This window comes from Acinonyx jubatus, chromosome F2 (genome assembly GCF_027475565.1).
Source record: "Acinonyx jubatus isolate Ajub_Pintada_27869175 chromosome F2, VMU_Ajub_asm_v1.0, whole genome shotgun sequence".
NCBI lineage: Eukaryota > Metazoa > Chordata > Mammalia > Carnivora > Felidae > Acinonyx > Acinonyx jubatus.
The window spans coordinates 76,205,716-76,349,894 of NC_069394.1; the positions used below are offsets into that span (position 1 = coordinate 76,205,716).

The 144,179-nt window shown below is 44.2% G+C and overlaps 1 protein-coding gene and 1 pseudogene across 1 annotated transcript; both read left to right on the forward strand.

Annotated features, from left to right (window-relative positions):
- The first annotated feature begins 7,320 nt into the window (after nucleotides 1-7,320).
- LOC113594696 (fatty acid-binding protein 5-like) lies at nucleotides 7,321-8,531 on the forward strand (annotated as a pseudogene).
- Nucleotides 8,532-10,099: 1,568 nt separating this feature from the next.
- LOC113594727 (uncharacterized) lies at nucleotides 10,100-79,970 on the forward strand. Its single transcript, XM_053208223.1, has 8 exons — nucleotides 10,100-10,235; nucleotides 28,991-29,229; nucleotides 29,761-29,837; nucleotides 48,828-48,978; nucleotides 54,435-54,522; nucleotides 67,382-67,476; nucleotides 75,154-75,413; nucleotides 79,347-79,970. The coding sequence occupies exons 1-7, from the start codon at nucleotides 10,100-10,102 to the stop codon at nucleotides 75,163-75,165; spliced, it is 798 nt and encodes a 265-aa protein (XP_053064198.1). The 3' UTR covers nucleotides 75,166-75,413; nucleotides 79,347-79,970.
- The last annotated feature ends 64,209 nt before the right edge of the window (nucleotides 79,971-144,179 follow it).

Here is a 144,179-nt window from a genome sequence, read left to right on the forward strand (position 1 = left end):
GGTGGTGTGATCAGCGGAAGCTGGAGACCAGTCCAGTTGGCTGCTTAAGAGTGATGCGTTAGGAGTTTCTTGTCACCCCTCCTTCTCTATGGATCGGCCCAAGCCCTCAGTCTGAGGAGATGCCTTGTAGGATCCTGTATTGACAAAGGGGCACCTCCGTAAGTCTTCACATCACGGTACAGGCAGCAGAAGAGCATTCAGGGAAATGAAACCAATGTCTGGAGTCGAGTTTGGAAGGATGCGTTGCTACTCCCTCCGGGGTGGAAACATTCAGTGTGTTGACCTTGTAGCAGGTTAATTACCGGCAACTGCCTGGTCTGCCCAAAGGGGCTATGCTTGCAGGGTATCTGGAAGAGTTCTAGTGTGTGCAGGGCACACGATTGGGCCACGGAGCAGTCCCTCTCCTGTGTGTGTGTGTGTGTGTGTGTGTGAGAGAGAGAGAGAGATTGAGAGAGAGAGAGAGAATCAGACAAAGACAGAGATTGAGAGGGAGAGAGTAAGTTAACATGATGAACAAGGGAACCGGTTCAACTGACATGGCTTCCAGAAGGGTCTCTGATGCTGAGCTGCAGAGCCTGGGCAGGATCTATGGTGCAGGTGGGAACAGTGTGGCTCGGAACTTGGCCTCCCGTACCTCTGAGGCACCGTGGTTACGGAACCAACCTTAGAGCTCGAAGGTTTTAAAAATCAGGGTGGTAGTTTCAAAACCGCAGCATTAGTCAGTTTTAAGACCGTTGTAATGGACACAGGCATAAGGCTCCCTCTCCGGCCCTTGTTCCTTTTTTATGTTCCTACGTTTCTTCACATTTCGTTTTCCCAGTGGCATGAGAAATAGCTTCCCATTACCACCCATAAAGCACCTTCGAGACTCTTTCTGGGTCTTCTCAGCCCCATTGCTCAGCCCTATCCTCTTTGGTTGTTCTCAGCTGGCCCACTTTCCTTCTAGTCCCATTTGTCCCTGTCCCGGAGCTGCTTCAAAGCCTCGGGTGTCGCTCAGTTTGGGATCCCGGAGTTAGGACACTGCCCAACGCACGAGGGCTTCCCAGGGTCACAGAAGCATTGCCTCTTCCTCCACACTTTGTGCCAAGTGTCCAAGGGGAGCTACAGGCATCCACGCTACAGGCTCCACAAAGTCACTGTGGAGCAGTAAAAAGGATACAGGTGAAATGCAGTCTGTTTCAGGAACACATTAGGTCAAACGGCGGGTGTCGGAAAAGAATGAAAAACAAAACAAAACAAAACCAAAAAACGAAAAACCAGGTGCCATCTTGCCTGGCTTCTGAGAATCTGGCTGACCTTGGCAGGTGGGGGGTGTGATCACAGCGTCTGTCGGCTTCGCTCTGTTTCTCCCAGCGGCTACCACATGGCTGCCAGGAGTTCTAACTGAGCTGAAGTTCAGTGGAAATTAATTTCACTTGGCGAAGTTCAGATGGGCAGGGAGGTTCCTCCTGCTCCTCGGGTAAAGGTGAAAGGCACGTCGGTAGTCTGTACTAATGAATCCTGTGACCTTGGACGAGTCCCTCTGATTCGGCTTTGGAGTGGTGGGGGGTCCGGAGCCAATGGCCCAGAAAGAATTCTTGAGACGTCTTTGGTACAAAAAGGTGGTTTTATTAAAGCCTGGGGATAAGACGCATGGGCAGAAGGAGCTTCTCGGGGATTGTGAGGACTGACTGATGATGTACTTGGGAGCTGGGGGAGGTAAAGGCCAGGGGAAGTTTGCAAAAGGATCTTCAGATGTTAAAGAAGACCTGGCTGTTGTCAAGCGAAGGTTGTCTTCTCCCTCTAGCAAAGCATTAACATTTAAGAGGAGTGTCATATTCTGCCCGCCTCAAGTATCTGTCAGCGGGCTGCAGGTTCTAAGGAAATTTAATTTTCCCTACATTTCCTTTTTGCCTTTGTTCCCCACGTCACCTCTCAGCCTCGGTTTCCCTAGCACTACAGTGAAGGATTTCATTGGGCGATCTTGAAATCCCGTCCTCACTTCAGAATGCTTGATTTTACGAAGCTGTTGCTATGTGTTTTCTGTAGTGGCACCCCAAACCGGCGGGAACCCGTGGGCATTGAAGGACCGCGTCCACGTGACGGCTTGAGTCGGGTGTCAGTTTCGTAAACAAAGGGCTTGGAAGGGTCAGACAGTGGAAATCCTTTCCTGCAGTTCTTTCCCTGGGCCCTTCCTTCCCTACCATCTCTGGGTGCGAAACTGTCTATAATCCTACACTTTAAGAAATTGCTCTAAGTCACCGTTTGCTGACATTTCCCGGCAGTAGAGTTTTTCTGCCAAATCCTCAAAAGCAGAGCTTAGCTGTTTAAGACTGCTTTATGGATAGGAGGGGTGGTGACCAAGGACAGGGCTGGCCCTGGGACCAGGAAGGTGAAAGATGACGAAGAGGGATATCTGGATGCCACCTGTGAAGTCACCGCCCTTTTCAAGAGCTGAAAAAGGGTTTTCTGAGACAATAGATTGCCCGGAGGCTGAGGTCATGAACCCAGGCGAATTTGCATTACGAGACCTATTCTTGAGTGCCAGCTATTATGCAAAAATGCTAAATTACAGATGCAATCTACTGCTGCAAGTTGAACTCGAGGGGGAGGGAGAGCACATTCCAGGTCCTTAGTGGAGACTTGTCCATCAGCCACCTTCCACTTTTATTTTGCCAACGGAGATAATCAATAGTCCTTCAGTATCCCTCCCGTTCCTCCTGCTTCAGAAGGCTCAGGATTTTGTGTAATAGTAGGGAGTGAAGTGCTCCTGTTAGCTCAGAAGTAGAGTGGCATTTGAGAATGGATTAAAATCTAGCCGAATCCAATCTCAATAAAATCTCGTCGAGTGTCTTTTCTAGTTTTTTTTTTTTTTTTTTTTTTGGACAAACCTCTGCTAGCAGTCTCCAGGATGCACCCACAGTGGCTGAAGTTCACCCCGTTTTCTGGAAGGACTCGACTGTATTTCATTCGTGTCTATGCAGGGTTGGCTGAGGTGGCAGAGAAGAGAGATGTACTTGGTGGCCCATAGTGAGTGACAAGCACACATTTCACCCATTACATGGGGGTGGAGCGGGAGAAGGGGGCTCTGGTCGTGTAGTGTGCATGGGCATCCTGGGGATTTGGATCATCTGCCTCAGCTTTTGTTCTGTCTTTTGCCATCCAAGGGTGAAAGAAGTCAGAAACTGATGGTTCCAGCAGAGTGAAATGGGTGTGAGAACAAATTCACCCCACAGATGAAACCTAAATTTTAGGGGGAGAGAATTATGCTGGCAGTTTGTTTTGCTTTGGGGAACTGAGGTAAGGACTTTGTAATCCTCCCTTCCGCTTCCTAAAAGCTTTCAGAAACGTACCCAACTTAAAGCAACGTAACGGTTTGCAGAAATGCCTTTTCTCACTGCAATTTCAGGGAAAGGTATGCACTTGATTTATTTTATACCAGGAGCAAAGAGCTTCGATGTGTGAAACTGAATAAAGGAAACCATTTAAAGTGGAGTCAGGAGGCCAGAAGGGGGGACGCTCAATCCCACTGTTTGTTTGTCCATTATAGACTCCAGCAGAAAGGGATGTGCCTTGCATTCCCCGCAGGAAGAAGCCCACTTTACTATGTCAGAGGGAGGAGGGGAGAATTTCTTCCTGCCCAGCAACAAGCTCAGCCAATAAAAAAAAAAAAATACCACAGCTCAGCCAATGAGAGTTCACTACCCTGAACTCTTATTTTCCTCCAAGGATTTCCCTTCAGGGTACCGACTCCCAACTTCCTCCTTTTCTCTTTTACAAAGTAACGTTCCTTTCCTTTGATTTCCAGACTTGCCTCTGATTTGCCGCAGCTTGCCTGTCCCAAATTGCAATCCTCTACTATTCTCAAGTGAGCCCATTTTGCTAGTAAAATTACCGGCTGTTTTACTTTTGAGGTCCACAGGTGAAGAAAATATAACCAGGACAAAGATATGGGACAGTAAGCAGCAGAGTACCTTCACCGTTCCACAGTCTTTCGATATTCTTATAGGAATGTCTTGGTTGAGAAGGAGAATGTTCTTGACGGTATGAGAGTTGCAACCACACCGGCACCAGCCTCGAGAGTCTTAGGCTTTGGTGTTGAGTCTTGGCCTGGGCACTTCAGCTCTGTGCTCCCCACCAAGCAGCGACCACTCTGTCTCCGAGGATGTGAGCATGGGGTCTACCTCTCACGCAGGATTGCTGTGTGGGCTCTCAAGGTTTATGCTCTCCAAGTAAGCATATTAGTATTGTTTTCCTAAGTCGCAAGAAAATTTTACTCTTGCTATGCCTCATAAAAATTTTCCTTCTTCTTCTCCTTCCTCCCTCCCTCCTTTTCTTCTTCTTCTTCTTCTTCTTCTTCTTCTTCTTCTTCTTCTTCCTTCTTCTTCTTCCTTCTTCTTCCTTCTTCTCCTCCTCCTCCTCCTCCTCCTCCTCCTCCTCCTCCTCCTTCTCCTGGCTAAAACCACTTGCCAGTGGCTATTAGGATGCTGTTTAATAGCACTCTCTCCACAGCCTGTGCTCATTTTTGGCTAATACAACGAAAACCATATCAGTGTTGTTTTCTCCAAGGTTGAGACACTTTTTTCCCCTTCTCTGTTTATTCCTGCAGTCCTACTAACTCATAGGTAGTAAGGGATTTACAATGTAATTTGAATAGTTTTATCACTTTTCATGTGTGATACACACTGATTTACGATAACCAGCAAATCTTAATGAAATACAAAGGTAAATAGATGAAAAAAACCACTTACCTGCTATTTTGTTTGGATCTTCCAAATCTTTACCTATCACCCACTACTTGGACTATTGAGAGTTGATTTGAAGTCGCTTCTTTATACCTGAAAATTAAGGGTTTCTTTATTTTATTTTTGTCTTCTAGAAAATCAGGATAAAGTAGGACATTATGTAAAGAAATGAGGGTCTCCAGCTCTTTCAGAGAGTCTTAAAATGGTTACAATGATGACTGCCAGTTATGTCTTTCTCATCAGAAACGAATTCGAGTTTTATTCTAAAAAGCATTTATTTGGGGTTTTGGGATTCATGAAATTGAAATTAGGAGAATGAAACTGACTTGGTGACTCTGGGCAGGTTCTTCATCGTAAAACCTAGCGGGACAATAGCATTAGTGAGTTGTAAAATATAGCGGGAAGGATGACGAGTTCATGTCCTTTCTGCACATGAGAAGACTGTATGGCAACAGGAAGACAGACATACCCACCTCCCACCTGGAGGTTGGCATGATCAGTAGCTACCGGTTGGTGCTTGTCTCTATGAATGGTTAGAAAATTAGCGGTGGCTCCTGGGTGGCTCAGTTGGTGAAGCGTCCGACTCTTGATTTTTGGCTCAGGTCATGATCTCACGGTCATGAGATCGACCCCCCAGTTGCGCTTTGTGTTGGGCATTGGAGCCTGCTCAATTTTCTATCTCTCCCTCTGCCCCTCCCCTGCTCATGCATATGCTTTCTCTCTTTCTCTCTTTTAAAAAAGAAAAAAAAAAAAGAAAAAGAAAGAAAAAGAGAAAATTATTAGATCTGTTTTTCAGTACCTTACCTCCTAAACCTCCCTTCAATTTTTGCAAATTCCCTTCTGTGGTTCTTCCAGAATGATCTCCCCATTCAGTCAGTAGGGGAAATTCGTTGACAGATACCTTTCACTAACTCCAAATGACCTTTTTCAGGCTACAAAATATTAATTGGGGTTTAGTAGAAGAAACCAGGTGAGACTACATCTCAATCCAGTGTTATTTATTTACTTGTTTATTTAATTTATTTATTTTTGGGTGAGAGAGAGTGCGTGCGTGCGAGTGGGGGAGGGGCAGAGAGGGAGACACAGAATCTGAAACATCTAGGTTCTGAACTGTCAGCACAGAGCCCAACGTGGGGCTCGAACCCACAAACCCTGAGATTATGATCTGTGCCAAAGTTGGATGTTTAACTGACTGAGCCACCCAGGTGCCCCCTCAATCCAAATTCTAGAAGTTTTCATCTAGCTAAAGGGAAAGAATGCTTGGGCGCCTGGGGGTGGCTCAGTCAGTTAAGTGTCTGACTCTTGATTTCAGTTCAGGTTATGATTTCACGGTTTGTGAGTTCAAGCCCCATGTTTGGCTCTGCACAGACAGTACAGAGCCTGCTTGGGATTCTCTCTCTGCCCCTCCCCCGTGCTCGCTCTCTCTCTCTCTCTCTCTCTCTCTCTCTCAAAATATGTAAATAAACTTAGAAAAAGGAAAGAATGCCAAAGGGCAGCATGTAATTTCCAAGCTGGCTTTAACCCAAGAGTGTTCTTTCCTGCCATATAAATACTTTGACCTTTCCACACCCATCTAGAAAAGCTCAATAGCTACACATCTTCTCTGGGGCACATCTACAGGCAAAGGGCAAAGGCTCATAAATTTAGATGAGCCCTTTAAAGTGGCTGCTGTCAGCTTCTCAGACAGGTTGCTCACCATTCTCTGGACATTTCGGTGCCTCCTCGGGCTTGCAACATTTACTTTCTGTCCTGATGGCCAAGAAAGGAACGTGGGCTCTGATCTGTGACCATCTCCTTTGAAAACCCTAAGTGTGGTTATCTGTAAAACACACACAATCTGTGGAAGGTGCTAGAGTTTTAGCAATCTCTGTTATCAAGTATTTATAGTTAATTTGTAACCAGTTATTTCTCTTATTTAGCATTTTCTGTTCACTGTTTATTCTTAATTACCCGCATTTGTTAATCTGGGACAGAGAGGGAAAGCTAGACTTTAAAAGTCTGGAAACTGGTGAAGTTCTCATAGTCAAGCTCACAGATTAAAATTCCAGGGACGGGGGCGCCAGGGTGGCTCAGTCGGTTAAGTGTCTGACTTCGGCTTGGGTTATGATCTCATGGTTTGTGAGTTCGAGCCCCACATTGGGCTCTATGCTGACAGCTCAGAGCCTGGAGCCTGCTTCAGATTCTGTGTCTCTGGCCCTCTCTCTCTCCCTCCCCCACTCACGCTCTGTCTGTCTCTATCTCAGAAATAAATAAACATTAAAAAAAAAGAATTTAAAAAATTCCAGGGATGGAACGTTCCTGTACACTTAGAAAAATAACGTGACTGGGGAGGAGAATCCTCGATTTCCTGTGCACAAGGTGATGGAAGACAATGAGAGCTACCAAGACTACTGGAAATCTTTGGTTGGTCACTTGTGGTTCATTAATCCCTCCTAGAGTTTAGCAGAATCTTTCTCAAACTGGTGCACAAATTAAGAGCAGTAGAGTTGAGAATAGGTAACAATTTGTGTTTATTTCATTAACTCCCCGTACATAGATAGGGCCAAGGAAATAAGAGAATTTTGTGGATGGTTGGTATTACGTTCTCATTTTCAAGATGGCGCAAGGTATGAAAATTAGCATGTCAAGGTGGTAGCTAGATTTATCATGCTGAATACCTCATCATGTATATACATGTTGAATCACTGTGTCATGCACCTGAAACTATATATTGTATGTCAACTACCTGTCGATAAAAATATCAGCATGTTAGCACTACATCAGACGAGAAGCTGTTTACTTCCAATAATTCTAAGGAGAAAATGTAACACTCCCTTGTCAAAGCTCACTTTTTCTCCTACAGCTTTTACATTTCTGGTTGTAAAGATTTTTTTTAAGATTTTTAAAAACGTATTTTACTTATTTTGAGAGAGTTCGAGCAGTGGGGGAGGCAGCGAGAGGAGGAGAGAGAGAATCCCAAGCGGGCTCCCTGCTGTCAGTGCAGAGCCCCATGCGGGGCTTGACCCCACGAACCGTGGGGTCATGACCTGAGCCGAAACCAAGAGTCAGGCATTTAACTGACGGAGCCACCCACAAACCTCTTTTCTGTATGAGCGTGTGATTTCTATAGGCGCGATACATCTGAAATGCAGTGTATTTCCCTGCGGGTTGTAGTTCGTTACATGTTCATGGGCACTTTCATCTATCTGAACACACCTGTGGCTCCTGGAGCCTACTTTCCTCCTTCTGTCTTCCATGGGCATGAAGCTCTCCACCTGGCAACTCCGGTCTCAAGGCAAGAGGCTTTTCTGGGGGTAGGATTGGTCCTCTATTTTAAAAACAAAACAGAACAAAACAAAACCCAGCAAGCCACACTCCCTGGGCCCCTCTCTGCTTTGCTGGCTTTGCCCACCCACCCACCTGCCTGCACCCACTGTAGCCACCATTCAGCAGCTGGTTAGAGGATGGAGCTCAGTGGGGAGCAAAGGCTTTGGAGGAAGTAGGAGCAGGAATGGCTCTGTGAGAGGTGAGCGTAATGGCCAAACCAGATTGTATCGTCTCTTCCGATGGCGACAACCTCGCCACGGAAACCGAGAGCACTGAGAACAGCAGTTTTCTTGTAACCTGGGAGAGAGGTTCAAAGAAACTACATCTGACGGCAGACAAACTCAGAGGGTCTGCAGCTTCCTACGTGGCGCATTGGTTTAATATCAGGAATGGGTTGGGGAGGAAAGCGTAGTACCAAGAAAATGGGAAGATGGGAAATTAGGGCCGGAATGTGCAACGAACAATGTCACCTCTACCCTGCTCTATGAAAAAGGAGAGTAAAAATTCCATCATCAGTTTGGACAGGAATTAGCTGTGAGGACGAATGAGCTCGGTTCAACGAGCAAATCTCCACACTGCTTTTATGTATTTCTTTCCCGTGTTCAATTGTTTTTACCCAACTATTTTATATGCAACTATTTCAAAGTGTTGGTTCAATTAGAATCATCCCTTTGGTTAGGAAATAAATGTGTGTGTGCCAAAAGAAAAAAAGGCAAAAAAAGAAACAAGAAAAAAAACCTCTTACCTCTTATGGATCCTTCAAGGTCCTTCAAGGTTCAGTCCATTCATTAATGTAATTAAAAGCAGTTCACGTAAAGGTGAAACTGTCTGCCGTTAGCTTACTGTTTCCCTTGATACTAAGGTTTGTGGAAGACTTTGTCCCAGGGTTTGTCTTGAGCTCCGGACTCACAATGTTAATGGTCTTCTCCAGCTGATGTGACCACTCAGTTCAACGGTGGTCATGTGTTGAGCTGTGTGTGTATGTGCACAGGTGCGTGCACCCGTGTGCATATGCGTTTGTATACCTATGTGTGTGTATTGGGTGTGCAGGTATGTGTGTGTGCATGCATATCATTGGAGAGGGTTAAAACTGTCCAAGGCTGCCTTTCCATAAGCCAGGAACACTTCAAATTGTGGCATCTCCTGGGGGATGTTGCTGATTGCCTGTAGGGGTGCCCATGGGCTCAAATCTGTGGGAGGCTGTGTTTGCCTGTAGTTGTGGGCTTGGGCTCTCGAGCTGGACTGCCTGGAATCAAATACCTGCTGCACAACTGTCTTGGGGTATGACCTTGGGGAAATGGTTTAAGTGGGCATATTATAGTTCTTACCCAACAGGGTTACTGTGCGGACTAGTTGAATGCATCAATTAATAATTATAAAGTACTTGGAACAGCGTGCAGCACATAGGATGTGCTTGAAAATAGAAGCCGAAAGTATGATTTTATTACTGAGAAATATCAGGGAGTTGATATGGGCAGCCAGCCACTAAGAGCTAGAGCTGAAACCGAACAATGGTAACAAGGAAATGTCGTATATTCTGCTAGACAGGCGCCATCACGAGATGAGACCAGGTAATAGAAAATGCCAATGTTGATGGAACTTCCCTAAGGGCAAAGGAAAAAAGGAGGAAGAAGGGACGATGGCTTTTTTTTTTTTTTTAAACGAGATGAAGCTGTGGTACGCTGAAGAACTTGCCTTCCCTCTTGAGGATGGAGTTGGTTATTTAAGGCTGTTTTACTTCAAGTGTCAGCTAGTGTAAATGAAACAGGGAACTGACTATAAGGGTATGGGTGTGACTTATGAAATCCAAGGGCAGGAGCCCAGCGGGCCTCAGGAAAGACTAGAATGGGGAATATGAAAAGCTCTCCGTCTCTTGCCTGCTTCTCGGCTTTTATTCCGGATGCTCACTCTGCAGAAGGATTTTCTCTACTTCTCAGTTGAGTTGATGGATGGGACGGTCCACCAGCTTCCAAGTCCATGTGTCACTCTTACGCCGTATGGTGCTCTCGCTGTCTTACCCTCAGGCTCAGGCACTCAGGCCAAGGGAGTTGGAGTCACGTGATATCAACATGGCGGTGAGGAAGCAAGGTCAGTTCTTGGACATGTGCTGGGCAGAGGCGTCAGGCTATTCACCTCCAGGGGGCATCCTTCACATGGTTCACGGTGGCTGCCTGAATGGTAATACCTCGTCCGTGTTTGGAGTCAGTACGTATTGAATGGATATACCACAACTATTAACCATATGAAATATATCACGTCCACATTTTGAGGTGATACCATTTGATTAAGCAAGACAATTCTGTGGAAGATCAACTTTATTGTTGTCCTGTTTTGTCTTTGCCTTTTCATCACTTTCCTAGAACATATATATATATATGTATATATATATACACATATATATAATATATACATATATATAAATATATATATTTATATATATATACATATATATAATATATACATATACAAATATATATATGTTTAAAGTAGCAGATAGGCTTTTCAGCTAATGCCTAACACCGGACTCCTGTGAGTGTGTCCACCTTACCTGTGACATGAGGTGAAGGGAATTTAGGCACTCAGTCCTTGCCCAGGTGCCTTGCTGTGTCTTAGCATTTACAGTTTCCTCTTCGTCCAACCTGACATTACAGTTTTCTCAGCTTATTGCCTCTCGGGGACTTCAGTATCAATTGAATGAGATTTCTAGCGTCATGGCTCCATAAATCATGATCACTATGGTAACAGGAGCACTATTGTTTTCTGGGCGATTGCTGCTTCTCTAAGTGGACAAGATCGTATATGATCCTCCACAATTTTGGAACATGTATTAAAAGGAAAAAGTAAGATACTTTAAAAAACGTATTTTTATCACCTCCTGTTCAGGCGGGGATCACATGATGCAGACAGGTGGTCTGCTTGAGTACATTATGAGAACATCTGGAGTCCTTCCCCACATCTAGCATGTCTCTAAGTGTGCTAAGGATATATGGGTTGCAATTATAAAAATTTAATGCTCAGATTGAACATTTTATTTTCTTTCTAGGATGATAGAAGAAAAATTTAGCAGCATTTAAAGATTGCCAGTGGATCTACAAGGATTTCGCCATTTTGTCCGTTCATTGAGACAGGAACCAGCAGCAAAGAGGTGGTCTGACTACATTTCTTTTTTTATTTTATTTTATTAAAAAAATTTTTTTTTACATTTATTTATTTTTGAGAGACAGAGACAGAGCACAAGTGGGGGGAGGGGCAGAGATAGAAGGAGACACAGAATCCGAAGCAGGCTCCAGGCTCTGAGCTGGCAGCACAGAGCCCCATGTGGGCCTTGAACTCACGGACCGCGAGATCATGACCTGAGCCGAAGTCCGACGCTTAACCGACTGAGCCCCCCAGGCGCCCCAGACTACATTTCTTTTTGATATTCCCTCGTGTTACTGTCCCTGTCACACCCATGGCCAGCACAGTGAGTGATGAACAATAAGCATTTAATGCATTTGGTGACTAATTATTAGCTAGCTTCTGTCAGTACCTATTGTTATATTGCCTCTTAATCTCCACCCTCTTCCTTCTCGTTGGTGGTCCACTGAGGATTCATCCAGATGAAGAAGCGATAAGATCAGAAATTGAAGCAGCAAACGTAGAAACACGATGTGAAGTTGGAAGGAAAGAGGGACAACTTCTACGCAGCTGGGAGACCATGTGTTTCTATGTCCGTGCACTGAGGATTTAGTCACTAAGCCTCTAAGGGCCTTTCCAAATCTCACTTCCAGGAGTCTTAAAAAAATATTTTTTTTTAATGTTTTTATTTATTTTTGAGACAGAGAGAGACAGAGCATGAGCAGGGGAGGAGCAGAGAGAGAGGGAGACACCGAATCAGAAGCAGGCCCCAGGCTCTGAGCTGTCAGCACAGAGCCCGATGCGGGGCTCGAACTCACGGACTGTCAGATCATGACCTGAGCTGAAGTCGGATGCCCAGCCAACTGAGCCACCCACGAGCCCCTCCAGGATTCCTTTTAAAACCTTTCTGCCAATAGCAAATCCAGAGAATATTAGATATGCTTGTGCTCACAATTAGTTATTTCTGTGGGCCTATCAGCTGCTTTCCTGCCTCTATTCTGTGTCTGGAATGTTGTTTTTTTCTCTCTTTCTCCTCCCCTTTTGATATGTATTGTCTTACGCCCCCTTGGAGGTTGTCTTAAGTCCTTTCTGGGACAAGGCAAGGAATCATTTAAAAAGTCTATTCAAGCAATCACAGATGAATGATCACCTAATCTGTCTGTACTTGAACATCCTCTTACTCCTGTTTCTGAAGCTAATTATTTGGATAATCACATGGTATTGCTGCTATGGATATTTATAGCCCTGAAGGAGACAGGTGTGGTTTTGTTAATGCTCTTTGCAAGTCTTTTGGAGGAAAAAAAAAAAAAGATATTTTATTTAAGAAAAAACTCACTTTGGGGCCCCTGGGCGGCTCAGTCAGTTAGGCATCCAACTCTTGGTTTGGGCTCAGGTCACGATCTCATAGTTTTGTGAGTTCGAGCCCTGCATTGGGCTCTGTGCTGGTAGCACGGAGCCTGCCTGGGATTTTCTATCTCTCCCTCCCTCTCTGTCCCCCCCACCCCCACTCCTGCTCTCTCTCTCTCAAAATAAATAAACTTAAAAAAAAAAAAAGCAAAAGCAAAAGCTCACCTCATTAAGACTACTTCTTTGAAGTACATTATTTTAAAATACCTTACTCTAAACGTACAATTTCTTCAGCTTCATCAATGTATAGAAACTGCTGGACATTCCCCGTCCCTGTTTATTTTTTATTTGTAAGTATTAAAATTTTTGTTTGCAAAGCAGTTGCTAGAGTAAATAGAATGCCGTGAGCTCTCGAGCTTGAACACATGTGATGGTCTAAGTGTTTTTTTGAATGATTTTCTTTCCCCCGATGAGCCTTTTAAATTGCAAACCTCAAGTAACACGGATCCGGAGCGTCAGCCAATGTAACCGAGGGGCTCTCACATTTTGACTGCAGTTAGCTTCATTGGGGGAAAAGCATGTTCTGGAAGAAGACGTTAACTGGGCAGTTAGCAGTCTTTCAGGAGTGAAAACAAATTGTCATCCACAGCCAAATGGTTTTGGCTGTGAGCTACCTCCTTGACTTCATTCCATAAGCCAAAAATATGTGAACAACGCCCTTGACGTGGGAGAAGGAGGAGCCAGCTAAGGGAGTGGGGAGAAGGACGGGGCACGGATGAACTTGAGAGCCTGGCTCCAGACACTTGATCAAGTAAACCGGACGTTAGAAAACACTTCCTTAGAAGGAGTGGTTCTGTAAGTTACTGTCACACGTTGGAAAAATGAAATAATACCCACTCCTTTGGAAGGAGAGAACACCTCTTGGAGATTTTTACCCAAGGCGAGGGTCTCTGACGAGAGCCGCGGCGAACCCCAGGAGATGTCAACCACAAAGCCGGGGGGCCGTGGGGTGTTGGCTTGCAGGGACAGGACCGGGGTGCGGTGAGGAAGGCGCAGCCTTCCAGGTTCAGTCCAGGTTCAGTTCCGGAAGCTCAGGAAGGTGGGCAGGAAGGAGGATAGACTTCACACCTGCTGGAGTCCTCAGAGACTTCCTTCTGGTATGACTAGCACCGCGTGAGGACTGGGATAGAAATGCCCCCCTCGTGGACTCCTGGGAGTTGGTTTTCCCATGCTATCATTCAGAGTGTACCCAGGAGGTCTGCCTTTCCCAGGGATTTCCTGAGGTCTCTTATCCCCATAGACAGCCACTTCCCACCCACCATAGAGCCAGGGTGCCTTCCTTCTCATAAAATATTCCCTGTAGGATTCACCCACCTCCTCTGTAAACATTTATTAAAATGATCTCTTCCACCTGCCTGCCACTGAGTTAGATACAGTATGGAAAGAGAGAGATTCAAGGTATGATCACATTTCTCACCTGGGCCAACTCACTTCCATCTCAAAGTAACCTTGTAAAGTTACTATTAACATCATCCTCCTGGACAGAAGATGACATTGAGATTCAGAGGGTTCAAGCCCCACGTCAGGCTCTGTGCTCACAGCTCTGAGCCTGGAGTCTGCTTCGGATTCTGTGTGCCTCACCCTTGCTCTCACTCTCTGTCTCCCTCTCAAAAATAAATAAACATTAGAAAAATTTTAGATGCAGTTCTTAGATATTTCATAGTTTTTATAATATTGCAAGTGATATCTCAGGGTCGGTATTGTTTTCTGTGTGCTTTGCTCATGTAGACAAGTGCTATTGATTTTGTAAGTTAATACTATAATTGTAAAATTCTATGAACTCTCATATTATGTCTAATAGTTTGGTGACTGTTTCAGATTTCTATTAACCTATAAGAACAATCAACAGCAAAATAACAGTTGTCTTTTCCCCTCCCATTATTTAATATATTTACTTTTCCTTTAGTATTGCTTTAGCCAGAGCCCCTAGTATTGTATTAAAATGTAGTTTATAGTTGGGATTCTTGTCTTTTCCTCATAATAAATAATGCATTTAAATGTTTTTCATTAAATGTAGACTTTGACATAAAGTCTAAGACACGTTGAGGAAGCTTACAAAGAGTTTTTAAATTACAAAGAGATATTAGATTTTAGAACAAAAACTTTGTTTGCATGCACTCTGATAATCATATTTCTCCTTTAATGTGGCTAAACAAATTGATAGGCACTCTAATTTTAAACCATCTTTGCATTTCTGGGATAAATACTAATTGATCTCAGTTTAGTTTTGTAATGCATTGTTGGATTCAGTCAACAATTCTATTGAAAATGTTTATGCCTGAGAAATTTAACAGAAGACCATAGGGGAGAGGAAGGAAAAAAAAAAAGTTAGAGAGGGAGGGAGCCAAACCATAAGAGACTCTAAAAAACTGGGAATAAATTGAGGGTTGATGGCGGGGGTGGGGGGGGAGGATGGGTGATGGGTATTGAAGAGGGCACCTGTTGGGATGAGCACTGGGTGTTGTATGGAAACCAATTTGACAATAAATTTCATATTAAAAATTTTGAAATAAAATAAAATGTTTGTGCCTACGTTACAAAATAAAACGGACCATCTGAGCCTAGAGAATTTGGGGAGGAACATTTTTAATTATCATTTCAAATTCTTTAACGGTTGTTAATTTGTATTTTCTTCAGCCTATTTTGGCATTTTATATTTTTCAGAAATACATGAATTTCATTTATGTTTTAAGTTATCATATTTTTCTTTCAAAATCTCTCTTGTGGGGCGCCTGGGTGGCGCAGTCGGTTAAGCGTCCGACTTCAGCCAGGTCACGATCTCGCGGTCCGTGAGTTCGAGCCCCGCGTCGGGCTCTGGGCTGATGGCTCAGAGCCTGGAGCCTGTTTCCGATTCTGTGTCTCCCTCTCTCTCTCTGCCCCTCGCCCGTTCATGCTCTGTCTCTCTCTGTCCCAAAAATAAATAAACGTTGAAAAAAAATAATATCTCTCTTGTGACTGTATATTTTTCTTTTTTATTATGAAGTTTGTTATTTCATTTTCTTCTTGATTGATATTACTACAGATATATCTGTTTTACCGATCTATTCAAAGCTTCTAGTTTTGTGTATTTCCTCTGTCTCTAGCTGCCCCCCCCCCACCCTCTCCTCCCAAAACTTTTAGGTAGTTAGGGGTAGGTTCATGTGCAAGTTACAGGAGAACTCAAAATATCAGTGGCTTAAGATAAAGTGTTTCTTATTTCTTAAATTGAGGAGGTCTGCAGGTAGTTCAGGTCTGTTATTTACTCTGAGTGTCAAGGATCAAACTATACATCTCCTGCTGCCCCACCTGGCATGATTTCCAGCTTGATCCAAGATGACTACTGAAATTCTAGTTATTAAGATTATATTTCTGGGGGCACCTGGGTGGGTCAGTCAGTTAAGTAAGTGTCCAACTCTCAATTTTGGCCCAGGTCATGATCTCACAGTTGTGAGTTTAACCCCTGCATCGGGCTCCATGCTGGGTGTCAGCTTACTTGATTCTCTCTCTCTCCATCTCCCTCTCCCTCTGCCCATCTTTCTCTCTCAAAAAATAAAAATAAAAATAAAACAAGAAGAATACCATATTTCTTCCAGCAAGAAGGAGGAATATCTTTTAAGGACACATTCCGGGAGCTGCACATACAATTTTACTTATATCCCATTGAGCAGAATTTGCACAGAAACACTCTTAGCTGAAGACAGAATGAGAAATGAGTCTCTATTGCGGACAGTTTTGTGCACAGATCAAGATTAGATAGACAATTGACAGGGCCCGATGCAAAAGGAAATGTGGGGCCCCTTGTTATAGAAGTATTAAGAATTTCAAGGTGGCAACAGCAAAGCATTAAACTAATCTTGGGACACTCTGAGCACTGCATCGTGGGTTACTGCACAGGTCACATGCCCATGAAACTGATTCTGACCCGGGATTCTCTAAAAATTGGGGTTCTCTAATGAAGAGGAGGAGGAAAACATACACTGAGGGACAACTCAAAGTCTATGCCTCATTATTTACTTTTTGAGACTCATACACATGAAGAAGAACTATCCAACTAGTCAGATAATACTGACTTTTTTCCCCAAGGTCGTTTATTTAAATTGCAGTTGGTTAAGATACTGTGTAATATAAGTTTCAGGTGTCGAATTCAGTGATTCCTCACTTACATACAATATCCAAAGCTCATCACAACAAGTGTACTCCTTAACCCGCTCCCCAACCCACATCCCCTCCAGTAACCCTCAGTTTGTTCTTTACAGTTAAGAGTCTGTTTTCTGGGTTGTCACTTCCTTTTTTCCCCTATGTTCATCTGTTTTATTTCTTAAATTCCATATATGAGTGAAATCATATGGTACTTGTCTTTCTCTGGCTGACTTATTTACTCTCTAGCTCCATCCATGTCACTGCAAATGGCAAGATTTCATTCTTTTTTGTGGCTGGTTAATATACCATCATATATATATGTATATACATATATATATACACATACATACATATATGTATATACATACACACATTTGTATGTATATATATGCTACATCTTTATTTTTCTTCAGTGGAGGCTCTTTCTTTTAATGTTTATTTATTAATTTTTGAGAAAGAGAAAAAGAGCACAAGCAGGGGAGGGGCGAGAGAGAGGAGGACACAGAATCTACCAAGCTGTCAGTACAGAGCCCGACACAGGGCTCCAACCCACCAACCATGAGCTCATGACTGGAGCGGAAGTCAGACGCTCAACCAACAGACCCACGCAAGCGCCCCCACATCTTCTTTATCCATGCATTAGTCGATGGCTATTTGGACTCTTTCCATAATTTGGCTATTGTTGATAATGCTGCTATACACATCAGGGTGCGTGTATCCCTTCAAATCAGTGCTTTTGTATCCTTTGGGTAAATACCTCATAGTTTAATGGCTGCATCGTTCTGTTACTAACTTTTTGAGTAACCTCCGTACCGTTTTCCTGAGTGGCTGCACAAGTTCGCATTCTCACCAACAGCATAAGAGGGTCCCACTTTCTCTGCACATGATATAGGTTTTATCCCCACTTTACTAACCGGGAAACAGAGAGAGTCAATAAGTTGCTTGATGTAACACAGCTACTAGGTGGTAGAGGGAAAATTTGAAGCCGGGCATGATTCCAAAGATCATGCTTTTCATTAATGCATTCCATTAGTTCCCAGCCTTCTCCATATCAAACTTTCAAGTCATATTGATAATAGAAAGGCAGCTCGTTTTGATGGATAGGGTATTGTAACAATGAAAATTCTGTCCTCTAAATTTATGGTTACGTCATGTCATTAAAGGGTATGCATTGGTAGTGACACAACTCTGAGTAGCAAAGAGGGGGAGCCATTGACAGCTGGTTTTGAATTTAGGAATATGAAGATCTCTCTCTCTCTCTCTCTCTCTCTCTCTCTCTAGTCTCTGTCTCTGTCTCTCTCTCTCACACACACACACACACACACACACACACACACACACACCACCCCTTGGTGAGATAGGATTACTTCTTGGGTGAACTAAAGAGAAACTGAGCAGTAATTATCTTCCTTTGAGGAACAGGAAACGACTGAGAAGAATAGGGGCTGAGGGAAAAATGGTCCTAACCAGAAATATACAACACGTCAGAGGGGCAGATTGTTTTCCTTCAGAAATGAAAAGTCGAATTCCCAAAGGAGGGAATGAGAGCATGGACCTCAGGGATTTGTTAGAAGATGGGGTTAAAGAGGAAAACTTTCAGGGGATTTGTTAGAAGATGGGGTTAAAGAGGAAAAAGTTCAGGGAAACTGAGAAGGGAAAGAGGTCCCAAGGATAGAAATTCTCACAGAGGCCACCCTCTTTGTGGAGGCCCCAGTCCGAAAAGCTTCACTTTTCCATATAAGGAACTCCTGAAGATGAATGGGTTCCAGTCTCTATTTCTCCTACTCCTTGCTAAGAGCTGCCTCCATAAGCAATTTTGTATATTTTATGTGGTTCTTCATTTGAGTGAGATTAGTAACACAGGGTAGTTCAAGAAGGGTCAGATTTCACCAACCCCCTAGTACCCAGGGACTCCAGTGGAGATGGACAGCATGTATTATACCCACATATAAACTCAATTTCTTTAATTCAGATCTTAAACTATGTATCCTTTATACCTTAGTTTCATCACTTAATATTAATTTATTATTTCTCATGTCAGAAAGCATTCTTTGAAAACATTATTTCTGTGGTTGCAAAACATTCATTTTAGGGATGCATCATAACTAATTAAACCATTCACTCCTTGGATATTTGGGCCAATCAAGTCCTGCTTTTTCCGGTTATAAAGAATGCTGCCGTGAACATCCGTACACATATATCTTTGATCATCATCTCTGATGACTTCCTTGTTTGCATTTCTAGATATCAGGTCACTAGGTCAAAGGAGATGATTTTTTCAAGTCTCTTGAAACAATCTGAAAGCAGTCCTCCCCAAAGACCTCACCCCTTCATGCTTCCAGTGGCAAAGCATGTGAGTACCGGTCACATAACACTTGCCAACATGCTGGCTGCGATATTTTGGGGGAAGAAAACGTTTTCCCCAAATAGCCAGGACACATGAACTGATAGAACTTAACCGTCTGCCAAGAAGAACTTTGAGAAGTTTGGTTTAAACATGGATAAGCTGATTGCCCTTGTCACAGATGGGGTCCCTGCAAAAGAGGGGGAAAACGGTTGTCAATACCTTATTTTCATCAGGAAAGAAGAGTTGTGCAAGCCCAGACTCCATGCCTCTTTCAGAAAAAGGGTGCATGGTATGAACTAGTTGTGCTGAGTCCTCTGTGGTTTAATGGAGGTACAGATCAAGACCTCCAACTTTACTCACGCTCACGCCCTTAACTGGTACTTATTTATGGCGTATTTGGAAGAAGACGAAGTAGGGTGTGGACACCTCGTTTATTTTAATGACATGAGATTGCTTCTTTAAATTTATTAAAGAAATAACATAAAAGATTCAAAGCTAAATGACTCAGAACTAAAGGACTCCATTTTGGTAGGTCCCCCAGCGTCATTAAGATTAGTCTTTCTTACTGATATGACAAATACTTAAACACAGTGAGACTTAAACTTTAGGAAACGAACCAAGGGAGCGACTGACTTCTTCAAGGAAGTGAAGACATTTAGATAGAACATGAGTCCTAGAACCTCATTCTCCAGTACTCAGAGGACTAACAAATTTTAGAATCATAAAGTCACATGGTAGAAATAGAGTGAGTGTTTCAGAAGAGATTCACAGATTATGATACCAAAGAACCTAAATATCCAGAATTGTTGTTGGAGTGCAAATTTCAGGATGTGCTCAAATTAATATACATCTCTTCTCTTAGTTTTAAGAGGAAGTGATTGATGTGTAAGTTAACTATGTCCAGTAAACGGTCATAGTATCCCTAAAATTCTGTATGCAAATATATAAATCTCAGAACTATCTGAAGATTTATGCCTATGTAATGAAATGCTTGGCCATGATTCTTTTTAATACAATATGTGAAAAGAAAGCTGACTATCATAAGTGATATAAGTCTGGAATTAGAACTGAGATGTTCTCTGATTTATAAACACAGCAGTTTTCAAAATAGTTCAGCCAGATAAAAATCTATATCCTCACTGAACTGATCAAAATAGGTCAATGACTAATAGTAGGCCTAAAACTGTATATTTCTTTCCTAATTAATCCATATGATTAATTTTTCCAAAACACTTTTATTACATGTTAATACATCTTAGTTAGAAAATCTTGAACAGCTTAAATGCTTCACTTCCCATCACTGTATTATAGAATGTGACATGTATAGGTAATATACTATGATAGGCACACGCTTTGGAGCGTGACAAGTCTAGCTACAAATCGTGGCCCCATCAACCCATACAGCTCTCTCCTAGGCCTTTAATGTCCAACATGACTTTGCTGGGCCTGACTTTCCAATCTCTCCTCCTCCCACATTCCTCCTCATTCACCAATGCTCCAGTCACACAGGCTCCTTGCTGTTCCTCAAACACCTCAAGCTTGTTCCCCTTTGCGTCTTTCACTGTTATCTGTTGCCTGTTCCCTGGCTTGGAGTTCTCTTCCCTCATATCTTCACATCATTTGCTCTCTCATCATTCAGGTCTCTATTCAAATGTCACCTTCACAGAGAAACCTTCTCTGAGAGCTCAATCAAAACAGCTCCCACATTCAAGCATGCATTGTCACATTATGCTTTGTTTTCTTCACCATCTACAATCATAAATTCTATTTAATTTTTTGCCTACGTATTGATTGGCAATCTTCCCCACCGTAAGCTCCATGGAAGTAGGAACCCGACCTGTTTTGTGCCCTGGTGTATCTCCAGCAGCTAGAACAGCTTCTGACACAGAGTGGATGTTTAATAAGTAGTTTTGAATGAATGGGTGAATAAATGAATAAACAAACAAAAGGTAAGAAAGCTCTGTGTACAGGTTTTGGGGTCCACAAAGGAAGTGTGCCTAATGTACACTTGCAATTAAAATGGAGGCATGATCGAAGGAGATTTCCTAGAGTCAGGTAAAATGTGAATTGAGTTTTGAAGGATAAGTAGGGAAGAGGGAAGAATCCTAGGTAAAGGACCCAGTAAGAGATGTAAAGAGCAGAGGGTAAGAAAGAACACAGCTTGAATGCTCAGGAAATGCAGGCAATCTGGGATGACTCGAGAGGAGGGGAACAAGGGGAACAAGAGAAAAATGGCTTCTGTGTGGTACAGGAATGGAGTATAGTCTCTGATGTCGTATAAATGATTTGAACCCCATAGGTGCTAAAAATATCCTCTGTCCAAAGGCCCCCAAGTGTGATCAAAATAATCTAGACTTTCTTTCCGGTAGTTTTCAGTGATACAAGAAGTTAAAAACATTTGTTGGGGGAGTTCTCTTCCTCAAAATTCTCTATAGATGCCTTGTCCACCCCCTCCCATGCCCACTCTCCAACTAAGATTTAGCAGGCACCTGGGCCCACTACCCCTCAGAACATCCAACAAGATCTGTAATCATAAACCAGCTTCTGATAGGATTAGAGACAGATTCTGTAAGGTAAGTGCATCTCACGTAGCTGTGTTTAAGGTTATCCAATAATTACTGTTGTTGCTCTACACGATCCAACTGACATTTTAAGTAGTAGACTCCCCCCCCCCCGCCCCAACACCTTTCGACGATAAACTGATTGCAAGAGACACAGTTTCATACATGGATATTTTCACAGCTCCTACAGATGTCAGTTTAGGAGTCACATGTCCTCTGGATTCAGAGGGAGAAAGAGTGCACGTTGCTTTGCAACAGGTAAAATGGTCCAAACAAAAAACCACATCCATACCCCAAGGAGTTTGCAATCCCAAAGCAAGAGTGGGCATGCTATGGAACACCGCAGAACAATACCCACACCATACAGGCAGATGGAGCGGCATATGTCCACCACAGCTGGAATGCTTTGTAAACCATCCCCCAAACCATTGCTGGTCTTTGAACACTTCCCCAGTTTAAACTACGAACACCATCTACTATCAGCCAACTCTGAAAAGCCAAATGAAACGTTTAAAAGCAGCCTTGAGTGAAGGTCATATTCCCCAAGGGTGCAGACCTGAAAAATAAAGCTCTCTGATGAGAAGTTAACCACTGCTTGCTCTCAGTGGTAACACGTTCTATATCCTTGTTGTGAGAGACAAACACAATTCATGGACTTTTCCTGATAAGATGCTACTAACCAACAGTTAAATAAAGATCTTAGATAAATGTCTTTTAAGGTCAAATAGGCAGGAATTATTCACTTAATCATTAATCATTAAATAATCATTAATATTTAATATCAATTAATTAATGTTAATTAATATTAATTAATGATAATCATTAATCATTAAAACCCTAGTGCTGTCAGTGCTCGCCTTGCTGCTAACCTTTGGGAACAATAGATAGATATGTAAGTAGACATTTAAACTAGAGTCAGAGCAATGTTTGATTCCCAGCAAGTCACTTCATCTTTCTGAACTCTACTCTTTCGAACTGCAAAATGGGAGTAAATAATGGTAGCTACTTCACTAGATGGTTTAAAGATTAAATGAAATACTATATATCAAGTCATTTCCTAAACTAGAAAGTAGTGTATAAATGTTGGAGCTTATTATGTAACATTTATTGTGTTCTCCTCAATCCCCATGGAAGCTCTTTGAATGACCCTACAAGCATTTTTATTTGTTAGTGTTTTTTAATCAATTTGTTTTTTAGAACAGTTTTAGATTTATAGAAAAATTGACAAGCTAGTATAAAGTGTTCCCTCATACCCCACACCCAGTTTCCTCTATTATTGACATCTTATATTAGTATGGTATATTTTACAATAAATGAACCAATATTGGTACATTATTCTTAACTAAAGTCCAGAGTTACTCAGATTTCCTTCGTTTTTCCAAATGTCCATTTTCTTTTCTAAGATATCATGCAAAATACCACAGTACATTTAGTTGACAGGTTTCCTTAGAATCCTCATGTTTGTGACATGTTCCCAAACGTTCCTTGTTTTTAATGACCTTGTCAATTTGGGAGAATAGTGCTCAAGTGTCTTGTTGGATGCCCTTTATTGCAATTTATCTGACGTTTTTCTTATGATTAGGCTGCAGTTATGGATTTCGGGGAGGAAGACCGAAGAGGTAAAGTGCCGTCTACATCATATCACATCAAGGGTATGTACTATCAATATGACTTACGACATTGATGTGGTTGATTGCAGCCCATTTGTCTGGGCCAAGAGGCCAGATATTTGTTGAAACATCATTGTGAATGTTTCAATGAGAATGTTCTTAGGTGAATTTACTATTGAAATCAGCGGGCATGGAGTCAAGCACACTGTTCTTCCCAACGTGGGTGGGCCCCATCTAATCAGTTGAAGGCCTGCATAAAGGAAAAGGCCAACCTCTCATAGGCCATGAGGCTCTCTCCGGCACACTACTCTTGGATTCCATCTGCAACACTGGCTCTTCCTAGTTCCATGGTAGACAGCTTTTGGATCCAAACTACAACTTTCTCTTGAGTCCTCAGCCAGCAAGGCTTCCCCTTCAAACGTTGGACTCACCAAACTTCCGTAACCACAAGGCACCTTTCCTTTGAAGAAAGGAATGCTGCCTTGAGAGAAAACAGCAGCATCTCAGCTCACTCACTCCATACAACGAACACAGAAGTGCACAGCTGAGCGATGCCCCATAAACGACATGGGAAAATCCAGGCACACAGCAAGGGTGTGTGTGTCGACAGTTATTAACCCTCGACTGCAGACGATGACCTACAGAATGAAGACTACCCTCTGCTTTCACAGCTTCTTTTTTTCTGTAAAGAGCTCCAGGATGGTGACATGGGAACATTGAAGTAAGACCCCTCCCCAGGGGCAGGATCCTTGGGCATGAAGATGGGGTGTTTGGTTAGGTTGGCCCACAGGGCAGTGACGGAAGTGCCCCTCAGGTTGACCTGGATGATTTTACTGTTTTTCCTTTTAATATTTTTATTACTTACTTATTTTTGAGATTGAGAGACAGAGCACAAGGGGGGAAGGGGCGCGGGGAGAGAGTCAGATTCCGAAGCAGGCTCCAGGCTCTGAGCTGTCAGCACAGAGCCAACACAGGGCTTGAACCCACGAACTGTGAGATCATGACCTGAGCCGAAGTCGGATGCTTAGCTGACTGAGCCACCCAGGTGCCCCTGGGTATGTTTTCATACATAGAATTGACACGTCTTGTTTAACTGACACTGCTTAGTGTTGCCCCTTTTGCTTCTGACCCCGAGGAGGGAAGTAAACCCAGATGGGCCAGCTGGGAGGAAGCAGCTGAGAGTCCTTGGTCATCTGATACTCACCCCAGTGCAGGGTGGGAGCATCACCGGAAGCCTGGCTGCCTGGCAATAATGTACAAGCCACACAGCTTGGGATCAATTTTACCCTAGTGCATGCTTTGGATACGTCATCTGTACCAAGGGTTGTGAGGGGTAATCATGTAATCCATAGAGTTTTGGGGATTGGAGATAGCACCTGACCCTTGGAATTGCCAACGTGTGATTCTGCTCTTGGTGCATCAGGAGAGCACCCGGACCCTCAGACTTGGAACAAGGAAGACCTTTAGAATTTGTGGGATCAGCAGACAGTGAAGGGGCTGGTCTGTGAAGCGGTGAGCTCCCTGCCCTGCCGTGACATTTCTTGCTGACTCAGCAGGCAGCAGCAAAGCTCCCCATGGTGGCCCACACAAGATCTCAGACAGTCCTCATCCCACAACGGCTGGGGGGAGAGCTCAGGCAGATGCAATTTCCTGCCCACCCATGCAGCTTCTGTGTGGTCCGTGGTCCCACCTCACTGGTCCCTTGGCTAAATTATTTCTCTAGGACCTGACAGAGGTAGGGTCTTCTGGTTTGGAGGAAAAGGTGTCATCCTGTCTGGATATTGAGAGTCTGAGATCAGGATGCCATGCTTGGGTCTGGGGAAATCTCACACAACGGAGAAAGAGAACACAAAAAAGCAAGCTGTTTCCTGGCTTTATAAAGCTGCTGCTCCCATGGGCTCTGCCCTAATCACCTCTCCAAGGCCCTGCCTCCTAATACCTTCCCACTGGGGGCTAGGGCTCCAACACAGGCGCTTGTGGGCAACGCAACTCGGTTCGTGGCAGAGGGGATCTCAGCTGGGCCCCGCCTGCAACTAAGGGTCTCACCTTAAGATGGCACCTGATGTCTCACTTGTCTCAGCCAATCTGAGCTTAGACGGGAGCACGCAAAAGAAACACTTCCCAAATCCCTTGTCCCTCAGAGTGCCCACGCATCCGTGCTGGCCACTCATGACCTGACAGAAGTGTCTCCATAGGACCCATATGAATGAGGAGGACGTGATGCAAACAAACAAAAATGGGCCAGAAGGACAGCCGGTGGTCACGTATGCAGTTACCTACTGGGAGTTCTTCCTCTCCCTGCACCCCAGCCCCAGAAGACCCACACCCATCTCCCCCCAGCTTCCACTCTTTCCCATGGTGACCACCTACGCTGAGAGCAGATGCAGGAGAGATCAGCGGAGATGTGCCTCCACCCTATCGGGTCTGAAGTGACCAAACGAAGAAGCAGAAAACTCCTCCCCCACCAATTTACCCAGCACACGCCTACCTCGTTTTATTGTGCTTTGCTTTTTTGAGCTTTGCAGGCACTGCATTCTGTGCAAATGGAGGGTTTTTAGTGACAGTGTGTAGGGCGAGTCTACTGGGGCCACTTTTCCAAGAGCATTTGCTGCCTCCAAGTCTCTGCTTTGCTAATTCTTGCCCAGTATTATATTCTTTTCATTATTATATCTGCTATGGTGATCTACAATCGGTGATTACCTATTGCTGAAAGCTCAGGTGATGCTTAGCATTTTTTTAAACATGAAAGTGTTTTTAAGGGGCACCTGGGTGGCTCAGGTGGTTAAGCACGCACTTCGGCTCAGGTCATGATCTCACGGCTCAAGGGTGGGAGCCCAGTGTTGGGCTCTGTGCTGACACGTCAGAGCCAGGAGCCTGCTTCGATTCTGTGTCTGCCTCTCTCTCTGTCCCTCCCCCACCCATGCTCCATCTCTCTCGTTCAAAAGAAAAATGACTACATTAAAAATGTTAAGGGGCGCCTGGGTGGCACAGTCGGTTAAGCGTCCGACTTCAGCCAGGTCACGATCTCGCAGTCCGTGAGTTCGAGCCCCGCGTCAGGCTCTGGGCTGATGGCTCGGAGCCTGGAGCCTGTTTCCGATTCTGTGTCTCCCTCTCTCTCTGCCCCTCCCCCGTTCATGCTCTGTCTCTCTCTGTCCCAAAAATAAATAAAAACGTTGAAAAAAAAATTAAAAAAAAAAATGTTAAAAACCATAAAGTGTTTTAATTATGGTATTTTTGTTATTTTTGTCAACATAATGCTATTGCACATGGCAGACTCCAGTCAAGTGATAACTTTCATTCCCACCAGGAATCCAAAGGATTCATTTGAGCTGCTTGGTAGTGGCATTCATTTTATTGCAGTGTTCTGGACCCAAACTCGCTACATCCACGCATTCCGGAAAATGCCTCTGGGAGATGCCTGTGGTTGTGCGGGATCAGGCATTGCAGCCAGATTTGGATGGAGGAAATGGCGCTGGGCTGTCCCTCCCTTGAGAGCCAAGGAATGACCATGGTTGGAAGGACCACACTGGCTCTTGGTGAACCTGTAAAGGAGGCGACATGTGTCATGTGCTGAACTCATCCCCCAAATCTGCCCCCTGGCTGAGCTGGAGTAATCCACCAGTTAAGATGCTGGACCACAAGTAAAAAAAAAAAGACTATGATTGTGTTTTAATTAAAATGCAATGCTAAGCTGTGAAAACAAGCTCTCCTATTTCATTTTCATGTCTTACTGTCCCTCAAGTTGCCAGGCCATACGTACTCTCTAAATCTGGGAATATAAAGGACCGCCTTTTCCTGCTGAGGACTGAGCCGCTGACCTTGCCACACCAGCATTCTTCTCAAAGCCAGAACAAACCATCCTAAAATCTGTGGAACCACGAAAGACCCAGAATAGCCAAGGTAATATTGGAGAAGAAAACCAAAGCAGGAGATATCACAACCCCAGACTTGAGCCTCTACTACGAAGCTGTAATCATCAAGACAGTATGATATTGGCACAAAAACAGACACATAGACCAACGGAATAGGACACAGACCCCAGAATTGGGCCCACAAATGTATGGACAACTAATCTTTGACAAAGCAGGAAAGAGTATCCAATGGAAAAAGGTCAGTCTCTTTAACAAATGGTGCTGGGAGAACTGGACAGCAACATGCAGAAGGATGAAACTAGACCACTTTCTTACAGCAGACACAAAAATAAACTCCAAAAGGATGAAGGACCTGAATGTGAGACAGGAAACCATCAAAACCCTAGAGGAAAAAGCAGGAAAAAACCTCTTTGTCCTCAGCTGAAACAATTTCTTACTTGACATATCTCCAAAGGCAAATTAAAAGCAAAAATGAACTATTGGGATCTCATCAAGATAAAAAGTTTCTGTACTGCAAAGGAAACAATCAACAAAACTAAAAGGCAACTGACGGCAGGGGAAAAGATATTTACAAATGACATATTGGATAAAAGGGTAGTGTCTAACATCTATAAAGAAGTCACCAAACTCCACACCCGAAAAACAAATAATCCAGCGAAGAAATGGGCAGAAGAAATGAATAGACACTTTTCCAAGGAAGACATCCAGATGTCCAACAGGCACATGAAAAGATGCTCAATGCCACTCATCATCAGGGAAATACAAATCAAAACTACCATGAGATGTCACCTCATGCCAGTCAGAGTGGCTAAAATGAACAAATCAGGAGCCTATAGATGCTGGCGAGGATGTGGAGAAATGGGAACCCTCTTGCACTGCTGGTGGGAATGCAAACTGGTGCAGCCACTCTGGAAATCAGCGTGGAGGTTCCTCAAAAAATTAAAAGTAGATCTACCCTATGACCCAGCAATAGCACTGCTAGGAATTTACCCAAGTGATACAGGAGTGCTAATGCATAGGGGCACTTGTACCCCAGTGTTTATAGCAGCACTGTCAACAATAGCCAAATTATGGAAAGAGCCTAAATGTCCATCAACTGATGAATGGCTAAAGAAGATGTGGTTTATATATACAATGGAATACTACTCAGAAATGAGAAAGAATGAAATCCGTCCATTTGCAGCAAAGTGGATGGAACTGGAGGGAATTGTGCTAAGTGAAATACGCCAGGCAGAGAAAGACAGATAGCATATGTTTTCACTCTTATGTGGATCTTGAGAAACTTAACAGAAGACCATGGGAGAGGGGAAGTGGAAAACAAAAAAAGTTACAGAGAAGGAGGGAGGCAAACCCTAAGAGACCGCTAAGGACTGAGAACATACTAAGGGTAGGCAGGGGTGAGGGAGAGGGGAAATTGGGTGATGGGCAGGGAAGAGGGAAATTTGGGGGATGAGCCCTGGTGTTATATGGAAACCAATTTGACCATAAGTTATATTTAAAAAAACAATACTTTGGGCGCGCCTGGGTGGCTCAGTTGGTTGAGCGTCAGGCTTCGGTTCAGATCATGGTCTCTCGGTGAGTGAGTTCGAGAGCCACGTCCGGCTCTGGGCTGACAGCTAGGAGCCTGGAGCCCGCTTTGGGTTCTGGGTCTCCCTCTGTCTGCCCCTCCGCTGCTTGCACTCTGTCTCTCGCATTGTCTCAAAAATAAATAAGCATTAAAATAATAATAATAGTAATTTGTATTATTAATTTAATAATTTTAATTTAAATTATGTAATTGATTAAGAATAATTAAATATTGTAATTACTTGATATTATTTTAATATGTAATTTAATACAACTATATCACAAATATTAATAAAATTAAAAAGTAAATAAAATAAACATTTTATACCAAAAAAATTATAAATCTTGGAATGGATCCCAGATCTGCGGAGCCACACCGGGTTGCAGTTCCCACCTCGTCCAGAGGCGGCGGTAAGTCCACCGCAGGACCCTGGCCAGAAGGCGGACCTTGGGGTCCTTGGTTTTCGATCTGGTCCGCCAGAGGGGTATAAAGGAGGAGGAGCAAGCGCGGCTTCAGCCATTCGTGGGTACAGTTGCGCCGGGCGTCTCAGGGGCGCCGTCTGGGCGGGAGCCGGGGCTTCGGAGTCGTCACGTCTCCAGGTACAGCCATCGGGTGGGGGTCTTCTCGGGGGTTTCAGGAGCCATCAGGACTCGGGGCTCTGCCCTGGGAGCCCTCGCGCGGGGGGTCTGCGACCTCAGGTTTCGCAGTTCCGCCCTGGGGTCCGTCGCGGGGGTGTCCCACCGGTCACTTCCCGGCACCGCCCGGCGGGGTGGGTGCACTCGAGGGGCCGTCAGAGCCCTCATGTCCCCTGGCTCCGCCCTGGGGGCCATCGCGGGGGTGTCCCAACTGTCACTTTCCGGCACCGCCCGGGTGGGGGTGCCCTCGAGGGGCCGTGGGAGCCACCTTGAGGGTGTCTGAGCCATCGCGTCTGCGGCACAGTCTTGGGGGCCCTCGCGGGGGTTCGCAGAGCCGTCAAGTCCTGCCGCACAGCCCTGGGGCCCTTGCGGAGGGCGCTAGGAGGACGCAGTGTCCCGCTGTGGGCATGCTCTCCAGGGTGGGCTCCTCGGCTCCCTGGAGGCGGGCGCCGTCAACCCCCCACCCCCCCAAACACCCCCACGGGCGTCTTCCAGAACCGCCCGCGCCTGCTGCTGATAGAACGAGCTCCTTGTGTGAAGACTGTGATTATCCGGGATGTGTTTGCAGGATGGTGAGTGTCAGGGGCCAGCATGCTTGGCCTTGGAAGCCTGACTCTGGATCCAGGTTGGAGAGTTCTTGCGTTCGCCAGGTGGGGGGGCCCTTCCGTTTCTGGGCGAGATCTTGAGGCTTATTGTGCTTAGGAGAAGCCAGAGCTGCCTTCTCACCCCCCAACCCCTCCCCCGCCCTCGGGATTGTGCTCAGGACACTTGTGCCCCAGGCCCCCCTGGGGAGCCAATGCGCAGGTCAGGGCCAGGTCATCCTGGGGGAACCGGTCTGGGTCACTTCAGCGGGTGATTGCGGGGTTTTAGGACCCGAAAGATTTCCCATTGGAAAACAGTTTCGAACTGGGTTTATCCACCAAAGGTGGGAGCCTTACTGCATGGACCCTGAAGCAGGGGGGCCCAGACCAGGTGGATCTGGGCCTGGTGGGCTGTGAGGCCGGCAGGTGGAGAGATGACCCTCATCTGTGCGGCGTCGCGGCCGGAGCCACCATCAGAGACGCTGCGCGACGCCCGGAAAAGCAAAATTGAGTCTGAGAGACAAGTAAAACTCAAAGGCTGTTTTTTTCCTTCGCCATCTTCCGTTGCAAAGTCAGAATTTTGAGCACTCTAAGTTGCTAAGTTTGTGTTCTGTATGTAGGAGCAAAGAGATTTTTTCAAATTTATTTCTTTCGAGAGAAGGTGTCCAAAGGAGAGCGGCAGAGACACAGAATACCATGCAGGGTCTGTTATGTGGTTGCAGAGTCCAAGGTGGGGCTTGAACTCACCGACTCTGAGGTCAGGACCTGAGCCAGATCTGGAGTTAGGTGCTTAACAGACTGAGCCCCACAGGCGCCCCACAGAGACTTCTCTTGAAGGCAATGCATAAATCCAACCACCTGCAAGGCGCGAGTGAGGAATTTGTCACTGTGTCTGTGATCTCTAGTCTATGTGTGAGGGACGGGGTTGGGAGGGTGCGCAGGTGAACCCAAGTGCGGTTGGATGAGCACATGGCAACCATTTTATTTGCGAAAGAGAAAAATCGAGGATGAGCCAATTAATGCGCTTGGAGATCAGCGCCATGATAAGTCTTGCCTTCCGGCCTCCGAGTGTCCTGGTTCGAGTGAAGTAAGTCAAGGCATTGGGTTGGCGAGTCGTTAATGTGCTAGTGAACCAAAGTCATGACTGAGAACTTACCGCAGACCCTGGGAGAGGGACCGAAGAGGAGTTCCAGGTTCCAGACAGACAAGGCCTGGGCTATCCTGGACTGCACTGCAAACAAGTTGCTTTCTCTAGGTCCAAGGTGTAGGTTCTTCAAACAGGAAGTGAGATCCGGGGCTCCAGGCATGGGGTTTGTTGGTCCATCGAAGCAAAGATTCAGTTGTTCCCACTGCCAGCGAGCTGGAGGGGAGGTGAAGGCAGCTGCTGGCCAACCACGGAGCTGGGGGAAGTCTGGGCCTGTCTCTGGATGCATCCGTCCTTCACCAGGCGTGTGAGAGAAAAGGGAGTCAGGGTGACTTCTGTCTCTTCTGGGACATCTTGGCCATGTCTCTGGCCTGAAACCCTGGCCATGTCCCTGGTTACCAATGGCTCCTGTTGGGCCCCATCTAAGGAGTTGAAGGTCTGCATAAAAGAAAAGGTCAGCCTGTCAGAGTGTGGCTCTAGGGTGTGGGCAAGCATCTCAGAGAGGCCCAGGTCTGGGCTCATGATGCACATCTGCAACACTGGCTCTTCCTAGTTCCATGGTAGACCGCCTTTGGATTCGAACTGCACCTTTCTCTTGAGTCCTCGGCCAGCAAGCCTTCCCCTTCAAACTTTGGATTCACCAAATTTCCACAAACCCAAGGGCCTATTCCTTTAAAGGGATCTCTCCGATAGATGATAGATAGATAGATAGATAGATAGATAGATAGATAATAGATAGATTGTAGGCCCATCCAGCCTTGCACTGGTCATGAAGAACTCTGGCTTCCTCTCTGAAGAAATCTCAGTTGGCTATGAGCACCAGTTCTGTTCTTGGCCCGCAGGTGGGGCATGGCACCCCTAGAGGCCAGATCTATGGCTAGGGTGAGGTTTAGTTCCTGGGAGGGGACCAGGGATGAACCAACAGCATTGCAAGCTCTCCCTTGAGGTGGAGGGCTCCTGATAGGGCACGGGTGAGCATTCGGGGCTGGCTTCAAGGGCTGGCTAACTGTGTGCCAGGCAGATGTTTGGCCTCTGGATCTCATTCTCCAGACACAAGTTCTGTTAATAAAAAATATATAAAAAAATTAAAAAAATTAAACCTTCAAAAAAATAAAAAAAAAATAAGAAATGACCTCCATGCAGGGGAAGGGCTTCTCCCCATGTGACCTGTGGACCCCTTGGATCTCACTGTGTGCTCCTGGGGATTCGCCTTGCTTCCTCACCAGAGAACCACCTGGTATTGAGCTCCAGAATTTCTGACTTTGCACTCCCCTGTTGATAGAGCCCTAATGGTATTGAAACTGTCTCCCTTATCACTGTCAGTGGTTTTGGGGAACAGATTTCTTGTTCAGTCCTTTGTGACTGTTTCCACTCTTTCTCTCTCTGTCCAGCTACTTTGGCGGGGAGTGCTTTTCCTGTACTCTCCCATTGTACCACACTATCCCCCCCAACCCTTCTCTGTCCTCTCGCTGCAAAAACAGCTCCCTACCCTCCATGGCTTCTGTCTCCCAGTTCCCCTCTCCAGAGCACGTACCTGCTGAATTCTGTGACTCAAGTTATACAGATTGTTAATGTCAATCCTCAGATCAATTTCCTAGGTATGCAAAATGGTTCGGAGTTGATGTAGCTGCATTTCAGAAGCTGAGAACATCCATGCTGTTCAGCCATCTCGGCCCCCTTTGAAACTATCCCTCAGTGGGGATTTATCTGATGTGTTCCCTCATAATTAGAAAGGGGTATGGGTTTGAGGAAATACAGAGATAAAGTGTCATTCTTCTCACATATCAAGGGAGCGTGCTATCAAGGTGGTATCACTGTTTATAGTGACCATAATCACCTGGCTGAGTTCATGCTTGTCGGTGTCTCTACTGTGAACTGACTCTTTTCCTCACATTTCCATACTGTATTCTTTGGAAGGAAGCTACTATCTGCAGCCCATGTTCAAGGCTCCTGAAAACAGAGTATTTACCTAAATTATTTAAAATTCTCCTACGTGGAGAGTTGTCTCTTTTCTCCCATTTATTTATTTATTTAGTCATTTATTTATATCGGTATGGAGTTCTAGATATTTATCTTGTACTTGGGTTAAATCCAATACTAATTACTGATTTTTTCCCCCTCCGATTGTTTAAGCTTTGTCTAGTGCAAGCTCTTTCAATTGTGTCTTGTATACCTGTGACCTGTCCCCATCCTTTTACAAGCTCTTCTTTATTTGTAGCACTATAAGATGTTCTTGTATATTCCCTGCCACAGCCCTGGGATCAGGCATTTCTCCTAGGATGCTTGCTTCCTTTTATTGGAGAATGGAATTAGAAACCAAGATATGGGTGATAAGTGTGCTCCTTTCTACTCGTGTATTATTGTTTCTTGGCTCTACCCAATGACAGTGCAGAAAATATATCTATAGCTATCACTCTGTATATATACCCATGTCTGTCTATCTATCTATCTATCTATCTATCTATCTATCTATCTATCTATCTATCTGTTTATCTATCTAATCTATCTTTCTATCTATTTATGTATATGTATTCCCCCCTCTATATCTAGTATATCTGGGTGTATAAACATGAGGGTGTCAGGGGCTCTGAGACAAAGCAAGTAATGTCAACAAATTTCCTCGTTTTTGTTTTTCTGAGAAAGCCTTTATTTTTCTTTCACTTAAAAGTGTTTTTTAAAGTTTATTTATTTTGAGAGAGAGAGAGCAAGAACTGGCCAGGGACAGAGAGAGAGAGAGAGAGAGAGAGAGAGAGGGAGAGAATGAATATCCCAAAGCGGGCTCCATGCTGACAGCAGAGAGCCCATTGCAGAGCTCAGTCTTCCCAAGCATGAGATCGTGACCTGAGCCAAAACCAAGAGTCAGAAGCTTAACTGACTGAGCCACTCAGTTTCCCCTTCTTTCACTTTTTAAGAATAATTTTGCTGTCAGGGTGCCCGGTGACTCAGTTGGTTAAGCATCTGACTCTTGATTTTGATTCAGATCATGATCTCATGGCTTCATGAGACTGAGCCCCACCCCTGCCTTCGCACTGATGGTGCAGAGACTGCTTGGGATTCTCTCTCTCCCTCTCTCTCTCTGCATCTCCCCTGTTCATGCATGTGCGCTCTTTCTCTCAAAATAAATAAATAAACGCTTACAAAACAAAGGAATAATTTTTCTGGATACCGAATTCTATGTTGACTTCTTTCAATACTCTAGATAGTTCACTCCATTCTCTTACTGGCATGGTTTCTGAAGAGAAGTCCAATGTAAATATCACCCTGTTCTTCTATGAGTGAGACACTTCTTCCTCTCATTTCTTACCAGAGTTTCTCTTTATCTTTGATTTTCTACACTTTGAATATGATGTGCTTATGTAGATATGGAGATTTTCAAAAAAATCCTATTTGGTGTTCCTTGAGCTTCCTGTATCTGTGATTTTGTGCCTCTCTTTGATTTTGGAAAAGTCTCAGCAATTATTACTTCAAATATTTCTTCGATTCCTTTCTCGCCTTTCCTTCCGATATTCTAATTATGTTTGTGTTATTCCTTTAGTAATTGTCTCACAGTTTTGGATATTCTGCTCTTTTTCATTCATTCTTCGTTTTGTGTTTCGGTTTTAGAACCTCCTATTGACTTGTCTCCATACTTACTGAGTCTTTTCTTCCTTCTGTCCAGTCTACTGATGAGCCCTTAAAGGCATTCCTCATTTGTTACTATACTTTTTATTTCTAGCATTTCCTTTTAAGTCTTTCTTAAAGAAAGGAAAGATCTTTCCATCTCCCTGCTTACATTACTACTGCTTTCTTGCATGTTTCCACTTTGCCCATTAAAGCCCTTATCATATTGCATATATTAATCTTTAACTCCCCTGTGTAATATTCCCAAAATGTGCCCTATCTGAGTCTGGGTCTTATCCTTTCTTGGTCTCTTCTGTTTATTTTTACTTTTAGTATGCCTTGTAATTTTCTGTTGAAAGGTGGATGTGCAATATTGAGTAATGGAAACTAGAGTAGATGGGCCTTTAGTATGAAGTTTTATGTTGATCTGGTTAGGGGTTAGGCTGTGTTACAGCTGTAGGTGTCAAAGAATAAAACTTCTAGCATCTTTGTTTTTGTGTTCTCTGTTGTCTTTGGGTTTTCCTAGAGGCTAATTAAAGAGAAGCTGCCGCCTTTTCACAATAACCGCCTGTTATTTTGCACGAGTGATCTTGATACGGTGTTAAGATGCGGTGGGAAAGGAAACCTTGGGTAGTTGTATGATTAGGTCTCAGTCTTTTAGTGAGCCTGTACCCTTGGGGTATGATCTTCACAAGTATCTTTATTTCAGTTTTCCATTCTGGGGTTTCAGGAAAGGTAGAGAGGGCCAGAGATAGGTATTACCCTTCCCTCAGGTTTGTTAATTTCCCATAAACCAGTTTCTCTTGAGGGCACGCCTTGTTAAGGGCAGAATGCTGTGGGGGGGGGGGGTATTTCAGAATGGCTACTTTCCCCTCCTCCTGCCGGAAGCACTAAGGGATTTTCCTCCCATCTCTCACCTGAGAACCTGATGTGCGACCCCTGGAGGTAAAACTCACAAGAGCGTGGGGCCGCCCATAAGACGAGATCCCCAGGAGTTTTTAATTCTCAACGAGTTCTCAACTTACTTTTATTTGGTTCTCAATAATTTCAATTCCCAATTAGTGCCTCCAGCAACTCTTAAATTACGGTTTAAAGTCTCCCTGTCAGCAACTTCTACTTGTGAGATTCTGCCCAAGTAAGCTGTGTTTCTCCCGGTCCGCCACTCCAGTGTTGGGGGCAGCACTCTGCCCTGGGACCTCAGTTCTCTTGTGGATCCTGGAAGAGTTTTGATTTCAAGCTGTCTTCTTCTCGTGAGAATGGGAGTGAGGACCTCCAAACTCCACATGCTGGACTGAAATTTGGAAGGCTGCCATCCATCGCCTCTAAATCACGCAAACAACGTGGCTTATGCTGAGCACTTGCCTTGCTTTGGGGAGTCGTTTTGGTAAGTGCAAGGCAGCGGGTATCTAGATGGCTAGAAGGCACCTTAAGGTGCTGAGTCTCTGGGGACGCGGTGTGAAGACCTGTGTCTTCACAATTCATTGCTGGAAGAAATAAGCATGGCCTTTGTGACTCCACCGGGAGACAGTCCTCGAATCCTTGCACCTGGCTTCCTCCCGGCTTTGATCTTATGCCTACTTCTTTGCTAGTTTTCCCTTCTTTTCCTTCCTTGTAATAAATCTTAGTGAGAAGGATGACTACATCGTGAGTTCTGTGAGCTGTCTTGGGGGATCAGTGGGCCTGGGTAGGTAAAAACAAAACAAAGGAAAACAAAAGAAAACCAGCAAACGTGTTCGGATTTTGATAGAGGTGTCGTTGAAACTGAAGATCACCTTGGGGCGCCTGGGTGGCGCAGTCGGTTAAGCGTCCGGCTTCAGCTCAGGTCACGATCTCGCGGTCCGGGAGTTTGAGCCCCGCGTCGGGCTCTGGGCTGATGGCTCAGAGCCTGGAGCCCGTTTCCGATTCTGTGTCTCCCTCTCTCTCTGCCCCTCCCCCGTTCATGCTCTGTCTCTCTCTGTCCCAAAAATAAATAAAAACGTTGAAAAAAAAAAAAAAAAAGAAACTGAAGATCACTTTGGGGAGTGGTTCATCTGAACAATATTAAATCTCTTAATTGATGAAAATGAAGATTTTTTTTTCATTTTATTCAGGCCTTTTAAAATTTCCTTCAGCAATACATTACAGTTCTCAGAGCACAACTCTGTTGTCTCTTTGGTACTTTATTGCTGTTTTATTCCTTTTGATGCGATTGTAAGTGAAATTGTTTCCTTAATTTCATTTTGTAGTGCTCATTTCTAGCGTATAGAAATGCAACTGCTTTTCACACATTGCTTTTATACCCTGCAACACTGTGGTGTTTGCTTTTTAGCACCAATAATATGTCAAGTTTTTTTAAAAATATATAATATGCCAGGTTTTTTTGGGGGGGAGGGAGGGCGTGAAATCTTTGCATGTGTGTGTTCCAATCACACTTTATTTGTAAAAATAGGCTGTAGCTAACTGATTTCTGCCTTAAACGAAAAACCTGGGGATAATTTCCTGTGACCATGCACAGAGGCACTGAGGACACAACCCAGTTGTGCTTCTTACGTGAGCAAATAAGCCCTTTCTTCCTCCATTACTGTCTTTTCTTGCTTCATAGCTTAAGAGTCATTTTCTTATTTTTCCTTTCTTTAATAAAATAGTATCCTTTGATATATATATACATATATATGTATATATATAGTTAAATGATTATTACAATCAAACCAATTAACATATCCATCTCACATAGTTACTTTTATTTTTTGGCAGTGAGAGCATCTGAGAACTACTCTTTTTTAATTTTTTTTTAACATTTATTTATTTTTGAGAGACAAAGAGAGACAGAGCATGAGCAGGAGAGGGGTAGAGAGAGAGGGAAATGAATCTGAAGCAGGCTCTACGCTCTGAGCCCGATGTGGGACTCGAACCCACGAACATGACTTGAGCTGAAGTCGGACACTTAATCGACTTAACCACCCAGGGGCTCCTGAGTGCTACTCTTCTGGCAAATTTCTAGTACGCAATACAATATTATTAACTACAGTCAACCTGATGTACATTAGATCTCTAGAACTTGTTCATCGTGTATAACTGAAACCTTGCCCCCTTGACCATCCTTGCAACTGAGAATTCCACTTGTTCACAGGGAATTCAGCTTGCTAGTATTTTGTGGAGGTTTTTTGCATTTTTATTCATCAGGAATATTGGCCTGAAGTTTTCTTTTTCTTGTAGTGTCTTTTTCTGGCTTTGGTATCAGGGTATTTTTGGCCTCATAGAATTAATCGGGACATGTTCATCCTTCTTCAGTTTCTATGGGAGGGGGATGATTTTGAGAAGGATTGGTGAAGCCATTCAGCCCCAGGATTTTCTTTGTTGGGGGTTTTGTGATTAGTGATTTAATCTCGTTACTATTTATGGGTCTATTCAGATTTTTTTTACTTCTTCATGAGTTAGTGTATGTTGATTGCATGTTTCTAGTAATTTGTCCATTTCACCTAGTTAATCAAATTTTTGGTGTATAATTTATCACAGTATTCTCTTATCCTTTTTATTTATGTATAATTGGTATAATCACTTTCATTTCTGATTCTAGTAATTGAAGTATTTTTCTGTTTTTCTTTTTTTTGGTCAGTCTTGTTTGTCAGTTTTGTTGATTTTTTTTTTTTCAAGGAACCAACTTTGGTTTCATTGATTTTCTGTATTGTCCTTTTATTCTCTCTTTTATCTGTATCTGCTCTAACCTTTACTATTTCCTTCCTTCTACTAGTTTTGAGTTTAGGTTACCCTTTTAAAAAATTCCTTAAGATGTACAATTAGGGTATTGACTTGAGATCTTTTTCAGTGTGTGCATTTACAGACACAGATTGCCCTCTCTGGACTACCTTTGTTGCAATCCATGAGTTTTGGTATGTTGTGTTTGACATACCAGTTTGGTATGTTGTGTTTGGTATGACTAAAGGCATTTTCATTTTCCTTGTGATTTCTTCTTTCACCCACTGGTTGTTTAAGCGTGTGCCATTCAATGTCCACCTATTTGTGAATTTTCCAATTTTTCTTCGGCTACTGATTTCTAGTTGCATTCCACTGAGATCAGAAAAGATGTTTTATAAGATTGGAATCTTTTAAAATTTATTAAGACTTATTGTGTAGCCTGGGGAACCTGGGTGGTTCAGTGGGTTAGGCATCTCACTTTGGCTCAGGTCATGATCTCTCGATTGGTGGCTTTGAGCACCACCTCGCTCTGTGTGGTGACAGCTCGGAGCCTGGAGCCTTCTTCAGGTTCTGTGTGTCCTTCTCTCTGCCCCTCCCCGGCTCACACTCTGTCTCTCTCTCTCAAAAAAATAAACATTAAAAAAAAACACAGCAAAAAGCCTTATTGTGTAGCCTAACAAATAGTTTATCCTGGAGAATATTCCATGTATTCTTGAGAAGAATGTGAATTCTTCTCTTCTTGGGTAGAGTATTCTGTATACGTCTGTTCTGTATGTATACAATTGGTTTATAGTGTTGTTTAATTCCTCTGTCTCTTTGTTTATCATCTCTCTGGTTGTTGCATCCATTATTGAAAGTTAGGCATTTTAGTCTCCAACTACTATTGTAGAAAAGTCTATTTCTCCTTAGGTTTTTGCTATATATATTTTGGGGCCTGTGTTGTTGGTGCCTGTGTGTTTATAATTGTTATATCCTCTTATTGTGTTGAACCTTTTATTAAGAGTCTCTGTTTCTCATAACCCATTTTGACTTAAAGTCTATTTTCTCTTTTTCCTTTTTAAAAATATTTAAAAAAAAATTTTTTTTCAACGTTTATTTATTTTTGGGACAGAGAGAGACAGAGCATGAACGGGGGAGGGGCAGAGAGAGAGGGAGACACAGAATCGGAAACAGGCTCCAGGCTCCGAGCCATCAGCCCAGAGCCTGACGCGGGGCTCGAACTCCCGGACCGCGAGATCGTGACCTGGCTGAAGTCGGACGCTTAACCGACTGCGCCACCCAGGCGCCCCTTAAAAATATTTTTAATGTTTATTTATTTTTGAAAAAGAGAGAGAGAGAGAGAGAGAGAGCGAGAGAGCACGCAAGCATGAGTGGGGGAGGGGCAGAGAGCGAGAGACACAGAATCCAAAGCAGGCTCCAGGCTCCGAGCTGTCAGCACAGAGCCCAAGGAGGGCTCGAACTCATGGACCGCGAGATCATGACCTGAGTCGAAGTCAGACGCTCAACCGACTGAGCCACCCAGGCGCCCCTAAAGTCTATTGTTTCTTATAGTAATCTAGCAACCCAGCTACCTTTTGGTTACCCTTTGCATGAGATATCTTTTCCATCTTTTTACTTTCAATTTTTTGTGTGTACCTACATCTAAAGCGAGTATCTAGCATCTGGGTGGAGGATGTATTTTATCCAACATTTCAATTTATGTTTTTCATAGGACAATTATTTTCATTTAACAAGTTTACTGATAAAGAAGGATTTACTTCTCTTCTCCTATTTGTTTTTGGTACATCTTTTATGCTTTCTGTTCCTCAGTTTCTTTATTACTGCCCTCCCTTTTCTGGGTAGGGTACCGCTTTGATTCCCTTTTTAAAAGTTATTTCTTAATGACCTTAGAGATTACAATGAACACGTAACAGTGCATTTTACATAATGTTGATTTAGTTTCAATAGTGTATACTCCAATCCTATACATCTCTATTCCTACTCCAACTATTATTGTCTTGTGCATTGCATAGCCATTAATATTGATTTAAAATCATTGTGTTCTGCATTTGGCTATTATATAGGAAGAAGAGAGAAGTTGCAAACGATACGAAAAGTACAGTAATACTGGCTTTCATATTTACCCCTGTGATTACCTTTACCAGTGTTCTTTCCTTTTTTCTTACGACTTGGAGTTACTCTTCAGTGTCCTTTCATTTGAGCCCAAGAGATTCTCTTTAGCGGTCCTTTTTTTTTTTTTATTAATAACTTTTTAAATGTTCTTAAAATTTTATTTTTGAGAGAAACTGGTAGTGGGGGAGGGGCAGAGAGCGGGGGAAAGAGACAGAATCTCAAGCAGGCTCCACACTGTCAACGCAGAGCCTGATATGGGGCTCAAATCCACAAGCCATGAGATCCTGACCTGAGCCGAACTCAGTGCTCAAGCTTCTGAGCCCCCCGGGCGCCCCAAGGGAAATCAGCTCTTCATTGTAGGGAGGATCCTTTGTAGGTGATGAATTAGTTTTCTCTTCCTGCTTTCTAAATTCCTTCTTTGGGTTTCAACAAGTTGACTGTAAAATGTGTTGTGGTGTAAATCTCTTTGAGTTTATCTTCCTTGGAATTGATTGATATTCTTGGATGTATACATTCATGTGTTTCCTCAGACTTGAGAACTTTTGGGACATGATTTCTTCAAATATTTTATCTGCCCTTTCTATCTCTCGTCTTCTTTGGAACTCCTAAAATGAGAATGTTGATGAGTTTGATGATGTCCCACAGACTCTGTTCATTTTTATTCATTCTTTTTTCCTTCTTTTCTTCGGGCTGCATAATTTCAAGTTCACCAATCCTTTCTTCTGCTTGCTCAGATCTGATGTTGAACCTCTCCTGAGTGTTTTGTTGTAGCTATTGTACTCATCAGCTTGAGAATTTGTTTGGTTTATTATTAAATTTCCTATGTCTTTATTGATATTCTCATGTTTTTCTTACATCATTTTCCTTATTTCCTTTAGTTCTTTGTCCAGGGTTTCCTTTAAATTCATTGTACACCTTTAAGAGAGTTGATTTAACATCTTTGACAAGTAATTCTAATATTTGGTCTTACTAGAGGATGATTGCTTCCAAATTCTTATCTTTTTCCTGTAAATCAGCTGTGTTTGCCTGTTTCTTTGTATGTTTTACTATTTTTTTGTTCAAAACTCAACATTTTGAGTGTTGTGTAATTCTGAAAATATAATCCTCTCAGCCCTCAGTGATTGCTAAGTCTTGCTTCTGAAGGGTTGGATTTATCCATTTGTGACTTTTCCAAACTTTTTTTTCCTTTTTTTTGGTAAAGTGTCTATTCCTCATTGTATGTAGTAATTGAAGTTTATGTTCTGTTATCTCTGTGATCAGCGAGTGGCCTAAAAACGATTTTATTAAATGTCTGACTCCCAGCAGGGGCGGGTGGAATATTGCCTTTTTAAATCTCCTGGGAGCTGCTTCAGCCTTTGAGGGTTAAAACTGTGGCTGTCAGCCTTCGTTCTGGCCCCTCAGTGATCAAAAGGAGCATCGGCACTAAGAACACACAATCTGGATGTAGGGAGGGGAAGGTCCTTACTGCCCACGCTGGCTCCAGGAAGCTGTACCAGGAACAAGTTCAGCTTCCCCCACTGCCTCCTACCAGGAGGATGGGGAGTAACACCCACAAAATGCTGAAATTTGCTAACATTTACCAGCCTCTTCATCTTCTTTTCCCCTGGGTGTTGCAAATGTTTGACTGACTCTATAGAGTTCCAGAACATTTGATTCAGAGAATTCTGCCAGTTCAATAGCTGTTTAGGTGGAGGAATGGATCTTTGGAGCTTCCTACTCTGCCATTTTCTTTCCGTATGTAGGTTTTTATTTCCCTTGAGTAAATACCTGAGAGTGAAATGGGCAGCATATGTTTAATTTTTAAGAAACTGCCAAAGTGCTCTCCAGCATGGTTTCCAAAGTACCATTTTAAACAATCCCACTAGCTGTGTATGAGAGTTCCGGTGCTCTGTATCTTTACCACTGATACATATGGTCAGACTTTAATTATAGAAATTCTGGTAAGTGGGTAGACGTATCCCATTGTCATTTTGATTTGCATTTCCCTAATAACCGGTGATGTTGAACATATTTTCATATGCTTTTTCCATCTGCGTTTGTTCTTTGGTGAAGGATCTGTTCAATCTTTCGCCCATTTTTACTTGGATTGTTTGTTTTTTTCTTAGTATTGAAAGTAGAGACGTCTTTATATATTCTGAGTGAAAGTCCTTTATCAGATATTTTCTTTGGAAATATTTTCCCCCAATCTTTGGTTGGCCTTTTCATTCTTTTCATTATTATTATTTTTTAGAGAGTGAGAGGATGAGAGATTGGGGGAGAGAGGTGGAGGGGGAGAAACAGACAGAGAATCTTAAGCAGGCTCCACGCTCAGTGAAGAACTCAGTGTGGGGCTCTATGCCATGACCCTGGGGTCATGACCTGAGCCTAAATCAAGAGTTGGACTCTTAACCGCCTGAGCCGCTGAGGAGTGCCAACCTTTTCATTCTTTTGACATATCTTTCAGTGACTATTCTTAATCTCCTATTGATTATTCTCGACAGGTAGACTGTCTCATTTACTTACCAGAAAACAGTAGAGGGGCTATTATTGCAGTTTTGCAGGTGAAGAAACGAAGGCTCAGAGTTTTCCACTTGCACATGACCCCCAAAGATATGAGAGTAGGATATGAAGAAGTGGCATTTACAGAGTTACTTCCCAGCCTCTATGTCCTGTGATGTTTTTTCCCAGTAGTTGCCTCCTCGCTGCTGTGGCTCCAGCCTGTGCCAGATCACCCTTCCAGGATTCTAGTTTTGCTGGGGGACCCTAAACGCCAGTTCTGGGACCACCACTTCCACCATTTGTCCTTCTAACCTAGTGATGGCAGCGGCCTCCTGCTGTTACCAATCTCTGGTTTGACTCAGCTTCTCAGCTCTTCCATCACCTGGGCAACCAACTGCATGCATTAAATTCCTTTTGTTGAAATGTCAAAAGAAAGAGAGAAAGGGAGGGAGGGAGGGAGCTAGATGGAAAGAGAGGGAGAGAAAGAGACAGAGAGTGAGGAATTGGGAACATTTTCCTGATAAGGGAAACAAGTGATCTTATACATTCAACTTGCATATACGGAAGTGTGATGGTGTAATTGCAAACTGATTTTTAATTTTTAAATGTTATATTCAATTTTGAGAGAGAGAGAGAGAGGGAGAGAGAGAAAGAGAGAGGGAGAGAGAATATGTGGGGAGGGACAAAGAGGCAAGTGGCGGAGTATCTGAAGTAGACCCTGTGTTGACCATGGAAAGCCCAATGCAGGGCTGGAACTCACGAATCTTGAGATCACCCTAGCGCCCGTGCGAGCGTATTTTAAAAGAAACTCTTGAAAAATCATCCTGAAGTGTGTTGGCAGGCTACGAGCTGCCAAAGGAATTAACTTTGGGATCGTTTGTTTGGCTCAAAAGCTGATGAGGAAAGTGTAGGTGGCCGGGATGGACGCCAGGTTGGCCTTAGGATTGTGGTCAGGTGACTGATGAACAGATTTCAGGAGAAGAATGGTCTGCAATTTCCGGTCTACGGGGAAGCGAGCGATGGGGTCGGTGTCCTGTGTGGTGACTCACAAGTGTCTGTCTGCCAACCGGCACTTCCTACTTGCAGAGGCCTAGCAGCCTGAGTGAGATCACACAGCGGGTAAGTGGCAGGACAGGGGGTTGCAGCCCAAGCAGCCTGACCTCAGATCCCGTGCTCGTCGTCGCATCTTATTGCTCAACTGCCACCGCTGCCCCCATAATAGCTCCCTGGGCTAAGGAGGGCAGCAGGACTGGATTTGGCTGCAGAGACCTGAGAAGGCCAAGGGGCCTTGAGCCCTGGCCCCTCGGCTGTGTGTGTGTGTGTGTGTGTGTGTGTGTGTGTGTGCATGAGTGGTTATCTATCTGTGTTTCCTGTGTCTCTCTGTGGGTTCATATCTGTCACTGTTGCACCTTGTGAAGACTCCACGCTGCAGCGAATCCGTGCAAAAATTCCCTTCCCAGGTGGAAAAGGCGGTGAAGAAGCTGACCCTCCAGATGCCCACAGCTCTTCACTGGGGACGTGTTTGGGGCGCCGAGACCTATGAGACCGTCAGCCCAACAGACGGAAATGTGAGGGCACCTCCTGCACTCCCTCCTGTGCTCCCTCCACCTTCCCCCTCCAAGGCCTCCTGCCTCATCTACTGCTCCACCCGGTGTCTGGGGATCCCGGCTTAGGGGGCCTCTACTTGCACACAGAATGGTTGCGGTCAGATTCCAGTCCTCCCTACGGGAATGGCCCAGAGCGGAGCTGGAGCCAGGGAGGCAGGAGGATTCCAAAGGTCTGGAGCCTGCTTCAGAGACCGGGAGGAGAGCTAACATCCCCCATGGAAGAAATGAAGCCATTCTCTCCCCTCGCCGTGTCAACAGTAACCTCAGCATGGGCCTTACCTTCTTGAATATGTGACACCCCACTGTTGGGAATTCTGCCTTGAATCCCATGTTTGTCAGACTTTCTCCACCTTGACCCTTTTATGTCATGACCCAGTACGCGCATATTGTGGTCTCACGCACGTACACACACACACACACACACTCACACGCCTGCCTGGAACAACACTTACTCCTACAGGTGCATACTTAGTTCTCCATCTCTTGGTTTGACAATTTTGAGCTGATCCTCAGCCTCAAGGCTGCAGCCTGAGTCTGTTTCCCTTTCTGGGCTCAGCGGGCAACTGAAAAGAAGGGTCCTGGTATGGAGAAACGCGAACGAGCCTCTTCGAAGGTCCCTGCCTTTCCTCATTGGGCACACCCTTCCAGGGCCCTCCCGTTCACCTGCTGTCCCCACTGAGCCCGCCCAGTTGGCCAGGGAGCAGCAACTTGAGGCATCTGTGTACACAGCGTCCAGGGAGGGCTTCATGGCGCTGTTCCACCACGGGTCATCTGCCAGGTGTCCCTGGCCCAGGTCGGCGATGTTGACAAGGCAGTGATGCCACTGAGGATGCCTTTGAGATTGGATCGTGGGGGGAGATCAGTGCACGGGATTGAGGCCGGCTCCTGTACAGGTGAGAGCCCCACAACCTCCTGTCAGCTACCCCACCTCTTGTTTGGCTTGGAACTGCATGCTTGGGTTTTGCCAGGCGTAAGCTGGGGTCCGAGACAGGTTGTGCAACCAAGGCCTGAGACTCAGAAAAGGCTTCTCAGGGGAAGTGACTTGAGACGCGGGAGGGACGTCACAAGACGCAAGGAGCCTTAAGGGGAAACTGTCCTCAGTGGAGGGAACAGTGTGACTAATGATGAGGAGGCACAAAAGTAGAGGTGCTGATCAGATGGGAGCAGTAAACTGACAAAGCTACCGGATAGTCCTGGGCAGTCTCGGACATGTTCACCACTTCCCTGAGTGGACTGGACCGGAGGGGAGATCAGGGCTATTTTATGTAGAAGCCAGTGACAGAAGCACGGGGTCCATTCTTCCCGGTGGTCCTCGCTCAGACCTCCCTGACTGCTGGAATCTCACACTTTCCTTGTTTTCTAAAACCAGGGAAGAAGGGGCTCTCTCCCCTTAGCTTCATCAGAACTATTAGGGAAGGACGTAGAGTTGATCCACTTATGACCATGGGGTGGGAGTGCGGCCTGGAGGAGAGATACTACTCCCTTAGAACCAGGTGGTCCCAGTGGGAGAGGAGCGGTTGCCCCCCAAGGAACTGGTGTGATGTTTTCAGTAGGGAGGGCGCTGCACAGATGAACTAGGCAGTGTCGAAAAGCCTAGTGAACAAGCCAGTTTCAGGAGCCTGACTTCTATGCTCTGGGTCCTGGGGAAGCTGTCAGGCATAGAGGCTGGTCATGATGTGGTCCAAATGTACTTGTCATCTGGTGGGAGAGAGGCCCCATCTTGGCCCTTCAGTCAGAATGTCATTTTTTTTTTCCTGTTCAGAGGCCGGAAACACCAGGACAGCCTCCAGCCTCCAGAAACACCTGGACACCCTCTCCAGGCCCAGAGAGAGGGGCCTGTCTAGTTTCAAAATGGAATAGAGATGATACAGGTTGGGGCAAGCAAGGGTGCACCCAGCCTGCTCTAACTCAAGTTAGTTTCAAGACCCCTTGAAGAGCCTATCAATTTTAGGAAGCCGTTGCCTAGTGACCTAGTGCTCCCAGATTAGGCAAAACTGAACCATGCAAGCCCAGGCTGGTGATGCTGAGAGAAGCCTTCTGGCCCTGAAGCAGGGACTCCAGAGGTAGATGTTTGCGGACCCAAGAGTGTTTCCCTTGAGCAGTTCTGCTGCCATCTAGTGGCTAAGGTCATAATAACACCACCAGCGACATGATAGTGAAGGGTTGAGTCAGTCCCTGCACAGCTCTAGGTAGAGACCTGGACTGCTTTGACAGACATCTCAAGCCCAGACCTGAGAGCTCCAAGGAACCTGGTCCTGCCTCATGCAACCTCCCAGTCCCCATGGTGGAGGTTCGCCCATTGCTGGCTCGGGAGGGAGCAGCCCCTGGTTCAATGAGGAAAATAGACCACCATGGATACATATTACGGAAGACAGAATACATTATAAGATTGAGACATTATGCAATTGTGGGAGACACTAGGAAGAAAGATCCAGAAAAGAGGGTTAGAGAAAGTCACTAGAGGGGCCCCAAGAACCACTGAGGGAGAAGATAGAGCCTCTCGGGAACCTAGAGGCCAGTGTCCACAGCTGCCAGAGTGGGGCCACCGAGAGCTGGTGGCGGAGTCTGTAGGAAGCTGTCATCTTTTGTTCAGACACTTCCTTAGGTCCACAGACAAGAATCTGGTGGTGGCCCAGGCTGCTGGGAGTGAGGCTGAGCCTGTGTGGCACCCCACACTTGCCCTTCCTCCTGGCTGTCCTGAGGACCTCTGGGATGATGGTGGTTGCTTCTCTGCCTTCCCCCCTGGTGCTTTCTGGGGACAGGATGCTGGAGGCAGGAGGTACAGCTCAATGAAGTTGACAATGAACAGTCCCACTCAGTTCTCCTCCCCGAGCCTCCCACATGGCGTGCTCAGGTGATAGTTACTTCAGGGCTTTATGACCTGGCCACATCACATGCAGGTGACATTGTCTGGCAGAATTGGAGGGATTTGGGGCTGATCGAGGGAAAAGACAGGACTATGAGAAGTAGAAAGCACAACAGGTTTCAGGAGGCGACACCCCCATAGTGGGAGACCCTCCAGAGACTAGCGGGGTGGTCTCTACTCAGCATGGGAAGGGTGCAAAGGAACTTTTGGAGGTTGGGTGATCGGGGGGGGGGGGGGCTCCCGAGTCCTGGCAATGTTGTTCAGCAGCAGAGCAGGGATCCTTGGGTCAGAGGGCTGGGAAGGCAGCAGCTGTAAGCGCATAGTCCGTCTCTCCAACGATAATAGCTGTCAAGTGGGGGATGCAAAGCAAGACGACTTTAAATAGCTAAAGTCTGCTTGTTTGGGCTACGTTTAAAATAATTGGAGACATAAATGTGTATCCAGCAAGCTTTTAAGCTGACAGGTCTCACCCTGCGGTGAAGAGTTGAACAACTAGAGGCCAATTCACAAAGACCAACTGTGGCTTGTTTCTAATACAGATTTATACCTGTGACACATCTGTTTTTCTTGTTGATACAACCCTAGGCTTTGAAATGCCACCACATGGTGTTTTGGTCACTTGGTCTGTAATGCTTCCCAAAAACTGATTTACACCTTGGCTATTCTTAACTAGAGAATTACCTGGATGTGTCACTGTCTGAAGTAACCATGTGGCTATGCAACTAGATTGCCTGTGTCTGTTAGGCCCACAGTGTCACCCACAAGCCTTAGGCTGCATACCGACTGTGTGCCCAGTGGCTGTAGGAGGTCCATAGGGAGCAGGAGACCAAATCCTGTCCCAGGCCTCAGGGAGAGCCAAATAGTCCTGGAATAGTCAACTAAGTGACTATCCGTAACAGTCATGCAAGGTTTGAAGACAGGTAGAGGTTGCTATCAGGGATATGTGATTGGTGTAGAGTGGGCAGGAATTAGGGTTGGCTTCCCAGAGAGTGTGAGTGTGTATTTGGGGTGTTTAGGCCAGGCCATGGCTGAATGCAGAGAGGAGCTGGTCAGCAGTCTTTCGTCCCAGACTTCTCTCTGGGCCAGAGCTCCCCCATGTACAGGTTTGAGAGCCGCTGTGCGTCTGAGGCCTCCACCTTCCTCGGGGCACCCTGTCCCCTGAGCACTCTGCTCTTTGGGCTCCTTTATATCAGAGAAGGGAGCAAAGATCTAATTCCCAGGCTGTCCACAGAAGCACACCCACCGGAATCACAGGAGGGCAACTGGATTTCAGAGAGTTCACACTTCAGGAGGGTGCTGTGTAGACGAACCTTCCCTTGAGTCTCTCCCATCATCCCACATCTCCCTGCCCACAGATGCCATCCTTGGGGGCACGCTCCACTGGATCTGCTGGTGCTTGAAGCTGGACATGTTTTCCCCTGGTCTAGGCTGTCCAGAGACAGAGAGGGTGGCCTTTTTGGATGGTGACCTCCTTATCCCCTCCCCCACCCCTTGGCCAGGTTGGCGGACCTCACGGAACAGCACCAGGAAGAACTGGCCACCATGAAGGCTCTGGATGCAGGCACTGCCTTCACACTGGCCCTGAAGACCCACGTGGGCACGTCCATCCAGACCTTCCGCTACTTTGCTGGCTGGTGCGACAAAATTCAGGTGGGGCTGAGGCTCTTGCCCACCAAGTGAGAGCTCACACAGGCAAGCTGGGCTCAGCTGGAAACTCCAGGGCAGTGTGTTAGCCGATAGGCTGCATAACAAATGACCCCAGTTTATTGGTTTACAACAACCATCAGCTCACATTTCTGCAGATGGGGCGTTCAGGCAGGCTTGGCTGGGTTCCATGCCAGGATTTCACAAGGTCAGTGTCAAGGTGTAGCCAGGCTGGGCTTTATCTGGAGCTCTGGGGAGACCCTGCCTGCAGGCCTGTTCAGGTGTTGGAGAACTCAGCTCCTGTTGTTGTGGGACTGAAGGTCCAGGTCCTTGCTGGCTGCTGGCTGAGGCTAACGCAGGCCCTGCTCTGGCCTCACTCTGGCCCCCCACTCCCCTTGCCTTTCTCAGGCTTGGCATCCTTCAGATTCTCTTAAACTGGAGAAAACTCTGCCTTTATGGAGGCTCCCGAGGTCATGCTGGGACCATTTGCATTGTCTCCCTATCCTAAGGTCAACGGTGCCATCCTGCATCTTTGCAGAAGGGGTAGTTCACCACGTCCTGGATCCCAGGGATCAGTGACCTTGGGAGCCGTTTCCAGAGGTTTGCCCACCGGAGGCAGGGATGGGTCAACCCTTCCCCAGAGATACCCATCACCAACAGGTTCATTGGGGTCTCTGCCAGAAATGGGCTCCACGCCTCTTATCCTCCCCATGGGGCTGAGAGGTGCAGGCCAAGCACAGTCTGGCTGCCCAGGGGGAAGGGGAAGGAAACCATGGAGCCCCCTACCAGTGACTCCCTTTGCTTCTTCCGGGGCTCCACCATCCCCATCGACCAGGCCAGACCAAGCCACAACCTGGCCTTGGCCGGGAAGGAGCCTATTGGGTGAGTCACAGCGCCGGGCAAAGACTCACCACACACTATGCACTTTTCGCGTGATTCGTAGTGTGAGTGCTCATCCCTTGTTCACGCACCTATCAAACACTATTTATTCACCAATTACTACATGCCATACATTCCAGGTGCGGGATATACAACAATGATAAAACTGATGGCAATGCCTGCCCTCAGGGGACTTAGATTCCAGCAAATAAAACAGCTTTCACATTTAAAGTACCTGCTCTGTGCCAAGCACCGTTTCAGTGACCTTATAAGTGTAATTTTACTTAATCCCCACAATAGCCGTGTATCAGTCAGGGTCATAGTGGGAAACAGAGGGCACACCTGAAAAATTTTATCTGCAAAGATTATAACGATGAATATGCAGAAAATTAAGAACTACAGGGCACCCAGGAGCAGTGTAAAAATAGTAGAGAAATAGACAAAGGATAGGAACCAGTGCTCAACAGGAGACCGACACCTGCCCAATCAACATGGAAAAGACTAGGAATTGGGGACATGATGTTAAACCCAGAAGTGAGGGGCCTCGCCTCACCATCAGACGGTCCCGAGGCCTAGGGAGAAAGAAGCCCCCTCACACTGCCTGGGGTGGGACAGAGGGTCCACCTTTGTGAAAGGCAACCTGGCAGTGACTGTTCAGTCCCCAAATTTGGGGCCTTGAGAGCAAAACCCTGCACAACCCGTGCTGAACTCTGCGGCCTCCTAACCGGGGCTTGGCACGTGGCTGTGTGAAGGCCTGGGGCAGAGAGAGCTGTGGGGACCGCGCGGAACAGCTCCGGGAGAAACTCGTGTGAGGGAAGCACACTGACGAATGCCCTCTAAAATCGGCACATGTGCACCAGAGGCCCAGAGTGGTCAGCACCCAGCAGGCATTCCCACCTACCCTGTGCCCCTTGCAACGTGGGGCCTCTGGGATCCACCAGCAGGGACCTCATCTCCCTGTGGATGGTGGTCAAGGGCACTCAGCTTCTTTTGGAATGTGTGTGTGTGTGGGGGGTGTCAGAAGGAGAATGTGCTCAGCTGTCATTTGCATTGACAGAAATGAGTACAGAGGAAGACACCAGGTCCTGAAGGACAGGCCTGCTGGTGAGGGCAGCCCCTGTCGGGAGAGTGGGCTGAGGACGCAGGAAAACCCTGTCCTGTAGCCCCCAGAGAGGGGGCAGCCTGGGTGGGATGTGGCATTGACCCCAGGGCAGGGGTTCCCACCCAGCCTGTCCCCCAGAGGACACAATAGGTAGGCCCAGGACAGGCCCCCACAACAAGGAACAACCCTGCCAAGACGTCAGAGTGTAGAGTGAGAGCCCTGCATAGCCCATGTGCTTGGAGCCCCTTCCTCGGGCACAGACCTTGAGAAGGGCTGGGCAGGGAGCCACCTGGCTGCCAGTCACAGGAATCTGCATGGTCACTGCTCCTGCAGATGCCTCCCGAGGAGTCTGTCCCCATCAGACTGATGAGGACACTGATGCAGAGCCTCCCAGGGAGTTGGGGGACTGGGAAAGTGGTCCCTATCTGGGCGGGTTTATGCATCCGCTTGTGCTGCCGTAACAAAGTACTGAAACGAAGAGACTCAAGCAGCACACATCTGTTGCCTCAGCATTCCGGGGCTGGAAGTTCCAGATTCAGGTGTCAGAGTGTTGGTTTCTTCTGAGGGTATGAGGGAGAATCTGCTCCAGGCGTCTCCCCCAGCTTCTGGTGGCTTACCGGCGATCTTGGGTGTTCCCCGATCTCTGCCCTCATGTTCACTTGGCGTCCTCCTTGTGCATGTCTGTCTGTTCACATGGCTCTGTTTTTTGAAGGACATCAGACCTATTGGGCTAGGTGCACACCCTATTTCAGTATGACCTCATCTTACCTAAGTACATCTGGGATGGCCCAATTTCCAAATAAGGGTGTTCTGGAGTTAGGATTTCAACTGAATTTGGGGGAGTACAGTTCAGCTATGACAGTGGGACTTCATGACGTCTTTTCTCCTTTGGAGCCCCCACAACCCTGATGACCTCACCCTCTTCCCTGGGCACACTCACCGTGCTCCCTCCGCCTTCTCGTCCTGTTGGGTCTGCTGGGTGTACGTGGGGGTGGGGAGTGGCTCTCCAAACCCCTGAGTGCACCCTGTTGTTCCCGGGATGGTGTGCTGGTCCCCAGATTGTCCTGACCTCAGCCTTCACACACGCTCTTCCCCCTTCCTGGGTTCAGCTAAGTCCTCTTTAGGGAAACATTCTGTGGTGCTGATGATCATGAATATGATGAAGAAAACAAATTAGGCAGCCTGAGCAGCTCTGTGTGGACCGGCTCACTAACTGTCTGACACGGACGAAGCCAGTGCCCTGGGTTTTACAGGAGTCAGGGGAAAGCGGGGCCTCATGCCCGCTGGGACCACACGTGTCACCATTAGGCCCCCCCGGGATCATGAGGGGCTTCCCTTTGATGGAGACACTGCTCACCCAGAGGCTTTCTCTGGGACCAAGGGGCGCACTGATGCTGGGTACCATCTCTTAAGGCAAAGCAGACAAGCCTTGTTAGGCCTCCCCAGCTGACGGCTTCCTTTTCTCCATGGGACTACGCCCTGGCCTCTCACTCAAGAGGATCCTCGCCAACTTCCTCCTGGCCCACCCGTTTCCAACTCTCTCCCATGTTCTCTCTGCCCACCTGGGTGATCCCTGGCCTTCTCCCTGGCCGCTGTCAACCCCTCACTGCCTGGTGTCCTGCCTACTGGACTGTCCTTAGGCAGGTCTGACAGTTCCGGTGAGAAACCACGTTCCCTGGCATTGTGCCCTGCCAGGAAGAGGGGCTGTTGCCACGCCGGACATACTGCCCCACCAGGGACTGGAAGGCCAGGGGTGAGCTGTCTCAGGGGGACCTCGGGCACCATATCAAGATGCTTGGAGTGGAACGGGTGTCAGGCTTGGGGAGAGGAAGCAGTTGGCAGGTGCAGTGTGGCACCCAGGCCGAGTGGAGAGACGAAGACCCACTTCTTTGTGCCACAGGGTCTGTGGTATCGTCATCCCCTGGACCTACCCCCTGATGATGCTCTCCTGGAAGACGGCTGCCTGCCTGGCTGCTGGGAACACAGTGGCGATCAAGCCTGCCCGGGTGGGTCTGGGCGTGTTCCAGGTGGGGCCTATGGACTGTAGAGGAGGAGACAGGTGCCCCGTTGGGCCCTCTGCCCACCCAGGACTGGCACCTCCTCAAGGGAGGAAGGGTACTGCTGATGAGGGCTGGCCTTCCATGGGCTTTGCTCACAGAGGCGGGGGGCAGCACGCAGCAGGGGCAAGTGTGGGCTGTAGGCAGCGTCCGTTCATTCGACCATGGGGTGGCTGAGTCAGGTCAGCCGTGTGTGTACCTGCAGCTACTTGGTGAGCAGAGTTAGGGATTCTCCCACAGGCACCAGTCCTCTGGATTTGGGGGAGCAGAAACCCTCTTTAGTATCCCTGGTCCAGGCCTCATACTCTGAGAAAGCTTTGGTGCCTTACTTGGCTTCAGCGCCTGGAAGTCCTGGAGGGAGCAAGGAGTTGTGGGATTTGTGCACCTGCACCCCCGCCCCCCGCCCCCCCCCCCCCCCCCAGCCCCTCACACAGAAGCTGCACAGGTAGATGTCAGGGTCACTCAGGCAGGCTGGAAGGGCCTGAGCAGGGTCCCCTGGGGATGAGGACACCTCCTGCACGAGCCTCAGCTTCTTCGCCTGTATACTTAATGTAACAGCCTGTCCCCTGCCTGCCCCCAGGGGTGTTAGGGGCTGAAGGCAAGATGCCCCATCATGTGGCTCTGGACAGCGTGCCCAGGAGGTCTCCTGGCTGCTCTGGGGCAACTTGGCTCCAAGAAAGTTATAATTTAAAATCCTGCAATAGCGACAGCTAGCATTTACAGTATTCACCCTGCGGCAGCATTTTAGTGCGTAACAAATTATACGAAGGTTAAAAATTTGCGTACATTCGCTTATTTGAGCATGGCAGCAACCCATAACCTCTCGCGTTGTTGGGGTTTGCTGTGCACAGATCCAGGAATTGTCCCTAGAAGGCCCGGTAGCAGGCCTGTGCCCTCCCAGGGCCAGCACCCCACAGATTTTGTGGCTCAGCCTAAGACCACGTGGTGGGCGGGGCACAACCCAACCTTTAGAAGGAAGATCACCTGGGTTAGAAGAGGAGCCACTGCTCACAGGGCTGGGGAGGGCAACGGCCTCCAGCCACGAGGTGGTAGTTAGAACCCCGCACCCACCAGGGAGCACTGGGCACTGCCTGGCACTGAGGTGCTTCCAGGCAGTCCTGGATCGCTCCACGCCCTGAATGAAGAAGGTATGAACATTCAGGAAGGGGCCAGTCCTGGCTACAAGGCTGGAGCCTGCCAGGAGAAGGCACTAGAAGACACAGGAGGGAGCAGGCCTTACTCCCACTTTCCACTGGAGCTGTGGGGAAGCTGCCTGGGTTGGTAGCACCCGCTAGGATGGGGCTTTCCCCGGAGCGTCCTCTTGCCATGACTGCTTCTCCCTGCTTGCTACCTCGGCTGCTGGGAGAGGAAGGCAGAACCCCGCTTTCCGGTCCTTCCTGACCCAGTCTTCTCTGCCTTCCCAGGTGACTCCACTCACAGCCTTGAAGTTTACAGATTTGACCCTGAAGGCTGACATGGCCAAGGGCGTAGTCAACATCCTCCTTGGATCTGGTAAGGGGTGTGGACAGGGGCATGTGGGGGCACCAGGAAGTCAGAGATGCACTTGGTCAGAACAGGGCTTGCTGCGTGATGTGATCCAGTGGGGAAGAGTGATCAGGGGCCCAGCGATCCAGTGGGGGTGGCCAGCCTGGTGGGGAGGTGGCCCTCTCCCAGGGTGGGAGAGACCCAGACCTGGAAGGGTTCTTGCTTTCAAATCTTTCCCCAATTTTTTTCCACTCTTTTTTGTGTGTTTATACGTGTTCTGGAAAAAATTACATAACTTGGGATCATTATATTTAAGAGACTGTAGAACATTCTAGGCTTAGAGCATGTATGGAGGTATTACATAAAGTTGCTTATTTAGTTTCTTCTGTGGTTAGTGGTCTAGTTTATTGGAAATGTTGTCCCTTGTTGCGTACATTTAAAATACACTGGCATAGAGTTGTATCAATAATTTCTTATAATTGGTTCCTTTTTCGATTCTCCCTTTGATTGCTACAATACTTGGTTATACTTTTCATTTTTCTTGCTCTGTTAAAATTGATTAAATTTGTGAAAAGTTCTTGTTTATCCCTGTACTCCTCTCAAAACACAAAACCCAACAAAATAGCTCTCAAATTACTTTACCCATCCCATTGCTATTCTGTCTTATTTTTTCCGCATTTATCGTTTTTATTTCCTTCTGTGTTCTCCTATGTGCTTTTGTGGTAACTTTTCGAGTTGCAAGTTTAATTCATTTATATTTTTTGCCATTTAAAGGCAAGCATTGAAAGAGAACTTTGGCGACACCTCATGCTTTTTGATTAATATTTTCATTATTATAAATGCCCCCATGTATTTCTATAATAGTTTTTGCCTTCATGTTTGCTTCGTCTGATATGAGCATAACTACTCTAGCTTTCATGTGGATTTTGTCTGCATGATGTATTGTTTTCAATCCTTTACTTGCAACATATTCATATCTGATGTCTCCTTGGAGAGCATATATGTGGATCTTGTTTTTTTTTTTCAACGTTTATTTATTTTTGGGACAGAGAGAGGCAGAGCATGAACGGGGGAGGGGCAGAGAGAGAGGGAGACACAGAATCGGAAACAGGCTCCAGGCTCTGAGCCATCAGCCCAGAGCCTGACGCGGGGCTCGAACTCCCGGACCGCGAGATCGTGACCTGGCTGAAGTCGGACGCTCAACCGACTGCGCCACCCAGGCGCCCCATATATGTGGATCTTGTTTTAATCCAGTGTGAGAGTCTCTGAATTTCTGACTGGATCGTTTAATCCATCCACATGTACTGTGATTATTGACATAGTGGATTTATGTCTGCCATTTATTTTTACTTTCTGTGTCTCCTGTCTTTTGTTTCTATTTCTCTTTTATGGCTTTCTATACATTACTGAATATTTTCTGGTGGAACATTTTAATTCTTCTAATGATTTTTTTTCACAATAGAATTTTTAGGTATTTTCCTAGTGGTTTCTCTAGGATTTGCCATACACTTCTTCAGTTATCAGAAAATACTTCAGTTTTATGATAATGTATTTCCAGGAAAATATACAAATACTATTCCTCCATAGATCTAGGACCTCTGTGCTGTTATATCACATATTTTTGTGCACCCATCACGTTGATATATGTTACAATCGCAATAGTACATTGCTATAACTTTATATAATTTTATGTCTATGAGAGAAGTTAAAGAGAAAGGGGAGTAAATATATAATTACATAGTTTGCTATCTTATCCTTATTGAGATTACTGATTCTTTTCATTTGTTCCTGTTGTTGAATTACTCTGGTATCACTTCCTTACTCCTTTTCGGTTTTGCTCCCGCCTACCTCCTTTCTGATTATTTTCAAATATATTTCACTTATATCTGTTGTAAATCCAACAATACACTTATGTACACATTGTTTTTATACAATTGCTTTTTAAATCGCTTAAGGAAAGAAAGACACTATGCATTTTAAGCTCTCTTTTATAATTATATAATTACCTTTCCTGGCGCTCTCTGATGAATTTAAGTCATTGTCTGAGTCACTTGCTTCCAGCTTCAGAACTTCCTTCAGTATTGGTCATAAGGTGGGTCTGTTAGCAACAAATTATCTAAGTTGTTGTTTATCTGGAAATGCCTTTATGTTTGCTTTTATTTTTTGAAAGACAACTTGGCTAAATATAAGATTCTTGGTTGACCGTTTTGTTATCTCTCAGTATTTGGAATACACCATCCCACTACCTTTTAGGCTCTATTGTTTCTGATGAGCAATCAGATGTTTCTGTTAATCTTATTGGGGTTCCTTTATATACAATTCGTCATTTTTCACTTGCTGCTTCCAAAATTTTCTTTTGGATTTGTTTTTCACCATTTTTACTAAAACGTGTTTGAGAGTGGATCTCCTTATGGTTATTTTACAGGGAATTCATTGAGCTTCATGGATGTTTACACTAATGGTTTTCATCAAATTTGGGAACTTTTTAGCCATCGGATATTCTAAAAGTCTTCTCTGCTCCTTCCTGTTTTCCTCCCTTTCTGGAACTCTAATTATGTGTATGTTGGTGTCTTTCATGGTAACCCACTCCTTTCTGAGGCTCTTTTCATTTAAAGAAATTATTTTTCTGTTTTTAGATTACTTAATATCTAACTATCTTAAAGTTCACTGATTCTTTCTTCTGCCAGTTTAAGCCTACTGTTGAGCCACTCTACTGATTTTTTTTTTAATTCATTTACTGTACTTTTTCATTCCAGAATTTCTCCCTGGTTCTTAAAAATTTTTTATTGATATTGTCTACTTGATGAGACAAGTGTGGTCTTTATGCATAGTTTCCTTTAGACATCTGGGCCTGCTCAGCTTATATTGCTTGCTTATTTTTCTCTTTCCTGTGATGGGTTATACTTTCCTATTTCTTTGCTTGCATCATAGCTTTGCTAAAAGCTGGACAGTTTAGGTAATATATTGTACCAGCGCTGGGTACTGATCCTCTTCTTCCCTTTCCAATGTTCATTTTCATTTTTTGCTTGTTTATGTCTTTCGTGACTTGGCCAGGCTATCTGAGTGAAGTCTATTTTCCCTGTGGTGTGTAGTCAGTGATGTGAATCGTCAGGGAGCACAGCCTTGAGCGGGGGATGATAGCAGTTTCAGCAGGGCTCTCTATCGCTCTCTTTTTCCCTGGTCTGTCCGTTGCTATCTGTCCTTTTGGTCATACTTGGTCATACTTGGCCGTTCAGATCAGGTAACTGAAGTCTGGTTGCTCTACGTTTCCAACAATGCCCTGGGACATCAATTGCTTTACGATAGGTTCCAAGGAAATTTGGACCCCTTTGCAGGAGTAGTTTCTGAGGCCAGCCTTTGAGGTTGGTTTCTACCCAGAGGGCTCTCCCGTGGTTCTCTCTAGTAAACTGACCTGTGGTTTACCCGAATGCTGTCATAGAGCTATCAGCCTTCTCTTAAATGCTCATCCTCAAGGTCTCTGTTGTGTTTGAGAGGGCCCTTAAAATTGAACTTCACCACAGTTTCAAATAAAGTCAGTGTTTTTTAGGAGCTCTCTGTTCTTACAGAAATCTTCTCCCCCTGCCCCAAATCTCTGAACCTCTGGCACAGGTGATGGGCCCTATGAAGGAGCTGGGGCTAGGCAGATGTGGTCCCAGTAGTCTCAACCTGCCACACCTGCGTTAGAGCCTTCACTTTTTGAGTAGGGACTAGGTGGAAGCCATACTCAGCAGGAATTTAGCCACTAAAGCACAGAGTTGGGGGTGCCTGGGTGGCTCAGTGAGTTAAGTGTTCGACTTCAGCTCGGGTCATCATCTCGTGATCTGTGGGTTCGAGCCCCATGTCGGGCTCTACACTGACAGCTCGGAGCTCAGAGCCTGGAACCTGCTTCATGTTCTGTGTCTCCCTCTCTTTCTGCCCCTCCCCTGCTCATGCTCTGTCTCTCTCTCTCTCTCTCTCTCTGTCTCTCTCTTGCTCTCTTTCTCTGTCTCACAAAACTAAATTCAAAAAAATGTTATAACTAAATTAAAATGCTGAGTTGGAGGAGATGAAATATGGTCATGGCCTGCCCCTGCCAGTGAGATGTCATATCCCTGAACTGGGAGCTGGAGGAGAGGAACACTGCCTTCCTGACCACATCTGCCTGGGGTGGAGTTTCCACCCTGTCTTCTCTAAAGACTCACCTCCAAGGCAACATTCTCATTTTTTTTAATATGAAATTTATTGTCAAATTGGTTTCCATACAACACCCAGTGCTCCTCCTAAGGGGTGCCCTCCTCAATTCCCATCACCCACCCTCCCACTCCCCATCAACCCTCAGTTTACTCTCAGTTTCAAAGAGTCTCTTATGGCTTGGCTCTCTCCCTCCCTAACTTTTTATTTCCTTCCCCTCCCCCATGGTGTTCTGTTAAGTTTCTCAGGATCCACTTAAGAGTGGAAACATATGGTATCTGTCTTTCTCTGTATGACTTATTTCACTTAGCATAACTCTCTCCAGTTCCATCCACGTTGCTACAAAAGGCCATGTTTCATTCTTTCTCATTGCCACGCAGTATTCCATTGTGTATATAAACCACAATTTCTTTATCTGTTCATCAGTGAATGGACATTTAGGTTCTTTCCATAATTTGGCTATTGTTAAAAGTGCTGCTATAAACATTGGGGTACAAGTGCCCCTGTGCGTTGAGGAACCTCCACACTGTTTTCCAGAGTGGCTGCACCAGTTGGCATTCCCACCAACAGTGCAAGAGGGTTCCCATTTCTCCACATCCCCTCCAGCATCTATAGTCTCCTGATTTGTTCATTTTGGCCACTCTGACTGGCGTGAGGTGATAATCTGAGTGTGGTTTTGATTTGTATTTCCCTGATGAGGAGTGATATTGAACATTTTTTCATGCGCCTGTTGGCCATCTGGATGTCTTCTTTAGAGAAGTGTCTATTCATGTTTTCTGCCCATTTCTTCACTGGATTATTTGTTTTTCAGTGTGGAGTTTGGTGAGCTCTTTATAGATTTTGGATACTGTCCCTTTGTCTGGTATGTCATTTGCAAATATTTTTTCCCATTCCTTTGATTGCCTTTTAGTTTTGTTGGTTGTTTCCTTTGCAGTGCAGAAGCTTTTTATCTTCATGAGGTCCCAATAGTTCATTTTTGCTTTTAATTCCCTTGCCTTTGGGGATGCGTCAAGTAAGAAATTGCTGTGGCTGAAGTCAGTGAGGTTTTTTTCTGCTTTCTCCTCTAGGGTTTTGATGGTTTCCTGTCTCACAGTCAGGTCCTTTTTCCATTTTGAGTTTATTTTTGTGAATGGTGTAAGAAAGTGGTCTAGTTTCATTCTTTTGCATGTTGCTGTCCAGTTCTCCCAGCACCATTTGTTAAAGAGACTGTCTTTTTGCTATTGGATATTCTTTCCTGCTTTGTCAAAGATGAGTTGGCCATACATTTGTGTGTCTAATTCTGGGGTCTCTATTCTATTCTATTGGTCTATGTGTCTGTTTTTGTGCCAATACCATGCTGTCTTGATGATAACAGCTTTGTAGTAGAGGCTAAAGTCTGGGATTGTGATGCCTCCTGGTTTGGTCTTCTTCTTCAATATTACTTTGGCTATTCAGGTCTTTTGTGGTTCCATACAAATTGTAGGATTACTTGTTCTAGCTTCGAGAAGAATGCTGGTGCAATTTTGATTGGGATTGCATGGAATGTGTAGATAGCTTTGGGTAGTATTGACAGTTTAACAATATTTATTCTATCAATCCATGAGCACTGAATGTTTTTCCACTTCTTTGTACCTTCTTCAATTTCCTTCATAAGCTTTCTATGGTTTTCATTGTACAGATCTTTTACATCTTCGGTTAAGTATATTTCTAGGTATTTTATGATTCTTGGTGTAATTGTGAACAGGATCAGTTTCCTTATTTGTCTTTCTGTTGCTTCATTATTAGTGTATAAGAATGCAACTGATTTCTGTACATTAATTTTGTATCATGCAACTTTGCTGAATTCATGTATCCGTTCTAGCAGACTTTTGGTGGAGTCTTTCGGGTTTTCCAAGTCATCTGCGAAAAGTGAAAGCTTGACTTAATCTTTGCCAATTTTGATGCCTTTGATTTCATTTTGTTGTCTGATTGCACTCTTCCAGCACTCTGTTAAACAACAGTGGTGAGAGTGTACATCCCTGTTGTGTTTCTTATTTCAGGGGAAACCTCTCAGTTTTTCCCCATTGAAGATGATATTGGCTGTGGGATTTTCATAAATGGCTTTTATGATGTTTAAGTATGTTCCTTCTATCCTGACTGTCTCAAGGATTTTTACTCAGAAAGAATACTGAATTTTGTCAAATGCTCTTTCTGCATCAATTGACAGAATCATGTGGTCTTTTTCTTTTTTTTATTAATGTGATGTATCACATTGATTGATTTGCGAATGTTGAACCAGCCCTGCAGCCCAGGAATGAATCCCACTTGATCATGGTGAATAATTCTTTTTATATGCTGTTGAATTCAATTTGCTAGTATCTTATTGAGAATTTTTGCACCCATATTCATCAGGGATATTGGCCTGTAGTTCTCTTTTATTGCTGGGTCTCTGTCTGGTTTAGGAATCAAAGTAATGCTGGCCTCATAGAATGAGTCTGGAAGCTTTCCTTCCATTTCTAGTTTTTGCAGTACCTTGAGGAGGATAGGTATTATCTCTACTTTAAATGTCTGGTAGAATTCCCCAGGGAAGCCATCTGGTCCTGGACTCTTATTTGTTGGGAGATTTTTGATAACGGATTCAATTTCTTCACTGGTTATCGGTCTGTTCAAGTTTTCTATTTCTTCCTGTTTGAGTTTTGGAAGTGTGTGGGTGTTTAGGAATTTGTCCATTTCTTCCAGGTTGTCCAGTTTGTTGGTATATAATTTTTCATAGTATTCCCTGGTAATTTCTTGTATTTCTGAGGGATTGGTTGTAATCATTACATTTTCATTCATGATTTTATCTATTTAGGTCATCTCCCTTTTCTTTTTGAGAAGCCTGGCTAGAGGTTTATCGATTTTGTTTATTTTTTTTTAAAAAACTGACTCTTGGTTTCATTGATCTGCTCTACACTTTCTTGATTCTATATTATTTATTTCTGCTCTGATCTTTCTTACTTCTCTTCTTCTGATGTGTTTGGGGTGTCTTTGCTGCTCTGCTTCTATTTCCTTTAGGTGTGCTGTTAGATTTTGTATTTGGGATTTTTCTTGTTTCTTGAGGTAGGCCTGGATTGCAATGTATTTTCCTCTCAGGACTGCCTTCGCTTCATCCCAAAGCACTTGGATTGTTGTATTTTCATTTTCATTTGTTTCCATGTATTTTTTAATTTCTTCTCTAATTGCCTGGTTGACCCATTCATTCTTTAGTAGGGTGTTCTTTAACCTCCATGCTTTTGGAGGTTTTCCAGACTTTTTCCTGTGGTTGATTTCAAGCTTCATAGCATTGTGGTCTGAAAGTATGCATGGTATGATCTCAATTCTTTTAGACTTATTAAGGGCTGTTTTGTGACCCAGTATGTGAACTATCTTGGAGAATGTTCCATGTGCACTTGAGAAGAAAGTATCTTCTGTTGCTTTGGGATGCAGAGTTCTAAATATATCTGTCAAGTCCATCTGATCCAATGTATCATTCAGGGCCCTTGTTTCTTTATTGATCCTGTGTCTAGATGATCTATCCATTGTTGTAAGTGGAGTATTAAAGTCCCCTGCAATTACCACATTCTTATCAATAAGGTTGCTTAGTTTGTGATTGATTGTTTTATATATTTGGGGGCTCCCGTATTTGGTGCATAGACATTTATAACTGTTACCTCTTCCTGATGGATAGACCCTGTAATTATTATATAATGCCCTTCTTCATCTCTTGTTACAGCCTTTAATTTAAAGTCTAGTTTGTCTAATACAAGTATGGCTACTCCAGCTTTCTTTTGACTTCCAGTAGCATGATAGATAGTCTCCATCCCCTCACTTTCAATCTGAAGGTGTCCTCAGGTCTAAAATGAGTCTCATGTAGACCGCAAATATATGGGTCTTGTTTTTGTTGTTGTTGTTGTTGTTTTAATCCATTCTGATATCCTATGTCTTTTGGTTGGAGCATTTAGTCCATTTACATTTAGTGTTATTATAGAAAGATATGGGTTTAGAGTCATTGTGATGTCTTTAGGTTTTATGCTTGCAATGATGTCTCTGGTACTTTGTGTTCCTTGCAGCATTTCACTCACAGAATCCCCTTAGGATGTCTTGTAGGGCTGGTTTATTGTTGATGAATTCTTTCAGTTTTTGTTGGTTTGGTAAAACCTTTATCTTTCCTTCTATTCTGAATGACAGACTTGAGAGATAAGGGACTCTTGGCTGCATATTTTTTCTCTTCATCACATTGAAGATTTCCTGCTATTCCTTTCTGGCCTGCTAAGTTTCAGTAGATAGGCCTGCCACTATGCTTATAGGTCTATCTTTGTAAGTTAGAGCCTGTTTATCCCTCGCTGCTTTCAGAATTTTCTCTTTATCCTTGTGTTTTGCCAGTTTCTCTGTGATATATCGTGCAGAAGATCAATTCAAGTTACCTCTGAAGGGAGTTCTCTGTGCCTCTTGGATTTCAATGCCTTTTTCCTTCTCCAGATCAAGGAAGTTCTCAGCTATGAGAACTTTCTCTTCTTCTTCTGGAATTCTTATGATACGGATATTGTTCCATTTGATTGCATCACTTAGTGCTCTAATTCTCCCCTCATATTCCTGGATTTTTTTTTATCTGTCTTTTTCTCAGCTTCCTCTTTTTCCATAATTATACCTTCTAATTCACCTATTGTCCCTCTGCCTCTTCAATCCGTGCTATGGCCACCTCCATTTTATTTTGCACTTCATTTATAGCATTGTTTAGCTCCTTATGACTATTTCTTTGTCCCTTGATCTCTGTAGCATTAGATTCTCTGCTGTCCTCTCTGCTTTTTTCAAGCTCTGTGATCAATTTTATGACTATTATTCTAAATTGTTTTTCTGTTATATTGCTTAAATTGTTTTTGATCAATTCATTAGCTGTCACTACTTCCTGGAGTTTCTTTTGAGGAGAATTCTTCTGTTTCATCATTTTGGGTAGTCCCTGAGGTGACTCCAAACTGCAGCCACTTCCCCTGTGCTGTCTGGAGTAACTTGTGTTAGTGGGCGGGGCCGCAGTCAGACACGATGTCTGCCCCCAGCCCAAAGCTGGGGCCACAGTCAGACTGGTGTGTACCTTATGTTCCCCTCTCCCAGGGGCAGGACTCACTGAGGTGGTGTGGCCCTTGTCTGGGCTACTTCCACACTGCCAGGCTTGTGCTGCTGCTTCGATGGGAACTGGCCAAGGGGGTATTAGAAGGGGTGGATCTGCAAGGTGCACAGGGGCTGGAAGGGCAGGCTTAGCTAGCTTTGCCATTGGTGGTCCCCTGCAGGAGGGGCCCTACAGCACCATGAGGGAGGCAGGCCAGTCAGAGAGATGGATCCACAGAAGCACAACATTGGACATTTGGGGGGTGCAAGCAAGTTCGGTGATGGAAACTGGTTCCCTTTGGAATTTCAGCTGGGGGATGGGAGAGGGAAATTGCCCTTGCCAGTGCCTTTGTCCCCTGCTGAGCTGAGCTCTGTCTTCCTGGGCTCAACAACTCTCCCTCCTGGCGTCCTCTCACCCTCCCTGCTCTCTGAGAGCAGAGCTGTTGACTTTTAACATTCCAGATGTTAAGTCCCACTGGCTGTCAGAACTCACAGAGTCCAGCCCCTCCACTTTTGCAAGCCAGAATTCGGGGGCTCTGCCTTGCAGGGCGGGCTGCCCCTCCACTGCCCTGGCCCCCTCCCGCCAATCCGTGTAGTGCGCACCACCTCTCCGCCCTTCCTACCCTCTTCCGTGAGCCTCTTGTCTATGCTTGTCTCCGGAGAGTCCGATCTGCTAGTCTTCTGGCGGTTTTCTGGGTTATTTAGTCAGATATCGGTGGAATCTAAGCGATCAGTAGGACGCGGTGAGGCCAGTGTCCTCCTACACCGCCATCTTCCCCTCTGGAAGCAACTTCTTAATAGACATGTCTCTTGTGGTAGGGAAATAAAAGAAAAATAGAGTATTGGGAATTTATCTAGATAAAATGTTTCTGCACAGTGAACTAAATTATCAACAAAACTAGAAGGCAACCTTCAGAATGGGAGAAGTCATTGCCAACATCATACCTGATAAAGGGTTAGTATCCAAAATGGGTTAAAAAAACTTATAAAGGGGCGCCTGGGTGGCGCAGTCGGTTAAGTGTCCGACTTCCGCCAGGTCATGATCTCGTGGTCCGTGAGTTCGAGCCCTGTGTCGGGCTCTGGGCTGATGGCTCAGAGCCTGGAGCCTGTTTCTGATTCTGTGTCTCCCTCTCTCTCTGCCCCTCGCCCGTTCATGCTCTGTCTCTCTCTGTCCCAAAAATAAATAAATGTTGGGAAAAAAAAATAAAAAAAAACTTATAAAAACGAACACCAAAAAAACAAATAATCAACTTAAAAATGGTCACAAGGCAGGCATAGCCATTTTCTGAAGAAGATAGAGAGATAGCTAACAGACACATGGAAAGATACTAAAATCGCTCACCATTCATTCTTTTTTAAAAAAATTTTAATGTGTATTTACTTTTGAGAGAGAGACAGAGGAGTGAGTGGGGGAGGGGCAGAGAGAGAGGGAGACATAGAATCTGAGGCAGCCTCCAGGCTCTGAGCAAGAGGTCAGCACACAGCCTGATGAGGGGCTCACACCCATGAACTGTGAGATCATGATCTGAGCCAAAGTCGGACGCTCAACCGACTGAGCCACCCAGACGCCCCCCAAAGGTTTTAGACTGCTGTGTTCTCATTATTATTTGTTTCCACATATTTTTCATTATGTTTTTAAATTTCTTATCTGGCCCATTTATTCTTTAGCAGTATGTTGTTTAACATTCACGTATTTGTGGTTTTTCAAAAAAAAAAATTGTGGCTGACTTCCAGTTTCATAGCACGGTGGTTAGAAAATAATCATGGTATTATCTAAATCTTTTTGTACTTATTGAGACCTTATTTGTGACCTAGTATGTGATCCTCCCTGGAGAATGTCCCATGTGCAGTTGAAAAGAATGTGTAGTCTGCTTCTTTAATATGGATAGTTCTGAATATATCAGCTAAATCCATCTGGTCCAGGTGTGTCTTTCATAGCCATTATTACCTTGTTGATTTCTGCTTAGATTATTTGTCCACAGCTGTAATTGTAAAATACTATTAATGAGTTCCTTTGTATTTGTTATTGTTCTATGTATTTGAGTGTTTCAATTTGGGCATAAATATTTACAATTGGTAGATCTTTTTGTTAATTAGACCTCTTTATTATGATAGAGAGACCTTATTCATCTCTTGTTAGCCTTTGGTTTAAAATCTAGTTTCTCTAATATAAGTATTGTTCCTCTGGCTTTCTTTTGACATCCATTTTCATGATAAATATGTCTCCATCCCTTCACTTCCAATGTGCAGGTGTCTTTAGGTATAAAATGATTCTCTTAAAGGCAGCATATTGATGGGTGGTGTTTTTCTTATGCATTCTCACATCCTATGTCTCTTGATTGGAGCATGTAGTCTACATTCAGAGTGACTATTGACAGTTATTAATTTACTGCCATGTTTGTTTTGTCATTGCTTATGGAGATTTTCTCTTTTTCCTTCTAGTCTTTGTTGTTTTTGTCTTTCTCACTCAAAGAATTCCCTTTTACTATTTCTTGAAGGTCTGGTTTAATGCTCATGAACCAATATAGTTTTGTTTGTCAGGGAAACTATTTATCTCTTCTATTCTGAATGACAGCCTTCATGTATAGAGTATTCTCAGCTACATATTTTTCCCATTCAGTGTGTTGAATGTATCATGCCACTCCCTTCTGCTGGCCTGGTTTCTGTGGGGGAAGTCTGCTGTTACATCATTTGTCTTTCCTTATAGGTTGGACTTCTTTTTTCTTCTACTTCCAGGATGTTTTTATTATCTCTATATTTTACAAATTTTATCACAATATGTATTTGATTTTGGCTTGTTTTGTTGAATTTGATGGGGCTTCTCTATATCTTTTGGATTTGGATGTCTCAGATTATGGAAGTCTTCAGCTATAATTTCTTTTTGGTGCAATTGTAAATGGGATTTTTTATCTTTCTGCTACATCATCATGAGTATAGAAATGAACAGATTCCTGCATAATAATTGTGTATTCTATACCTTTATTGAATTAATTTTCAATTCCAATGGTTTCTTGGTGGATTCATTAAGGTTTTTTATATAGTGTCATATCATCTGCAAAGAGTAAGTTTTCATTCTCCCTTACCATGTTGGATGACTTTTCTTTCTTTTTTCTTGTCCTATTGCTATGTTTACCACTTTTTGTATTATGTTGAACAAAGGTGGTAAAAGTAGATATTTGTACTTCCTTCCTGATCGTAGAGGAAAGGTTTTCACTTTGTCACCATTGAGTATGTTAGCATGTTTTATTTTTATATATGGCCATTTTCATGTTGAGGTATATACTTTCTAAACCCACTTTGTTGAGTTGTTAAAATGAACAGATGATGTATCTTGTCAAATGCTTTGCCACATCTGTAGAGATGATCGTATGGTTTTTACCCTTCATCTTTTTAAATATGATTTATAAAATTGTTTTACCTGTGAATTGTGAACCACCCATGCATTCCTAAAATAAATCACAGTGGATTGTGATTAATGATGTTTACGTTTAGGGGCGCCTGGGTGGCTCTGTCGGTTAAGTGTCTGACTTCAGCTTCAGGTCATGATCTCACAGTTTGTGAGCCATTTGCTGAAGGGGAGTTGGTGCGAACATCTCTATGGATTTGTATAACTCCCCAGTGCATTCTCCATTTTCAGAGCAGAAAGAAGATGTCTACAAAGGTTTCTACAAGTGCACCCATGGTCCACCTTCAGCTTCACTGTCCTGTGACGTCCTCACAACCCTGTTTCTGGTGAGTCTATCAGGGGCATCGCTCAACTGTACCTGTCTCAGCCCCTCCAGTCCTCCACCCTGCAGTCTGGTCCTCCCACTGCTCCCACACTGAGGGGCGTGCAGCACGAACAAGCTGAACTCATCTTCAGGATTCCCATGTGGAGCTGAAGTGTCTGACTTTGAGAAGTGGTTATAGACATCACTTCCATTTCAGGAAAACCATTCCTTGCAGGAAAGGGTCAGGGTTAATTTCAGAAAAACACAAAAAACAAAAACAAAAAAACTTCCCAAAGATATGTTTTACTTAGCCCATAATGAATGGGTTCCCCCATCTTTGGGACCAGACTGATGGAATATTGGGGAAAGTGTTCTGGTAGGGACATATTTGGGTTGAAATGACTGATCCATACCTTGGGAGGTACAAGGATATTCCCCTCATCCTGTCTAATTGGGGTGATCTGAAAAGTCAACTTACTCCAGCCATTCTGTGTCGCTGTGTTCTCCAGTGTAAGTGAAGATGCTGGTTTTGCCTAAAGAGAGGAAGAATTAACCTGTCAGGAAACAAGCACATGGGGCATGGTCCCCAGAAAAGGCTGGACTAGGGATGGAAATGGCCTTGGGTGTATGCCTGAAGGAAGAACATGAGACCCCGGGTCCTGTAATTAATAGTGAGTGTTCCACATCTCAAAGTGAATGTCAGAGGACCCCACTCCTGTCCCAAGTTTATGCAGAGAGAGGGAGGGACTGGCCTTGAGGTTGCCAGATGAGCTGACCACCAGCACATTCCTCTGTGACTCCACTGTGGTGGTGGGCATGAGGCAAAGGTCATTCCCAAGCAGGCATTCGGGAAGTGTGGCTAGAGTGGATGTGTCATGTCTCACACAAGTCAGCACACCAGTTCAGGTCTCACTCCTCTATCTGACCTGGCTCCCTTTGGCAGGTCTTGGGAGGGGTGATATTCAGGCTAAAGACACCGGTAAGAGGAGCCAATTTGATGTAAGCTTCGAGCAAGCCCAACATCAATGACAACCATCCCATTAAAACCCATCATTACCTACTTCCACTAGAATAAACTAAACTTCTCAAATGCCCTCAACACACAGAACACACTTTTCCTCAATAATTCCCACTGTCAACCAGACTTTTGGTCTTTACAAGTACTTATCATTCCATCTTTGGAAATACATTTGGCAAACAATGTGTTTTAGCTACCCTATGCACTCATTGTTGCCTGTAGAGAAGAAAGCCACGATGATGTGACTTTCCACACAGGTTGCCCTGTATCTTCCCAGCTGTGTCTGGCCAGGGCTCACTGTGCTCCTTCTGGTTTGGGCACAGAACTGGGGCTGCATTTGCTAGTCACAGTCTTATTGGCCCACCACTTGCTAACACACCAGATTTAAGAACATCCAGAGTCTTATGACACACCCCAAATATGAAAGATGAATAATTAAGAACACTCGCCAAATAAAAGCCCAGAGAAATGTCATCTTGAATATGTCACACGATTCACAGACCCTCAACGCCAATGATGACCTAGGTGTTAGGATTCCCAATGGATGTGAAAGGAGACATCGTTAAAAAAATGCTTTAGCAAGCAATTACAAATGTGTTTGAAACAAATGAGAATAAGTCTCAGGAAAGGAAGAAAGGTGTAAAGAAGTACATAATCAACAACTACAACTGAAAAGTATAATGACTACAATTTTTAAAACACATACACACACACACACACACACACAACACAAAGATAAAACCTAATATTTATGTCACAGGAATCTCAGAAAGAGAAAATATAAAAAAGTGGGGACTAAAAATATATTTCAAGAGAAAAATCAAAAAATTGTTTCGGGAAAACATGGCTGATCTCCCAAATTTGACAAAAGATGTGAACCTAATGATCTAAGAAAATGAGTAAATACCAAAGAGTTGAAACCTCAAGAAACCCACCAAGAAACATGCCATGGACTACACTATGCTCCCACCCCATTCACAATTTTCCAGTTCTATCCCCATAAGCTTGTATGTGGGGCCTTGGAAGATAATGAGGTTATGTTAGGTCATGATGAAGTTAGCATGCTTACAAGGAGAGATGCCAGAAAGATGCACACATACAGAGAGAGGTCATGTGAGCACAAAGCCAGAAGGTGGCCATCTGCAAGCCAAGAAGATGAGTCTCCCCAGAACGTGACCACACGGGTGCCCTTGTTGGATTTCTACCCTAGACAACTGTAAGAAAGTGCATTATGGATATTTAGCCATTGGCTTAAACTTAGTGCATTTTTACACTTTGCAATAAAGCAAGATTCAGAAACTAAAATACATGGTGGATTGGACTTTATCAAGATTAAAACATTTTGCTCTTTTCAAGAGCCTGTTTGTTAGCTAACTTAATATAACATATAATTATATTAATTATATATATAATTATAATAATATATATAATTATACATATAATTATAATTATTATAATTATATGAATAATAAGTACAATCATAATTATATTAATTATATAAATAATAAATATAATAATTATAATTATAATTATTATAATATAATATAAATTATATTAAAAATAATGTAGGGGGCGCCTGAGTGGCTCGGTCCGCTAAGTGTCCGACTTTAACTGAGGTCAAGATCTCCTTGTTCATGAGTTCGAGCCCCGCATCAGTCTCTGTGCTGACAGCTCAGAGCCTGGAGCCTGCTTCAGATTCTGTGTCTCCCTCTCTCTCTGCCCCTCACCCACTTGCACTCTGTCTCTCTCAAAAAAATAAATAAATAAACATTAAAAAAATATCCTGTTAATAGGATAAAAATACAAGCTCTACACTAGGCGAACATGTTTGCAAACCACACATGTGACAAAGAACTTGTATCTGCACAGTATAAAAAAATTCAGAATGCAACAAAAGGTAACAAGAAATAATAAGGAAAACATTTTCCAAATAGGAAATGGACCAAAGACATGAAGAAACATTTCAGCAAAGATAACACACAGGTGGCACAGGCACATGAGAAAATGTTCTACATCACTAGCCATGAGGTAATGACAGCTGACTGAGTAATCACTCCCCGCCTGTTAGAAGAGCTGGTTGAACTGAAACAGTGAAAAGATAAAATGTTGGAAAGAGGCAGCTCTGTCATGCATTGCTGGTGGGAATGTAAATAGCACAGCCACTGTGGTAAGACAGTTTGCTAGCTGAACATGAACCCTGCAAGCTAGCGGGCAGGTTCCTGGACATTTATTTATCCCAGAGAATTTAAACTTAAAATCCCACAAAACGCTGGGCACAAATGTTCACTGCAGGGTAGTGTGTAATAGCCAAACCACTGGAAGCAAACAAAATGTCCCTTGAGGGATGGGATAATTCCCATCCACACTAGGGAGCCCTACACAGTGATAAATAACATACATATATATATGTATGTATATGTATATATGTGTATATATATGTATATGTATATATATATGTAGGTATATATATGTAGATATATACACATGTATGTAGACGTATACACATATGTATACACATCTGTATATGTATATATACATATATATGTAGATAAATATGTGTGTATATGTATATATGTAGATATAGATGTAGGTATACATATATGTACGTATATACATATGTACGTATGTATATATATGTATGTATACATACATATATATGTATGTATATATATACATATATATATGTATATGTATACACACACACACACACACACACACACACACACAAAGTAAACTCAGCTAAACAGTCTTCTCAGTGGAGATGCAGAGCCAGGAGGGAGGCATCAGCATAATGTTCAAAATGAAATGGAAACATCAATTCACTTACATTTCAATCCGTGCCATGACATGGAGACACACGTCAGGGTTCTGGTAGGTAGGAAGCTGCTTCCAAGGAGAATGCAGGCAAATGGTGTGTATAGAGCCAATGAAGCAGGAGTCCACTTCTGGGAGGAGACTGATAAATGAGGCAGAAAACTGGTAAAGTTTTTAATGCTAGCAGAGGTCATTGGCTATTGTATAGCGTGAGATCATTGACATTGCCCCTGGGGGGGAGAAAGGTTTTGCATCTCTATTCTCCTAGGCTTGTGGCTTAATTTTCTCTTCCCTTGTGCACTTGAAAGAGTCCTAACAGGTCCTCATTGTACACAGTATGTCCAAGTTGCCAGAGTCCAGATTCCCTTGGTGGGCTTGTGTGATGGCACCCTTACCATGACCATGAAGTCCACAGACAAGTCTTGTGCTTTTCCTGTAAGTCCTGCTTCTAACAGGTCCAGTCTGGGGGTGCCTATTTGCAAGTCCTCAGTGAGGACATGTGATGAAGTCTGGACATTGGGACTGGCCTTCGATGATCCATATTTCCATGACTCCCTGCTCTCCTTCCAGTGTTACGTAGGTTCATGCCCTCGATGCTCCTTTTGTATAAACCCTTGACTACTTGGTGTCTCTACTCCTCCTCACCCTGTATGGCAGTCCTGTGGCTCCCCTTGAAACCTCAGGCATAAGTTTTCTTGCCCACCTCTGCACACTGGCCCTCCAGATGAGGGTCTGGTACGCCTTGCACGTTCAACAGATGCTTATTGAAAAATCGCATAGGTCATGCCCTGTCTCTCACCAAAATAAATAAACATTGAAAAGAAATTGAAAAAAGAAAAGAAAAATCGCACGGATGAGTTGGGATCCAAGGCACACTGTGAAGAAAACATGGTGGGTAGGAGGTAGTGGAGGTGGAAAGGCGGTTCCACAGAGTTGAAGGACATGACAAAGTCAGCGGTCAAAGGGTGGCCTTGAGGGTGGGACCCATGGTGGTGTAGTCCAGGTAGGGCCATGGGAAGGGCATGCAGAGCTGAAAAGCACCGGCATTTCAAGGAGGAGGGAGGTGGAAGGAGTCTCGTATTCCCATTGTGTCTCCCTGTCCCTTAGGGCTGCCCTTGCGGTCACGGGTCACGAGTGGGGAGGGTGCATAGCTGCAGATGTCCACGGTTGGCAGGAACGTGAGGGACAGTGAAGAACAAACACAGAGGCCTAGGATGCAAGAGGGAGCACTAGGTTCATGTACAGCCATCTCCCTGCAAAACCAGCTTTGCAAAATCTTCGTGGGTCTCTTCAGGGGTGACAGGGAGGTCTCTACCTGGGGAGGAGACACCTGACAGTTCCCCTCCCACTGGCCTGGAGTCTGGAGCCCTCTCCCTGGCTCCTGGCTCTCAGGCTGGTGGGCAGGCGGTCAGACCATCTGGTGGGCGCAGCGAGGTGTGGTGTTGCAGACCCTGGTGCCCAGCAGCTGCGTCCCCTGTACTCTCACAGAATATTTATTCTGAAGACGTTCATATTTTTGATACTATTGTAAATGGCATTTAAAAAATTAATTTCCAGTTGTCTGGAGATTGTCTGACATACAATGTATATTTGTATATTATTCTTGTATTTTGCAATCTCACTAAACTTTCTTGTCTAAGCCCCACTGATTATATACATAGGATGGCAAAGATTGTCCCTACCTGTTAGGGTCATTTGGAGGATTTAATGTAAGGGAGTCTGATATAAGTACTCAATAAATGTTAAGATGATGGTGATGATGATAATGATGATGGAGTTTGAGCTTATTTTGTGTGTGTGTGTGTGTGTGTGTGTGTGTGTGTGTGTGTGTTTCTCCCTTATTAGACCGTAATCTCCCTGAAGTTAGACATTACATCTTTAATTTTGGACACTGGCCCTACCCCCCCTCATTACTAGGTGCTCAATAAATCTTTGGTACTTACCGATGAATCGTAGTGCAAATGGAGAGAAAGATATTGAGGGAGGAGATACTAAAGGAGACAGAATAAACAAACAAAATGTTTAGTCTTTTAACCGAAAATGATGGAGAAGAGAGGGAGGAGGTGAGTCTGACTTTTAGGTCTCTGGCTTGAGGGAACGCTGGATGGTAGCCCCATTCACCATCAGCGGGGCCAAATGAAAGGTTTGGGGGAGAAGGAAAAACACTCAGAACTTCTGAGTTGAATGTGGCAATTGCACATCAAGGGCTGATGTAACCAAAGTTTTGCTCACATGGGTATCTTTATTTGAGCCCTTATGATGCTCTACTTTGGGCCCACGTTTGGGAAATTTGACTGCACCTGATTTTCTTTTTTTGTTGTTGTGATAAAGGACACATACACAAAATTTCCTATGTTAAGTCTATAGTTCAGTAGTGTTAAGTACATTCATATCGTATGGCCATCACCGCCATTTATTTACAGAACTCTTTTCATCTGGTAAAACCGCATCCCTGTGATGGCACCTGTTTAGAAAGGTAAGTTCAGTGACTCGTAGTAGAAGATGGTTTATAAACACCATGATTTTTCTGGAAAACTTAAAAAAACCCAATGATATCATGGTGATGGTAAGTGATTTGTGACTTTTGTGCAAAGCTCTTACGATTAGAGTTATTTTTTATGCCACCGTCTAGTCAAATATCCAAATTGGTGCATGTTATCGTAGGCAATTGCTCTCTATTCTTTCTGGAAAGGCAGGGGGTGTGATGATATCTCTGGGCTTTATGTGCAGGTTTTTTTTTTTTGAGAAATAAACTTTTTAATTTTAATTTTTAATTTTTTCCTTAAAAATCATTGTACTCTTTTGAAGTTAAAAGAACTCGTTTCCAGAAATTTTGAGTCAGGTATTGGACATTTTGAATAAATGATTCTATTGGTTATATTGAAATCAAGGGCAGGCCAGGTGCTCTGAGGCCAGGTGAATCTGGTTGTCTGTGAAATCGAGACCAGCCTCCACCTTATTGGTTGGGACTCCTAGTGGTCTTTGGGGCTGGTGAGAATGAGAAGGCAGGTCGTGATCCCCACGAGACCTTCTACCATAGTTGATACAAAATGTGGTTATGAAATTTTAAAAAATCATAAAATTAAAAAAAAATCATAAAATTGCCTTTGTTAGTGAGATGCCCTCTGGGGGTGTGTTTTCTGGATTTCTGAGAGGGAGTTGGAGGCAGATCATGAGATTTCCCTCTCAAATACGATGTGGGTCCTTAGGGCTGTTGGAACACCCAGCTCCAGAAATACAAATGGTGACATTGATGGGTAGAGTAATAACACATAGGAGGCTGCAAAGTGTTTTGATTCAGACTATTTTTATGAAGGCTACAAATGTCATTGTTCCTTTCAGTGAAAGAAGAATGCAAGGTTACCGCATTCTGCCTGGGATTGTGCCTGGCTGGGGCTCCCTATGTCTCCAGTGCTGCTGGATGGTTCAGGGGACAGCTCCATCTGAGAGAGGGGAGGGAGTAAGGCAATGATACGTTATTTTAGGATTGGTAAATGATTGTTCTCTGGAAAGGGCCCATTAGATTTAAATAAGTTTTTCTCCCAAATCCCTGTTTCGCTTGCACAAAGATGTCTAATAACAAATGCTCTTTTTACTGATTCTACAAGGTTCCTCTGGCAACGCAAACATGGCTAAACCTGTCCTGTCACCCTTTTCCTTTTATATATCTGTGACCCCTGAAGTTACAGGTCAAGTTGAAAGCAAAGTAATCACTGTGATTATTTCACCGTTACATATGAATGAGCCAATTTTTGAAATGAAGCCTTTGTCTTTTATTTTGTCCTTGGGCAGATGAAGCTGTCTATCAAAAAAGTGACTGGATGGTTCTCTTCGATATGTATTAACCTTCAAAATGTCCTTCATCAGGCTTTCCAGTGATATCTAACTGGGCAAAGAGGGAAGAAAGGAGAGCCTAAGAGGACCATGTGGGAGGCTTATGCACACCTGGAGGTGACATCAGGACTTCCACCATATTCCACAGGTATGAACTCAGCCCCTTGGCCCCCAGGTGCCGGGAGTCATGGAAGATGTAGTTGCTGTCCAGAAACATCTCTACCCTGTAGAAGGTGGACAGCTAGCCATCTCTGCCACCAGTCCTACATGAGAAAAGCAAATCAGGCATATAGGTAAGTTGGAGACATTGTAAAAATTTACCCAGGGGCACCTGGGTCGCTCACTCAAGTGAGCATCGGCGTCAGCTCAGGTGATGATCTCACGGTTCCCACGATGTGGGAGTTCGAATCCCACATCGGGCTTATTGCTGTCAGTGTAGAGCCCACTTGGGCTCCTCTGCCCTGCTCTCTATCTGCCCCCTTCCCTTTGATGCTTTCAACCTCTCAAAAAATGAATAAACATGTATTAAAAAAATTACCCATGAAACTATAAAATTTTATCTAAATTTTATATTGGTTGTAACCAAACAATGGAGATATGGGTAAAGCATCATTCTCCAACACCTCTCTCTCTCTTTCTCTCTCGTTTTTCTCTGTTGACAGGACTTTGTAATGACAGGCTTTGCTTCTGGAAGGTATCTTGGAAACATGTTCTCTTGATGTTCTATCATTAAAAAATCTTAATGACCAAACAACTCAGTGCCTCATTAACACTGTGCCTCTTCTCATTCCTGGTGTGGCGCTCTGTCATCTGGAGCCCAGCCAGCATGGCAGGGGGTGTCGTCGGGCCTGATGCTGGGGCTCACCTTTTCACTGTCTCCCTCCCTGTTTCCTCCACTTGGCTGGTTTGGAGAGAGAGGAGCCTTTGACTTGTGTTAAAAGCTACAGCGCCTGGGAGTTTTTAAAAATGAGGTTTGGTAAGACGTGTAGACATGGACACGCTCCCCAGAAGGAAGACATTTTTATTTTCCTCACAGTCCCCTAGACACAGGGAGGCATGGCGCTCCACACATGGCCTCAGGGGGAGGCAGGGACTTGGGATGAGCAGACACAGAGAGAGGACCTGTGGGCCAGCAGGAGCCTTTATTGCGGTTTTGTGGGCAGGAAGCAGGCTGAGCAAGCTAAGCGGGCTTAGGACTGACCAGTTTTGATTTCAGGGGGTTCTGGGCACAAGAGTGTCCTTAGTTGTGTGGTGTCCGGCCCTGGGGCGATTAGGGTGGGAGGAGAGTGGCCCGGAGCATGAGATCAAGGGGATGGTTGGAAGTGTGGGCTGTGGCTTGATCCATTTGTGTACCCCACGTGCTGTCCTAGGAAAGACTTTGCCGTCTCTAGAAAGTCTGCCCCTGGGAGGGGCAGTCCCTCCAGGTCAGCAAGGCCCCAGATGTTCGAGCATCATGAATACAGAAAACAAGAAGACGTAGGTAATACACAACTCAGTGCTAATCCTCAGTGTATTCACTCCACTGGCTTAAATAGAACAATGTAGAAACCAACCAGAGGCTGCCTTTCCAAATTACTTACTTTTATGATACAGTTATTTGCCAAACAAAAGATTATCTAATATAAAACTATCTGATTTATCTTGACTAGACCTTCTTATTGATAACATCCCTCTCTCTCTCTCTCTCTCTCTCTCTCGCACACACACACACACACACACACACACACACACTTTTATGGCAGAGGCACAATAGGCTAAGACCTCAACTGTAGGTGAGCGTCTGTCTTCTGATGGACCGTGAGTGGCCCTCGGTGTTCAGACTGTCTCCCCTTGGGGCAGCGAATACCACCCCTGCAGCGGGGGTTGGGGGGGGGGCAGACAGGAGCACCTGCCTGAGTGAGAGCCAGGCCTCCAGCAAAGAATGGACCTCTGGCATGAGGAGAGCCCTAGGACCTGCAGGGGAGCAGTGTTGCTGAGGTTTAGAAGCCCAGGGTTTCTCTAGGGAGTGAACCCTACTCTGTTGATTCTGGATATGGTTCGTGCCCATGCTGTCCCTGCTTACATCTGGTAGGTTCCACACAGACATACGTTAGGGAGCCCAGCACGTAGAGCCGGGTGGGACGAGGTAGGCCTCACTGGGATGTGGCCATTGGGTATTGGCAAGATAAAGGGCACGCCAGCCCTGTGAATTAGAGCTCTGTGCACGCACTCTACGTCTAGCTGTGTGTGTTTCCAGGTGGAGGGGCCTCTACTCGAGGAACACTCTTGGTCTGCTACCTCGTCCCCTTTCCTCTCTTCCCCGGTCATGCCATGAGTTACCCGATTGGCAGCTGACCCTCCACCTCGACTGGGTACCGCTAATCCATTAATAACAGGAAAGCACCAGGGATTCATTTCCTTCTCTCTTCCCGCAATCCTGGGTCCACATGCGTGCTTTGTAGCCTCTCGGGTGGGGTGGGCTGTGAGCAGGATCCTTTGACACATGTATAGAACCATATCTTGAAAATGACTTAACAACAATAAAAATGCCATTATGAACTCCACCTACTGGTTGCCCAGTTGCCTCATTTCTCAATGGATTACGCCCCGCAAAGGAGAAAAAAAAAAGTGCTCTTTCTTGGTTTCCTACACACCAGCATCATCCCATGGTTTTTCCTGTGCACGTGGCAGGAGGAAGTCTCTAGAGAGAGGTGCCGAGGCCTGGGCCTCAGTCTTTACCTACCCATCCCTCACTCGTGACCCCACGCAGTTCACTGGACTTCCTGGCTCTCTGTTTCCTCATCTGTTGAGTGGATGAGTTTGTCTAAAATGACCTCCGACAACGTTTGATTTCTACCTTTGCTTCTTCTCCAGGTCCCTCCTTGTGCACTTTATCTGAACATTGTGGTACATGGGGTGCTTCCTGAGCAGGGTAGTTTTATAAATGAAGGTCAAGGGTTTGGGTTTGCATTCCACCAATGACACTGGAAACTGGCCGTGGTTCTTACCAAAGACCCAGGAATGGGTTCCAGGGAGTCTGTTCACTCTCTGAAATTGTATGAAAATGGTGTATGAAATGGTGTGTGAAAATGGTGTATTTCCACAGATCCTCAGAGGTTCGCCAAGTTCTCAAGTGAGTAGCGATTGCTGCTGCGGGGGAAGTCACAGGACAGCATGATGTGAGTGGGGAAACCTGTCCCCAGTCGGAGAGCAAGGCCTCGCGAGAACAGCTTAGGACACGATCGGTGCACAGAGCGGGGAGCAGCCTTGTGTCTCATCCCTAATGCACAACTGAATGAACTTTAACCGGCTTGCAGGGCTGCTCGGCCATTCTCCACTTCTCTGCCTGTTTAAGTGAAATACATTAGTTGATCTTCACGGGCAAAGAGAAGGTCATTAATTAGGCAGTGCGATTTGGGACCAAGATATAATGGTTGCCTCTGATGTCAAAACAATTGGTGAGGAAGTTTCCAAGCGGATTCAAGAAAACCTTAGATTTCTCCCCTGTGGAGTTCTCCATGACTCAAGTGAACCAGGCAGCTCTCCATATGATTTGGAACTGTGTGGATGTGCTATAATCTTTTGTGGGCTCTGCCAGTTTTCCTCTCGATCAGTGACTCTACAAAGTATTGTCTTTCGTGCCCAGTTTAAAGCCTTTAATCAAAACCTTTTCTGCTCCTCTGAGCTACACAAATGGAAGGTGTACGTGTACCTCGTTTCTCTTGCCTTTTCTGTATTCATATTGGTCTCGGGAGAGTGACTTCCTATGATATATTAAGCCTTTGAGTTTATGAACTGTGCAATCGTAAGAAAGATGGTTATTCTACTTTCCAATGTTCTGGGCTTTTGTCTTCACATCCATCCGTTCAATTAACTCAGATCCTATTAATTCTGAAGAGTAAATGATGTTGAAAAAAAAGAAGTGGCTTATAATCAAATGAGATATTTTACTGACACAGGAAATAATCGCAAGGATATCTGTGTGTTTGCATAAGGCGTAGGTGAAGACTTGATAAATTCTGCTGGACGAGGTGATGTGGGAAGACAAAAGTACTCAGTAAATGACCTCTCTGAGAGATCTTCTGAATCATTTCATAAAGCAAGTTCAGAATTTGAGATAGGCAAGTTTAATTCAGTTTTTAATTCAATTGTTCAAGCCATCAGCCGAATCTTACAATTTTTCTTCGGTTACCTCATATCACCGGCTGGCAAAGTTGAATTTGTGAATTATTTGATTTTGATTGAAGGACCGTCATCTCAGAGTCCCCAAAGACCTGTATTTCGAACAGGAAGAAGAAAAGAAAAATGAGTTACCGATGCCCTGAAAGCTCTCCCCAACTCTTATCAGGTGCTGCAGATATTCTAGAGATGGAAACAATAGCAAAGATCCTGCATCACTGCCGAACTATTAGAGCACAGAGCAGATGTTGGTACGGGAGGACATTGTTGTTGGAGCCTCTCCTGGGTCTGCCGAGGAAAAAGCTGGCCTTAGTCCTGCAATATGCGGGCCGAATAGTTCTCCTTGGTTACGCGGACCCTCCGACTGCATTGAAGCTGGTGATGTGATTTCTGCCAAGTTCACAGGCAGGTCAAGAGAGCTGTGTACGTACCTTTGTGACATTTCACTCAAAATGCTGGTGGTGGGGTGAGGGGCACAAAGAGTAATTGGAAGGCAACGCCTTCTGTTTTATGTCTGTTTTAAAATGCTAAATGTATTTCTTTACAGTCATTGAAAGAAAAGACTGATTTAAAGAGATATCAAGGATGTGCTATTAAATGATGCACGCATAGCAGGTAATCCATCTAATACCATACACTTTTCTTTCTTTCCTTCTTCCTTCCTTCCTTCCTTCCTTCCTTCTTTCTTTCTTTCTTTCTTTCTTTCTTTCTTTCTTTCTTCTTTCTCTTTCTCTCTTTCTCGCTTTCTTGCTTTCTAAAAATAACTTTCGACAAAATAGCGTCCCTACAATATGACTCTAGGTATGCATTGATTGAACATGGAGAAAACCATGGAAGCGTTCCTGTTTGGCTGTACATTGGCTACGCAGGCTGGGGACATTGGGAAGAGTGGTGATGTGCCTGCCGCTAAAAGGCATCGTATTCTTCAGTGAGCATATGTTCTCATAACTTTGGAAGAGAAATGTAAAAAAAAATTTAAATGGACAATTATTTATTGCTCACGTAGTCCTAAAGCAACAGGAGCACACAGTTAAAAAAGAGAAAACTACATCATCCAGAGGATCAGCCCTATAATCCATAATCCCTCAGTTTTCTGTTTCTTTACTTCTTGTCCTAATGGGTATGTGTCATTTTTCATAGTTAAAGTCATAGTAAAAATAAAATTTTTATTCAGCTTTCCTGACTTACCTTGTGTTAGGTGTATCATTTTGTTTTCCTTTAATGTTAATCATTTAATTCTTGACATATTGATAAAACACCGTAGAGAGGCAGTAGCGTGATTTACTTAACCATCATCAATTTCTGGAGATTTAAATGTTTGTACTTTTCTTTGTTAAAGATATTAAAATAATGTGTAGTTTCTGTATAATGCTGTTTCCATTTTATTTTTTAGTTTTTAGGTTTTTAGAGAGAGAGAGAGAAAGAGCGTGAGCAGAGAGAGAGAGAGTCGGGCAGGGGGAGTCTCAAGCAGGATCCTTGCTGTCGGTGCAGAGTTGGATGCGGGCTCAATCCCATGACCCTGGAATCATGACCTGAGCCGAAATTAAGAGCCAGATGCTTAATTGACTGAGCCGCCCAGGTTTCCCAACACTTTTTTCGTTTTAAAAATTAGGTGCTTCCTTAAATTAAAGCCCCAGATTTGGAGTTTTAGAAATGGATAAAAAAAAAATTATGGGTATCTTCATCATAATACACTTTAAGGACTACTAATAATATCTCACTCACATTTCACATTCCCTGAAGCATTTGGAAAACAATCTGGCAAAAAGATGCCCCAAAGAAGTCTAGAAGTATCTGTGGGAAAAAAAGAAATGTGTATTTATGGTAGAGTTAGTAGGCTCAGTTAGTTCCTTGACGACACTCCCAACTTTGAACTACGAAGTTGGAGAACTTTGAACTGCAGCCTCTCATGGCTATGAGATAGGGTTATACTGCTCATTGATTTTGCTTCTTGATGATGAATTAGCCCTCGACAGTCTGAGTCGAACTTGTGAATATGGCAGAGGCAATATGTAGCTATCAAGAAACAGTCTTCAGCTATACATTAGTTTTGGCACAAAAAGACACATAAGGGAGTTGCTTTGCCAGGCTACAAGTCTATTTCTCTTTTACATAACGGTCCAGACCTGGCCAGAAAACCCTGGGCAAATTAAGTGGGGTTGCTTCATGAGGTTATCTTGGTGGCCGGGCTCCTCAGTTGGCTCTGCTTTCTCAACAGGTAGATATCATCTCAGGGTGCAAGTAGGTTTCTTGGCATTAGTTGGTTGCCATTTTCTAGTCAGTCAAAAGTGGGAAAGAGGAAGGGGACATAAGCAGCTTCCTGACATGAGGCAGAAGTAGCACAAGGCTTCCATTTGTTAAGCATGAGTCACATGGCCACACCCACCTGCAAGTAAGGCTGGGAAATGTAGTCCCTGTTTTGACGGCTTTGTGCTCAGGAAGAGAGAATGGATAGTGTGGGACCATTACCAAGATTTGCTACAAGCTGGGCCACGTTTCCAGAACTTGATCAAGCAAGGATGTGTGAATCCTGATGTCTAGGGCTCAGAGAATAAAGCAATCAGAAAAAGGTGATATACCTTAGTGGTTTTAATGGTAAGAGAGCTGGACTTTCATTTCTAACTTCTAGAAAAATGGGCATTTTTTTTTTTTTTGGTTTGCTTCATACATGCTCACTTATAGATTAAAAATGATAGCTTCTTTTTTTTTTACAGTGCTATTATAGGAAATAAGCAATTCTAAGATATAAAAAAAAACCCTCCTGATTATGCTCAGAAAATAGAAAGTACAAAGAAGAAGATATCAATATTCAGTCATCCTGTCGCCATGAGATAACTATTTGTAAAGATATATATACACATATTTCTTCCAGTAAATTTATGATCATAGTATGCATACAACTTTGTATATAATTTTCCATTAATATCATGTTATAAACATTGTTTCTATCCCTAAAAAATCTCTGAAAATATGACTTTTAGTGACTCTCAATATAATGGGCTGTTTTTCAAATATTTTTGGGAATTCCTTGTAAGTTTCTGTAGATTGAAAACAGTGCTTCATCATCAAAAACAGACTAGTATAACATGTATGTAAAAGGGACCTTAGAGGTGGTCCTAATATAATATCTGCCTTTTATAAGTCAGGAGGCTGAGCCGCACGGATGATCAGTCAATAGCTCTATATTACGAAACAGCAATATCCTCTGTTTTCTGATTCCTGGTTTAGAATTTCTCCACTGCATTACTCCACTTGCATTGTACCCCTTTAGAGAGCTTACCATCTAAGGAGGACACAAAGAAACTTTTTCCTAGATAGTCTCCAAACGACAGCTCCTAAAAGTCCTCCTTTATGAAGCCTTCCCCGATCCCTGTGAGACTTCAGTGCCTTTTGGGTTCCCCAAAGCTTGTGTCCACCTCTCATGGGTAGGATGAGCCTGCATTCATGTTCCTAAAAATTGTGGAGGCCGAAAGAGCTTTTATTTATGTGAGTTATCTCTATTTGTATTTTCCATGTCAGTAATTAAACCTGAGAAAGTTTAAAATACAAATTTATTAAATTCACTTAAAAATGACAATAATATTTATAGGACCCAGAAAACTATAACTTCCCAAATGAAGAAAATTCAGTGAGAAGGGTAGTATTGTGTGACTCACTAATTTCATTAGCGTCTGCCTTGATAGAAAGGTAGCTGAGTTATCATGCCGGTTTTTGCATTTAATCTGCTATGATACGTAAAGAAGACTCAGTCTCACACGTGTGGTTGGTTGGGCCAGGGAAGGCTAGGTTAATAGCCTTTTCGGATAATCGTGGATATTCTTTGATGTACCAAATTCAGAAAGTCGTAGTCCCCACCCCCTCCAGCTTTACTGAGGTATAATTGACACATTAAAAGTGTAGGTATTTAAAGTGTACGACATGAAGATTTAGTATATGTATACGCTGTGAAATGATCACCAAGCTAATTAGCCCCGTTTCTGAAGGGTTAGTTGCAGGATAAAGGCTGAAACCTGGTGGGCAAACCTGGGGTACTCTGGGCACTCAGATGCACCGGGCGAGCTCTCGCCTTGGATGGAACTTTACCCCACTCTGCTCTCGTACCGTCAGGCACTGGTAATTCGGAAAATATTGTTTCTTCGTGTTCTGCAGATCTTCCGTTTCATATATGATGTCAGAACTTATATTTGTTAGTATTGCTACTGACTTCATGATGAAAAAAATCTTTAAGTATTGGGAACTTCTAAAATTCTATTTTATTTTTAAAGGTTTATCTATTTATTTTTGAGAGAGAGAGAGAGTGAGAGAGAGAGAGAGAGAGAGAGGGAGTGCCATGAGCAGGGGAGGGGCAGAGAGAGAGGGGGACAGAGGATCCCGAGCAGGCTCTGTGCTGACAGCAAAGAGCCTCATGCGGGGCTTGAACTCATGAACTATGAGATCATGGCCTGAGCCTGAGTGGGACACTTAACTGATTGAGCCACCAAGGTGCCCCCAAACTGGCTTTTTAAAGGAAACCATGGTGATGAATTTCATGAACACTGGCAGAGCTCGGTGCCACGCCTTGATTCCTGCAAAGCACAGCAGCTTTTACCCATCGATGGGTAAACTTTTACCCATCGATGGGACAGTACTACTGTCCACGCAATGGGAGATGTCTAAGCATTATTATGAGAACAGTTTTGAACTTGCACACTCCTGGAAGGGTCTCCTGAGCATTTGTGGACCACGCTTTGAGAACCTCTGACCTAGAGGAAGGGGGAAGAGGGTGAGGGGCTGTGGGAAAGGTCGAGAGGAGGGCTCTGGACTCTGATGGGCGGAAGCACAGGCTCTGAAGGCATAGCAGGCAGGGTGGCCGCAGGCTGATAATTAAAGCTGAGAGAGGCCTCTTCAACTCTTGCAACAAGTTGTGGGCGAAAAGGGGGGGAGTGTCATGGAGCACAGAACAGAGTAGCGGAGCTGGCTGAGAGCAAGTGGGGTGAGTTATGAAGGTGGTCCGTGATCAGCTTTATCCAGTTTAATTCCCTTTGTGGATGGAGGAAGCCCTTGGCTAGAGGTGGTCCTGGCACGCTCTGTATTCGTTGTTTATCTGCTCACCCAGAATGGTTTTCCTTCCGATTGGGAGCTTCTGGAGGGCAGGACCCACATCTACTCATAGTCTGGCCCAAAGTAGCTGCTTGATAAATATTTTCAGAATGGATGAAGACACACACAGCATAGTTTCTTATCAAATGTGATAAGAACAGAGCACCCGGACTGGATATGAAAGACTACCCAAACAGAATAGCTTCAGGCAGAAAGATAGGAAGAGGCAAATAACACTGTGCCAGGCTAAGGGAGAAGAGCACACTAAGGAGAGTGACCCAAATGTTAAACTCTGCAAGGAGGTAGAGCAGAACGGACTCTGTTCTGTCCTTTCCGGACTCATTTCATCGTCTACTTTTCTCAGCTGGCTTAGTATTTGTGTGCCCCTGGAGGGGAACTGTGTGGGTGGAAGTAGACTCAATACAAAATGAGGAGCTTCAGTTGGTCCTTCTAGAACCACACGATGCCAGAAGGCTTCATTTTTGTGCTTTGTGTAGAAATTAGAACCCGGGAAACCACATCAGCGAAACTCAACAGTAGATTGGCATGGCTTCTATGCAGGAACATCTGTCTGTAATCACTAATGTAATCCCATTTGACTTTATTAGCCAAGGTAATATACATTGATAACCTGTATATGTTGGCCTTGGCTCATATTATTCTATTAACACACAATAGCCTTGTAAGATTATTTTATAGATAAGAACAGAGGCTCAGAGAAGCGAGATGACTTGTTCAAGGTCAAAAAGTGCGAACAATTCGAGTTGTTCTAAAAGTGGTTGTGTTGGGAAGGGGATGAGGCACTTTGGGAAGGTGGGGTCTACTTTAATTTGAAATATTACCTTTGGTACTACAGGGTACGGGTTGTATTTGACTGCTGGGAAACTGAAGAACTTCTCTCTGTAAATAATACTTAGCACTAACCTTAGGGCTCATTTCACTAGTCAATAGGGAATAAATTATCTACCTTTTAGAGGTGGATGAGTAGGTTGTAGGATATTAGGTTGCAATTTCGCTAATTGCTTTTCTGATGCATTAAATGGCTATTGATTCCAAAGGTGAGCAGTTCATTTCCTGCAGACTGATCAGAGAAAACATAATATCCGTAATTATTATTATTATGAAATGTATATTCCTTTTGGAAAGGGGCTTGTCACGAGTGCGATCTGAAGCTCTTAGGAGGGTCAACAGACAAATCATCAATAGGAATAAACTGAACATCAATCCTTCATGGAAACCTGGCCACCGATTAAAGAGCAGAGGTAATTGTGTTACTTAATGGATATTTTAATTTTTACAAGCTATGAGTCTGTAGCTTGAAAACCGATCTCTGGAATGAATAATGTGCACAGAATTGATGTACTGAGTTACCATAGAAATCACCTTCAGTACTATTAACCCCGCTAATTATGTTGCATTACCCTTAATGTGTTTCGTAAGTATAAATGTTTCCTTGCTGCCACATAAATCTGTGTTGCTTCATCATCTAAGACTACTTTTCTTTTTTTCTGTGGTTTTGGTAAAGTGAATTATCTAAAAGACACTCATCTTATACATTTAAAGAAACATAAAACAAAACCAAATTCATGTTTCCTAGTAGCAAATATCAGATTAGAATATCATTACTTGGGTTCCATTTTTCATATTTCTTTTTTTTTAAATGTCTATTTATTTTTGAGAGACAGAGTATGAACTGGGAAGGGGCTGAGAGAGAGAGGGAGACACAGAATCCAAAGCAGGCTCCAGGCTTTGAGCTGTTGGCACAGAGCCCGACGTGGGGCTTGAACTCCGGAACTGTGAGATCATGACCTGAGCCAAAGTCGGATGTTTAACTGACTGACCCACCCAGATGCCCCTCCATTTTTCCTATTTCTGTCTTTTACCTCACCTCTCTGAGACTGCTTGAAGCCATCTGCTATCCATCCATCCTTTAATGCATTACAGGAATTAAGCCCGTTGTAATAATTAAATGAATTACATATATGAAGTGCTTCCAAGTACTATGGAAGTGCAGACTATTATTATTGTTATTATTGATGTTGTGTTATATAATTATAATGTTAATATTATCTGTACAATAACCTAATACATGAGTGATAATCATGTGTCTTGAGGAAATAAAATATAGAACCAACAGAATCTTCGGATATGATAGAAATGTTCTGTATCTGCACTGTCCAATATGGTAACCACTAGCTACATAGGGTCATTAAGTACTTGATATGCGGCTAATGTGACTGAAGAACTGACTTTTACATTTTATTTAATTAAACAAATTTTTTTAATGTTTATTTTTGAGACAGAGAGAGACAGAACATGAGCATGGGCGGGGCAGAGAGAGGGAGACACAGAATCCGAAGCAGGCTCCAGGCTCTGAGCTGTCAGCACAGATCCCGACGTGGGGCTTGAACCCACGAACCACAAGATCACGACCAGAGCCGAAGTCGACGCTCAACTGACTGAGCCACCCAGGTGCCCCTCCATTTTATTTAATTTTAATTAACTTAAATTTCCTATAAAATAGGAAAGGGGGCTGGATACAGAATTTGCCACCATTTTCTGGCACTATTCCCTGGACTTGTTGTAGCTAGAGGACGTAATTTTTTTCCCTTAGCAGAAGTGTCCATGTAATGACTAAGAGTGCATCAAGCAATCAGAGCTGAGGAACATTCCATCAGGATCCTGCAAATACTCCTTTGTTCTGACTTTAGCATACAGATGTCCTGCTTGTGGCCATTTTGACTCCAAATGGAGCCTGACCATAAGGCAGATGTGCTGAGCTCTCCCTCCAGTGCCCCAGGGCATCTCCTGGTCTCTTTGAGCCCAACTAATACAGCTGTTTCGGAGAGTGCTAACCAGCCAGATTCTCAAGGCCAGGAGGCCGGGGGCAAGCCCTAGAAACAGGCCTTATAAAACGGTTTGCCCCCTCGCGTCTCCTCTGGAGGAAGTCATGATGACCTCGGGAGGAGCACCAACATAAGGCATGCAAGGAAGCCAAAACCCTGGGAGGCTGAGGGACCTGTCCAAGCTACTGTCACGGGTAAGTGTTTGAGCTGAAATCGGAACCCAGAGCTTTGAGTTTTAGTCCCATTGCTCATTCACCATCCCGCATGTGTTACGATGGCTGAACTGTATCCCACATCCCCCAAGTCCATGTTGAAGTCCTAAGCCCCCTCAGAATGTGATTATACTTGAAGCTAGGGTCTTTGAAGAGGTAGGTAAGTTAAAATCATTAGGATGGGCCCTAATCCATCATGACTTGTGTCCTCTTAAGAAAAGGAACGAGGCCACAGATATGTACAGATAAAGACCATGCAAAGACACAGGGAGAAGGCAGCCATCTTCAAGCCGGGGAGATTGGCCTCAGAAGAAACCAACTCAGCTGACATCTTGACCTCTGACTTCTAGCCTCCAGAATTGTGAGCGAATAAATTTTTGTTGTTTAATCCACCTTGTCTGAGGTACTGTGGAATGGCAGACCTAAGAAGCCATTTCGGCATCCACCCTCCAAAAGGACTTCTAAGCTAAAGAAAGTATTAAAATAATTCCACCAAGATGCTTACAGTTTTAATGAAATAGGTAGCTGGTGATATTTCAGTGGCTTACATGGCACTCACCAATGCTGAAGAATAGATGTGAAGATTGATTACACCTGCTGAGATCTTTGAACTATTTTGGCTTGAGAATGACGAAGAGTAATGAGGCAATGTCAGTTACCCTTCCAGAAATAGTGACACTCAGATAGGCCTAGCCCTGAAACAGCATTTTCGAGAGAGAAAGAAGGAAAATGACATGGACGGGTGCGTCCCAGTATTCGACATGCTGGCCAAATTTAGCCCTTTTTTATGAACTGTACTTTAGAATATAATGGTGTTATAATATAACAGTGCATACACAAAACTTCTTGCATTGAAAATTGTTTGTGCTCTATTTTGATAACGTCTGGATTTCTTCGTTCATGTCTCTCGATAGTAAGTCAGAGTTCCTAAAATCCCATCAACTCGGTCACTTTCTAATTCTCTCTCCAGCAGATCCTCCTTGGTCCAAGGGGCACAGAGTAGGTGATGAAGTTGCCCTTTTTTCTATTCTCTAATCTGAGACCATGAAGACAGTTGAGAGTTTGGTGCAATTTTAGAATTTTAGGAAATCCGATACTTTGTTGTCAGCACGCTTGAGAGAAGAAATCCAAGTAACATAACAAGGTAGTAAACCAATTCATGCAATTATTTTTTGAAGGGGGGTGTGCCGAGTGGTTCAGTCAGTGAAGGGTCTGACTCTTGATTGCTGCTCAGGTCATGATCTTATGGTTTGTGAGTTCAAACCCTGCATTGTCAGTGCGGAGCCTGCTTGAGATTGTTTTTCTCTCCCTCTCCCTCTGCCCCTCCTGGACTCACACGCTCTCTCTTTTTCTCTCCCCCTCAAAATAAATAAACTTAAAAAATAAAGAGTTTGTCTTAGCTAGCTTTAACTGCTAAACAAATACCATAGCCTGGGTGGCTTCTACATTAAACATTTATTTCTCACTGTCTGAAGCTGGAAAGCCTAGGATTAAGGTACTGGTCAATTTGGGGCCTGGTGAGGACCCACTTCCTGGTTTGAAAAAAGGTTTTATCCTCACATGGCAGAGAGAGATCATTTTTTTCAGTCTCCTCTTATAAGGGCACTAATTCCACTCATTAGCTTTCTACCCTCAGGACCTCATCTAAACTTACCTCCTAAAGACTCCACCCCGAATACCATCACATTGGGGATTAGATCTTCAATTTATGAATTCATTCATCCCAAGGAAGAGCTGAAAATTTGGGTTCTTAGATGACATATGTATTATTATTATTATTATTATTACTATTTTGAGAGAAGGAGAACTTGTATGCGTGCACACACATGAGCAGGGGAGGCGCAGAGGAAGAGGGAGAGCTGAATCAAGGGTCAGATGGTCAACCCACTGAGCCACCCGATATGTGTTTTCTTACATCCTGGAAAAATAAGTCAGCACTCATAGCATCATTGCTTACTTGCAAGACTTCAGATTCTCTGTGAATAAAACCATGCCTTTCAAAACCGTAGCTTATGCATTTGGTATCAGTTTACTCCTCAGAGTAGTTCATTAGACAGAAATCAGTTCTGATCTCAAAGCAAACCTTTAGTGAGATATTTAATTCGTGTTTTCCATAGTTCTTTGTGGTCAGTATGTAGGTGTGTCACATCTGGTATAGGAAAAACGTGAGTCTTCCTCCCGGATGACTCTCTTACTGTCACATTACCACCCTCATACTACTGACACCAGATATGTGGGGCTTTCCCCACAACAAACAGCTCCTTGCAAACATCCCCTGAGTGTCCTAACAATTCTTACACTATCTGCTTGGAGATCGTAGCAGATCCCATAGGTCACACCGTCTCAGTCCCATGAGACGGTCCCCCCTTCAGATGTCATTTGCAAATAGCCAAAGCCAGTTACCCACAACTTCTGTCTGACTTGGCTACAAATTAGAGGTGGCGTCCAATGACCTCCTGCCCTTCGGATCTGATCATTTGCTCAAACAGCTCACAAAACTCAGGGAAACCCTTACTTACCTTTGCTAGTTTATTAAAGGATGCGGTAAAGGCTACAGGTGAACACCCAGGTTATAAGAGCTGTGTTGGCAAAGGATGCAGGAAGGGGTGCAGAGCTTCAGGGCCCTCCAGGGCACCACTGTCCTAACACTCCCACATGCTCACCAACCCAGAGACTTTCGAACCCCACCCTTTTGTGATTTTTATGGAAGCTTCATCTCATAGACTTGGTGGATCATTAATCGCATTTCCAGCTCTTCTTCCTTCTCTGGAGAATGGGAGCTGCGACTGAACGTTCCTGGGTTTTAACCACGGCTTGATCTTTCTGGTGACCACCTCCCATCCAGGGGCCCACCCAGAGTCATTGGAACAAAAGACACTCTTATCGCCTAGGAAATGCCAAGGGATTTGGGAACTCCGTGTTAGGAACTGAGATCAAAGACCAAATATTAGTGCCAAAGATGCTCCTAGTGCTCTTCTCACTTACACATTACAAGGGTTTAACGGAACTTATAAATTCCATAATGTGCCCAGAAACTGGGGGCAGAGACCAATATTGTACATTTCCTATTCTCTCACAGTCTGAGTAGAGAATAGTGCAACTATTAAATTGCGAATTAATACACTGATTCCCGGTCCAAATTCATTTCCTACTAAATTTTTCCCATATGTCCATCATCCCATTATATCCTCATGATAGGAATGTTTCTAACTCAAACACCTATTTTTCTAATTATGAAGCAGAAGAAGCTTCCCCCCAGTCGGAGAGTTCCTATGAACCTTCTGAAGGATGCATTTAAAAGCAATGCACAAAACGGAGCCACAAGGTGAGGTGGGGTCTCCACGCACCTCCGAATCCTGCCCCCATTTTTGCTCATGGTCTGCTTTGGCTCTGAAGTTCTACTGAGCCGTTGGAATTCCCAGAATGCACCGTGCTTTCGCCATTTGCCATTTCGACGTTTCCTTTACCGAAATGTTCTTCGTCCATTTCTTTGATATTTGACCTTCCACTTATGCTTTCAGAATCCCATCTGAGTTTTGATTTTTCACGGGGGAGGGGGGTCTTCTCAGGCCTACAGGTGCGGCTTGTTGCTCTGGGTCCCCCTAGCATGGTGGTTCTCAGCCCCGAGCGTAATTCGGTGTCTCTTATTGGGCTCGATAGTGCATGGACTGCTGGGCTCCCCTAACATTTCTGATTCTAGAGTGGGGCCTGAGCACTTCACTGAGTCCACTTGACTTCCGGTGGGGAAATAGAACTAGACTGCTTCACAGAGGCAGATGATCCAGTCTGGGAATTGGAGCACCTGGGTTCTGATGCACCTGCTCCTCTTACCATTCACGTGATGTTGGAGGAGAGCTGTAACCTTCATGACTCTCATTATCCTCCCTCTCTGGGTAGTAATAATAATAATAATAATAATAATAATAATTCCCACCCTGTCTGGGCGTCAACAGGATCAAATGAGGCTACATGAAAGCAGGCTGTCAACTCTATAAATCCTGGGCTTTATGATAAGCAGGATGACGTGTTCGTTTTCTCAGGCTGCTGTAACAAAGTACACAGCTGGGGGACTTCAGACCAGAGAAATTAATTTGCTCACAGTCTTGGAGGCTAGAAGTAAAATCAAAGTGTCAGTCAAGGTCTTCCTCTCTTCCTAACGTGTGGCGGTTGCTGGCAATCCTTGTCATTCCTTGGTTTCTGGCTGTACCACTCCATTCTCTGCCTCTGTCATCACATGGTTGTTTTCCCTCTGTGTATCTATGTGTCCTAATCTCTTCTTGTAAAGACACCAGCCATATTGGATCCGGGTCCACCCTACTCTGGGATGACTTCACCTTAACTTGATTCCACTTGCACAGACTCTGTATCCAAATAACGACACATTCACAGGTACTGGGGTTAGGACTTGAACGTATCTCTTTGCAATACACAATTCAACCTCCAACAACTGGTAGTGGTCACACATTTAATTAGGGTAGAGCTGACCTGACAGTCTGCCCCAGACTCTTTCTGCTCTAGGACACCAGACCTCACTTTCAAAATGATTTAGTGCATATGTGTTTTCCATCCTTTCTCCTTCCACTTCTCTGCTTGAAAATCTTGACAGTTAAGTTCAAGGGCTTCCGTGGTCGCCTGGTAATGATTAGAACATTGCCAACACTGCCGTAAGACTGGGAGCAGACCTGACACAGGGCCTGTGCACAGCAAGGAAATGGATGGGTAGTACCACTGGCATAAAAGAAAGAAGCTTAGAGGAGGAAAATGAGTCCTTTTGGTATATCCCCAGAGTCAGGTGCTGGTGGGCCCGGGGTGTAGTGAAGGCCTGGGGGACGCCAAGAAGCTAGGTAAAGGTGTGTGGGTCCGAGACTCAACTATGCACAAGCGATGCCAACAACCGTGTGGGAATGATGAGCTTTGGGGGAAGTCTTTATACAAAAGAAGGAGCAGAAGTGTGAGATCAGAGGAGCTTAGCTTTCATCTTATTGGTTGATGTCTTCATCTGTTGCCTGCAGTGTTTGCAGTAGTAGATCAAAAGCCAAAGTTACAAGATCATCGGCGCATTCATTTGTGCCAATATTCGTGAGCGTATAATGAACGCACCGTGCTTTGTAAGCTCTTGGTATTTCAGAGATGGACTAAGATGTGTTTTCCATCCCCAAAGGATTTACAAATTGGGGTTAGAGGCAGATGTTCAACTCACCGAAGGCAAAGGCAGGTCCGGCCATTTCTGAATTGGTGCTCAGGGGAGGCATCATTGGGCAGGTGACCCCTGATACATGCCTCGATGAATCAACAGGTATCAGGATGTGGAGAGAGAGGATGGGAGTGAGAAATCTGTTTTTCCTTCTTCTCTGCCCCTTCCTGCAGAGGGGTGGTCCAGAAGTACACAGGTGGAGAAAGATGCAGAGATGTATCTAGGATCACAGTATTGAATGAGATTATGCAGTGAGAATGGAAGGCAAAGTTTAAGCCAAGTCGAGAGAACAAGATGACTGATCTCTGTTTGGACATATTTTACACTTTTTTGGGGGAAAATTCTGTGATAAAGAACTTCCGGGACGAGATAACACCTCTTAAATCCTTTGGTTGATCCTTTTGTAGGTTTGTAATGTTGACCGCCTGAAAATATGGCTTTGTGAAGAAAGTATATGGTGCATTTATTTAAGTGTGATTCTGTAGCTGAAAGCATTAAAAAATATCTGAATCAGTTTCAAAGGATTTTAGCAAATCCCTCAGAACACACAGCAACATTTTAAAAAATCTCAGCAGTTCTAAGTGCTATTGTGAAATACACACTTTTCAGTCCTAAGTTGGCCTCTGATTTTATTCTTCATGGCAACTAAGTCACACTCCCTGTCCTCTTTCTTCACTTAATGTCACCTCCTATTTTCTTGCAAAATCACCAGACATGAGCTCCCTTTCTGTGGTACCTTTGACCTTCAGGCATACGTATTTCTCGACTGTTCTCTCAAAGAATTGTCTACCTTACTTTTAAGTCTACCAGGTCAACTTGTTCTTTGGGACACTCCTCCTGCATCCTCTATGCTTGTCACATGAATCGCTTCCCCATTCTGATCTGTACCTGGTCCTTCTACATAGGTTCCTTTTCTGTTGTCAATAGACATGCCTTAGGGCCCTCCATCCAAAAGCGTGGGTTCTTTATTTTTTTTTTTAAGTTTGATTTATATTTTGAGAGAAAGAGAGAGAGCAACTGGAGGAGGGACAGAGTGAGAGATGGAGAGAGAATCCCAAGCAGACTCCACACTATCAGTGCAGAGCCTGATGCAGGGCTCGAACTCACCAACTGTGAGGTCATGACCTGAACTGAAATAAGGAGTTGGATGCTTAACCGACGGAACCACCCAGGCACCCAAAGCATGGGTTCTTAAATTTGATTTGTCTCCTTTCTTTATACAGCAAAACTTCTTTAAAGAATAGCCAACAAAGCCAGTCTGCACTTCTGAACCTTTTTGTTGCCACCTCCAGCACGTTAAGCATGGTCTTTGTCTTGAATGAAGTTTTGAAACTGGTTTCGCAAAGGCTGCTGGTGACGATGTCCCACATCTGCTGGTGGTAAAGGCCTCTTCCCAGCCTCGTCCTACCTGACTGTGTGCAGGGCCTGACACAGACGACTGTCCCATGGTTCCCAAATGTCTCCTGACATGCCTTCCAAAATTCTACTTTCTTCTGGTTCATACACTAAACAAGTGGATGTGTATTTTTAGAGGACCTACTATGTGCAACCTCTGTACTTGGCACCAGGAATACAGCAATGAAAAAAAATCTCATTTCTACCCGCCACTCAGATTCTCCCAAGAAGGTGACAGTCAAGCGATGACCTCCTTCAGACCCACCCCTGTGTTGTCTTCCTGCCTCCCCCCGGGCAGAGCTGGAGTTGCCCACCTTCCCAGGTGCCGTTGGCTCTATCTTCCTCACTCCACAACCTCTTCTGGGTGGTCCAGTCAATTCCCATCCACTTACCTCAAAGGTAGATGGCTACCGATGTTGTTGCTTCCGGTTAGACCTCACTCTCAAATTCCAGACCTGAAGATTTACTTGTGGACTAGGCATGACCACCAGGAGCCCCTACACATGACGAGGCCAAAGCAGAATCCCTTCTCGAGCTGTGTCATCTTTAGCCTCTGTGATGACATTGCCACTCAGTCAACATATTCCAAAATATCACAGGTTTCACATCCCTTTTTTTTTTTTCCAACAAATGAATTAAATTGTTCACAAAATCACCTCCTCAGCCAGGTTTCCTCAGCGAACCTTTCTCCATTCCCGCCGTTTAGTAAGAATAGCCTACACCATGCCGAGGCCTAAAGTTAATCTCAAACTTCCATCAGTTCAATACAGACAAGATCTACATCTCCCTTCTGTAACGCATCTAGTGCGCATTGGCGCAGTGTTTATTCCCCATTGTCACTGAGGCACTCTGGTCGAGGGGGATCCCTTCATCCTGTGAGGCCACCTCCTCGGCACATGGCTGCCGGATTTTCTCTGGAACGGGTTGAGCTGGGCGTCTCAGGGCCCAGCCTTCACATGACACACTCCTCCTTACATCCCGGTGGTTGGAACAAGTCACGTTTTCCAAACCGCAGGGGGCTGCCGTGTGAGAGAGGTCCAGGAGAGAGCAGAACCCGATGTTCCTGAGCTGTGATGACGTCTGCCACACTGTCATGGGCTGGATTGTGTCCCTTCAAAATGTACACGTGGAAATCCTAACTCCCATACAGTTGACCCTTGAACAATGCGAAGGTTGGACTCCAACTACCCCCGGCAGCTGGGAACCTGCGTTATTTTCTTTCGACTCCCTCCCAGACTTAACCAATAGCTGTACCTGGAGGAAATGTCCTTTATAGAGTTAATTAAGGGGAAATGAGGCTGTTAGGGTGGGCTCCAATCCCATCTGCCTGGAGTCCTTGCGAGAAAGGGAGGTTAGGATACAGACACAGGAAAGACTGTGGGGGGACACAGGGAAAAGACAGCCATCCATAAGGCAAGGAGAGGGACCCGGAACGGTCCTTCGCTCAGAGCCCTTGGGAAAAAACCAACGCCTGCTCAGACTTTCATCCTCCAGAACTGTGGGAAGTATAATTCTGTTGTTCTAGGCCACCCGTCGGCCGCCCGATTTGTGACGCTTTGTCACCGCAGGCCAAGAACACTAAAACAAGTACCCGCTCACATGTTTCACCTCTTACTTTTAATGCTGGGGCTTTGCAGCCATCTCTGACTTTCCCCTTACATCTAGACCTTTGCGTCAGAGAGGCCAAGCTTCAGGTGTGCCCTTAATCAGGAACCTAGCTGGGATCGCGTGGTCTACAGGACAACATTGCCAAAATATATTCCAGGGGACCCTCATTCCGGCAGTTGTCTTGTTAGAGAGGCTTGGAAAATACTGTGTGGGACGAAGTTAAACAGGTTTCTTTACTGTAAGGTTATCCAGAGTCTTTCATACGTTTACCGCATTGTGTATCTCCAAGAAGGGAATCTTCAAAATTGTGTTCCAGAAGCGAAGGCAAATCTGTCTGTTGAACAGAACGTGGGCCTTATTTGTTATTTTAGGGTATCTGGTTTCAGATTGCCTTTGTCTTTTGGGTTATCCGGGTTTCTGAAATGAATCTGCACACAGAACCTTATTTTCTCACAGACCCTGACGATAGTGCACGACCCTTAGTGCGACAGGCAAGACTCTTCATACTTGGCCGACCTCTTTCAGTCACCTCCTCTCCCTCTATCCCTCTCTAGGGCAACGCTCCCACGACATAAAAGTCCTTCCTGGCACTTACACGTGGGGTGGCACCTGTGGAGATGGGCTGCAGGAGCCTGGTTGGCTGAGAGCATCTTGCTTCTGTACCTTTGCTTCCTTGGGCCGCTCCCGGTAATGATGGAGCCTCACGGGGATTTTGGAGCTGGTCCATTTCTGCTTGTGGGGGGCTCCTTTGTTCAGGGACTCCTCCTCAGCCCTGACTGTAGACTTTCTCAGAACTCTGCTACGGTCTGTGTTTCTCCTCATTATGCTCTTTCCTTCTTTTACTCCTCTTTCCCAGGGGCCAGACCAGCATGCTGCCTAACAGCTTTCCCGGCCTTCAAGGGCATCTCCCCAAACACCTGCCATGCTTGGCTATTCCCCTCTTGCCACCCGCATCACAGAGGACCTGAGCAGATACACAGTGCTGTGCTCTCTTCCTCCTCTGTGCCTTTGCTTCTTCCTGGGGCACCTTTTGCTACTTCTCTGCCTAGTGTCTGTTGTAAATCTTAGGAAAGGAATTGAGGGGCCACTTTTCAGGCAGCCTAACTTTTGGGAGTGGGTGATGGGCTATGATCTACGCCAGTGTGCAAGGGCTGTGGGATATCCAAGGAGCCCAGAGCACTGAGCTGATAGGACCATATGTCGACACTGACTAATGAAAACAGTTAGTACCAACATTCTAGAAAGACCAACAGAGTGAGTTTTAGAGTTATTGGCGTGTATCACGGGCCCAATAAGTGGTTTTGGTGGTTGATTGCGTGACTTTCAAGTGTACTACGTGTGGACCACAGCTTGCTATATGGAGCTCGCCACTTTATGTGTGCTGCTATTGTAAGCCATCTGTCATGCCCTGGTCTCCTGCTGGCCTCTTACATGTGCTTTTTAGCTACTGCACTCAGTGAAAGTGCAAGTAACTTCAGCAAGATTAGTTTAAGCTGTTATCAGTCATGTATACCTCATTGAGGTGAGTTTCAGATCCTTTCTCAGTAGCAGAAGTTGATCTATCAGGGAGAACAGAGAGCATGGGGGGGGTGCTGCTAATGAGGTAGGGCAGGGGCATTGTGCAGAAGATGAAACTTTTTTCCTTCTTTACTGTTTCTCCAGAGCCTCGATGTGACTTCTCGTTGGGTCTCTTGGAGTCCCATCACAAAGCTTGTTTGAGCCACAGCGTGAGGTCTTCCCCACAATATAAAATAGAAGTCATGTGATCAATCCCATTTTTTTTTTTCTGGTGTCTCTTTCTGGAAACCACTATGGTATCTACGCGGAAACCATGATTCTCTAACTCATCCCCATTCTAAATTTCGAAACTTCCAAACATTTTCAGGTTTATTGCCTTTGCGACAAAGCCAATGTTTTTCTGAGATGTCATACACCGAACACTTTGTCGTCTGAGCCGGCCACGTTTCACCCTTCATTCTTTCATTGTACATGTTTTTCTTCCTTCTGGAGAGTGAACAATTTGTAGAAGTTCCATTATTTTCTTTTTAAGTTTATTTATATATTCTTGAGAGACAGAGAGAGAGAGACAGAGCCAGTGAGAGAAAGCACGGGTGCGGGAGGGTAGGGAGAGAGGGAGAGAGAGAATCCCAAACAGGCTCCACACTGTCAGCATGAGCTCACGAACCGTAAGATCAGGACCTGAGCGGAAATCAAGAGTCAGACACTTACCCAACCGAGCCACCCAGGTACTCAGAAAGCTCCCTTAGTTTTATCTTTGATGGACACGTGTGAATTAATTAGAGATGCTTTTATGATTATAATTAAAATTTAGAAAAGAAAGTGTTTAAAAAATTTTTTTTCAATTTTTTAATCTATTTTTGAGACAGAGAGTGACAGAGCACGAGCGGGGGAGGAGCAGAGAGAGAGGGAGACACAGAATCGGAAGCGGGCTCCAGGCTCTGAGCCGTCGGCGTGGAGCCGGACGCGGGGCTCGAGCTCCCCGGGGACATCATGACCTGAGCCAAAGCTCAACCGACTGAGCCACCCAGGCACCCCTGAAAAATAAGGTTTGATGAAAGACAGACCACAAGGGTTGCAGAAGAAATCCAAGGAAGTGGGAGAAGAAGGGAAAGAGCCCGGGGGATCAAAGTGGGATTAGGAAAATACACGCGGGGCCACGTCGAGACTGACTGGAAAACTTGAACATTTACTAATCACTGCATATAAGACCACAAAATATGTTTTATGATTTTTACTATTGGAACACACTATCAAATGGTCAAATTTGTAGGAAAAAGTGGCTAAAAGAATACAAATAAACCGGTGGGCGTATAAACAGGTACCTCTTTCCTGAAGGGCAGTTTGGTACGTACTAAAATTGAAAATGTACCTACGTGGGGGGCTCAGCGGGTTACGCACCCAACTTTGGCTCAGGTTATGGTCTCGAAGTTCACGAGTTCGAGCCCCGCGTCGGGCTCTGTGCTGACAGCTCAGAGCCTGGAGCCTGCTTCGGATTCTGTGTCTCCGTCTCTGTCTGCTCTTCTCTTGCTCCTGCTCTGTCTCTCTCAAAAATAAATGACCATTAAAAAAAAAAAAAACAACAACAACGCCCCCAACACAAAATATTCCTAGGAGTATTTTCCACTGTTATGAATGTAATTAAAACAAATTATTGGCAGGCAAATGTGAAAAAAAATAAGTACGTGTGCAAGAATGCCTACTATGGTATAGTAGATCACAGAGACAAATAGGAAATATCCTAAATGTCAATCAATGGAGAATTGGTTCAATAAAGTATCATTTATCTACCTGAGTAAATAGTATGAGGCTATTAAAAATGAAGGTGTTAATTATATTTATAGGCCAATAGACACGAATGATGCCTGGGACATAACTTAGCAGAAGACAGGCTAACAAATCGCAGACTAGTTTCAGAGATTCTTTGATGGACGTACATCTCTCCATGCCCATGTGTGCGTATACACGCACATAGGAAATATACAACAGGATATATATCCAATAACAACAGCTCTTACCTGTCGGCTGGAGTTTTGCAAGTGCTTCTCTCTTTACATCTTCACTATTTTCTGAAGTTGTGCTAAGATTCTGCAGCTGCTCTCATTTCTGAAAGAAGAGGCTATAAAAGCAAAAGCTGTTGTCTTCGTCTGCTGAGGTGGGGGTCTCCGCGGAAGGCGGCCGGACTTCGTAAGAGCAAGCTTCTGTCGCTGTGTGGAGAGCTCGGCCTGAGGCTCCAACCTTCACGGCTCCCAGCCCAGCCTTGGCTTTGAAAGAAGGGCCGACTTTTGTGACTGGAGACTGTTTATCTTCTTACGTGTTTGTTAGTTTGTCCAGAAACCTCAGATCTCGGCCTCAGGCTTGGAGGGAAGGGCCGAGTTGGCTGAGGCTGAAACTTTGTTTGAGGCACTTCTTGAAATCCAGGGTGGGCAACATTTCTCTGCTGATCAATGGCATCCGATGGCTTGTACCTTTTTAGCAAATTAGCCCAGAAAAGATGGGAGATAAACTATGGGCCACCGTGACATTGGAGCAGGCTTCTAGCAGAGCGTATTGACTCGTGTTACCCCAGATGAGTTGCAACTAGTTTTCTTTTTCATCCTAAAAAGACAATTTTCATGCTGTGCTCATCATGACAACCCAATCCTGTGCTGCCAGCTTTCAGTAGGTTCATCTTAGAAATGTCTAGGAACTAATCTCTCTGTCTCTCTGTCTCTCTCTCTCTAGTATTTATATTGCATACACAGGGGGGTTAGCTATTTTTAAATTAAAATTTTTTTAATATTTATTTTTGAGAGAGAGAGAGAGAGACAGAGTGTGAACAGGGGAGGAACAGAGAAAGAGAAAGACACACACAGAATCCGAAGCAGGCTCCAGGCTCCGAGCTGTCAGCACAGAGCCCAGCGTGGGGCTCGAACCCACAAACTGCGGGATCGTGACCTGAGCCAAAGTTGGTTGCTTAACTGACTGAGGCACTCCCAGGGATTTTCAACTTTTACCACCTATGTAGTTAAAAATTTTTATTTTAATCTAATGGTAAATGATCTATGCATGTGTAAAACATTCGATGTAGGTGTATTTTAAAGTAAAAAGTAAAAGTTCTTGCTTTTAATTTCGTCCCCAGTTTTTCACTCCCTGGAGGCAATCCCAATGAAATTCTGTCTCTCCAGACACACATACCAGAAATTTTCTCCCATAAGATAGTCAACGTGATTTAAAAAAAATGAAAAGCTCAGACATTAATGACTGCCTGACATGTAGCTGTGTGGGCACACCATCATTTATTTCACCATCCCCATGACAACTGACATTCAGGTTGTCTCCATTTATCTTCCTTTTCAATTAATACTTAACGTCCATCTTCCACACACGTGCTTATGTAAGTCTAGAATCTTAGATGAGGAATTGTTGAGAAAAAGGTGCGGGCATTTGAATGGACCGTGCTGGGACTGTTGAGAATCAGCAGAATTCATGAGACGCCTCACAACCCGAGTGGGAACGCTTTTTTCTCCCTACCCCCTCTTCTCTGCCTCCTTGAACGCACACGGGGGTTGATGAGTGAGAACGGCAGGGTCAACTTCATTCACTGAACTGGGAACATGATCTGTGTAATCAGTCCCTTCCTGGGGAGCTCCCAGAGCACAGACAGGCCCTTCTGAGAGCCACGTGTGCTCCTGTAAGGACGTGTGGATCTGGACGGTGTTGAACGGCTTCTCGTGACACCTTTAGGCTCAAGGTGCTGCTAAAACCAGGAACAAAAGAACAATGAGCTTAATGGAACTGCCGCTTCCCCTAAAACTATTTGCTCCTTTAGTTTCTGAGATCAGTCTTAGAATATCACATTAGAATTTTATTTTAAAATCTGTGATAGAAGATCCTTTGTCATTCATAGGAAGCCTCTCCTGGGTGTGGGCAGAATTAAAATAGCAGCCTGAAAAGCCATGAAAGTACCAGCTTAACCCAGTGTGCATGCTCCTGTTCCGATCAAATATCAGTGTTGGGGGTGGGTATAGGGTAGCCATCTCCCTTCTGGCTCCATTAAGATGAGTTGGGTTCCTCAGAGATCAGTTTATAGTGTGTGGAGTTTTACAAACAATCCCATATGCTGTAAATAATAAAGATTGGCTGACTTTTATTTTTCCACTCCCTGGAATATTCGACATCTTTTGGCGATGACAATTTCAAAGCTTGGAAGTGTGTTGAAATAGAGAGGTGGATTCCAGTGGTCTATTTAAATCATGGATCTGGACAGACAGTTGCTTAATTTGCTGCAGAATCACAACATCGTGGAGTAAAATCAAAAGGGCAGAAGTTGTTATAGTTGGGCCATTTGGAAACAGAGCCGGAGTGTTGAAGGTTGATGAAGCAAACTCATTCATGTATCAATAGATTCACTCAAGATGTATATATGGAGTGCCTACTATGTACTGTTCTACATGCTGGAGATAAGGAGAGAAAGTGCCTGCTCTCGTGGATCTTCTGTTCCAATGGACAAAAGTGTGACAATTATGCAAAGAAGTTTTCGTCGAAAGTAGGGAACCACTCCTCTGAGATGCTCCGAGTTGACGACTGTCTCTGGAAGGAGGTGCTCTCGGCTGGGAAAATGGAGCAGTAAGTTGTGGGGAGATAGAGTGGAGTGTGGGCGACTCTGGATGTTTCCTTTGCTTTATAGGGATGACTTAACGTTTTAACCCAACCAGCCTTATGTTGAATGTTTTCAGGATAAAAACACGGTAGCTAGCAGATAACAAGTGGTAATCCCGATGCCTGCCTTAATGGCAGTCTTAACTGTAGTGGGTGTTGAAAGCCCGTTAAATGATACTGACCTTCCCAGCTAGGCTCTCAGTGCCTCACGGACAAATTATTCTTGGATTTGTACAGTGGAGTGCAGATCAGAAATGGCACTCTCACACCATGGTGAGAGCCTCTGTGCCAAATAGAGAATAATAACCTGCAAACAGAAAGGGCATTGGGGTCCTCTACTGACTGAGGTAAATAAAAACTCTTGGAAAATGAAAGGGCTGTCTGGTTTCCAACATGTGGATGAAGCTTTTGTTTCTTGAAGTGTAAGAGTTGTTGCTGCTTGAAAGAAGATCTATATCATCTATATCTGTATCTATATCTATATCTATCTATCTATCTATCTAATTTTGCCCAAATGCCTAAACTTTGAATTATTCCAAATAGTTTGGAATTGGGACAGAGTAAACATATGTGTATGTCAGTTAATCCAACACACATGTGTTGACTTCATTCTGCTAGAGCTAGGATACATGGAGAATCAAGGAGTAATTTCTGCATCAAGGTGTTTACCATCTAATGTGATTAAAAAGGCCATTGTTAAGAAAAGCTGCATGTGTCTCTGCCAAGTCCAGTGCCTAGCGTCAAGTGCTTCCTGCTCCAACTGCGTGTGCAATTAGAGGTGTCCTCATTTAAGTTCTAAGCTGTCATGAGAAATGATAGGAAAAGGCACCTGCCCAGGAATGGCAAAATAAGCCCCCAGATCTGATACTTATTAGTCCAGTATATGTATTAGTCAGGACAGGATAGCTGCAGTAACAAACAATCCCCAAATCTCACTGGCTCACCAGGGAAAGATATATTTTTTGTTCATGTCAGAGTTCAGGGAGGGTCAGGCATATGTATGGTGAGGCTGTGTTCGTTTTGGCTTTGCCATCCTCTATGACCTTGAAGTTCATCCTTGAATTCCCTAAAGCTGGCTTGGGAAGACAAGGGAAAAGAGAATGTAGGGGACTAAGTGGCAGTTTTATGGGGGAGTATGGAGAGCATGAGTCTCTCTTTTGCCCACATTCTATCCAGAACTGAGTCACAGGGTCACATCTAAGTTCAAAGGAGATTAGGCAATATATTTTCTGTGTGCTCAGGAAGAAAAGGAAATGATTGGAAAGCATATTGACAGTTATTGCTAGAGGAATCCTGCATAATTGGCTGGATTAAGCATCGGCCACCTGTGAGAGCCTTTATGTTAGGTAGGTCCTAGAAGGGTTACAAAAGATTTTAAACCATTACTCCCAGCACCCAATGTACAAACTAGTTAGAAGAATAAAAGATCCATACGAAGCTCACTGTGCAACAAAGCGGTCTGAATTAATTGCTTGAAATGGGGAAGGAGATAGCATCAAAATGTACTTTAGGAATTGATGGGAAAGAAAAATCCTTTTTGGACACACGGGACGCTGTCATCCCCAGCTGGATGTATCTCAGGTGTCTCAAATTCCACATGACCCCAAATGGCACACTAATGACTTTTCAAACTTGGTCTCTGTCTGCCACAGTCACCTTGGACAAGCTGTATCCTGTCTAAATGCTCCGTATGCTAAACGTTAACAATAGGGACACTGTCTCCAAGGACTATGGTGGGAATTCATTCAACACATACTGAACTCTTACGTTAGATTCTGTTCGAGGCACTGGGGATAGAATACTGAACAAAATAGATGAAAATTCCTACCTCCATGGGGTTTAATGGAGCATGAGATAATTCGTGAACTGTAAAATTCAATGCACGTGCTCATTGGCAGGTTTTCAGCAATGCCTATGTGATCCTGGTGTGACCCTGCTATGGTGGCTGTCCTATCTGGGTTGCCGGGAGAATCATGAGCCATCTGTACATAGACAAATGCCACCACTCCGCATCAAGGGGCACATCGCCATGCGGTGGCTGTGGTAAGAGCTGCCTGACAGCAGACTAACACCTGTGACTCAGATCATTAGCTCCTGCGACTTTTGATTTGAGCTGGGTATTTAAAGCCACTCTGGCTCGTCTTTAGCTATAGCTTTTAATACATACGCCATGTTCCCCCTACGTAGCAGACACAACCCTCCGATGGTGCTGGCTTCTGCTGCTTTGGAAGGTAATGGCCTCTCTCAGAGGCCTCTCCCATGCCAACCTCGATGCAAAGGGACCCTCCGAATTCAGTTACAGCCCCCTCCCCAAATCCAAAAATCCCGTCTGGTTGTTTTGGGTATTGTAGTGAAAGACACACAGAAATGTCCATTTATTGGTGTCATCATATCTTCTCACTTGGGGGTTAGGTTGTAACATCCACACATAAGGTCAGCCGGAATATCATGTGGACGAGGTTGCCCTTGGAACGCCCCTTAGGAAGGGCCATGTTGGGGACTGATGCGGTCTCTGGTGTTCTCTACCCTTCCTCCAGTTGAGCGTCTGGTGGAGTGGTCTCTTCTTTAAAGAGGATGATGGCAGGAATGAAGGGTCTTCAAATAGCAGAATCACAGTCAGGACGCTGATGCCGTGAGAGGCTCCAAGCAATGACACTCCCACAGAGGACCCCAACTGCACGTTGACTTCTCCCCTCTCCCGCTCGAGGCTCTCCTGGACTGGGCTGGGATTCGTTGGGTGAAACCGGCAGCCTCTTCTCTATGCTGTTTAAATTTGCCCCTTCTCCACGGGCCGTGTGGTTGAACTTGTGTGAGCTGAGTGTGCACATGGCACAGCACTCACTGCTGTCCCCTCCTTTCCACGTGCTTGGAAGCTGCACAGTTTTCTTGCGTGGCTCCCAGGACGCTTTTCGGAACCGAGTCTAGATTCAGCTGATGGAGTAAAGGTGGAGATGCCCAGGTAGTACAAATGACTGACTTCATAAAGGGTGGGAGGTGATTTTCCTAAGAAAACAGTAGAAAATGGAACGTTTGTGGGGTCGGGGTGGTAGGCAGATGAGAGGTCTGGAGTGCGAGATTTTGGAAGAGTGCTTGGAAGGATGAGTGTTAGGTTACCCTGCTGTGTCTTGCAATGTGAACACCCCATTGATGTTTGTAGCAGATGGGACACCGGTTCCCCCAGAGTTCAGTCCCCTCCCTGCAGTGCCCTGCTAGGGGGAGCCCTGTCTTGTTGACACCCAGTGACTATTCGGGGCAATGAGCTATGAGCAGAAGGGCCATGGTTCACCTCTAAGGGAAGCTGTGGGAGGTGCCATGTGCTTGGGCATAGTGCTTCCTGACCATGTGGGGCTGGCCACATGGGTTCAGGCTGTGGGGTGAAGGTGACTGCAGCCAAACAAAATCAACGTAGGATGGGCATGTAGCAAGGGCCAACACTGAACATTTGTTATACACACTTAGGTCCAGGGGCTATTTGTTACTGCTGTGTAAGTTGGCCTGAACCGGCTGATACAATGTCTCTTTAAGAGGCTTCAGCCTACATTTAAATTTCTTCTCAGGTCTTTTTAGATGGCAGCCTACTGTTTCTTTTGAATGTAATGGGTTGTGAGTAGTCACAAGTTAGCTTGGTTTTGCCCAAGTTATTGTCAAATAAAAAATCAGAATTTTGGGGAGACTTTACTTGAACGCATTATGGCAAGGTGGGGAAAGGTAACTCTTGCAAGGGTGGGGCGCCCTCTGAACAGGAGGTCGACTAGAGTGTCAAGGGTTAGGTAAAAAGGGCTTTTCTTTTATAAGGAGAAGTAGACAAGTCTGGAAAGACCAGTCACAAGGAAGTGGGATCAAAGGGTGGCTTGATTGGACAGGAGATCAGAGGTCTTTGGACAACAGCCTTTCCTTACAAAGGTCTGTCTGCTGGCTCAGGCTGAGGATTAGCCCCGGTTCAAGGACGTGGGGGAAAGAGAGGATCCTAACTATAGTCTTAACAACAAGCATTCTGTTCCGATTGACCAGGGAGGACAAATATACTACTAATCATTTGTGAGGCAAAAATGGGACTCTGGAAGGTCTGTCTGCCTCTGGTCTTGTCATAGGTAAACAAGAGAGGCATCCATGAATCTTATCTCAATCATCTGGAGAGGGTTCTTTAAGTGGCCATTTTCTCAACACAAAGTGAAGGGTGTTGTTTCTCCACTGTCTGATCTCCGGGATTACACGCTCAAGAAAAGTTCCACATTGTTATTAAAATATGTCTGGGGCTGAAAAGAATTTTAGAGTCGAGTTTAACCCTGTCATTCTTCTAGTGAAGAAACTGAGGCCCAGAAAGATTTTTCCACCAAATTCATATACTGGTCAAAGGCAAAGAGGAGAACGTACCGGAGACTTTCTGGTACTCGGTACTCTTCTTCTAAACCTTGTAACTATAAATATGGGAATACCGTGAGAGGCAAAGGAGATAATTTTGGAGATTCTTTGCTAAACCGGAAGCAAGACACCAAATAAGCTTCCAGCATTGAAAATGGACATTCATTCTTCATCTTGGCATCCTGCCTCCCTTACTTCTTCTCCTGTTCTTCCAGAAGGCTTGCTGTCCAATGTATTTTATTTACTCATTGTGTGGGTTGATTGTCTGTCTCCCTGGGCCAAGATATGAACTCTATGAGATACCAGAGTTTGGTTTCCCCTTTTGTTTCCAAGTGCATCTTTAGGGCTTAGAATCATTCTTGGGGGTTACGTACTCAGTAATATTAAGTGAATGATCAGTGAAGCCAGGGAATCCTGAGATAAAGAAACCTCTCCTTCAACATCAGCTGTTTCGTAGGTGTATTCAGTCATCTGACAAATATTGATGGGAAGCCTTTTCAGAGTTGTAGGTGTTCTTTCGGGGTCTGGGAATCGAGGGGTCCCTCTGATGTTTTGGGGGGAAGCATGGCAGCAGCTAGTGACCGCTGAACAAGGAAAGTCTCATAAGTGACCTACACAACACAGAGAATTACCTGAGGGGCATCCCGCTTAGACTGGAGGACAGGGTAGAACTCTCTGGGCTTAGTATTTAAGCTGATGTTAAAAGGACAAGAAGGCAGCCAGGTAAAAGCAGCAAGAAAAGCACTCCAGGGAGCCGCCCAGGAGAGTTAGGCTTTCCTGCCGTGTCCGTTTGCAGAGTGCTTTGTATTTTGAAGTGCTTTTCTATCATTGTCACTGGGAGAGCCTCTGAGGGTTAGATTTTTGTTATCACAGTGTCTGGCTTATTAGAAAAGGCTTTCACATATGCCTATAATCTAGAATCCTATCCTTTCTGTTTATCCGAGTAGAGAACAGCTAATCTTTGGAATTTCTGTTTTAATTTGCATGAAAACTTAGGCTTGTAATGAATAACAATGAATGGCAGTGCATTGAGAAGGGTGGATCTGATATACATACGTACATACATACATGTGTACATACATTTCCACCCCCATCTCTTCAGTATGCGCTTAGAAAACATTATATATGATCTGCGGTTACTGTGACGTTGGAAAGGGGTAGATTGGTCAGATCTCATCGATTCAAAATATATCTAGCTTAATGATGATCTTGCTTTAAGTTTTAATGTTCATTCGGTCTGTAGAAAAAGAAAGGGAGAATCAAACTTGATTTTTATGAAGATCCAAGGAAGAGGTTGAATCCGTTGACACATGAGACAGCCCCAAAAAAAGTATTCGAAAGAAACTTTGGGATAATAAGAATGCTCATTTCAAAAGTCTTAGGTTTTTTTAAAAAAATGTTTATTTGTGTTGAGAGAGAGAGAGAGAGAGAGAGAGAGAGGTGAGCGGGGAGGGCAGAGGTGGGACGTGGGATGGAGAGAGAAAAAATCCCAGGCAGGCTCCATGCTCGGTGGGGAGCCTGACCCCGCTCATCCCACGACCCTGGGATCATGACTTGAGCCCAAATCAAGAGTCAGATGGCCAACCGACCGAGCCACCCAGGTGCCCCGATATATTTTATTTTTTACATAAAGTTACAAGTTGTCATGACAAAAGACATTCCAGAAAGTTACAGACTTTATCTTGTGCTTTTAGTATGTGCACTGCTGCATGGCTCCAATCTTACAGGAATTTAGGGAGGTTTTACTCTCATCTTTATGTTTGAAATGTTTCTTTTAGGCTATTCGGTAATAAAGCAAGTGTCCAAGGTGTGCTTGGGGCAGAAATAGACCCATGCTTTGAAGTTTGGTCAGGTTGTTTTGACTTTGGCAGAATTTAAACTATAGCTTCCCTGGGAGCCCAGGAATAAGATCCATAATCCTTAAAGTTGGAAATTTCCTTTATCACCAGCTAGAAGACAGTAACACCTTTTATTTATTTAAAAAATTTTTAAAAAATGTTTATTTATTTTTGACAGAGAGAGAGAGTGGGAGAGAGCATGAGTGGGAGAGGGGCAGAGAGAGAGGGAGACACAGAATCGGAAGCAGGCTCCAGGCTCTGAGCTGTCAGCACAGAGGCCGATGCTGGGCTCGAACTCACAAACCAAGAGATCATGACCTGAGCCAAAGTGGGACGCTCAACTGACTGAGCCACCCAGGCACCCTGACAGTAACACCTTTTAAAAGCCTATACGTTAACTGCCTGGGTATTTGTCACATATACACCTGGACATTTTATGAAACATTTATAAACATTAAAATATATTAATTGATAGTGTGAAACATGATTCCTAGAGAATCCCCTGAGAAGCTGCTGACAGGTCCGTACAATGATTTCTAGGTTACATTTGCAGTTGATGAATCTGAGGCCCTGTCGGAACAATACGTTTATCCATTCATCAAGTATTTGCTGAGTGCCTACTATGTGCCTGGCAATACGCCAAGGGTGGGGGATACAGAACTGAAACTTACCGCCTCTGCCCTTTGTAAGCTCACAGTCTTGGGCCAGCAAATAATATAAAACTTGTTAAGTGAGGCGCGTCTGGGTGGCTCAGTCGGTTGAGTGTCTGACTTTGGCTCAGGTCACAATCTCACAGTTCGTGGGTTTGAGCCCCGTGTCGGGCTCTGTGCTGACAGCTCAGAGCCTGGAGCCTGCTTCAGATTATTTGTCTCCCTCTCTCTCTCTGCCCTTCCCACCCCCCCCACCCCCGTCACAAATAAACATTAAGGGGTGCCCGGGTGGCTCAGTCGGTTGAGCATCCGACTTCGGCTCAGGTTCTCACGGTTTGTGGGTTTGAGCCCCACCTCGGGCTCTGTGCTGATGGCTCAGAGCCTGGAGCCTGCTTCGGACTCTGTCCCTACCCAACTTGTGCTCTGTCTCTCTCTGTCTCTCAAAAATAAATAAATGTCAAAAAAATTATTTTTACAAAACATGTTAAGTGCTATGCTATCATCAAAAAATTACCTGGAGTTATATTTGTTTGCACGCTTTACAAAGTGATACGTAAATACATGGCCTATGAAAATGCCAAAACAGTTCAGTGAGGTAAACGTCACCCTCCACGCCTATTTGATGACAGACATTCTCCTACTGAGGGAGGGGCACCCAGAGCCACAGAGAACGAGGCTGTCAGCCTGGTCCTGGCCTTAACCCAGAAAGAAAATGAACTGAGCCCACGTAGAAAAGTTCTAACCATGCTAGTGGATAGAGGTAAGATTTGGAGGACTCCCAGAATTAATGAAAACATTTTTAAAATTACATAAGGCCTTTTATGGTTTTATTTATCAGGAAAGAAGCGTCTGTGGTTTCAGACGGTGCACAACCATTATTTCTCTCTCTCCCCATCGTCTCTTTCCCTGTACTTTTCCATTGTTCAGGCCTTCGTGGGGTTTGGATGACATTTATTGTATAATTTCAATTTCACTCTAAAATGTAATTTCTGCATTTCACAGAGTCAAAAAAAAAAAAAACAAAAAACAAACCCAAGCCTTGGAAATTTTCTGTCTCCCGTTTCCCGCCGCCTGCTCTCGGTGAGCCCTTGTGAACGGTGAAAACCTTAAATAAACAAAGTCAATCTTCTGAGACGAGACCGTTTGCGTGTCTGTGATTTGCCCACGGACTCTGACAGGACACTGCTATTTTCATAATGACATTTTCTAGCTGAAATGAAACACATATTGAGTTGAGTTCCTCCCTTCCTCCCTCCCTCCCTTCCTTCCTTCCTTCCTTCCTTCCTTTCTCTCCTTCTTTTCTTTCTTTCTTTCTCTCCTTTCTTCTTTCTTTCTTTCTCTTTCTCCTTTCTTCTTTCTTTCTTTCTTTCTTTCTTTCTTTCTCTTTCTTTATCAGATTAGAATGGAATGCATGCCCATATGGCTTTAAACAAATGCAATGAATAAAAATCTAAACTTCCCAAACCGTTGTATTAGGATCAAACAGTTCTTTTTTAAAGATTCGTCCGAAAGTTTGCGTCTGTTACTCCTTACGGTCTGTGGCCTCTCTCTCCCTGAAGTGATCTTTCCAAACCCAGAGTCACCTCAGATGCTTCGGGGCCTCCCCTTTACTTGTTAACCAAACACCTCAACTTGATAGGAAAGCTCCTTCCAACAGAGCCCCACTCGACTCTTCTGTGGAATTCTGGTGGGGTTCCATGGGACGCCCACATGTCCTGCCTCACGGACCAGCCACACCGGGCTGATGATGGGTGTGCGCATGTGCCCAGCATGTGGGTGTCACTCCCCATCACGGGCCACCCCTCCTCGCAGTCTCCAGCTTCCTGGGGGTCCCCCCCCCCAGGGGCGCTGCTTTTTCTTTGCTCCCTGAGGGCTGAGCCCGGGAGGCTGCGGGGACGTCAGCTTTCCTGGCTGGTGAGGTCCAGCACTGCTCACCTTCTCTGGGGTGGCTTAGGCTGGAGCTTTGATGCTCTACCTGTGGTCCCAGGGCCAGCAATGTCGACCCGACCTCACCGGTGGGGGGTCCTGTTAGTGGTGCAACATGCCGGGGGGGCCCCCCGCCGAGCTTAGCCATCTGAGGTCAGTGTTGTCACCTCCAGGTGAATCGGATGCACACCTGAGTTCGAGAGCCCTGCGCTAGGGGAGCACAGGTTGGCTCTCTCAGGTCCCGCCCACCCTCATGAAGCAGAGTGTGCCTTTCAATGGGACCCCCAGGTGAGTCGTGTGCATACTGCATTTGTTTTATTTTTATTTTATTATTATTATTTTTTAATGTTTATTCACTTTTGAGAGACAGAGAGCATGAGCGGGGCAGGGGCGGGGACACGCAGAATCCGAAGCAGACTCCAGGCTCTGAGCTGTCAGCACAGAGCCACATGCGGGGCTGGAAGCCAGCAACTGTGAGATCATGACCTGAGCAGAAGTCCGACGTTCAACCAACTGAGCCACCCAGGCGCCCCGTGCATATTGCATTTAGAACCAGATCTCCGGTATCCCGTGGGCTCTTACCGAGTCCTTCTAGGTGTGTGGGGGGTGACGGCGAACAAGGGACAAAGCCTGGGCTTTGACTGAGCCTACACTCGAAAGTGGGGAGTAGGGACTGTCCCCCAACTGGCGTTAAAATGGAAAAAAGAAGAAAAGAAATGAACACAAAACCCAGATAAAATAGGTTTAGAGTAATTCCAGGGCTTGGCATAACAATACGGTATGGAGGAGAGAGAGAGCAGGAAGGGGGCCACGTGAGGACAGGATGGTCAGGCCTCTTTGAGGAGGGAGCACTTGAATGAAACCTGAGGATGAGAGGCAGCCCGTGCTGACAGGGAGGCGTTGCCCAAGGTTGCGGGGCCCGCTGTAGGGCTTCTGACTCAGTAAGTCTGGGGTAGGGCCCTGGAACAGCACGCTGCATTGCCGGCAAGCTCCCGGCATGTGCTCTTGCTGCTGGTTGGGGACTTATTTTGAAAACCTTTGGCCTGGGAGCGCCTGGGTGGCTCGGCTGGTTCAGCCTCCAACTCTTGATTTCAGCTCAGGTCAGAATCTCATGGATCTTGGGATTGAGCCCTGTGTCGTAGAGCTCTGCGCTGACGGCACTCAAACAGAGAGAAAGAAAACCTTTGGCTGACAGAGAACATTCTGGAAAGAGGGCACTGCATCTGTTCAGCCTGTGGACCTTGGGTTGTGAGACAGGCCTGGGGGATGTGATTCCCTGGGCAAAGGAAAGTATAGGTGGGGTGCGGCAAGGGGGGAACATAGTCTGGCTTGTGTTTGTGGAAGATCCCTTCCGGTGTTTTTGGCAGAACGGATATGGCAGCAGTGGAGGTGGCCTGGGCCAGGGTGACTGCAGGGGACACCAGAGGACGAGGGTTGGTTCTGGCGCAGCATGTGTGTGCAGCTGATGGACAGAGTGGGGCGGTGAGCAAGGGAGCCCAGCGTGACACCCAGCCCCGTCGTTGCCATGGTGACGGTGACACGGGTTATGCACCAGGAAGACTGGGGTGGGAACGGTTTGTGGGCGGGGAGGAGGACTGCGTGTTCTTTTTCACTGTGTCATTATGCTTTATCGTGAGGGCGAGAAGTCTCCGTGGGGATGTCAAGCTGGCAATGGGTATGCGAGTCTGAAACTCAAGGAAGTAGTCAGGGCTGAAGAAGTAATTTGGGGGGGTCACTGGCAGAAAGGTGCTAGCTGATTGAAATCACCAAACCGGCTTGGGTATCCAAGGGGCTTTTAGTGCTCCGGGGTGGGTGAGTCACAATCCCCAAATTCCCGGTCCCTCCCAGTACTCCTGAGCTCTGCCTGGCTCTGGCTGCTTCCTCCTGAGGTGACCCTGGCCTGCTCCCCTACCCTGCTAGGAAAGAAGAAATCCCCAATCCCAGAAACCGGCACCCTTTTCTGTCTACCGCTGTACTGGCCTCCAACACCAGCAACCTCTCCCTGCATCCTTATCCCTTGGCTTAACCCCCATACTTGCCTGAACAGGGTTTTGGCTTGCTGAGTCTGAATGCTTTGCTCTTTGGCCTCTGAGCCCTAGCCTCCCCCTGTCCGGTGACCCCACTGAGCTGTGGACCACAGGCAACCCTTCCCTTGAACACCTCTGTGGTCGCCCCAGTTTCTGCTTATTCCCAGCACGCGGGGCTGTCTTATCGCCCACTTACTGCTTCGACGGTTTCCCAAAGCAGTTTAAATCATCAAGCTTTGTAAAAGATGGGCCATTTTCAAACCTGAGTCTAGATCAGTTCTTCCGACTTCGTTTTCTTTTCCCTTTTCTTTTCTTTTCCAATTTTTATTTTTAAATCCAATTGGAGGTGTTGGCAGGTCTTTTGAGAACCATTCTGTGATTGTGCTTGTTTGTCGGGTCTGAATGTGACATCCCTCAAGATCCATTTAGCTATTAGAGCCAGGTTAAGATTGATGAGCCACCAGTCCCACTCGCTGACTTTCTCTGGCAAACCAGACTCTGAGAATTATGTGACTGTGCCCGCTGTGCTGGAATATTCATTTGGAAGATTTGTGCTCCTGTCTTCCCTCAGAAGCACCTCGGGTTTGATTTCACATTCTAGCTCGTCCTATTACTCAGCTCTGCTCAATTCATCATAATCTGCTACGGACAGTTCCAAATCTGAAGGCTGTCACCTGAGTGAGCCAGGCTTAACGGAATGCCCAGTTGGTCAATACGTTGGTTCTGCACAGTCTAGATGAAAGTAAACTTGAGGTCAGGTCTAACCGAACAAATTCAGCCCGTGATGAACGTTTTAAAGACCAAGCTGGTTTTGGTTGATTGTACATAATAAACCAGGTTATCTCAGTTCACAGGCTAATCCCAAAGAATGTCAGTGTCTTGATGACAGTAATATGTTTCTCAGGTGTTGAGAAACACGAAGCCATATTAAACTGCTAAATACTATCTTAGCAGACTGGAAAAGCGGGTACTGTTTTCAAAGCACCTCAGTAACTATGCTCGGGAAATAAATGGCACATTGAGGGATGTTTATTGTACGTTAATCAGAGGACAGAAGGTACAGAATTTGGGACGGTGGCACCTTGAATATTTTCAAAATATTATGGTACAATTAGTAGCTGCCTTGCATAGGAAAAATCAAGTGTTGGGATTTTAATGGAAACCTAAGTTAAAGTTTACTGAGACACCGATGTTACCTTTCCTGCTCAAGAGTCCTTTCTGAGCTAGCACCTTCCTTCTTTTTCAGAGCCCAGAAACAACGAATTCATTTCTAACCCCCTCACTTTAACTCCTATTCATAGAGTGACTGCTATGTGCAGCGGATACTATTATAGGTCTTGGGGGTACCAGTGTGAGTAACGTAGTGCCCCCTCCCTGTCAACAAGAAATTAAGAATTTGATGGTGGAGACTGATATGTAGTTAATGCAGTAGGATTAGCATAGGGGCACCTTGCGTGGACCTGAAGTCCCGGGGGCTCTGGGCCACTGATAATTCCTTGAAACTGAAACCTTAAAAGGGGCAGGGCCAAGGTGAGCCCAGAGACATAGGTAGACAGGTTGAGACGACATGAGCAATTCCTTATTGGTTGGTTGCTTCCACGTCAAGCTTGGATGTGGACTTTACCTTCCAGGCAATGGCTAGCCACTGAAAGCTTTCAAGCAGAGGTGTAACAGTCATCAAATTTTGCACTTGAAAGATCCTTCTGGAAGAAGTTGGGAAGATGGGTTGGGAGGAACGGAGGATGGGGAGCCCAGTAGGGAAGGGCCTGGCAGACCAGGCGAGAGACAGTGAGGCTCTGGGGGAAGGCAGTGTTGGGGAGGCAGTACGGAAGAGGGCTTGAGTCAAGAGTCACAAGCAGGGCAAGTGCGGTGGGCACCTGGTGGGAAGTGTGGATCTGCGTGAGGAATGCCCTGGACACCTTGCCACTGGAAACATGAGGTGGGACTTGAGAAGGGGTGGGGGAGGGAGATATAGTCTGAGGGAGCCACTATGAGGATGGAGTGGGTGCTTAACCTATGGATGTGGGTAGGCTCTCCCTGGAAGAGAGTTGAGAGCAAGGAAGAGGAGAAGTAATTAACCTGGGGATAAGGAGGTCACTGAGCAATGCTGAGAGCTGCGGAAACAGGAAGAGAAAAGAGATATTGCCTGAAATGACACTAGGTAGTGAGCTTCCTGTACATTACCTTGTTTATTTCTCGCAATTTCCCCGTGAAATGGGAATGTCCCCAGTCAAGGGAGGGGAAGAGGTGGACGGTCTCTGGGGTGACCGCCACGAACACCTTGGAAGCCGATTCCACTCTTCATGGGGAGGGCGGGATCTGGTTCTTCTCCCTCGCGGGGGGCTCCTCCCAGGCACTTGACTATCAGCATGCAGTGGGCATGGCGTTGGGAGGCTCTGGAGATCAGGTCATAAGAGGCCATGCAGCGTCTGCTTGAGTTTCCAGGAATGTTCCCTCTCAGAATGGAGCCCACAGCGTGTGGAGAAATCCCGTGGAGATCCACACAGAGATGCTCCCGTGACGGCCCAGTGAGCTCTCAGGCCAGAACCAACGTCACTGCCAGCCACAAGTGTCACATCTGGGCCCGTGTGCTCTTGCTCCTGTGCTGAGCTGCCTCACCCATGCCGCGGGGCTGCAAATGCACTGCTTGTTGCAAGCAGGGTCGTCTCCCTACAAAAATTGTGACCACGCACGTAGCCTGTTTGTCATGCACAAATATTTTCCCCAATGTTCAGAAGAAAAATTATCCCACGGACAGACTCTAAAAGACTGAAAAAAACCCATTAGGATTTATTCCTCCCCCCCCCCCCCCAGCAGGGGTGAGTTCGGAAACAAAAGAGCCCTTAAGATCTCTGTGACACTCCAGGGTGTTTCTGAGCAGTGGATTGGTCCCCTCAGGCCGCTGTAAAGACACGGACAGATTGCGGGGCTTAGACAACAGACACTTATTATCTCACAGTCCTGGAGGCCAGGAGTCTGAGATCGAGGTTGGTTCTTTCTCGGGTTGTGAGGGAAAATCTGTGCTCTGCCTCTTGCCTAGTTTCTAGTGGTTTCTGGTCACCCTGGGCGTTCCTTACCTTGTAGATGTACCACCCTGATCTCTGTCTTCACCTTCACACGGTATTCTCCCTGTGTGTGTGTCTGTGTTCATGCGTTCCCTTTTTATGAGGACACCAGTGACTGGATTAGGCCCCATCTCAATGAAGTTGTCTTAGCTAATTACACCTGCAACAGCCGTTATTTCCGAGTGAGGTCACGTTCCACCGGACTGGGGCTAAGATGTTGACACATGCATTTTGGGGAGACACAATGCAGCCCATGACAAACAGCAGGGACCGAGCGTGCCCTGCATGTCACCCGAGAGACAGGAGATAAGTACTGTGCACAGAGAAGGGAGGCAGATGCTGCAGGGAAAGACGCCAGCAGGGGGAATTCATCTGGGGGAACAGACATTTCACCTGTGCCAGAGGCAGGAGCAGCAGGGCCTGGGGGGTGGAAAGCGGGACGTGCTGTGGGGCCCAAGGCTGGCGCGGGCATCCGGAGGGCTGGGTGGCCGCGTCTTACCCAGAGATGAAGGGGCTGGATGCGAATGTCAGCCAAAGAATCTCTAGCATTTGCACGCAGTTTGTTTCTCTTTCCTTTTTAAAGATCGCGTCTTTTGGGGTTGTCGAAAAGCTGTCACCTACATATACATCTGCACTCGATCCTTAAGAACACCTAGGCGTGGTTTCTCTTGCAGTTCGCGGGGCCGATTTTGACGCCTGCTGTGAGGTCGGAACCGGGCCTGAGGACCAGGCCTCTGAGTGGGGCCGGCTTAGAGGCGTCAGGGTGACCCTCCCACTAGACCAGCGTTGCTCTTCGCGTCACAGTCCTTCCTGCTTGTGGGTGCCTGCCGAACAGGGGCCTAGGTCACCACCCCGGCCCGCAGCTCACACCGGTGGGTGTGTGGCTGTGCAGCGATGCCACCCTGATGGTCCCTCCCCTTGGGCGTTCTCCCCTATGTGCTCCGCGTCACGGCGCCCACCTGCTCGACACCCACGCTTCCGTCTCGTGTTCTCCTGCCCGCGGCTCGCAACTCCAAGCGCGTTTCTGCAGCTCCTTGATGAATGCTGCGTCCCATTTACCCGGAAGAAGCCGAGCTCGTTCAGGTCACCGCTGTGATCTCCGGGCGCAGCATGGGCCCCGACACACAGTGGGGCTCCTTGCAGAACGGACGAGCCCGGACTCCCCTCCGAGCGCTCTGCCGAACGGCTTCCCGGGGCTGCCGTGGGTGAAGGGACCACAGCCCGGGCTTCTGCGTGGCTGCGTAGACCCGATTCCACTGCCATCCCATCGTGGGCTGTGCCGGCTGCCTTCTTCCCTCTTCCCCTGCACGTTGCTGTGTAGGTCAACAAGGAAGGATGTCAGAACACAGGAGGAGAAGTGTTAGAGAAGTCACTAGCTGTTTCTCTCTAACGACAGCCCGGGCCCAGTGGTGCAGACGTGCCGAGGCCCTGTGACGTTGCCAACGGCAAAGCCGATCCAGGCCCAGGGTTTTCTGCTGCCGACTCCAGACTCTTTCAGGTTTCCATGGAAACAGATGCCGGCTTGACAAACAGCATGGTGCGCTCATTTTTTTTTTTTTTTTTTTTAATGGGAAAGGTCCCTGAGCCCCGACCTTGACAATTCCATTGGCAAAGACATAAGAGGTTGCTGGCGGTCAAGTGGGGGACCACCCTCAGTTCCTTTGGTGGGAGCCTCCTGGGCCGTTCCAACCTGCGACCGGAACTGCCTGTTGCCACCCTTGTTTCTGAAAGGTGACGACAAGCAAGTATGTGCAATCTGTCCAGTGGACTCTTGGCAAAGTGCTTTCTCCTTGCTGGCTGTTGGCTCATTTTTTAAAATGTGATTCTTTCCTTCCTTCCTTCCTTCCTTCCGTTTTCTTTCCTTTCCTTCCCTTTCCTTTCCGTAGGACCCCCCCCCCCCCCACCGCCACCCACTCACGACTCAAAGATTTGGAAGATCTCTAAACGTTTTCTGTCTTCCCTCTCCTACCCCTCCTCCATCATTCATCTCTTGAGCATCCCTACCCAGCGTTCTATAGTCCCCACGGGAGATTCTGCACCACAAATTGATCCAGGGTGAACTCGCCTGAAGATTTGAAATGCCTCTCTAATGTTGAGTGAATTTTTGTCCCCATAAAGAAGTTATTTGATTTCCTTTATGCATGAAACATATATAGCTTGCTACTTACTGGGTCCCACGTTGAATCTGTCTTCTTTCCCCAGTGGACTCAGACTCCCAGAGAGCCGGAGATAGGAGGTGCTGCGTGGTTATTATTGCCACAGAACGGTGATGCGTCCTAAAAATGGCCAAGGACAGGTGGAAGATGTAGATGTTCTTTAACGGTGAAGGAAACTCAGGGAAATGACCGGGTACAGCAGCAGGTAGCACAGAATGCTCCAGATGGAGGTACAGCTCTCGGTTCCCCAGAGCCCCCCGCCCTGTGACCAAGGAGCTGTTCAGGTACGTGCAGTGCTCTGTCAGATTCTTCCTCGCGTGGAAGTCTCTGGGTGGTCTGCACCTCCTGGCTCATCTTTCCTCTTGTTGTAGTGGAGTCTCTAATATATGCTTGTTCACTCAGGGGACAAAGAGCAAAACCAAGAGTCCGTTTCTGCAGCAGCACTGTGGGTTATTTCATCCATCCAATTCTAACGTCCTAACTTAGCCTATGAAACCGGCTCAGAGAGACAGCTGGCCTGCCCAAGTTCACAGTCAAGAGTAGAGCAGTTTAGCACTTCAGACTCTCATCCAGGCCTTCCTGTGCTGTGATCTCAGGCTTCTCCCCTCAGTCTGGGCTGCTCCACTCCTACTCCATTGGTCAACACCACTCTGCAGGTGTGGCCCTCCGATCCCAGTGCAGAAGAGCAGGGCCAGCTCCCCGAATCCCAGGGGAGCTCTGTGCCCCGCGCAGCTGTTTTAATGAAAGCTGCCTTACAATTCTGCATCACACCGAATTCATAGATCATTATCATTTTGGTGAAAGGACTAATACTGGCTTTTAATACTAAACTGAGCCCTTACCAAAGATACAGTCTGGAATTGGAAATCAAGTACAGTTTCCCGATTCTTCTGAAGTTCTCACGATGTTTTGTTCCTGCTACAATGGACTTGCACTCAAGCGCCAGCATGATATAATTGATGCAGTAAAATAGTATTACATACACAAGTTAAGGAAAAGAATATTAGGCGCTGCGCAAATTGGGTTATATTGCAAATTTTCTGGCTTCTTACAAATATATAGTCTAAAATAGCATACCTTTTACTATAAATAAGGCATCTACATCTGGATGATGAATTAAGAGCTACAGATCAGAGCAGAAGTAGAAAGTAGAAGATTCAGTATATGTCAGGGGTAAGTTCAAGTCTGTAGAGAAAGGAAGCGACTGCCGTTCCTATGTTTTTCCGAGTCCTGAACTTTAACTAGCTATATGACATTGTCTCAGTCAATTCCTATTTCTAGATTTTGGCATTCTCCTCTAAGGCAAAGAGCTAAGTCTGTGCTGAATTATAACCAAACACCTTCCTAGCTCCAACACTGCTTGGTTATGGGAGAATGCATACAAGTGGGGTGATAATTAGCTGGGGTTGGGGAGCTAGTACTCCAAAACTTGGTAAGTACCTTATTGAACTAACTGGAGTCATGCTGTCGCTGGATCACTTCAGAAAGCAGGGTTGATATTTTCTTGTTGTTGGAATGGAAAATAACTTCCTATATCTGTTAAAGAGGAGGATGTCCTCATGTGCCTTTCACCCTTTCCAAATACCCACGAGCTGAGTTGTGAAGGCAGAGCTCTGCAAGGTCAGATTCACAAGGGTTAACAGATGTCAGTTTTCATATCGTGCTGTTTATGAGACATTTCATATCAGCAAGACTTTAAATGATGTTAAAAAAAAAAAACCACTCTCCATGACATTATGTGGGGCTACAGAGCACTTTCTTATTTACCTCCTCAGATCAGGGAGAGGTTCCTATTTTGAATTACGTCCCCATCTTAAAAAGCAGCACTTTTACTCAAAGGACAAATTAGAAGAAGAGAAGGATGAGTTGCCCATATTGTCATTGTGTCAACTTGATTCAAACACAGCCAATAAGATCCAAAGAACTCTGGAATGAAGGGGGCTTCAGATATCGTTCACGATATATCTCAAACCAAATAATCATTAAAAACAACAGCCAAGTAAGATGCCATTACTTTGGGGATTCATATGTTTTTAAAACAATTAAATGGTAGCCCCTATCAGATCATTGAATATTATTTCTAAGATAGCTTTCTTTAAAAAAAAAACGTTTATTTATTTTTGAGATAGAGAGAGACAGAGAGAGTAAGCAGGGAGGGACAGAGAGAGAGGGAGAGAGAGAGAGACTCTCAAGCAGGCTCCGCACTGTCAGCACGGAGCCCGATGAGGGGCTCAAACTTACAAACCGTGAGATCATGACTTGAGCCGAAACCAAGAGTCGGACACTTAACTGACTCAGCCACCCAGGTGCCCCTAAGGTAGCTTTTAAAAGATAGTAGCTCACTGAATAGAAGCAGATAACGTGATAGAAAGGACACAGGAAGATACATCATGGTTTCCTGAATTGGCAGGCAGGTATACTGATCTTGTTTCTAGCTTCTGTAAACTTGATGCTTTAACAGCCGCCCTACACACATACACCAGACATGCCTTGTTCGGGACAAACCAATAATATGCCTGAGTCACTTTGCCTCTGGTTTCCCTCTCTGCCCCTCCCCCACCTTGGGAAGAGTTCTACACCAGGAGGCACATTTTTCAAATACAAACCTCACCAATCCAGAGTCTACATCCCTAACAACCTCTCTTATTGGGCTCTCACACTCCAGGCCACGATACACATGCCCGAATCACCCCAGGGCTGGATATCAAACAATTAGGACGGCCCTTATACCCCAAAGCCTAATGAAATTATTCAAACTAGACAACCCTAAGCCTGCCTTGCTTGCCTTGCCTCTTCCTGTGGCAACTTCAGTAAGGGCTCTGGTACAGGGTTTCTCCCTCTGCTTGAGGACCAACCCTCGGGGTTCCCTGCATGACTCTTGGCATGGTATGTGTTTCCTCTCTTGGAATCTGTGAATATAATTAGCTGTCTTTTCTATGGCAATTGCCTCCTGCTGTGTTGGCCTAACTACACCTAGATAATGGTAAAACCTATTAAAATGCAGGACAAGTGGTCTAAACGAAGCTGAAGACCCAATGCTTATAAAGTGCAGAGTGATCTCGAACACCCTGGCACAGGTTTTTCTATCTATTAGCCCTGGGCTTTGTCCCTGCATGGTACTGTAGGGAGATGTGTAGTCGAATGTGGAGAAGAAATCTACTTACAGGATGTGTTGTGGACATTGCTAGACTCTTTTTGCCTACCTATCTTGCTTGGGCATTTCCAGTCCTTCATCTGGACATTTCCAATAACTGCAGTTCAAAGCCCTGGTGTTTCCAAGAATATGTCACCTTACCTCACTTCCCAATTATAAAGAAAATCCTCACCACTGCTCTGCTGTGTGTGACTGCCATGACGTTGAAAGTGCTTGACTTCAATTTCACATCCCACAAGCTGGGCCCTTGATTGTCTGTTCCACAGACGTGTTCCCAAGCTCAGTGTAATGTCTCACACAGGGTTGGTACTGGCTAGATACCAGTTGAACAAATAAATGAGTGGATCATTCAGCTATTAAATCAGGCTGTCTCAAATCCATCCAAAAGTTTATATGGATTAGGTACAAAGAACGTTGTAAGTTTCTATGGCAGACTGAATAATGGTCTCCCCAAAGGATATCTTCGTTCAAATTCCCGAACCTGTGAATGTTACCTTATGTGGCCAAAACGATGTGATTTTGCTTTGCAGATGTGATTAAATTAAGATCTGAGAGGGGGAGATTATCCTGCATTATTTGGGAGCCCTAAATCCTATCACAAGTGTCTATAAAAGAGAGGCGGAGACTTGAGGATTTAGGATACTTTAACCCCTACCATTATTACTCCATTCCAATACTTGTCAATCTGTCATTTAGATATAAAGGAAGAAATTCTTTGAGATTCATCTTTGATCATTACATGGTGATTATATTTAGTTACTAACTGAGTTAGCCCTAGAAAAGATGATTCAAGAAAAAGTGTTGAGGGATGCCTGGGTGGCTCAGTCAGTTAAACTTCCAACTTCAGCTCGGGTCATGATCTCCCGGTTCGTGAGTTCGAGCCCTGCATCAGGCTCTGTCCTGACAGCTCAGTGCCTGGAGCCTGCTTTGGATTCTGGGTCTCCCTTTCTGATTGTCACCAGCTCATGCTCTGTCTCTGTCTCTCTCTTCTCGAAAATAAATAATAAAACACATTTAAAAAAGTGTTGAATCTAGCGGGATGATTGTTGAAATTAAAGTGTGCAAAGTGGATTTCTAATAAAACCTTATTTAATCTCAGTGAAGACATTATCATTTTGTTTTATATGGTATTTTCTTGCTTTTTTTTGTTAATTAGTTTATTAAGGTACCACTAACGCTTGTTGTCATTGTTGTTCTTTTTAAGTTTTTATCTAAATTCCAGTTAGTTAACATACAGTGTAATGTTAAGTTTCAGATGTATAATATAGTGACTCCACACTTCCATACAACACCCAGTGCTCATCGCGATAAGTGCCCTCCTTACTTGTTTTTTAAACAATCCAAGTAAGATGAGCAGAAGCTTACAAAATCTTAATAAAAAGCTGATCCTAAATGTGAAAAACACTTAGCGAAAGGGTAGCAGTATATCTTATCTAATCATTTGGGTATGAAATGTTAGCATTCTTGGAGTTAGATTCACCAATATGCCCAAATCATATCCTGTATTTTTCTTGTCTCCTAGGCAACTGCTAGAGCACCTTTGAATTTTCATTGAAAAAAAAAATCAATGCATTATAGAACAAACCGACAGTCATCAAGATAGAGCGTATGATTGTTTCACCATTTTAAATAACACAAGTTGGTCACACGGATTACATAGAACGGAAAAACTGGTGCAGAAATACGGCTTCAAGAAATGTGACGTCAATATGCTATGCTTTAGTGAGAGTTATAAACACAACTTTGCTATTTTACATTTCTTTCCTTAATATAGAATTTTATAGAAACTTCTTATCTGGGATGTTCTTTTCGCCAAGAAGCTGAGTTGCTAGGTTATTCTCTGGTCTCACTAGTCTTCATCCTCTACCCTCTGTTCAGGCTCTATCCAATATCTTGCAAAGATAACATGTGTAGCCGAAGTTCCATATCCTCTGGTTAGAGAAGTTCCTGCAGAGAACAACTAACTGTTTTTCTTTGGTAAGGAAGGTCAAAATGTCTCTTTCCTCTTAAAGTGAGATTAACCTCCAATCTGACATCCTTACAGGACACTTTTGTGCCCAGTCAGTTGATGTCTGAAAGGTCTCCAATCTGAACGTACCTTACTTTTCTTCTTTTAGTCAGCTCCAGTGGAAACTTGCTGCTTCAGAATATGCTTCTCATAAGCTTTGTTTTGCGTTTCTGGAGCTTCCTAGGAAGACAGCTTATGCTTTAGCTGCAAAGTAAAGTAGATAGCCCGTGCATGTATATATCTTCTCAACCGATTGATGTCTTTAATAGCATTTCCATCAGTGTTATTGGTAGAAACGTTAGTACCGAGAAGGCTGATGGGAATAAAAGGTACCTTCTAGGTTTCTGGCTAAGACACCTGATGAGCAGGTGTGATATCCACTGGTGGTGGGGGACACGACGCGAAGCAAGTTTACTGGAGAAAACGGTGAATCGTGTCTCGATGCATTGAGTTTGCGTATGGGGGACAGCTGGAGCTTGCAAATCAATGCCATTACCTAGCAGTGGGGTGTAGGTATGAGGAAGGAAGATCGCCTATCACTGGATCTTGAGGCACATCCAGGGCAAGAAAGGACCAGTTGAAGGAGGAGGCATCTATATCAGGGTGAGAGTGGCAAAAAAGAAAGGTGAAATATCTCATTCATTCACTCATTCAACACACAGTACTGAGCGCCTAATATGTGCCGGACATTGAACCAAGAGCCGAGTCTTTGGAGAGGCATCGCAGAAGCATAAAATTGACCGTGTGTTGAAAAGTAGAAAATGGCCGGATAACTGCATTTTGGACCTCACGGTCACTGGTGACTTTAGGAAGAGGGGTTTCGCTGCGGTGGTGGTGGGAGTGAGAGCCAGAGGGTGGAGGCTCGAAGATGAAGCAGGAGATAAGCAAATTGGACAACGAGTGTGAATAGTCTTTCGGTGAGTTTTGATTGTGATTGAAAAGGACAAATGGTGAAGGCACTCTGGGATGCCAACCTCAGCAAAAGCAGTACAAAACTGGAAAAACCGTCAAAATCAGTATTTTTGACCAAATCCTTGCAGCGATCTGGGGAACTCTTATCCAAGAAGAATGCCGAGTCTTGCTAACAGCAGAGAACCTTGTGGGATTCTTCACTTCCTTATGCCCCACTGCCTGCTCTACAGTTCAGCAGTAGCCTTGAAGACGAAGCCTACGTTCCTTGCGCTGGAGGAAGCAGAAAGAACCCAATTCAGGAAGAAATTCAATTATTTGTACCAAAGATGCTACGCGAGGGAGGTTCCTCAAAGACGTGTGTAAGACAACGAGTTAGTTGCTGCTGCCTAAAGTGATGGATAACAGTCAGGGCAAACAATAGACTAAGCAAAAAAGCTTAGGAGGAAAGACTGGCGAATGAGATTTTTAAAAGAGGTTTGAAAAGTTCTAACCTATTCCTGAGACTCCAGAAGCGCATGCATATGCCCAAGGGCTGTGCTGATGCTCAGGAAACTCCTGAGAACACCCTTTGCTCTCAATGCTGGCTGACCTTGAGGCTCTGTGGAAGTGGAAGTGAATAGCCAGACAGAGTTGTGAACCATCTGGCTAAGTGTTGGAGTTGTACCCCAACTTGTGCGGAGAGCCCCTCAGCAAAGACTGGAAGATTTTTTTATTTCCCGGAATTAAAGAGAAAGAAATCTCTGTCTAATCGTTAGCGGACTACCATGCTAACTGAGAAGACTCCAGTGAGTACACAAAAGAGAGAATACGGACTCTACAACATTAGATCAGAAAAATAGCTAAATAAACAAAGAACAAGAACTTTTGTAAAAAGCAGTGACAAGACTCTTGGGAGGAATGAAACTGTAACTTCCAAAGTAGCCATAATCTAGTATTAAAAACATCCAGCTTTCTTTTTTTCTTTAAAAATTTTTTAATGTTTATTTTAAAAAATTAAAAAAAAATTAATGTTTATTTATTTTTGAGAGACAGAGAGAGACAGAGCATGAATGGGGAGGGGTAGAGAGACAGAGTGAGACACAGAATCCGAAGCAGGTTCCAGGCTCTGAGCTGTCAGCACAGAGCCTGACACGAGGCTCGAACTCACAAACTGTGAGATCCTGGCCTGAGCTGAAGTAGGAAGCTTAACTGACTGAGCCACCCAGGTGCCCCTCTTTTTTAAAAAAAATGTGTATTTATTTATTTTGAGAGGGAGAGAGAGAGAGAGAGAGAGAGAAAGAGTAGGGCAAGAGCAGAGAAAGGGAGAGAGAAAATCAGAAGCAGGTTCTGTGCTGTTCATGCAGAGCCCAATGTGTGGAGCTTGATCTCATGAACCATGAGATCATGACTTGAACTGAGATCAAGAGTCAGATACGAAACTGGCTGAGCCACCCAGGTGCCCCTAAAACATCCAGTTTTCAAACAAAAAATGAAGATACATGGAAAGAAACAAGTATAGACCATACGTAGTAAAAACAAAACAAAACAAAACAATAGACTGTCCGGAGGAAGCCAAGATGTTGGACTTTTGAACACAGATTTTAAATCAGTTATTTTAAATATGTTCGGAGAAAAACAGAGACAAAGGAAACGATGTTTAAAGAAGTAAAGGAAAAATAGGGTATTAATGTCTTGCCAAGTGAAAAATATCAATAAAGAAATAAAAACTATTAAAAGGAACAAAATAGAAATTCCGAAGTTAAAAAGTACAATAAAAGTGAAATGAAAGATTCACTAGAAAGTCTTGACAACAGATTCAAACAGAAGAAGGAATCAGTGAACCTAAAGATAGGTCAATTGAGATTACCCAGTGTCAAAAACAAAGAAAAAAGAATAAAGAGAAATGAAGTCTTGGGGACCTATCAAATACCATCAAGCATAATAACATGTGGATAGTGGGAGTCCCAGAAGAATGAGAGAAAGTAGAAAAGAATTTAACAAAATAATGGCTGAAAACTTCCCAAATTTGAAGAAAAACATTCATGTAAACAGTCAAGAAGCCTTACAAATCCAAGTAGGATGAACCCAAAGAGATCCATTTTTAGACACACCAGTATCAATGGGTCAAAAGCCAGTAACAAAGAGAAAATCCTAAAGGCCGTGAGAATCAACTCATTACATTCAAGGGATCCTCAATAAGGTTAAAGTTAATTTATGTCAGAAATCATGGAGGGCAGAAATCAGTGAAATGACTTATTCAAAGTGATGAAAGAAAAATGAAACTGTCAACCAAAATTTCTATGTTGCAACATAAATGAGTCAAGTGGCTTCTGCATATTGGCCCGATATTGCTTACTTCTTCATAGCCAGTGGGATCCATTGGCTCCAAATCTCAATGGTGCCAAACTTAAATTTTGTGCATCGAATTGTTTTGACTATAGCTCCAAATAAACGGATTTTTAGCCATTTTTAGCCATTCCATAACATACCCCACGAAACTATCCCCAACATTTGCCATCCATATGTAAGGTAAACCTGATAGCTCTAAAAGACCCCAAATTGTTGCTACCCTCAGAAGCTCTCTGAACCATAGACTCCCTCCATGTTGCTGAGTACCCTCACCTGGACATATAATCCCCCTCTGAGATTGCACTCTCTCCCAGAATTCCCTCATCCTTTTCCATTCTGGTCTGTGGCCCTTAAGCTGCAGCCTCGGTAAGGTCTTATGCTACAAGACACTTCCCCTGAGGCTAATCTGTCAAACAGCACCCAAATAAAGCTTGTACATTACAGCTACATTATGTTCTTATTTTCCTTGATCATCTTGGATTTCTCTGGAGCTCACTATATACAATCTGGCAAAACTATCCTTTGAAAATGAAGGAGCTAATATTCTTAAGAATAATACTCCCCAAATTGATCTAAAGGTTCAATGCAATTCCCGTCAGATTTTCAAATTTTCAATTGCCTCTTTTTTTTTTTTGCAGAAATGGAAAAGCTGTCCTAACATTTATCTGAAAATGTACAGGCCCTTGAAGTCAAAACAGTTTCAAAAGGAGTTAAGTGAGCTGGAGAATTCATATTCCAGATTTCAAAATGTACTACAAAGCTACAATAATGAAACCAGTGTGGTACTGTATGAAGATAGACTTATAGAGAAATAAAAAAGAATTTAAGGTCTGGAAATAGAACCATACACCTATGGTCAATTGGTATTTAACAATGGTGCAAAGACAATTCAATGGGGGAAAGAACTATCGTTTCAACAAATGGGGCTGAAACACCTCGGTATCCACATGCAAAAGAAAGAAGCTGGACCTTTACCTCATATCAAATGCAGAAATTAACTCAAAATCGATCCAAAATCTAAGTCTAAAGCTAAAATTATACAACACTTGGAAAGAAACACAAATAAATCTATGTGATCTTGAATTAGAATATGACACGAAAAACACAAATGAACGAAAGAACAAATTGATAAAGTTGGGCCCCATCAAAATAAAAGTACTTTAGTGCAATAAGGGACACTGTAAAAAATTGAAAATTGGGGCACCTGGGTGGCTCAGTTGGTTGAGCGTCTGACTCTTGGTTTTGGCTCAGGTCTTGATCTCGTGGTTTTGTGAGTTCAAACCCCATATCGGGCTCTGTGCTGGCAATATGGAGCTTGCTTGGGATTCTCTCTCTCCCTCTCTCTTTCCTTCTCCGCCACTCACACTGTCTCTGTCTCTCTCAAAATAAATAAATAAACTTAATAAGAAAATTGAAAATCTACCCACAGAATGAGAAAACATGTTTATGAATCATAAAAACGATTAAGGGTCTGTATCTAGAGTATATAAACAACTCCTAGAACTCAACAATAGGAAGTCAACCCAGTTTAAAAATGGGCAGGGGGCGCCTGGGTGGCTCAATCAGTTAAACTCTGACTCTTGATTTCAGCTCAGGTCATGATCTCATGGTCTGTGGGACTGAGACCCGCATCAGGCTGACAGCATGAAGCCTGCTTGAGACTTTCTCTCTCTCTCTCTCTCTCTCTCTCTGCTCCTCCCCTGCTCGCTTGTGTGCATGTGCTCTCTCTCTATCAAAATAAATAAAAATAAACTTTAAGAAAATGGGCAAAAGATTTAAATAGATTCTATACAAAAAATCAGTATGGACATGGAAAGATGCTCAACATCATTAGACATTAGGAAATGGAAATCAAAACCACAGTAAGATGCATCTCTCACCTGCTAAAATTGCTAGAATCAAAAGCCAGATAATGACAAGTGTTGATGAGGATGTTGAGAAACCGGAACCCTTATAGACTTCTGAGAGGAATATAAACTAGTGCCATCTGCCACTTTGGGACAGTTCCTCAAATGTTAAATGTATAATTATGCCACACTAATCCCATATCTGGGTGTATAAAGAGAATTGAAAACACATTTGTGCAGAAACTTGTACACGAATGTTCATAGTAGCATTATTTGCAATAGCTTAAATGAGGGAATGACCCAGATTTTCATCAACTGCTCAGTGGGTAAATGAATGTGGCACGTCCACACAATGGAGTATTACTCAGTCATAAAAAAGAATTAAGCATTGATTCCAATTGTAGCACGGATGGGCCTTGAAAACATTGTGCTAAGTGAAAGCCAGACGCAAAAGGTCACGTGTTGTATAAATCCATGTGTATGAAATATACAGAATAGACAAATCTGTAGAAACAGATCGTAGATTAGTGGTATTGGGAAAGTGGGGAATTGAGACTGATTACTGATGAGTACACCCTTCTGTTTTAGTGATAGAAACTTTCTGGAATGTTTGTGACACACAGTAAATATATTCTGAACTACTGAATCGTATGTTTTAAAGGGGTGGCTTTTATATGAATTTATCTCAATAGAAACATTAAAAAGGCGAGTTTTCTTTTTCTCATTTTAGCATGGAAAACACGTGAGCATAGTTAAAAACACTGACTTGAAAAAGCCAGCAGAACTTGACAGACAACCAGAAGTTACTGTAACTGAGGGGGAAAACAGTGTCTCGCAGAGAGGCAGTATCCAGACCTGGGGCGGAGGGTCTTTGATGGTGGAGGGTCACTTCTGCTTCACGATAAAACAGGTGCGGTCTGCTGGAGCAGAGCAGTGTTAGTTCCCATTCTACGGCTCCCATTTTTTTTCTTTTAGGTAAGAGGCACAGTCTGTGCTGACGATAAATACGAGGCCACTCAGAGAATCACAGTGGATTCTGCAGTCATTGCTAAGATCCTCATGAACATAGACACCTGTGACTCTTGGATAAGTGTCAGTTCGTGCAGTTGTATGTGTGTTCTCTTCGGTTCTGCCGCAAAACCCAGACATCTAGTGCCGTCGTGGAGAAAGTGTATCTGTTGATCCAAGACTGACGATTTGCTGGCCATTTGCAACGGAAGTGAGAAGCGGTCAACCGAATTGCCCGTTGAACCTCTTGGGTTGCCCGGCCACAATTCAACCGAGACCAGTCTCTCGACTCTGTTGGGAAGCACTTTGCAGCATTTCGGGCTTACTGTGATGCCTTTCAGATGTTGAACGTCAGCGGCAGTGGGCAGGTCCCCTGAGCACCTGAAAACCCGCTGCAATATCTGCTGTCGAGGCTGCTTTGACGGCCACAAAACTCCCCGCGTCACTCAACGATCAGGTCATCTCAGCGCACGTCCCGGTGTGGGCAGCCCGGCAGGGAACAAGCAGCTACTCGGCGCAGGGCTGAGAGTCCCAGAGGGTCAGCGTGTAACTTACCAGGCCCTCGGTCCCGTGTTCTGGCCTGCGGTGTGTGACATTTGTGGGGGAGAGCCAAGCCCTGAAGGGTAGAGGGCCAACAACGTTGCCAAAAAGGAAGGCGAAATGATGAGACAATAGAAGTAAGATGGATGAAGAGAAAAGCGAATAGAAGGGCACTTCTGGTGGGGAGAAATAAAGCCGTGGTGCTGGCAGGCTGATGGGAACAAAGAGTTCAGTATAGGAGTTTAGTTAAACAAAGAGGCTGTGAAGACAGGGTTATCATGAGGAATATCGGAAATCTTATTCTGCAGGTGGAAAACCGCTACATAATGAAGCGAAGAGGGTGTCCTTGGGAGTGGACCGCTAAGAGGAGGAAGATGTTAGAGGCGATGAAGTCAAGTGCCAAGGGACCAGGACATGGGTGGGTCTCTGAGGTGAACACCGAAATAACGGAGAAGGATGGCAAGTGTTGGGATGACGAGGAATACAGAATCTCGTGCTAGAACATATCCTCTGATTTGGATTTGAGTTCTTGCCTCAGGTTGGGCGACCTGGAACCACACAAAGTTCCTAGGATTCTGATAACTAGGCTGATATGAATTTGTTATTTAGGGGGTTTTAGGGGCACCTGGGTGGCCCAGTTGGTTAAGCATTGATTTCGGCTCAGGTCATGATCTCATGGTTTGTGGGTTCAAGCCCCATGCGGGGCTCCGTGCTTACGGTGCGTGAGCCAGCTTGGGATTCTTTCTAACCCTTTCCCCCTCCCTCACTCATGTGCTCTCTTTCTCTCAAAATAAATAAATAAACTTTGGGGCAGAAAATAAGGAGCTTTAGCTAAAAAGCAGGGCTCCAAGTACTGGCAGCAAATTTATTTTATATTAAATTCATTGCATTTCATTACCAATCAAAGGATATTTATATATACTTCCTTTGTGGTCACCATTGGGTCAAGCATTATGTGGGATACAAACAAAATATGAACTATAGTGTCTATGATGAAAGTTGATATTTGAGTTTGAGGAACATGAGCAAGAAACATAAAACAAAATCCAAGTAACATAAGGGATCGTGCACACAAACTTTTGCCATCCAGACGCTGGGTACCAAAAGAACTTGCAGAAGGAAGAGATAAACAAGGAATATTAAAGAAGATTTGGAGAAATTGTGACAAGCTGAGGCCGGATCAATGAGCCTGGTTTGGGCAGCAACCAGTGGGGAAGAGACTATTACAGGCGAACCAGGTACCTGAGAGAGAGCCCAGAAATGTAAGCGAATGTGATGAATTTGTGTATAGAGAGCCCATGAGTCTGATATATTGGGGAATTTATGAATGAAAGTGGGCGGTGGTGAAATAAGAAAAGAGTTCATGAAACAGAACGTGGTTTAGCACGATGTTAGCTTTTATTTGGAGGAAAGAGCTCTTTAAGTTTATAAGCAAAGGGATTACCTGGTTACAGTGATATTTATGAAAGAATAGGCTGACAGTAACAAGGAGGTTGGGTTTGAATGGGATTAGCCAAAGTTTGGGAGGTCAAGTCCTATGAGCCAAAAAAAATTAATTTACTACTTACTGACGTCAGAAGCTGTTCTGAGTGCTAAAATAAATTAAAATGATCGGCCCTGTCTCTACAGCATAATTATAGTTTTTATTATAATACTTATGTGTATAAAGATTACAAATGTAAGGAGGGAATAGTACGGAGGTAAAATACACAAATAAAACTTTATAAAAAGTGCAAGTCAAGTTGTCTGGATTTATGTTGGGAGGGAAAGTGAAGAGACAATGACTGTGTTCATATGATATTATAGCTAAACTCTGCCTCATTTTAAGCATATTTTTCTTACGAATAGATAATAGATATTCATTATAGAAACTTTAGAAAATACTCATGTATTTTGTTTAATAAGGAATTATTTACTAAACTGTTTGGAAATCGATTTCTTTTTCTGATAAAATAGAATTGATAGTATTTTTTATTACAAAATACCATCCTTTGAATTTTTTAATGACTTCATAATATCTTGTACGATGCTTCATAATTTTTGCTATGTATTACACAGTTGGGTATTTAGCTCACTTATAATATTTTGTTACTTAAAATAATGCAAAGAACATCTGACAGCTTAATTTTTTGAATATATTCATGAGCATTCTCTTAGAATAAATTTCTGGAAGTAGAAAACATAACTTTAAAAATTTATATTGCCAAATTTCTCTCTTGAGAATGGGAATTATCTTTGCTCACATCAAAGCAAAACCAGCACCTCACATTTAAATTTGACTTTACTTCTGATTTAAATATATTAATAGTTTTTCTCTTTGGATTATTTTTTTCTTGTCCTTTGTCCATTTCTCTATGGGATCTTTTGTCCTTTCTATTGTTTTCAAAAGTTCTTTAAGTGTATTGACATCATCTATTTGGTAGATATTTTTCTTAGTTTGTTATTTACCTTCTAATTTCGTTTCAAGTATTTTTGTATTAACTTTCCCCACACAATAGTGCAGGAATCTCTGTGAATGAGGGAAGAGAGAAAAGTGGAGATAGAAGATATTAAAATAAATAAAATTATTCTGTTTTTCTGGTAAAGGGCTTTGTCTTTGGATCTGGAGAAAAGCTCCATACAACCTGTGACAGGAAGTCAACAGCAGATGAGATGAAATTTTTCATCTGTTCAATTATGTTCAATGATGCTTTAACAAGAAAATCAGGGCAAACATTTGTGTTTACCTATGTTCCCAATACAATTTAGTCCTTTCTTCGTCTTTCTATAACTTCTTATTCTTTTTTTTTTTTTGTCTCAGAAATATTTTGATCTATGTCTAGTCTTGAACTAGTTGGATTACATTTGCTTTTCATATTTACCTGTTATACCATTTTTTCCCCTCTAGGTCACGCAAGATAAGTTAGCTATTTATAGGGCCTCTGAAAAGCATAGTTTACTCAGCCAAAGAAAAATGAGCTCATGAAATACAATCTGGGAAATCCAAGTCATTAATAATTGATTGCTGACAATACAAATTCAGTTAAATTTTACTTGGACCGTATATCAGAGTTGTCTGATATACTATATTCTCAACTATATACTCAATAATCAGAGGTTAAAGCTTATTCATAATCTTTTTCTTTCTTTCCTTCAGTTCATTATAATGAGATTAAATAAAATCTTCTTTAAGCTTTAAGCTTTCTCAATTTCAGTCACTCTTGGTTAAGCAAATATCACACATTTCTTTTCATTTACACGATTGCTTTGTCCTGGACTCCAGTTGCACATTGAAACAGAGGTAGAAATCCTATTCTTGTGTTTGCAATTTCGTGTGATGTCTGGTGATCTTTTTCCTTGTTGCAGATGTCTTCTTCCTGAACTTCTTTTAAAAACACTATGGCCTTATATACCACAAGCTCTTTCAGAAACAAGGCGTGCTCCTAATAACAAAAATAAAACATGTGGTTTATGATCTCTTTTAAGAGCCTGAAATGAATAATCTTTGCCAAGGACTTAGATTCAAGTCATAAAATTATTCCGACACTTGGTCAGATGTAGACTTGCTTTTCCATAATAGGCCCTGAAATGAGGAAAAACTGACCGTTTCTTACATTGCTTGAGCTCCTCCTCTCCCCTTGCTGTTCCTTCTCTTGAACAACCTCTAAGCTAAGGTCACAAGAAGATGAGTTTTGGCAAGACTGTTCCTTAGAACTGGATTAAAACTTGTATACGGTATAGGAAAATACCTTGCCTGAGAGCAACATATTCTCTTGGTTCACTCTGAAAGTCTAGCTGCCAAATTAAGACCTAAAGGGAGTGGACAAGTCTCACCTGGAGCTTGTTATATGCATATTTGTCTCTTAATTAGAAAATGTGCAATTGGAACAAATCATTTGACTGCCTATAGATATATAATTTGTTTTCACCAATAATTTTGCTTCAAGCCATTCCCGAAATACAGTGTTCCAATAAATGTGACAAAGCCATGTGGAAGTCCCAGGTGTTGAGACCGATCGTCAGTATGTTTCTCTGTTGGAAAAGTGACTTTTTCACAGCTCTACGTGTCAGAAAAGAACATTTCCTGAGAAGTTCAATATTCCGGTCTGAGTACTGGCTGTCGTAATTTGACAAAAGATTACAAAACTAGACGTTAAGAGCTACTCAAAAATGTTTCCCACTGGTGCCTGGCTTTTAGTCCTATCTCTATGGATTCCATTCTGTAGTCACCCAATGTACCCAACATTACTGAGAACCAGTGTAATAGAGATAAGAGCTTGAAACTAGAAGACTGGAATAAAATTCTATCACTGACATGCTATGAAACCTTAAGCAAGCCCTTAATCTGTCAGAGCCTTATCAATACAAAAAGGATAATTATATTTAATTGTTAGGATTGTTAGAAAAATAAAAGGAAATTCTACTATACTTAGGGCATTTCTGGGTATCTAGTAGAAACTCAGTTAATGCTTACCATAGAAATTGTCTTCATTTGTTCGTCCAACAAATATTTATTGTGTGTCTACCTTAGACCAGGATCTTATCTAGTTACTTGGGAAAAGTCAGTAAATAAAATAACTGTTCTGTTGGGCTGTGTGTGTGTGTGTGTGTGTGCACCTGCATGTTGTTGCCCTAGATAATCAGCAAGTAAACAAATAAATAAGTTAATAGAAGGTGATTTGTGTTATTTTGAAAAGAAAGGGCCAAACAGAAGGAATCTCAGAGGAGCAGAGAGTGACAAAAGTAGAATATACATCTTCTTCCAAAATAGGTTGAGGTTTTGGTAGTGACCGGAATGAAACGAGCCATGAGTATATCTGGAGTTTGCTTGGTTGGGAAAAAGAAAGAAGGTCCCAAAGGATCTGGAATAAAAAGAACAAGGAAGGCATGGAAGGAAATGAGGTCAGAGAGGGTGTGGGTGGGGTTGATACAGATTATATAGAGTCTCCCGGGTTGTTTTAAAGACTTTGGTTTTTATTTGACTAATAATTTTAAGCAGTGGAGTGATGTGGTATGCTTTACGTTTTTTAGTTTTTTTTTTCAACGTTTTTTATTTATTTTTTGGGACAGAGAGAGACAGAGCATGAACGGGGGAGGGGCAGAGAGAGAGGGAGACACAGAATCGGAAACAGGCTCCAGGCTCTGAGCCATCAGCCCAGAGCCTGATGCGGGGCTCGAACTCCCGGACCGCGAGATCGTGACCTGGCTGAAGTCGGACGCTTAACCGACTGCGCCACCCAGGCGCCCCTGTATGCTTTGCGTTTTAAGAGATGCATTCTTACTGCCACAGAATAGACTGTACAAGGGCAGGAAATAAAGTTCCAGAGGCCAGTTAGGAAGCTGTCTTAGTGGTGAAGGAAAGATGTGACTGTGGCTTGGAGCAGAGTGCAGCCTAGTAGATGACGGCCAATAATCAGGTTTGGGAACGTTTTCTAGAATAGGAGTCAAAGATGACTCTTTTGGTTTTAGCTTTGGGTAATTATAGGAATGGAGATGCAGACGCTGATATGATTAAGATGTGGGCTGAACACATTTTGGAGGGAAAATAAAGAAATTGATTCTACGTATTATGTCTGAGATGCCTTGGGTAATTTTGTTAGGCTGAGTGCTCAGGACTGAAGATATAAAATTGGGAGTTGTCCACATGTGACTGGATTGGACGGACCAGGTGGGAATTCGGAAGGCTCTCCGGATCTGGCACACGAGAGGGATCTAGTAGTAAAGGAAGCTGAGATGAGAACCAAGAAATAGTCATGTCTTTGATGTCAGATGAAGAAAATGTTAAGAGAGGGTGATTATGTGTATCAAATGCTGCTACTAGGTCGAATCAGATGAAGACAGATAATTGGCCAGGGAATTGACCCAGCTGTTTTGAAGATTTTGTTTAGCCAATCAAACCTCTGGGCCAGTTCAGAGTAATTTTCTCTTGACTGCTACTTTTCCTGAGGATGATCATCGTTCCAGTTTCTTTGCATTTTTGCAAAAATTTTTGCATTTTTGGCTAAAAATTGGACTTTTTAGGGGTGCCTGGGTGGCTTAGTAGGTTGAGCATCTGACTTTGGCTCAGGTCATGCTCTCGTGGTACGGGAGTTCAAGCCCCGCATCAGGTTCTGTGCCGACAGCTCGGAGCCTTGAGTCTGTTTCAGATTCTGTGTCTCCCTTTCTGCTCCTCCCCTGTTGGTGCTCTGTCTCTCTCTCAAAAATAAATAAACATTAAAAAAATTTAAGAAAACAACAACAACCCCCCCCCCCCGGAGTTTTTATAAAATATAGTGAAACAACTGTGGATTCTGATTCATGGCAAATCAAACCCAGCAACATAAAAAGGATTATATACTATGTCAAACTATCACTTATTTCAAGAATGCAAAATTGGCTTTACATCCAAAAAAATCAACTGAAAACAATACTTTAAAGCAAAATAAATATCAATGAAATATTAAGTTAAAATTAAAAGTCAGTTTATTATTAAAAATTCATGTCTAATGACCAGGTTAACGGATGCAGGAAAAGCTTTAGACAATCCAACACTTATTCATGATAAAAACTCTCAAGGAACTAGCAACAGAGAGCTTCCTTAACCTGATAAAGTAGATACAAAATCCTACAGCCAAGTAGGTGCTAAATGGTGAAGGATAAATGCTTTCCACCCGAGACTGGCAGTAAGACAAGGAAATCTGGTTTCACCACATTTATTAACATGGTACCAGACGTTTTAGCCAGTGCAATAAGGCAACAGAAAGGATTTTCTAGGTTGGAAAAGAATAAGTCAAACTCTTTATGGGCAGACAACATGATCTTATACATGGAAAATTGTAAGGAATTTGCAAAACAAAAGATCCCTAAGAGATCTAATAAGCGCGTTTACGGAGGTTGTGGGATGCATGGTCAGCATGAAAAATCAATTGCATTTGTATATACCAGCAGAATTTCATTCTGAAAATGAAACTGACAAAACAATTCCATTTGCGATAGCTTCAAAAAGACTATAACACTTAGTCATAAGTTTAATCAAAGACGTGTAAGACTTGTACACGCACTAAATATGAAATGTTGCTGAGAAAAGTGAACGAAAACCTACATAAATGAGATATTCCATGTCATGGGTTGAAAGATTTCATATTTATAAGATAATAATTCTTTCCAAATTGATCCAAAGAGTCAGTGCAATCCCTACTAAAATCTCGGAATGCATTTGTAGAATTTGGAGCCTACTCCCAAACCATTAACGGAAATGGAAAAGACTCAGAATACCCAAAGCACTTTGAAAAGAACAAAGATGGAGGTTTTCTATTACCTGATTTCAAAACTTACGATAGAGTTAAGGAAATGGGACTATGCAGGTGTAGGTGTAAGGGTGAACATAGGGATATAGAGATCAATGAAGCAGAATAGAGAGTACAAAAATAAACTCATGCATTTATAGTCAATTGATTTTGAACAAAGTTGCCTCTTTTTAATAAATGGTTCCATAATCATTGGGCATCCAAATGTGAAAAAAAAAAGACACCTAGTTCATTCTAGACACAGAATTAATTAAAATAGGTCATATGCCTAATATAAGCACAAACTACAAAACTTCTAGGTTAAAACATTGGACGGGGCCTTGGGTGGCTCAGTCGGTTAATTGTCCGACTTCAGCTCAGGTCACGATCTCGTGGTTTGTGAGTTCCAGCCCCGGGTCGGGCTCTGTGCTGACAGCTCAGAGCCTGGAGCCTGCTTCGGATTTGGTGTCTCCCTCTCTGCCCCTCCCCTGCTTACGCTCTCTCTCTCTCAGAAATAAATAAATGTTAAAAAAATTTTAGAAAAGCACTGAAAAAATCTTAGTGATTTAGGTTTGACATGTGTTTTTACACCAAGAAAAGAGAAATAAATAATAAATTAGATTTCATTCGAATTTAAAACTTTTGTTGGAAAAAGGCACAATTAAGGAAACAAGGAGACAAGGCAAAAACTGAAGGAAAATATTTGCAAATCAAATATCTGATACAAAAGCACGATCCAGAATATATAAAGAACTCTTAAAACTCAATCCTAAGAAGACAAACAACCCAATTTAAACAATTATTTGAACAATAATTTACCAAAGATAAAATCACAGATGAGTATACAAAGTGATGCTCAACATAATTTCTAGTTAAAGAAATTAAAATGAAAACCATAATACAATACCATTACAAAACAAAGGCTCAAAGGCTAAAATTTTAAAAGACTGACAACACCAAGCTTTGTCAAAGACCTGGAGAAACGGGCATTTTCTATAAATCTGAGCATTCACTTTTTTCATCCAGAAATTCTACTGCTAGTTATTTACCAGAGACATAAAATGAACGTTTATGTATATGTATATGAATATTCATAGAAGATTTCCTTATTTGTAATCTCTCCAAGCTGGTAATCACTCAGATATGCCTGGACATATGGTGTATTTATACAACAGAAAACTATTTAGGAATATAAAGGAAGACATTCTTGGCATATGCAACAACATGGATGAATCTCTACAACATTATGCTGCATGGAAGGAACCAGATACAAGGAAGTATATTCTGAGTGGTTTCATCTACCTGAGCTCTTAGAAGATATGAACCAATCTATAATGGCAGAAAGATCAGTGGTTGCCCTGGGGTCAAAGGTGAAGTGGATTGATTATAAAAAATCAGGGGGCCCCTGGGTAGCTCAGTCAATTAAGTGGTCTACTCTGGATTTCGGCTCAGGTCATGATCTCCTGGCTCCTGAGTTTGAGCCCCACATTGGGCTCTGTGCTCACAGCGCTGAGCCTGCTTTGGATCCTCTGTCTCCCTCTTTCTTCCCTTCCCCCCACCCTCACCTCTCTCTCTCTCAAAAATAAATAAACGTTAAAAAAACTAAAGAAAAAGAATCAGGAGAAAACTTTTGGGGTAATGGAAATAGTTTATTTTTTCTTTGTGGTGGTAGTTGCACGGGTATGCACATTTATCAAAATTCACTTTACAGGTTAAATGGGTGCGTTTAGTTGATTATAAATTATACTTTCATAAACTGATTTAGAATGTTAAAAAAAGTTAGTATAGCAAAGAATATCATGCACTTGCATTTTCCTGCATTTTCGCCAGTGGTTTATTGGTGTAGACCAACACAAATGTGATTGATGGACCACAATGTGAATTAGTATGTGATTTACCAGATACTGCCAAATTCTCCTTCATGAATATTGCACCATTTTGTATTCCCAGTCATAAGGTGACCGAGAGCCATTTCCCCAGCCTTGGTAACAGCGTGTGCTGCAAATTTAGATATTTGTCAATCTAACAGAGATATGAAATCTTAGTGTATTTTTAATTTGCATTTTTAAAAAATGTATGAGCACGCCTGAACAACATTTTACATATTTTTAAAGGTTTTTTTAAAATTTATTTTTGAGACACAGAGAGACAGAGCATGAGCAGGGGAGCGGAGAGAGAGGGAGACGCAGAATCTGAATCAGGCTCCAAGCTCTGAGCTGTCAGCACAGAGCCCGACGCGGGGCTGGAACTCACAAACCAGGAGATCCTGACCTGAGCGCAAGTCGGACGCTCAACCAACTGAGTCACCCAGGTGCCCCTTTGTTACTCTTAAGATTAATTCCTTGAAAGCTATTCTCATGAAAAAGATACTCTGGATTCAAAAAAATATTTCAGCATTAATCTTTCAACACCCTTAATTACTACCTTATTTATATTTTATTTATAATGTGGAACAGAACATATCACATAGGCTTTAGACATTTAAAGCGAGTGCATAGTTTAGATAAGAGAAAAAAGAACAACTATGGCTTAGCTATCTTTTAAAAGTTATGTGTTTTCTTATTTACATGAAACAGAAATGGAGGTACCTGTCATCAGAACACAGTAAACTTCCGGTCTTGAAGGCAGTTTTGCTGGACTCTAGGCCCGTGTGCACTACTTATCCATGGTCATAACTTTTCGGTTAAGCCTTGGGCAGATAATAATCAATCTACTTTGGAAAATCTATCATGAAATGTTGTGCAATTGAGTTTATGCCTTGGAAATAAAAGTTTGGGCCTTACCGAAGGGAAAATAAACACTATACAAGACGTGGTTGTTTTTTTTTTTTTCTTAGAGATCATATTTGAATCTGTGAGCAACGTGCAAAAAAGTAATACATTCAAAAATCCTCTAGCAGCAGAATATTGAGGTCAGTGCCAGAAATACCTACGACCTACCCACTATTAATGAGTTATCGGGTCTCATTCAGTCTAGCGCCAGAATAGGAAGTTGACGCTGTTGTAGCATAGTTTGCAGGGCACTTAGAAACCCCATCGAGGGATGTTCCTCTTTCAAATGGCCTGAAACATTCCTATTAGAATTATACTTGAGGTTTGAAAGGTCACAATCAAACTAGACATTTGTCACCTAGAAAAAGGCAGGACAGTCTTGGTTGGGGAGGAGCATGCAAGACTAGGTTCTTTCCCTTAGTGGTTAGCACTGATTAGTTCAACTGATTATATGGTTGTCTCCTTTGCCACTTTGCAAGGCCTCGCAGAGTCTAAGTGACAAAGGAACATAAATTTCATTAGTCACCCAGTGAGGGTGTTCGCTTCAAACAAGGAGACAACCGAGGTCCTGTTGTGCCAGGTACACTCAGCGTGGACAAGGGGCACTCAATGTGAATCCTATTGTTGTAGAAAGGCCACCACCATATTTTATCCTTGCCTATTTACCTATTTCCCTCTCGTTGTTCCTGGTACCTCGCCCATGCATTTTACTTCTCATTGAAATTTCAAAGTGCTTTGCAAATTGATGCTCTGCTTTGATCTTCCTTGATGAGGGATAATAGTTCAATAAAGGCTTGGGGAGAAAGAGGATATTTATTCTTCTCTGAAAAGAAAATACATAACAATGAGGTTTTTACTATAAATGATGGAGGAACTAGATAGATGAACTAACTGCCTGAGAGTGCTGTGATCATTTTGTGGAAATGGGCAGTGTGGTGACGTCCTCCACCTTCTTTTGCCCCCATCTCTTTTTCTTCACTTCCTCTTTATTGCCACAGAAATCATCCCTTGGGTAAAGGTAACTATTTTAGATACAGGAATAGTCACAGAAAGGTTTCTGTCCATTCGAGAGTACATGGAGCAGGGGCGCCTAGGTGGCTTAGTTGGTTAAGCCTCTGACTTTGGCTCAGGTCATGATCTCACCTTTTGTGAGTTTGAGCCCCATGTCAGGCTCTGTGCTGACAGCTCGGAGCCTGGAGCCTGCTTCAGATTCTGTGTCTCCCGCTCTCTCTGTCCTTCCCCTACTCGTTCTCTCTCTCTCTCTCTCTCTCAAAAATAAATAAACATTAAAATAAAAAGGAGTACATAAAGCAAGCAAGAATCAGAAAAAGTAACAAGAAAACAAAACCTTTTGGTATGATCCTAGTTTTGTCTAACAACCTCAGAGGCACTACTGTGACCTTGTGGGGGTTGGAAAGTGACAGGTGGTGCCCTCCATTCACTGGGACGCCTCCATGGTGATGGCAAGAACCTTAGGCCCCACAGAAGCATGTAGGGGGTCCCTACTCTGTGCCAGGCTTTGGATGCTTTGCCTACAAGATCTTATTTTAATTCTCAGTAACGATATGAATGATGTATTATTGAAAGCCTTCTTATTTCTATTATTTAGGGGGAAAAACTGACCCCAAGGAGGGAAAGTAACTACATGGCTAATAAGTAGCATATTTTTGAGGCAAACCCAGATTTAGCTGTCTCCAAAACCTGAACTGACATCTTCGGTGAACATGGTTATTTTCCCGGGGGCTTTGAAGATCGGTGTTTCTTCGTTTTTCTTTTGGCTGTTTCTATGCGGCCTTTCTACTCTGCAATCTTGAAGCCTCTAGATGCTTTAACTCCAATACGCTGCTTTAACGCAATATGGCAAAAAATATCTGCCTGGCGTAAGCAGTCGTAAAACCAGAGGTGGTTGCTGGCTTGCGTCAACTCCAGTCTCGTTGCCATCAGCTGACCTCAGTGGGCTTTCTATGCTTTTGGTGGTTGGAGAGTTCCTTCTTTGCTGTTGTAGTAGACCTGTCTTGGTTGTATTACCAACATCAATTCTCGTTTCCCTTTTCTCCCAACAGCCTCAATGTTCCAGCCCAACTATAATTCCAAGACTTGGCTGTGATCGGGGTAAGCCTGCTGGCCATCCGATCTCACCGGCCATATTGATTGACTTAGTGATGAGCATATAATTCAGTCAGAATCAAAGAGGTATAATGTAACATTGGCCTCTGGGACAGGGAAACTCTCTCATCTGCCAGTGCAGCCACTGGTAAAGTCTCGTTCTGGTTGGTGTGGTGTGTGGGCGTGAGGCTCAAAGCTGCTTGCAGCCATTTACAATCGTCAGGAGAGTCCTGGAGCTGCTTGAGGACAGACCTGACATGGGAAGCCATGACAGAGAAATGGAGAAGTCCAGGGCCCTCGGTGATAATCATTTCAGCTGCTGGATAACGTATAACCTGAAGCAACATTATTTGTTTCCAGCCTTTTAAAGTATGTGAACCAATCAATTATCTGTACTGTTTAACCGGTATGAAGTGGAGTTTCTGTCATTTGCACCTGATAAAACTGTCTTCTAGACTCGTCTAGAAAAGCAGTCATCATCGAAGACACTTTTGGTATTATAGTTACTCATTTGAGAGGAGTTCATGATGACTACTAGTGGGAATGGTAATTAACTGGAATAGTATTTCTGGCTAATTGAAATTGATGGCTTAAGATCAGTTAAAAACCAGTTTTTATTTCAACCATTCCTATTGGAAACCATGTTCTCTCTAAGGATGGCAGAGACTGTAATTATTGAAAAGTTTCAGATTCTGGTTAATTGAATTTTTTTTCATAAATTGTGATTTCCAATCTTTTATCGTTAAGAGCTTCTTGAGGCCACATCATTCAATATTCTTTCCTTTGTCTAGGTATTCCTCTCTCATCTAGCTGCTGTATTTACTGATACTGATGGTGAATTGCTTAACCTTTTGAAACAATTTTATGTAATTCTAGGGTGATATTTGCAGATGTACTTGGTTTTCTTCATAAGGAAACTACACGACGCTTATTTCAGAATGTTAGTAAATGTGGAAAAGCAAGGAACTGACATTTTTTACGAATTTGGGGGCCATTTAAAAGATGGTTTATTCTGCAAACAGACTTCAACCCATTTGCTCATAAACACTGTAACCTATAAAAAGCGAGCTTAACATTGTTATAATATCTTATGTACGGCCATGCAAAGAATGGTTTTTAAGAGATCAATTTTGCTGACTTTTTTTTTGAGTTAAGCTAGAAGCACTGAAGCCCTTTGGGGAAAATAACTTCTATTAAGAGCAACAGCCAGAAAAATATCGTGAAGCACACTCTCGTGTAGAAATAATTCAGAGAGTCGCAGCCAATTAAGATCGTTACAGGTTGCTTCAAAGATTCACTAGGGTGCCTGAAGAAAAAGATTTTAAATTTTTATTAGGAACCCTAGGCAAATCTACTGGGGAGTTAATGATATTTCTTAGCTGTTTTGGGGGGGGGGAGTGGGAGAAAGAATGCGTCATTTATACTTTTCTGGAAGTATTGACAGTGAAATCTGGAGCATCCTCATTCCAAACATCACCTTGAACAATTCGCTTCATTTTTCACTGGGGAGTTTCTTCTCCAGAAAGTAATTGGAAATTGTGCGGGCTTTGCTTTTAGAAGGAGAAAGATAGATAAGCTGAGAGTCTCTGCGATAAACAACCTCCGCAAAGCCACTGCCACGTTTGAGCAGATGGAACGTTGAGGAAGTCAGTGCTATCGGCAGCAGGGAGGGCTGCACGGGCGGCTGGTGGTAGAGGATTAATTCATGGAAGCCTCTTCCACTGCAGTGGTACGGACAGGGTCGCCCGCCTGACTTTCTCCAGGAGCAGAGTGATAGTCTTGGAGCATATGTTTGCTTGATTACTGCGGACAAGGCAAGACTGTCCTGAAGTAGTTCTTAACAACTGGTAACTCCACATCTGGCTTCAGAAATGCCGTGTCGAAATGAGAAGAAAATGCTATTCAGAACGTTTGCAAACTTGACATTGAGGGATGTGAAGACCGTACAGGTCTCGGAAGGAGAGATATGACCCAAAGGCCCCCGCTGTGTCTCTGAGCTGTGCAGCCGGGATCTAGTTATTTATGTTGAGTCCGCCATGATTGTTGTGTTGATGAAAGCCTGACATCCGAGCTGGTTTAACTTCTTCGTCAGAAGTGGGGGTAAGAGTATGGCAGGCAGAGACAGGTGTGTGAAGGCTGTAAGAGAAGACCAGTCTTTCGTGGGCCTCCAGAGACAGCTCATGGAGGACATGGAACTTAGGAGTAGGGGGGACCCTGTCGGTTAGGACCTGAGGAGCATTTGGGGAAGTAGGAATATTAACCAGAGGTTGTTGGTGAGTTTCAAGTGGTGGAATAGCATGTACAAATTTTTTTTTAATGAACTGTTTTTTAATGAATGTTGTGTATTTATAAGTCAGTCAGTTTATGGTATTTTGTCATAGTAGCTTGAGCGAACTAAGACAGCGTTGACGATTCCACCTCTAATTCGTCAGTCACCACCTGGGTCATTCTGGCATCTTCCCCCAC

Coding starts and splice junctions, on each gene's coding strand:
- LOC113594727 (XM_053208223.1), top strand. CDS start 10,100: ATGGCGGTGAGGAAGCAAGGTCAGTTCTTGGACATGTGCTGGGCAGAG. Junction 10,236..28,990: donor CTCGTCCGTGTTTGGAGTCA/GTACGTATTGAA, acceptor AATGGATCCCAG/ATCTGCGGAGCCACACCGGG. Junction 48,979..54,434: donor GCTGGTGCGACAAAATTCAG/GTGGGGCTGAGG, acceptor CTGCCTTCCCAG/GTGACTCCACTCACAGCCTT.